The following is a 105,571-nucleotide window of genomic DNA, read 5'->3' as shown; positions in this document are numbered from 1 at the left end:
GCCCTGGGGCCATCATAAAAAAAAAAAAAAAAAAAACTGAATTCTGACTTTTTGAAACTCAGAATTCTGAGATTGAAATTCAGAATTGTAAGTTTAAAAAAAAATAAAATACAGAATTCTGAGATTAAAAGTCAGAATTCTGACTTTGAATCTCAGAATTCTGTATTTTTTTTTTAAACTTACAATTCTGAATTTCAATCTCAGAATTCTGAGTTTCAAAGTCAGAATTCATTTTTTTTTTTTATGATGGCCCCAGGGCTCTTCCATAGAAACCATGTTAACTACTTTCCATGCAGAAAAAAAATGCACTGGACTGCCCCCTAAGGGCCAGTTCACAGCACATGTGTTCCAGTACCCCTTCCTCCTTTTGTGTGTTTTTTTTTTTTTTTCTTCTGCATCCAAAGTGCATAGAAAGTAGGTTACATGGTTTCCAGTGGCATTGCTTACACCAATGCTTGCAGTTCCAGGAAAAAAGAAAGTAGAACATGCTGCAATTTTCCTGCACTGGACTGTACTGGAACGCAGTAAAACGCATCAAAAAATGCACCGCACCCCAGTACAGTGGAAGAAAAAAAGCATCTTCAACACCTCTGGAAAAGCGCATGCAGCAATGCATCCGTAACAAATATTGAAGGATGCTTTTGTCGTGTGAACTAGAATCCATAATAAATTTTGCAAATCAAATTATTTGGTTTGCGTGAAGGTTATACCATTTACAAACTATGGTGTGGGTGTATACATACTGGAGTTTTTATTACATTTTTATTTTCCTTCCTTTTTTTTTTTTTTACTAGTAATGGTGGTGCTCAGCGACTTATAGAGGGACTGCGATATGTGTGGCAGGCAATCTGACGCTGGCTGGGGGGGAACTGACTGGCACTGACATCACCAATGACACTAATTCAGTGATAATAATATACACTGTCACTGTACTAATTACACTGGCTGGAAAGGGGTTAACTGTGTGCCTAGCAGTGTGTAATGTGTGCTGCTTTTATTAAGTGATCTTGTTTGTTTTTTGTCTTGTTTTTTTTTTTTTATATGCAGGCAGAGAGAATGCATCAAAAATGCAGTGCTTGCATTTTTGATGCGTTTTGGCTGCATTTTTGCTCTTTTTTTGCCACATAAGACACCTCCCCAAAAATGCATTAAAACACTTCAAAAACGTATGTTAAAAAATGCAACTGGAAAACGCACCAACCGCAACTTGCATAGGTGTGAACCTAGCCTAATTGTGTGCAGCGGTATACAGTGCTTATGGAAAGTATTCACAGCGCTTCACTTTTTCCACATTTTATGTTACAACCTTATTCCAAAATGGATTAAATTCATTATTTTCCTCAAAATTTCTACAAGCAATACCCCATAATGACAACGTGAAGGAAGTTTGTTGGAAATCTTTGCAAATTTTATATAAAAAAAAAAAAAATCCCATGTACAGAAGTATTCACAGCCTTTGCCATGACACTCAACACTGAGCTCAGGTGCATCCTGTTTCCACTGATCATCCTTGAGATGTTTCTACAACTTGATTGGAGTCCACCTGTCGTAAATTCAGTTGATTGGGCATGATTTGGGAAGGTGCACACCTGTCTAAGGTCCTGCAGTTAACAGTGGATGTCAGAGCACAAACCAAGCCATGAAATCCAAGGAATTGTCTTTAGACCTCCAAAACAGGATTGTATGGAGGCACAGATCTGGGGAAGGGTACAGAAGAATTTCTGCAGCATTGAAGGTCCCAATGAGCACAGTGGCCTCCATCATCCATAAATGGAAAAAAGTTTGGAACCACCAGGACTCTTCCCGGAAAGGGGCGATCGGGGGAGAATGGCCTTAGTCAGGGAGGTGACCAAGAACCTGATGGTCACTCTGACAGAGCTCCAGTGTTTCCAGAATAACAACCATCTCTGCAGCACTCCACTAATCAGGCTTGTATATTAGAGTGGCCAGACAGAAGCCACTCCTCAGTAAAAGGCACATGACAGCCCGCCTGGAGTTTGCCAAAGGGCACCTGAAGGACTCTCAGACCATGAGAAACAAAATTCTCTGGTCTGCTGAAACTAAGATTGAACTCTTTGGCCTGAATAGCAAGCGTCATGTCTGGAGGAAACCAGTCACCACTCAACACCTGGCCAATACCATCCCTACAGTGAAGCATGGTGGTGGCAGCATTATGTTGTGGGGATGTTTTTCAGTGGCAGGTGCTGGAAGACTAGTCAGGATCGAGGGAAAGATGAATGCAGCAATGTACAGAGACATCCTTGATGAAAACCTGCTTCAGAGAGCTCCTGGACCTCAGACTGGGGCGAAGGTTCATCTTCCAATAGGACAACGACCCTAATGAATGTCTTTGAGTGGCCCAGCCAGAGCCCAGACTTGAACATCTATGGAGAGATCTGAAAATGGCTGTGCACTGACACTCCCCTTCCAACCTGATGGAGCTTGAGAGGTCCTGCAAAGAAGAATGGGAGAAACTGCCCAAAAATAGGTGTGCCAAACTTGTAGACCACACTCAAAAAGACTGGAGGCTGTAATTGGCTGTAAATTTGCAAAGATTTCAAACAAACTTCTTTCACGTTGTCATTATGGAGTATTGTTTGTAGAATTTTGAGGAAAATAATTAATTTAATACATTTTGGAATAAGGCTGTAATATAACAAAATGTGGAAAAAGTGAAGCGCTATGAATACTTTCTGGATGCACTGTCCAATTATAAAAAAATTGTTATGGTCATTATTGCTACTACAAATCTTGTTGAATTTTCCTCCATCAAAATGTTGCTATGGGGGTCCCATGACATGTAGTTAGGCCCCGGTCAGTCAGTGTTCAGGAATAAGCCACTAACATAAGGACCACCATAATTGTTCCAGGTGTTTGGTTTTTTTTGTTTTTTTTTTCTTAAGATTTTAAGCAAGGACAGAGCTGGCACCCACAAAGGCAAGGCACCACTAGCAGCCTCAATACTTCTGTTATAACCATTCCTCTTTAACCACTTGCATACTGGGCACTTTGACCCCCCTTCCTGCCCAGGCCATTTTTTAGCTTTGAGCGCTGTTGCAGTTTGAATGATAATTGCGATGTCATGCAACACTGTACACATGAAATTTTTTTTCTTTTTTTTTTTTCACATAAATAGACCTTTTTTTTGGTAGTATTTATTCACCACTGGGTTTTTTTAATTTTTTACTAAATAAGTTTTATAAAAGACCAAAAATTCTGAAATAAAAAAAAAAAGGTTTTTCATAGTTTGTTATAAAATCTTGCAAACGGGTAATTTTTCTCCTTCACTCACTGATGAGGAGGCCCTGATTATCAGTGTAGATGTCCCTTTCACATAAGCCGGTTATCGTCTCTCCTTTCCTCATGCTGTCAGCACGAGGAAAGGAATGCCAATAACTGGCATGTGTTTACACAGTGATCAGCTGTGATTGGACACAGCTGATCACAAGGTAAAGGGCCGCTGTGACTGGCCCTTTTAACCCTGATCTGTGATCAGCTGTGTCCTAAGGATACAGAGATCAGAGCATGCAGTAGCAGGCGCATGGGAAGCGTGATCAAGGGAGGACGCCATATGATGCCCTCACGGAAATGTCCGATCATGCTGTAGCTGTCATTCGGCAAATGGTCAGGAAGTGGTTAAGTGTTTGTAAATCCAGTGAACTGACCTCAGGTGATATGCAGAGATGAAACAAATCCCCCCCCCCCCCTCCACACAGCACATAGGATCAGAGCTAAGACTGGCCATACACCTATAGATTATCTGCAGATTTTCTATGGTCAGATGGAAAAAGTGGAACAGATTCCTCCATCTACGCTGAACTGTGTGGATGGAAGAATCTCCCACTGGGCCAAGCTTCAGTATCTTGCTAGTCGGCCCCGCTGGCTCTCACAATACCTGAACATTCTGATTGGGTGCAGGCATTGTTTAGCTTGAGAGCCAGCGGGGCTGACTAGCAAGATACTGAAGCTTGGCCCAGTGGGAGATTCCTCCATCCACACAGTTTAGCATACATGGAGAAATCTGTTGCACCTTTTCCATCTAACCATAGAAAATCTGCAGATAATCTATAGGTGTATGGCCAGCTTAAGGCTGTCAATCTGCTGAAGGTCCCTCCCCTGTCACCATTGTTCTCTTGGTGTCAGGAAAACTTGTCAGAAGTGATTCATACCGATAACAGAGGAACAAAGCAGCAGACATAAATAACGCTTATGCCGCGTACACACGAGCGGACTTTACGGCAGACTTGGTCCGGCGTACTGGATTTTGTCAGACAATTCGATCGTGTGTGGGCTCCAGCGGACTTTGTTTTCTCAAAAGTTGGACGGACTTAGATTTGAAACATGTTTTAAATGAATCCGTCAAAATCGAGTCTGGTCGAAAAGTCCGCTCGTCTGTATGCTAGTTCGACGGACAAAAAGCCACGCTAGGGCAGCTATTGGCTACTGGCTATGAACTTCCTTATTTTTGTCTGGTCGTACGTCATCACGTACGAATTCGACAGACTTTGGTGGATTGTGTGTAGGCAAGTCAGTTCATTCAGAAAGTCCGTCAAAGTCCGCCAAGCAAAGTCTGCCGTAAAGTCCGCTCGTGTGTACGCGGCATTAGTGCTCTTATTTGAGGCAAGTACACACTATAGAGGGATATGCTTTGTTCATATTTCATGTCTGAGATTTACAACCACTTTAAAAAAAAAAAGAAAAATCCATATTTTTCACATAACGTGTCCTTTTAACTCTGATCCTTCTAGGATGACTTCATCTGATCTGGGGGAGGAACTGAGCTGTTCCATCTGTCTGGAAAGCTACACGGACCCAGTATCCCTGCAATGTGGTCACAACTTCTGCCAGAGTTGTATCAAATCTGTGCTTGATACGCAGGAGAGGTCTGCCGCTTATACGTGTCCGGTGTGCAGGGCGGAGTATTTAGACCGCCCTCAACCAGAGAAGAACATAAATCTCTGTAAACTAGTGGAGTGTTACTTACTGGCCCATCCAGAGCAAGAGAAGACCAAGATGCTGTGCACCTACTGTGATTTTCCAGAACCGGCTACTAAGATGTGTCTTCAGTGTGAGACCTCTTTTTGCGGCAAGCACTTGAGCCGCCATAACAAGTCAGTTGACCATTGCTTAATCAACCCTACAACTTCTCTTGAAAACATGCAGTGCTCCACTCACAAGCAGATGCTGAAGTATTATTGTTTCGAAGACGAAGTTTGCGTCTGCATATCATGCTTCGCCGTGGGAGAGCATCGGGGACACTTGGTGCAGCCAATCTATGAAGTCTCCGAGAAGAAAACAAAGGAGATGAGGAATATTTTGGAAACTCTGATGTCAGGAAAAAGAGAATCAGAAAAGTGTCTTCAAATGGCCATAAACCACGTAGAGAAAGTGCAGAGGAATGCAGACTATATCACCAAGGAGGTCAATGAATTGCTTGAGGATATCCGAGAACAAGTGAACAGTCTGGAGAGGAGAATTTTAGGGGAGCTCAACAGGCAGACCAAAGCGATTAGATCGCAAGTATCCAATCTAATCAAACAGTTGGACGTAAAATCAGATAGGCTGACTCAGAGTATTAACCATATTCGGGGCATCTGCAATGACGAGGATCCCTTTTCCATCTTGCAAAGACAAAAATCGGCAAGGGATGTTTTTGAAAATGTTCCTGAAGAGGACAAAACAAGCCAACTCATTGGTGACCTGAACGAAGGTTTGGTCTCCAATATCTTGCACACTGGTCTGTTGGATATTACAAATGCCATCAAGAAAAATATCCACATATGTGATGTGTCGCCGCTGCTAATGGACGACAGAACGGCTCACAACAAGATGGAATTATCTGTGGACTTGAAATCCATGGCTGACTCTGATATAAACCATGGCCGGCTGAGATCTCCCCTGAGATTTATGGTTTACAACCAGGTGCTTAGTGTAAATGGCTTTAAAGAAGGACAGCACTACTGGGAAGTAGAGGCTAGCGTTACTGGTATATGGGACATTGGCTTGGCCTATCCTAGCATTGAGCGAGATGGGAAACAGTCCGGTATTGGCGATAACAACAAGTCGTGGTGCCTGCGCAAATACACCAAAAAATACATGGCAGCCCACAACTCCAAAGCTCAGTCGCTGCTTCATGAACAATGCTCTCAAGTGATCGGAATCTATCTGGATTACGAGGCTGGTAGACTGTCCTTTTATGAGCTCTTCCACCCGTCTGAAGGGTTATATAGACATATACACAGCTTTACTTCCACGTTCACCGAACCATTGCATGTTGCGGTGTATGTGGACGATGGGGCCTGGGTCACATTCAAGCACAAGTAAACCTTAATCGCCTTTAACACTTAAGCATTCTCATTTTGGGGGTACAACCTTTTCTTTTTTTAAACAGGTGAATTTTATTGAGTGTTACTCAACATAAAAATACAGTAACAAGAAGGGTACAACCTTAAAGCAGACCTGTGCTTTGCCCTCACAGGTTCTCTTTTAATGCTCCTTACCCAGCATTACATATCACCTCTTCTTATCTCCCCCACTACACTATTCAACCACTGGTAGCAAAGAAAGAAACCTATGAGCTACTTGACAATACCCGATGTGACAGCAATGGCCTTTCATCAAGCACCAGTGCAATCACATGGTAGGAAGGAGAGAAACTCGCATGCTTCCCCGTACCTGGAAGTACTGGGTGGTATTTTTACTGCCAACATCTGAGTAAAGGGAAGGTGAGTATACTGTGCTGGGAGGGCTTTGAGTGGATTCCATGTGAAATAAACAGTCTACCGCTAGAGTTTCCAGATTCACCCATGCCTCCACACTGGCTTCTCCATATGTTCCTGCAATCGGTGGAGGAACTTCCCAGACAGGGTGTTTGAAGGTTTAAAAATGATGCCAAATGATTGAACCCTTTTTCGTCAGCCTTCTATTGGGTGGTCAGTCTTAGGTGGGGTTAACCTTTAAGCAGAGATGGACTGTAGGAAAGTAAATGACCTGTATGGCAGTGTCCTACTTGCCAAAATAAAGGTCCACCATGAAAATGTATTAACTCAGACATTCTTTATGCATAATTACATTAAATTCCCAAAACAAACCCAGAATGTCTTTTTAATTCTTTCGGTTTACTGTGAAATCTGAAATGCTGGAATTTTATTTTAATGAATAAAATTTTGAATGTATACACCTAACGTCTGAGTCCTTTCCTTTTTGCTCTCTGGGACAAGAAGGGAAATATCCCCAATGAGGACACAGATGTTAAAGCAGCCTATAAATTATTCCTGCCAACTCATCATGATGGATTAGAAGACACGCATGACCCTTTTCTCATAATGCAGGGTATATGTATTGTGCGGTGTTTTGGGCTCTACTGCATAATGTATCGGGGTGCCATTAGCACCACAAAGCAGGTGAGTTGTAGCAATGCACGTTACTTAAGGAGAAATAAAGTGCTTGCCACTGCTGGCCTAATTTTGAAAATGCTATTCTCCCTGACTGTTATCGCGTCCCTCTGGCTACAAAACTTTGAGTCACTGACTCAAAACAAGCATACAGATCAGAAAAGTCCTTGGTCCTCATCGGCAAATTTGTAGCAGGGGAGTGACTCACTGGGGGCGATAAACTATCGGTGGTACAGAATGGAACATTTTGGCAGGAAAATCTTTCTTTTATGCAAAACCTTTGCAAATTTTAACAACAATCATGTCACAGTGATGATGGTTTATAGGGGTCCTGTGCCAACTATTGTTTGGCACACTAATGCAATTATTAGACATGTGCGATTTTTGTTTTGTTACCAATAAAAAATTTGGACCAAATTTTCTTTATTCAGAGATTGGATGTATCCGAATTTCTGAATCACAATAGTAATGCATCTGAAATAAATTGGAACTAGATCGAATTTGAAAATGAACTTGAAAAAGAAACATAACATAAAAGAAACATAATGCGATTAAATACAGTAAGGTATAAAAGTAAAATAAGGATTCCTACCAAGGGCTTCGTGTAGACGGGACGTTAAAACCTCCCCTAAATGATTAACTTGACAGATAGTAACCAACGTTATAAAACTTCCATTTTGCCGCGTTTGCGTTTAGAAGCTCAGTGAAAAATGCCTGTAAACGAAACGCGAGTTACCGCATTTACAAGCTGTTGCAGGCATTTGCCATTTCAAATGCCTCTGAACATTCGTTTTTAAAGCAGAGTTCCACCCAAAAGTGGAACTTTCGTTCGTTCATTCATTGTACTCCTACACACACACCCACACCCACACACCTCCGGTGCCACATTTGGCACCTTTCGGGGGGGAGGCACTATACCTGTCTTTCACAGGTATCCTGTTTGCACTTCCGGGAACCCCAGCCGTGGGTATTGACGTCACCGCCCGGGCTCCCTCCTCCTTTCCTGGCCACCGGGCCAGTAGGAGAGAAGAGCCTCGCGCATGCGCAGTAGGGTTCCCAGCGTGAAGCCGTGAGGCTTCACTGCCGGGTTCCCTTACTTGGAATGGAGGTGGCATGCACCCGACAGCTGATGGAAACATCAGCTGCGGTGCTAACATTGCTGGAGTCCAGGACAGGTAAGTGTCCGGTTATAAAAAGTCAGCAGCTGCAGTATGTGTAGCTACTGGCTTTTAATATTTGCAGCGGTGGGTGGACCTCCGCTTTAATGCATATTATTATATTATAAAATATATTAATATTTTACAGTGGGGGGTGGAAAGTATTCAGACCCCCTTACATTTTTCACTCTTTTTAGCCATTTGCTAAAATCATTTAAGTTCATATTATTTTTTTTTTCCTCATTTAATCATTATTTCATTTAACTGACACCAATTATGGGGATTATTTCATCTGACTGACACCAATTATGGGGATTATTTCATCTATCAGTGGTGTCATTCGGATGAGATAATCCCTATGCCCACACTCACACCTGTGAATGGGCCTGGCACTGATTACATGCGAGATCCCCAGCGGCGCTCATGGAAGGAAGATCTGCGAGCGATCGCCCTGGATGCAGGTGGATGTGAATTAGGCCATAAAATATAAAGGTTTTGGAGGATCTATGGCTGCATTGTGTGTGAGATCTTTTTGTACAGATGGGGGGGATTCTTATGCAGTTGTCTTGGAATCTTTTAAACACATTCCCTAGGTCTAGGACATGCTCCTGGAAAGAAGAACACACAGTGCAGAGCTGGATGGACAGGCTCTCCCTTAGCCTAGCAACCAGCAGAATGGCTGTGGGCCTGGCCTCCATTGTTTGTGATTGTTGCTAGGCGACGAGGACGCTGAGCCTGGGAAGCAGAAGCAGCAGATCTGTGTGCAGGAGACGTCCAGGTATGGGGTACAGGGGCCCATCAGGGGCCCGCATGGACTTACCCAGATGAATCCACAATTAGTTACAGGGGAGGGGGGAGCAGGGACTATATAAGACTATGGACTATTTATGACAAATGTGGACATATCTTTCATCTCACTTAACTCAAGTTTAAGCTAACTGAAATCTCATTTTGCAAAAAAGCACAGAACAGCCAATCATGTGCAAGGAAAATAACATAAAAAACAAGCAAAAGAGAAAAAAAAAATTGTTTGCTAGGACATGATTGGATGATTGAAGTCAGCGCAGCATCACTGGATTCACACTGGATTCACTAAAATCTGTGACCTTGGGGTTTTTTTTTTTCTTTTTTTCTTTTTAACTTGGCTTAGTGAATGGGGGGTTTGTTGTGTTGACTTCAATCATCTAATCATGTGCAAGCAGAAATGTTTTTTTATATTTTATTTTACTTTAGTAATTTTTTTTTTTCTTTTAGTATTTGTTTTTAACCCTTTTTTTTTTTTTTTTTTTTTTTTAGTATTTTGCTTTAGTAAATCAACCCCAATGAGGGTCATAACATGTACTATGAAAATTAGAACCCTCCCCAGGGTGTTTTAAAAAAACAAAAACAAAAAAACAAAAACAAAAAAACAAACAAAAAAAATAATAAATATATATTGATAATATTCAAATTTATTTATTTTTCATAACTTTTTTTGCATGTCTATTATAACTGATAAAAACTTGCTGTTCCATATTTTGTGGTGTATGTATGTGTGTGTGTGTGTGTGTGTATGTGTATATATATATGTATATGTATGTGTGTGTACATATACAATCTCTTAATCCTATTGTATTATAACTGTATTGTCTCCTTTTTATATTGTAAAGCGCTGCGAACTGTTGGCGCTATATAATTCCTGTATAATAATATTTTTTTTTATATATAATATATATTAGTGTGTGTGTATATTTTATTATATTACTATGTGCACAGGTACTGTGCACTATGCTGACACTAACCTCTGCTTTAAAAAAATCGATTCAAGTAAACTAAAGGCAAAACTTTTTTTTTTTTTTTTTTTTTCATTTGAGATTGCATAAGGGAGGGTTATAACCCCCTATCATCTTCTTTCCATCTGTGTTCCATTGCTGTGATTTCTCTTCACTTCCTGTCCCATAGCCAAAACAGGAAGTGAGAGGAAATCCCTTTTAGTCACCAGAACTAGTGTCCCCATTGGAACATTTCCCCTCTATTCCTGTTTTCTGTGTCAACTCAAAATCTGGGAATTTTCTTTTATGTTCACCTTTAGATGATAATGGTAAACAGGAGAAATAGAGAGGGTGAATCTCCCTGACGGGGGGCACAGACACCAATAAAAACCTGACAGGGGTTCTAATCCATCTCCCCTCTATCCAAAACAAAAAGGTTTTCCCTTTAATTATGCTTTAACTTGGAAAAGTCCCTTCTATTGCTCTCAGCCTCCTCCAAATTCCTTTTTACTGTATATTTTTGCTGCTGTGATTTGACTTCCTGTCAGGGTTGCCAACCTCCCGCAGCATTTTTTTTACTGACAAAACATGGAAAATTTACTGGCAGAGCACTTCTTCTTTTTTTTTTTTTTTTTTTTCTGGTAACCTGAGAAATGAAAGAACTCCTGTTGAAAACTAACACAGTGAATATTTGAACGGTATAAACATGATATGGAAACACTGACAATACCTAGAACAAAGTAATTTGCTTGATTTACACTTAAAAAGTCAAACTGTCAGTAAATTTACTGGCGGTTGGCAACCCTGCTTCCTGTTAGAGGGTGGCTACATTCGTTCTTTATAGTCCCATTGTATATAGAAATGTAGTCCTCCTCTTTTGCTCGCTCCAGAAATGCACTATGGGATGTGTAGTGTGTATAGGGCACGCAGCTGGTTCTAAACAAACAGAAGTGAGGGGGAAAGGGAGAGGTTTGGAAGCTCACAGAGGATGTTGCAAGGAGGCAGAAAAACACAGTAAGAATAAAAAAAAACAAAAAAACAACTGATTATAGGGCTAATAAGTATTGGATGTGTATGCATTATTTTGGGGAAAATAAGTATATTAATTAGTGTCGGGGGAAGGTTACACACATTCCTGGCTGTTATATTGAACCATTCAGGTGGCTGCGATAACACCTGATTGCTTAAACACATACTGCCGGTAACAGTGCCCCCCCAATGCATGCGCCTCCCCTGCCATGTATCCTGAGCTTCACTTGCCCATCTGCAGGCCCAGGACCGACATAGCAGGTGCCGCCGGGTAGAGGGCAGGGAACAGAGTGGACACAAATCCGCTGTGCTTCCCTTCTTGTTGCCAACCCAGAAAGCGATGTGTTTGACATCACTTCCGGGTCCGCCTCTCTGTCCCCGGCCAGCATACCTGGGAAAGAACATAAGGCTCCATTCACACCTATGCAGTTTGCTTTTGAGCGTCTTTGCTGTGCTTTTTGCGGGCTTTTACCGCGATTTTGCCACAATTTGCGTTTTGCATTACTTTATGCTTACTGATAAGACGACACTGATAGGTGGCACTGGTGGGAACTGATAGGCTGTACTAATGGGCACTGATGGGCCCATCAAATGACACATATGAGACGGTACAGAGGGAGGGATCGAACGCATCATTAACTGACCCCCCCCCCCCCCCCCCCCTTTCGGGTGGGAAAGGTGGTGAATCAGCCGGAACTGGTTTGGTTCCCTCTTGGGGACAACCCCCAATGGTGAAACCACCTGGTCCCCCACTGGTGGAACCGAAAACGAGCCAGACATCCTGCCCAATGCCACCTCTATCTATAGTTTAACAGAAATTACGTCCGGGTGAGCATACGCCAACTTCAGGTTAGCCGAAACAGGAGGGACGCTGGCCAACAAACTCGGAATTTCGAAAATCCTCCTTAAAACCCAACCATAACGTTCTTGCCGCGACCCTGTTCGGATACCTACTTGGGTACGGCGCCATTTTTTTCCACCTTCACCGGAGTCATCCTTCTTTCCAGCGTCGGCCGGTTTCTTTCCTTTCTTGAAGCATTTGGACAAGGGATGGGAACCCCTGCAACCCAAGCACTCGTGACAGAAACAGCAGGATCCCACGAATTTGCAGGCTCCCTCATTAAACTGCCAGCAGAACCACTTACGCTTTGCGACCGATGGTGATGAGGCTTGGGCACCCCCGGCTGCACCAGGAAAGGGGGGCGGCGTGACCCTGCCTTATGTCATGAGCTTCGTCTACAAGCCAATGTCTTTGTGATCCCATCGCAACGACGGTCTCACAGTCTTCCGCTGCCGGAACTGCTCGTCATAGCGCAGCCACACCACACCCCCATAGACCCACTGAGCCTCGCTGATGGAGTCCAAGTAGCAAAACAAGGCCGAACAATTCTCTGGCGCCTTCTCCCCTATGATGCTCGCCAATATGTTAAACGCTTGAAGCCAGTTGGTGAATGTCCGCGGGATAAGTCTATAGCGCCGCTTCTCCTCTTCCTCCTTTTTGCTCTCATCAGGTTTAACCTTGTCCAGGTTAAACTTTTCCAGCGGTAATAGCGAAAAGATCTCCACGTAGTACCCCTTCCAAATCTTCTCCCTTGCCTCCGCTTTCAAATGAGACCCCAAGGGGCCCTCGTAGCAAACCATAGACTTCACACCGCGCAGCATCCGCCAGCCGCACTCCGTCCGATGACGACACCCCCGGGGTGGCAACTGTAGCCGTATTCACCTATGATGACCCCGCAGCCCCTGGGAGGACTGTGGCCGACCCTGGCGACATGGAGGGCGGCTGTGGAGCTGCCTGCACCACTGGTGGCAGCAAAGGCGGGGACGCAGCAGGTGACTGCCCATCCCCCACCGGCGTCCAGGCCGCGACAGGTGAAACTGCAGGAGCGAGGGTTCCCGCCACCGTTCCCCTTCCCACAAGATCCCTACAGCCTTAGACCAGAGCCATTAGAAAGTGTTGCAGCAAAGCATCCCCAGAGCTCACCGCCCCCTGACCGCTGGACCCACCCCCATCTCCAGGAGAGGCCAGCCCGCTAACCAGAGCCATCCGTCCCCAGCCACAAAGACAGGTGCTGGGACAGGCCCGCCACCCGCTTGCAGCCCAGGAGAAGTACCGAAAGGGACCCCAGGCGCAGACATCACACTCACAGGAACAGACATAGGCAAAGATACAGAAAAAGACTGATCAGGCTGACCAGGGGAAACCAACCGACCAGCCGCACCCCTGGATCCCTGACGAGGGCCCTGCTGGACCGCAGCCACCACGGGCCCCTCCGAATCTGTGTCTGACATTTCGCCCTCCGATCATGGGTCCCCCTGCACCAGGGGACACTGACAAGGTAGAAGGGACCAGTCGCCCGGGAATGACGTCATCTGGCGCCCGTAGGACCATGTGGCTCCCTGCGGCCTGACTCCCATGTTGAGCCCTCTTCCGGCCTGCGGATGCCGCTTCAGGACCATTGCCTGGGGTACCTCTGCTTCTCCCATTGATAGCCACGGCTGTCCTGGGGGTGGGGCCCGCGCCAGTACCCGCAGATCGTCCACGCCGGGCCCCACCGTGAGCAGGGGAAGGCGCTGCACGGCTTGCTGCCGAGTCCTGATCCAGCGCCTGTAGAGGCCTGGAGGGGGATGGAGAGGAGACCCTCCCGGCTGGGTCCCGCGGATGCAGAGGATTCCTCCCAGCCCCCTGCCGAGGGCGGAGGTGTGGGACTCTTCGCCCTGGGGGCTTGAGGGTCCGAAATTGGGCTCTCTGTGCAGTGGCTCACCCTGGGGGTCCCATCAGGGCTAAAGCGCACAGGAGGCCAAGACCTCCTTGCACATGGCGACAAAGGGGTCCCTGCCCCGACCCCTGAAGCACAGCAGACAGCTGGGAATTCAGCCACTGCAGACCATTAGCCAGGGCAGCCGAGCGCAGCTGCCCCAGGAGTCTGTCCAGATCCTCCATAGTGTGAGCAACACAGAAAGAAAGAAAAAACTTTCTGTGCTGTTACCTCTCTGTTCTGCTGCCCCCAACTAATGAAACTACCACCCCTGCCCCCCCCCCCCGGGGGATAATCCAATACCCAGGCCGCACCCCCTACCCTTCCATTGTTCCAGTGTAAGCCACCCCTCCCCCCCCCCAACCTGTACATACACAGGAACTGGTCCGTGCAACCTGCCCAGCGACCCCCAGTCATGTGGGCCCTACACCTAGGTTCCCTTTGCTCCGGGCCTTTTCTTTATTGTCCTATATGATTTATCATAGTTTTAGTATATAACTATTTGACATCTATGTTTATTCAAGTGGTACACCACACATATATGTTTTATATTTCTATACTGTTTCTATATTGTTAACCCTTTCCTGTTTTCCCCACCCATCCCAGTTTTTGCCAGGACATTAACTCTCAGGCTTGGGAGCTCAAATTATTTTTTCTGCAAACATGTAGACGTAGTTTTCTGGGCAGGGGGAGGATGTAGCACCCTGGAGTTTGGGCAGGGTTGTTCCTCACAAATGTACTTGCCAGGAGTCATTATCCTGGTTGATTGTTAGAGATCTATTGATTCCTCCCTAAGTTTGGCCTTGTTGCACTTTTCTCTTCTACCACTGGGTGGTCGGGTACTTGGTGGTACTAGATATGAGAAGGGCAACCCAAGGTCAGGTTATGGGTATGTGGGGTGTCTCAGCCAATGGGCAGGGGTTTTCTTGAATCCCTTGGCCTGCTGGGAGATCCTATATATTCGGGTGAAGTCAGGTGATCTATGTTCTGTGCCACCTGGACGGCTGTCTGGGTGGACGTGTGTCATGTTGCCCGGAGCTGCTAGGCCAGAGATTGGGCCTATCCCGGGGGCATCTGGCTGCTAGGCTGCCTGAGGGCCTATCCAGAAGCAAGAGAGCAGCGCAGGGTTGGGATTGCGGCTTGCAGTCCAACCAGAAGTGACAGTTCTTCTGGCCGGAGAACCTGTCGTGGTCGAAGGTAGAGGGGAAGCTGTCGCCACTAAGGGACCATCCGCCTTATTACCAGGGACCACAGTGAGTAACTGAAGCAAGTACCAGAGCAGCATTATCAACAAACGGGCACGGTGGAGAATCGGGAAACTTCAGGCGTTGATCAAGTCAACGACCCAGCCAGTGGAGGTGATGCTTGCAGAGCATCCTTGTGTGCCAACGCAGGGACCTTGACGGTTAGCAGGGGTGAAGCTTGAGAAGTATCTGCAGTGTCAAGCTAGGGACCCAGCAGAGAGGCGGGGGTGACGCTTGAGGAAGATACCACCGTGAAGATTGCAGGAGCTCAAGGGATTCAGTGGCAGTGAATCAGAGGTTCTAGTGAGAGACTGGGAGCTCAGTGTGCTGAAGAACTACAAGGAGAAGTTATAGAGAAGGCAAAAGAACTGTTACGCTTTGTGTTAGGAACTGTTAAAGACTATTGCCATAGGAGACAGCATCCCTACACGTGCAGATGTGGTGCCTTGCTGGAGGCCTTTCCCTGCATGGCTGTCCTCCTCCTGTTGAAGTCTCGGAGTCTGCCAGTTGAACTTACAACTACTTAAGGGTGTCCTGACCCTAACCCTCTTTCCCCCAAAAAGTTTGTAAGAGGATTAAACCTCTCTTTTGCAGTCAAGAAGTGTCTGGCACCCAAAAACTTTATCCACCTAGCACCCACTATGCCTCACAACCCACCATATACAGAAGGATGTCAGCTATCTCTGGCCCTGGAGGTTCTCATCAGATTGAAGGAGGCCGGAGACCTTGCTACAAATATTAAAAACGAGCATGCAGAAAAGCATCCGGAACGGATCTGGAGTGCGTTTTTGTGATGTGAACTGGCCCTTGGTGATTCTGTTTTTGAATTTTTTTTTTTTTTTTCCCAGACATGTTGGTGTTATACAGTATCTTTCACTTGGGTGTTGTACTAGTAAATACAGCTAGATAAAACATAAACTGTGTCTGTCTTCATTTCAGGTTGCAAAGGAACAAAACGTGCTCTATACACCACCACAATGGATTTGAAATGAAACAAACAAAATGTGCTTTAACTGCAGACTTTCAGCTTTAATTTGAGGGTATTTACATCCAAATCAGGTGAACGGTGTAGGAATTACAACAGTTTGTATATGTGCCTCCCACTTTTTAAGGGACCAAAAGTAATGGGACAGATTAACAATCATCCATCAAACTCTCACTTTTTAATACTTGTTTGCTAATCCTTCGCAGTCAATTACAGCCTGAAGTCTGGAACACATAGACATCACCAGACGCTGGGTTTCATCCCTGGTGATGCTCTGCCAGGCCTCTACTGCAACTGTCTTCAGTTCCTGCTTGTTCTTGGGGCATTTTCCCTTCAGTTTTGTCTTCAGCAAGTGAAATGCATGTTCAATCGGATTCAGGTCAGGTGATTGACTTGGCCATTGCATAACATTCCACTTCTTTCCCTTAAACTCTTTAGTTGCTTTCGCAGTATGCTTCGGGTCATTGTCCATCTGCACTTTGAAGCGCCGTCCAATGAGTTCTGAAGCATTTTGCTGAATATGAGCAGATAATATTGCCCGAAACACTTCAGAATTCATCCTGCTGCTTTTGTCAGCAGTCACATCATCAATAAATACAAGAGAACCAGTTCCATTGGCAGCCATACATGCCCACGCCATGATACTACCATAGTTGCCAACTGTCCTGGATTTCCCGGGACATTCCCGGGACTTGGACTCCATTCCCGAATTTGTGGTGTCCCGGGAAATGTCCAGAAAAATCCGGTTCTCGATTTTCGAAGCCGCCGCCACCGCTAGAGGTCGGCGGCCGGCGGAGACACTATCTCCGCCGGCCGCCATTTTATTGAAGTTCAGGAAGACGGCTGGGGGGGGGCTAGACGGACACACTACTAGGACACCTCTGAGGTGGGGGGGGGGGGCGCGCGCACCGCTGTGGGACACCTGATGTGAGGAGAGGGGCACTGGGGACACCTGATGTGAGGGGAGGGGGGGCACTGGGGACACCTCATGTGAGGGGGGGCACTGGGGACACCTGATGTGAGGGGGGGCTCCACTGGGGACACCTGATGTGAGGGGGGCACTGGGGACACCTGATGTGAGGGGAGGGGAGGGGGGGGCACTGGGGACACCTGGTGTGAGGGGGGGCTCTGCAGGGGACTCCTGGTGTGAGGGGGGCTCCGCCGGGGACTCCTGGTGTGAGGGGGGGCTCTGCAGGGGACTCCTGGTGTGAGGGGGGCTCTGCAGGGGACTCCTGGTGTGAGGGGGGCTCTGCCGGGGACTCCTGGTGTGAGGGGGGGCTCTGCCGGGGACTCCTGGTGTGAGGGGGGGCTCCGCCGGGGACTCCTGGTGTAAGGGGGGGCTCCGCCGGGGACTCCTGGTGTGAGGGGGGGCTCCGCTGGGGGCACCTGATGCAAGGACAGACTCTGCTGGGACATCTGACACAAGGACGGACGGCTGGTGGCAGGCGATGTGGCTAGTGACACGCTCAGGGATCCCACTGATTCTGCATTATGGTGAATTGAATGATTTCATTTTATATTACAATGTAATAATAGAAATAATGCACTTCAATCATCCTGACACCATAACAACCATGGTGCCGGGATGGTTGAAGTGCTAACACCAGGTGTTTGGAGTATCTTTATCTGATGATTGTTTAACTTTCTAGAATACACATATTTTTATTGTTGTGTAGGATCTGGGGCTGCTGTCCCGTCATTTCCCTCTCCCCCTCTCCCCCTCTATTCCCTCTCTCCCTCTCCACCCCTCATTCATCTCAGACTCTAACCACACCCTCTCGAGCCACGCCCATTTAAGCCACGCCCGCTATGTCACGTAAACCACGCCCATTTCCGCCGCGACGCGCTTCGCGCGCCGCACTTGTATATTTTTGCTAAGCCACACCTGCTGATCAATGCCCCGCCCCCTAATTATTGGACGGCTCCGCCTACAGCCACAAAAGTGTCCCACATTTTTTTTTTTCAATGTTGGCAACTATGTACTACCACCACCATGCTTCACTGATGAGGTGGTATGCTTTGGATCATGAGCAGTTTCTTTCCTTCTCCATACTCTTCTCTTCCCATCACTCTGGTACAAGTTGATCTTGGTCTCATCTGTCCATAGGATGTTGTTCCAGAACTGTGAAGGCTTTTTTACATGTTGTTTCTCAAACTCTAATCTGGCCTTCCTGTTTTTGAGGCTCACCAATGGTTTACATCTTGTGGTGAACCCTCTTTATTCACTCTGGTGAAGTCTTCTCTTGATTGTTGACTTTGAAACACATACACCTACCTCCTGGAGAGTGTTCTTGGTCTGGCCAACTGTTGTGAAGGGTGTTTTCTTCACCAGGGAAAGAATTCTTCGGTCATCCACCACAGTTGTTTTCCGTGGTCTTCCGGGTCTTTTGGTGTTGCTGAGCTTACCGGTGCGTTCTTTCTTTTTAAAGATGTTCCAAACAGTTGATTTGGCCACACCTAATGTTCTTGCTATCTCTCTGATGGGTTTGTTTTGTTTTTTCAGCCTAATGATTTCTTGCTTCACTGATAGTGACAACTCTTTGGATCTCATATTGAGAGTTGACAGCAACAGATTCCAAATGCAAATAGCACACTTGAAATGAATTCTGGACCTTTTATCTGCTCCTTGTAAATGGGATAATGAGGGAATAACACACACCTGGCCATGGAACAGCTGAGCAGCCAATTGTCCCATTACTTTTGGTCCCTTAAAAAGTGGGAGGCACATATTCAAACTGTTGTAATTCCTACACCGTTCACCTGATTTAGATGTAAATACCCTCAAATTAAAGCTGAAAGTCTGCAGTTAAAGCACATCTTGTTGTTTCATTTCAAATCCATTGTGGTGGTGTATAGAGCCAAAAAGGATTAGAATTGTGTCAATGTCCCAATATTTATGGACCTGACTGTAGATAGATAAGATCTAGCATGGAATACATACACACATTGTGTTACACTCCATTGGTAATTAGCTCAATGCCTCCATCTACTGGTAAGTACAAAGTAGCAAAATCATTAATACACAATGAAACAATACACGGGAGTATGACAAATGGCAGACACAAAAGGGGGTAAGGCTAGGGTCACATTTGTGCATTGCAGGAACATTTGCATCCCTAACATGCATCCCTTTTTGCAGGCTTGTGACGTTGTCAATAATCCTTAATGACCCCCCAATGCAACCTTGCTAATGTGCGACGTGCGTTTGGTGCAGTTTAAAAAAGCTCCGTGCACTTCTGTGTGATTTTTCACTTGTAGGCTTTACAGCCAAGGAAGCTGCCATCTTAGCCTCTCTTTGATCTGCAGCTGCCCTGGTTGATTAGTTATAACACCAGCCATTTGATGGTTGAGTTGAGAGCACAAGCAACTGTGACAGCATTCACAGCACACCTTGAATGTACAGTAGCTGTTTTGGGAAACTGTTCGATCGCTGAGTTTAGTTTTGCTTTAACATGCATTGTGTTCGGGTAGTCCACTCATTATGAATTTGTAAAGAGAGAAGTACTCCTTACGCTAGTTCTACTTTTTATTTATAGTTTTGAAAATGCATGTTGCCTGGCTGTCATGCTTTATCCAATGGATTTAATACTTCCTGAGTAACAGTACATGCCTGAAAGAAGTAGGCAGGTCAGGAGTATTCACTTCAGCGCAGGTTAACTTGCTGCCTGTGCTGAGTCAAGTCCGTGGCTCAGAAATGATTGAAGCCAGAGAAGGCCAGGCACCGAGCATTTTCATAACGCCATCCTCCATTTTTCTTTCAGTACAGGTCTTCTTTATTAACCACTTCAGCCCCGGAAGATTTGGCTGCTGAATGACCAGGCCATTTTTTGCGATTCGGCACTGCGTCGCTTTAACTGACAATTGTGTGGTCGTGTCTCCAGCTTCTGGGTATCGATCCCCGGCCGCTCTCATTGGTCGGGCGGAGGTGGGGTCACTCCCACACATGCTCAGGAGTTCAGTCAGTTGGGCATTGCCGAATCTGAACATTGAGCTACACATGTGCAGATCGCCGTACAGGGGAGGACAGGCAGGTAAGTAACTTTAATGCAGAAGAGACAAAACGTATTAAAAATCCAGCCTGTTCGGCCATTTTGAATTTTTAACATAAAGTTCCACTTTAAGTCCCCTTAATGGACAATCCTTTTAAGTCAAGTTTGTATGTTGTGGATTGGATGTGTGAAGGTGGTCAGTGGTTATGTTGGCTCTGCAGTTTCCCCCCCCCCCGACCCCCCTAAGATGGAGTGCGTTAATAAGTAACACTTGTAATGGGACCTACATCCCTAATCTCATGCTTTCTTGTCTCCGTTCAGAATCGTCGCTATGGAGACACCACTGGTTCGCCCCCCTGTGCCGGTACACATCACAGTCCTTCGAGCACATGATCTGGTAACACTTTTCATAAATAGCACTTAGCAGGGGGAGGGGCTACCGAATGGGTTAACCCTTCACTGACACACCACACCTTTGCTCTATGATAGATAGATAGATAGAGTAGATAGTATCAGCCAATGCCTTGGGGCTCAACACAAAAAGGGGAATACAAAAGCAGATATAGTAGATGATCAAAGGACTTCCATATCAATGTCCATTGAATGCCTACAATACCTGTTTATATACAGTGTGTAATGTGGATATATATATATATATATATATATATATATATATATATACATATACATATATACAGTATCTCACAAAAGTGAGGAGGACACCCCTCACATTTTTGTAAATATTTTCTTCTATCTTTTCATGTGACAACACTGAAGAAATGACACTTTGCTACAATGTAAAGTAGTTAGTGTACAGCGTGTATAACAGTGTAAATTTGCTGTCCCCTCAAAATACCTCAACACACAGCCATTAATGTCTAAACTGCTGGCAACAAAAGTGAGTACACCCCTAAGTGAAAATGTCCAAATTGGGCCTAAAGTATCAATATTTTGTGTGGCCACCATTATTTTCCAGCACTGCCTTAACCCTCTTGGGCATGGAGTTCACCAGAGCTTCACAGGTTGCCACTGGAGTCCTCTTCTACTCCTCCATGATGACATCACGGAGCTGTTTGATGTTAAAGACCTTGCGCCCCTCCACCTTCCATTTGAGGATGCCCCACAGATGCTCAATAGGTTTAGGTCTGGAGACATGCTTGGCCAGTTCATCACCTTTACCCTCAGCTTCTTTAGCAAGGCAGTGGTCATTTTGGAGGTGTGTTTACCATGTTGGAATACTGCCCTGTGGCCCAGTCTCCGAAGGGAGGGGATCATGCTCTGCTTCAGTATGTCACAGTACATGTTGGCATTCATGGTTCCCTCAATGTACTGTAGATCCCCAGTGCCGGCAGCACTCATGCAGCCCCAGACCATGACACTCCCACCACCATGCTTGCTGAGCACTGACAGGCTGATCCCCCACCCCTTCAACCTCTGCAGCTGGCAGCACTCATATGTCTATTTCCCAAAGACAACCTCTGGATATGACGCTGAGCACGTGCACTCAACTTCTTTGGTCGACCATGGTGAGGCCTGTTCTGAGTGGAATCTGTCCTGTTAAACCTCTGTATGGTCTTGACCACCGTGCTACAGCTCAGTTTCAGGGTCTTGGCAATCTTCCTATAGACTAGGCCATCTTTATGTAGAGCAACAATTCTTTTTTTCAGATCCTCCAGAGAGTTCTTTGCCATGAAGTGCCATGTTGAACTTCCAGTGATCAGTATGAGAGAGTGAGGCTACTTTCGTTAGCGGTAAAGTGCCGTTCATTTTAGCGGCGCTTTACCGTCATTTTTAGTGGTGCTTTTCGGCCGAAGAAAGAAAGGGTTAAAAGCGCCCGTGTTGCAACACTCCCAGTGTGAAAAGTCACACTGAAATGAATGGAGAGGTGGTTTTCAGGCGTTAGTTAGAGGCTATTTCTAGCGCTAAAAAGCCTGAAAACCAAAAGCAGCCTGAGAACAATAACACCAAATTTAACACACCTGCTCCCCATTTACACCTGAGATCTTGTAACACTAACGAGTCACATGACACCGGGGAGGGAAAATGGCTAATTGGGCCCAATTTGGACATTTTCACCTAGGGGTGTACTCACTTTTGTTGCCAACGGTTTAGACATTAATGGCTGTGTATTGAGTTATTTTGAGGAGACAGCAAATTTACACTGTTATACAAGCTGTACACTCACTACTTTACATTGTAGCAAAGTGTCATTTCTTCAGTGTTGTCACATGAAAAGAGAATAAAATATTTACAAAAATGTGAGGGATGTACTTACTTTTGTGAGATACTGTATATAGTTGCTGAAGAGTGTCAAGGCCATAGAGACACACAGGGCCTCCTCCGGACAGTTGCATTTATAACACTTATGCCCGACGGATTTTGGGCCAAACTTGTCTTACATACACACGGTCGCACAAAGTTGTCGGAAAATCCGATCGTTCTGAACGCGGTGACGTGAAACGCGTACGTTGGGACTATAAGCAGGGCAGTAGCCAATAGCTTTAGTCTCTTCATTTATTCTGAGCATGCGTGGCACTTTGTGCGTCGGATTTGTGTACATACGATCGGAATTTAAACGATCCGATTTTGTTGTCGGAAAATTTTATATCCAGCTCTCAAACTTTGTGTGTCGGAAATTCAGACGGAAAAAGTCCAATGGAGCCCACACACGATCGGAATTTCCGACAACACAATCCGATCGCACTTTTTCCGTCGGAAAATCCGATTGTGTGTACAGGGCATAACACAGGCTGGCACATTGACAAACATAGACTGATGAACATTAAAACAAAACTCCAGGAATTAAAATGGTATAAAACCCTCATCACTTTTTAACGTAACTCATTGAGCCCAATTAAATAAATATTCCCCAGGAAAACATTCGTTTTAATATGCCATTCATCACTTCGGGCTCAGACCCTTTGTTCATTCCGACATTGGTGGTTGTATTCGTAACGGCCCACCACACCCTGTCTGGACTCTGGATGGAATGCAGTCTGACACAGAAAAACACAAAAGGCAATTGGGGGAAGCTCATTGGCCAAAAATAACACACTAACACTGCCCATTCGAAAATCAAATGAATCCGAATATATCCAAAAGAAATACGAATGTATTTATCAACTATTTCTTTATATTCAGCGATAACAAATATTTAGTGAGAATGAAAATACGAAAAACAAAATTATCCGACTGTAATCGATTCGTTAAACTCGTAGGTTTAATCGTTTTGCGTTCTTTTGGATTTTTGGATTTCAGTCCTTTCGGGTTTTCGTTCTTTTTCGGATTTTTGTTCTTTCAGATAATTAGTTTTCATACTCATTCATCAAAAGAGTCTTTTGTTCATTCGGATGCTCCCAAATGAACGAATATGCCGAATTTCATCCGAAAACAAATTCGTTACAAAACGAATTGCACCTGTCTAGTACCTCCTCCATGTTCCCCTCCTCGTTGGGCACCAAGTGTGGGTCACATACATACCTCCCAACTTTTCAAGGTTTTTACATTCAGAGGGCCGCTGGGAAGCTAAAAATGACTGTACATAGTGATATCTGTGATCTTCCATGTGCTGCTCCAGCAGCTTCCCCTCTGCAAACTTAACAAAGGGGGGGTTGCTTGCTCAATATTCCCGCCATTCACAGAAAGCCTTTTTTAAAAAAAAAATATAAATATAAAGCATTCTCTGATTGGATGAGGTGGAAAGGAGGGGCAGATGACATTGTAATCTCCATCTTGTCCAATCAGAGAATGTCTTGTATTCACTGAAAAAATACAATATGTCCTATTAATGGCAGCGGTGCCAAGCAAGTGTCCCCAGTTTTTCAGTGTGCAGAAGGGAAGCTGCTCACCCAGAAGATTGTGGTTCTTATCGTATATAGCGTGTGCTACTACAGTGATTTGCAGCAGCCCTCTGGATATCCGATGTGGGTACTTACACCGAGCCAAGCTGGCCCAATGTAAGTTTGCAGAAAAGTTCATTCCTGGAGTTCCGCTTTACTGAACAAAGACTTGCAGACACAGACTCTAACACACATTCAAAAGGCGCTGGTAATTACTTGATCATTCAGACAACTTACTGGCTATGGCTAGGTAGCCCCCTTTAAAAACATGGCTACCCTCCAGTGGGTCACTTAAAGCAGAAGACAACAGAAGGAGCACCAAACCAATAAAGCAGCTAAACTATCATTGCCTGATGCTGATACTTTTTGACATATTGGGGTTGATTTACTAAAACTGGAGAGTGCAAAATCGGATGCAGCTGTGGATTGTAGCCAATCAGCTTCTAACTTCAGCTTGTTCAATTATATTTTGAGAATAAAACTTAGAAGCTGATTGGTTTCTATGCAGAGCTGCACCAAATTTTGCACACTCCAATTTTAGTAAATCATCCCCATTGACTCTTCGAATCCAGTCATTTCACACGTAAACAGATTTAGGCAGAAACATTTCTGGGTACTTTCAAGTTCTTACTAAACCTTAATCCCTGATAAAAGGGGAGTGTATGCCCCTGAAATGCGTTGCCTCTTTTATGTGTAAAGCATTAAAAGGATTTGGACGGACTTATGGTTTACCACTCGGTTTGATGCGCCTTTGTCCGTTGTTTTTTCTTGCAGACACTGACTGACAATATAAACAGACTGCCCAAATATCTATCTCAGACAAGTCCTACACCTATGGTTGGCTATTATTATAAACATCTATTGTATTCACCTTCTTCTTTTGTGCTGAATATGCTTTTTACAGAAAGGGGTTAAAGGTGACTCTCCAGTGACTTACCTGAGGTCAGAGTTCAACAATGTTCTCCTGGGTGACTCCCCGAAACTGGAAGCCACCCCAAACCAACAGACTGAGTACAACTTCACCACGAGTTTTGACCTTGGCGGTGAAAGCCCCCATAGCCTGGACGATGTGGCCCACAAACCTTTCATAGGTAAGTTACTCAGCTTGGATACGCTGTTTATTTTACCTAAAAGTGGTAAGAGCCAAACCGTTTTTCTTATCCAGTGTGAAAGATTTCAGCAACTGTAAAGGGCTAAAATTCACAGGTGAGTTTAAAGCAAACCTGTCATGAGTGAAATATGTATGTAACCATTTCCGACCCTTCAGAAAATGTTGCTTGCCCACCTTGCTTACATATTGGATCCATTCATTTCTGAGTCAATGACCCAGAATAATTATAAATTATATAATATGAATAAATTACGTAAACCAGTAATACCTTGGATTACAAGCATAATGCTTTCCAGAAGAATGCTTGTAATCCAAAGCACTCATATATCAAAGCGAGTTTCCCCATAGGAAAAAATGGAAACTCAGATAATGTCAGAAGCCATGAAATCAGGCCAAGACAGAAGTACAGTTAAATCACACTTGTTTAATAATTAAAGTAAAAAGAACAAACATAGTCAAAACATAGCCAAGGTTCAGTAAACGGAATGGATAGTCAGCCAAGCCAGAAGTCAGGGATCAATGTAGTGGAACAGCAAGCAGAATCTGGAGCCAGATGAGATGTCAGCAAAGCAAGTCTTGAACTGGATCGCAGGAGATGGTTTCTGTAATGTTGACCAAGGCGAAGGCAGAGATCCTCTGGACTGGACGGCTTAGGTAGGCAGGACTGACAAGCAGGATATCATCAACAGCTGAGTAACTGTGGAGAGACAGGAGTTGGCAATTAGCCAACAGCTGAGCAGCCAGCTCAGAGAAGGAAGGGCAGAGCCCAGCCCTGACAGATAATCTGTTCCACAGCCACTGTTTTTTTTTTTTTCTGCAGTACTGCATGTGGCCAGAGGTGCCGGGGCACCAGAGACACTCGAAGATGCTCGGAGATACTCGGAAACTGAGTTTCCGAGTGTCTCCGAGCATCATCGGCGCCCCCGCACCTCTGGCCAAATGCAGTACTGCACACCCCACCGCAGAGACTTGAATCCTGCTCGTATTGCAAGACAATGCTTGCAAAGCGAGTCAGGATTTTTTTTTTAAACCGCTCCTATTGCGAAATGTTCGTAAACCACATTGCTCGCAATCCGAGGTTCCATTGTAAATTATATAATAAGTATAAATGATATTACAGTGTAGAAGCGGCTACTTCTACTATGACCAACAGCACTGACTTTTGTATATAACATCCTCTACCTGCAGATCAGTCTGCTTAGAAGTACTTTTGATTCCATTTAACGTTCTGCCAATTCACCCAGCCCTGATAAAGGTGGATTGTGTGGTCCCCGAAACGCGTTGGAAGGCCTACTTGTTGTAACCTGTTAAACAATAAAAACTTTGGACTCCAAAGGATTTTTTATTTGGTGCTCTCTTTGACCTATTACACTTGGATTTCTCAACTTGGATGAATGTCCTCTCCTGGGTCTTTGTGGTGAGCTGCTGAATAATGGAGTTTTGATAATCTGTGTCCAGCACCCCTCGACCACTACCTCTAGTTCCTTATTGCTATTTGTGTCAACACTGGGGAGATTCCCCTTCTCTATTTGTCCTGGTGAGCATCGCAACAGAGACAAAAAGTTAGAAGAAATTTGAATCTGCCAATTAAAACACTTTTTGTGTGCAAAATCTCAGAATTCCATTCTGTTGGAAAGCTATCTTTCATTTGCTGTTGTGTCTCCAGGACAGGAAGCAAACAAAAACATAACCAGGTGGTCACTGGTAGCAATAAATAAAATGGCAAAAGTTTTAAATCTTCCATCGTTTATTGAAAATTAAAAAAAAGTCCAATGATCAGAATAAGGACAGACATATTGAGAAAAAAACAATTCACAGTAGGTATTCAGGGTCTGAACAGGCTGGAGTCAGACAAGCCTGATTCTAGGAGGTGAGCAGATCAGGCACTCACTGAATGTCCAGCAGTCTACTTGAAGACTTCCTTGATTAAGACAGGTGTGCACAGCAAATGCTTAAACTGCAGTGTTGACTAATAACCGACAGGTGATGAAAGATCAAGCCTGATTGTTACATAATTCTTTCTGATTAGTAATAATTCTTTCTGATTGGTAATACTCACCTCCTCTACTTGCAGTCACTGTCATTGAGATACTGCCCAAGGAGAAGAAGCAGAAAGAGGAGAAGACAGTTGTTCTGGGGCAGGCAGCTGTGGATCTGCTTCCTCTGCTACAAGGTGGGGAATGTTTATGCTTCTTCCTTTTAATTTGCTCCTATTGAGTTTTTATATTACTTACAAGCTCCACCTAGCCACAGGAAGGTAAAAATTGAAGTGACATGGTTGAAAAAAAGTGAAAGAGAGAAAATGAAAAAGGAGAGAGAGCGATAAAGAGCAAAAAAAAAAAAGCAGGCCATAGATGATATGATTTTCTTTCCTTCCACCAGGGGTGGAAGAAGAGAACATCATTCGATTCCCCCATTAACACAGTCAATGTTGATGGGGAATGCCTCCCGCTGCGCTATTGTATTCTGCCAGCAGGGGGCGCGGGGAGCATTCCTGGCTATCAGAATGCAATCTTTACTGGCGGTGGCTATTGCTGTACCCAAGTCCATTAATGCATCAACTTGAGTACAATCAGCCTGCCCATATATGGATCGAAATTTAGCTAGTCCCTACTGAACCGGTTGAATTTTGATCCATGTATGGTTGGCTAAAGTCAAAAAGACATTGTCACTTGCAAATCAGGAAAAAATGAGTGTCTGCTGATAGTCCGTCCCTTCAGACTTTTATACTTATGGATCAACCCCAGCTTAGACGGGATGGCATCATGGCACAAATTATATTGATTTCATGTGTGTATTCTTTTGTTGCATTTTTTAGCCTTCATGATAGGAGTGACTTCTACCTGAAACGCGTTGGTTCTATATGTTTGTTGTATATTGTTCTCAATGTTTGGGACTAATAATTCCTGATTTGGCATGTCTTAGATCCTTTTTAGTTACATTACAAAGCAAGAAAACTGTGGAATATCCCTTGGTGTGTAGAAGCTGCCAGCCCAGAATTCAGAAATCCTGTTCCTACTCCACTGCAACACTATTGGATAGCAACACTAATTGTACAATTTTAGGGTCCAGTGGTACTTATCCATGGCATGTGACCGTGTTCAGGCCTGCTAATTGGCCAATCACACCTGAGTACTGACAAAAAAGGGGAGGTCACGTGCTCCCCCGTACCCGGAGTCCCCATTTTATTAGCAAGGGCAAGGGAGCATGGCTGGTTAAGTACACTACATGATTGGAGAGTGGGCTGACATGACAATTTGGGCCAAGTTGCCATACACACAAGTGGGGAGGTGCAATGTGGTGTGGTGGCAGTAAACACTCAAAGTCCAGATTCAGCAACACAATTGTATTGTAATTAAAGTCCAAACAAGCAAAATTACCCTGAGGTAAGACAACCCAACCTGGCACATTCACAGAATGTTGCAAAAAACTGTATACAGAAGGTCTCGGATTCTCCGATGGCATCTGTCTCGAGGGATAGAATGCGGCCTGGCCGGTCTGTGCCCAAATGGAAAGGCTTCCAGGAAGGTTAGAGTGTCCCTGCTCTTTCTGTACTCATCTGGAACCTCTCCCTACTGCTAATACTGTCACTATCAGGTGGGTGACCTGGCCGTACTCTACCCACACATAAAATGTGTGCCAAGCCTGGGAGCCAGGGTCTTAAATAGACTCTGCCTGACCCAAGATGGCCACCATAGTCACATGGGGTGGCAGCATCCAATCAGATAGCTTCCACAGTGACCCAGGAAGCCATAGAGAAACAATGTTTCTCTCGACCTTCTCTCTCTGCAATGCCGCTGCAGTTAAGCACCACCTGCAGTGGAGAAAGTACTGCACCTGCCTACACACATATTACAATTCGACCGCTCAGTCTAATCTAAAATATTGTATATTTTAACAAAAACTTCCTAAACTATTCATTAAATGTGTTAATTTAATTCCCAGTCACACTATATAATTATTGCAGATCGAAAGTAGATGGTACAGTCCAACTGTAACGTGCTGAGCTTTAGAGAGAAATAACTACAGTATATAGATGAAGGGGGGGGAGAAAAAGAGATACGTTCCTATCTTTCTATACTGTAAATCTTGACTGCATAAACCCGTTTGTTTAGGTGAATGTAATTTTAAGATGACGGTGCCACTGCATCCAGCAACTGGCTCTCCACTGGAAAACATTCACCCAGATGCCAAGGTATTTATACCACACTGAAGGTTCAACTGGTGTACTTTGTGTTCATTGAATTCATTTTAATGCTTTTCATTTTAATTTCCCTTGGTTGAGGCCTTTCGTGATCTTGCTTTTTGTGGTGTCCCTATAGCACTAGTTTGTCCTGCTGGAACCATCGTGTGAATTTGGTAATAGATTTGGTGTACCATCAGAACAATGGTTGTCAACTTACAAAGTTTATGGAGCCTCAACTATGGCCCCTGACATTACCCATAAGGCTGCTCAGTATACTGTATATAATATGACTACAGACATACTAAAAGAAATGATTGTCAGAGACTCTGGACTTGCTACGGGTTTTGTTGGAGATTTAAAGGATACAGCAGAAGACAGTGGGAGACTGAGGACATGTACCTTGAAGTTAGTAGAGATCCTGCTAATACCCTTATACAAGTCAATGCTTGCAGGTTTTACACCCATGATCTAGAGCAGTGGTATCCAAACTGTGGTCCAGGGGCCGGATGTGGTCCTTTATTTCCCTTTATCCATCCCTTAAGGCACTACTTGAGCCACTGTGGCCACTGGTACAAGGCACTACCCCCCCCCCCCCATCCCCCATGACACCAACAATAGGTCACTATTCCTCCCACTGACACCAGCTATGGGACACCATTCCTCTCACTGATACCAATAATGGGGCACTATTACTCCCACTGATACCAATAATGGGGCACTTTTCCTCCCACTGAATCCAATGATGGGGTACTATTCCTCCCACTGAATCCAATGATGGGGTACTATTCCTCCCACTGAATCCAATGATGGGGTACTATTCCTCCCACTGAATCCAATGATGGGGTACTATTCCTCCCACTGAATCCAATGATGGGACACTATTCCTCCCACTGAATCCAATGATGGGACACTATTCCTCCCACTGATACCAATAATGGGCCAGTATTCCTCCCACTGATACCAATGATGGGACACTATTCCTCCCACCGAATCCAATTATGGGACACTATTCCTCCCACTGAATCCAATGATGGGACATTATTACTCCCACTAATAGCCATAATGGGGCACTATTCCTGCCACTGATACCAATGATGAGGCCCTATTCCTCCCACTGATATTAATGATGGGGCACTATTCCTCCCACTGATATTAATGATGGGGCACTATTCCTAATACTAATACCAATGCTGGGAAACTATTTCTCCCACTGGCACTAATGATGGGGTTCTACTACTCTCACTGACACCAATGATGGGGCATTGTTTACTCTCAGGGCATTTTCTACTCATTTTCTACTCTACGCCACGGTCCAGCCCCCTCAACGTTTCAAGAGGATGAAATATTGCCCCAAGGGTTGAATAAAAGCAAGCAAAGGGCCACATCCAGCCCTCGACCGCAGTTTGGAGACCACTGATCTAGAGACACCTGTAGTATTTGGGCATACTAGAAAACCTGCTATGAAAAAATATGCAGGCTGAATGTTGACCCTTATTTTTGAAAATTAGAGTTGCTTGGCTGTCTGGCTGATCCTTTGAACCTCTTACTTTTTGTGTCGTTGAAAAAAGTTTAAAGACTTTTATTCACTGCATTCTGGTTTTGGGTCAGTGAATCAGAAATTCACGGATTTAATTTTATCCAAGTGATCTTGGAAGTTCCTAGAAACTAAAATGAGGGCTTTGCGATTCCACCCAGGGTAATGGGGAAGCTGAGTTTAGTTTCCATTTTTCATAGGCATGCAGTGTGCTCTGTTTTAGCCAAGGCTGGCAATAGTGCTTTCTGTTCTGGAGCCTTTACTTACCAACTCTCCGATTTAATAACGGTGACCTGAACCACATGACCTTGGATGATATTCAAATGAGATCCTTAAGCTTTTACTCAGGGTATTAGTGGAGCTGAGTTGAATCCTCCTTTTTCATATGCATACACTGATTTCTTTTTAAGCCGAGTCTGGAGGTGGCGGTCTCTGTCCCGGAGCCTTTATTTACCGAGTCACAAATTAATGATGGGAATCTGATTCGAGTGACCATGGAAGCTGCTTACTGTGTCCCCGAGTCCTGGAACCCACAAGGGCCACAGTACAACTATGTCACCAGCCTTCAGCTACCATCTTTGGGAGAGGTGAGAAATAAACCATCCAGGGTAACCCAAGGAAGGATACTTTTTATAAATGTAAAAGGTGGGAAATGAAATAAAGATAATTTCTAGAATGTGATTCTCTTCATAGTTGAGAATCACATTCTAGAAATTATCTTTTCGACCCTAAATGAGCCATTCATGCGCAAAATGATTTGTCCTTCAGTTAGCCATAGCTCCCAACTGTCCCTGATTTCGAGGGACTGTCCTTGATTTGGAGCAATGTCTCTCATTCCTCCTCATTTGTCCCTCATTTTGGTGTGATCTATATAGATGTTTTTAAAATGCACTTTTTATCTATCAAAAAGTGTTTTCCAGCGCTAAACCTTTCATCTGATTTCTAAATTGCTGCATTTGTAAATTCCAAAAGCAAAATTAAATGAATAGTAGTGGTAAAAAAGCACTTGCGGGGTTAACCAAACTTCGTTTTTTTTTTCAGCCCCTTGCTGCTCTCTGGCTCCCACTTCTCTCTCCTAGGTGGAGCCCTCCCAACTTTTTGAGATGGGAATGAGGGACACCTATCAGCAAAAGTATGCAGGCATAGGACACACCTCTTGCCACGCCCCCTTAAAGAGAATTGTACAAAAAAACTATGATTGGTTAAACCCACAAGTGCTTTTTTTACTTCTTCTATTCCTTTAAAGGGGTTGTAAAGGTAAAAGTTTTTTCACCTTAATGCATTCTATGCATTAGGGTGAAAAAACTTCCGACAATACCACCGCCCTCAGCCCCCCCCGTTTTACTTACCTGACCCCTCTAAAGTCCCGCGCTCGCTCCCGACATCCATTTCACCGCTCAGCCTGGCCGCTGATTGGCTACAGTGGATGGATTGAAAGCAGCGCAGCCATTGGCTCGCGCTGCTGTCAATCACATCCAATGACGCGGTGCGCCGGGGGCGGGGCCGAGTGATACAGTGAGCGGCTATAGCCGCCGGCTGTATCACGGGAGCGCGCCCGCAAGAACTAACCACCATGCGAGGGAGCTCGCATTAAGGTGGTGAGTCCTTGCGGGGAGGAGCTAAAACAGCCGCCGAGGGACCCCAGAAGACCAGGTTCGGGGCCACTCTGTGCAGAACGAGCTGCACAGTGAAGGTAAGTATAACGTTTGTTATTTAAAAAAAAAAAATTACCTTTACAACCCCTTTAAATTGGCTTTTGGAATTTACAAATACAGCAATTTAGAAATCAAATGAAAGGTTTAGTGCTGGAAAACAGTTTTTGATAGATGAAAAGTGCATTTTATATACAACTATATAGATCAGACCAAAATGAGGGACAAATGAGGAGGAATGAGAGACAGAGGGACATTGCTCCAAATCAGGGAAAGTCCCTCGAAATCAGGGACAGTTGGGAGCCATGCTACACTTTAAAGTGGTTTTCAAGGCTCAATCTGTGTGCAGGAGCCCCCCGAGCCCCCCCTATTTGAGCTCTTTCTCAAACCATCGATGTGCATGAGAGCAGAGCCTCTCCAGGGTCTCTTCCTCCTTTTTGGAGGCAGCAGCGTGAGCCATTTCCCTCTACTGTCAATCATAGCCAGTGAGCCAATGAGGACAGGGCGGGGGGCGAGCCGCGCTCCATGTGTGAATGGACACACAGAGCAGAGGCTTGGGAGCAAGCCTTCTCAGGTGCTCCTCTAGCAAGCTGCTTACTATGGGGGAACTTGGCAGGAGGGAGGGGTAAGGAGCTATGGCAGGAGACCCAGAGAAGAGGATGATCGTGGCTGCTCCTGTGCAAAACCATTACACAGAGCAGGTAAGTATACAGTGTTTGCTATTTAAAAAAAAAAATAGCCTTTAATATCACTTTAAGCTTGGGTTTTATTGCAAGCAGACAGTTTGGTGGCAGGGGTGATTTGGAAAAAAATGGAACCACCCAATAAGCATATTTGCTATTTTTTTCCAGAAAAGACGAAACCTAGTTGTTCAACTTTTCTTGGTCCTTCTTGTTTTTCTCCCGACACAGAAGGACCTCTATTTGATCTTCTCAAACGGAGCCCTGAAGGCAGGCGGGGAGAGTGAGCCTGTGTCCAGGCAGAAGAGATGGCCAATGAGCGGTATCATGGCGCCAGGAGCTCAGCATATCCCAGAATCGTTGATTTTAGGGGGAGCATATGAAGAGGAAGACGGAGAGATGAATCGCAAAGAGGTTAGATAGTTACAGGGATGAAAAAAGATTCTTATTCATCATGTACAACTAAGAAAGAAAGAAAACTCAATAGGCTCAATTCACAAAGCTTTAACACCTAGTTTTGCCACATGAACAATTTTCAAATCTTATCTGATTCCTCTAAAAATAACTGTCACTTTTTTGAATGTGTTAGCTTTATGAATGGAACCTAATGCATCAAACTTTTTCAGGGGCACTCTTAGGTAGTTGCAAGTTTAATTGGCAGACTCCGAGACTTCAACAGGAGGACAGCCATGCAGGGAAAGGCATCCAGCGAGACGCCACATCTGCATGTGCAGGAATGCTGTCTACTATGGCAACAGTCTTTAACAGTTCGTAACACAAAGTGTAACAGTTCTTTCACTTCCACTACAATCACTTCTTGTAGTTCTTCAGCACACTGAGCTCCCGGTCTCTCACTAGACCATCTAATTCACTGCCACTAAATCTCTTGAGCTCCTCCAATATTCAGGGTGGTATCTTCCTCAAGCGTCACCCCCGCCTCTCTGCTGGTCCCTAGCTTGGCACTCAAGATACCTCTCAAGCTTCACCACACTGGCCCTCTCGGTCCCTAGCTTGACACACAAGGCTGCTCTGCAAGTGTCACCTCCACTGGCTGGGTCCCTGGCTTGATCAACGCCTGAAGTTTCCCGATTCTTCACCGTCCCCGGTTGGTAAGAATGCTGATCTGGTACTTGCTTCACTTACTCACTGTGGTCCCTGGTAATAAGGTGGTTGGTCCCTGATTGGTGACAGCTTCCCTTCTACCTCCGACCACGATAAGTTCTCCGGCCGGCAGAACCGTCACTTTTGGTTGGACTGCAAGCCGCAATCTCAACCCAGCGCTGCTCTCTTGCTTCTGGATAGGCCCTCAGACAGCCTAGCAGCCAGATGTGCCCGGGATAGGACCAATCTCCGGCCTTGCAGCCTGGGCAGTACAACACATGTCCACTCAGACAGCCGGCCAGGTGGCACAGAACAGTGATCACCTGACTCCACCAAAATATATAGGTCCTCCCAGCAGGCCAAGGGATTTAAGAAAACCCCTGCCCATTGGCTGAGATACCCTATATACCCATAATCTGACCTTGCATTGCCCTTCTCATATCTAATGCCACCAGGTACCCGGCCCCCTAGTGGCAAAAGAGAGAAGTGCAGCAATTATAGACTAATGCCCCATACACACATTCGGATTTTCCGACGGAAAATGTGTGATAGGACCTTGTTGTCGGAAATTCCGACCGTGTGTAGGTTCCATCACACATTTTCCATCGGATTTTCCGACACACAAAGTTTGAGAGCAGGATATAAAATTTTCCGACAACAAAATCCGTTGTCGGAAATTCCGATCGTGTGTACACAAATCCGACGGACAAAGTGCCACGCATGCTCAGAATAAATAAAGAGATGAAAGCTATTGGCCACTGCCCCGTTTATAGTCCCGACGTACGTGTTTTACGCCACCGCGTTTAGAACGATCGGATTTTCCGACAACTTTGTGTGACCGTGTGTATGGGGCATTAGAGTGAAATCAATTGATCCTCAACAATTAGCCAAGGTACCTGGCAGGTAAATTTTTGAGGAGCAACCCTGCCTAAACACCAGGGTGCTACATCACCATCATCGATCAAGACTCATTTTATTGAAAAGTTCTGCTCTGCATGTTGCCCAAGTACTCCGTTACGGATCGGTACTACTGGGTTAAAGCAGGCGGGGAGGAGGCAATATGGCTCCTTGCCGCCTATCAAATGTTTTGTGAAGAGCGCTCCAAATGTTAACTGCTCTTCAGAGAGCAAAGCACATTTCAACTAGTCCTAATTTACAGTGAATAAATGGTAGGCGCTCTGAGGCTTCCTGTTTAATGACAAACTGAAGCATAGTAAACACTATGCTTCAATGATGATTGAACACAGGAGCGATCAATACTAATCGCTTACTGTGTTCATTCAGGAAATGAAGGGGACCGTAAATATTACATATTTACTCCTCTGCCCAACTTTCCCCGCTCTTCATCCAAAAACAACACGCTATGTGCCCACAGCAGCTGGAAGGAGAGGAGGGAAGCCTACAGTGCTGCAGGGAAAGGGGAGCACGCAGGGAGGTCCAACAGCAGGTAGAAGGGGGCGCAGATCCTAGAACTGATCCCCCTAAAGTGGAGAGAAAAAGAAGAGTAGAAGCCAACAGCACTGCAGGGGGATTCACAAGAACCCCAAGTGTCAGCAATAAGGCAGTACAGCCGGTCCTCCTGCTCAACAGGTGCCTGGGCCCCGCTTTTAAACTGATGGGGCCCGGGCCCAGTACAGGAGGGCTGGCTGTACTGCTTTATTGGCAGCCCTGCCTGAGGTGTCATCAAAGAGCCTTTATATATTCGGCTATACTAGTATGCCTAGAGCAGACGCTGCACATAATTTCCTAGCATTTTGTGGAACTACATGTCCCATGATTCCTCAGCACTGTAATCATGGCCACCAGATGAGCTTTGTGTGCAATGGGCAGAGTTAGGCAATGCAGGGAGAAGCCAGGTGGACTGATCCCAATTAATTTTAATATTCTCATCCACATAACTCTTCGCAATTTATGGAACTGCATATTCTGTACTCATTTCAGTTTTTGAAAAACAAGCATGACCCTGTATCAAATCACACTGCACTGGGAAAATAGAAGGTAGAATCTGATTTGTTGCTAATGACAAGTACAGTTCTTCCTTCAGACATGTTCACATATCAGTAATCTATATCAGGGAATATAAATTATATAAAAATGTTCCTGTGCACCATCTGCAGGACAAAGAGTTCCGCATGGAAGCCGAAACCCAACGTAAGAGAGTGATGTGGGACACAGAGAGGAGGTGCTACCTTGATAAGCCTGCCCTGACCAGGTAATGTGTAGAATCCTGTCTTCTATAATTGGGAATTATAATGATTTTTCATTATTTATTCATGTTTATGCATTTTATAAACTGATATTATAGCTCTATAATAAAAAATCTATGTTTTTTTTTTTTATTATACAAAGAAACATATCATTTAGGGCACACCCATAACACTAGATTCACTATGGTTTTTCTAGCTTGCTTTTGACTGCCTCTCTGTGATTGAAACTCTGTCTGAACAGAGCAGGCAGGAAGGGATGGGGAGGAGTCATTGCTATGACCCATTCAGTTTGAGATACTGAGCTCTGTAAGCAAAGGTAAAAACTAGAGTATGTGAAAAAAGGGAGCCAAGAGCTAGAAAAGACAAAATATTCATAGGTATTATTTTAGGTTACTTGGATTTAAACAATATAGATATTTTTAAAATGTGGTGCAAGCCAATGTGACCCCATCTCTATCCATGACTAAGGCCTAAGCGCCGAAACACATTGGGCCCCTGTGTGGATTTTATGCGTTGCTCTGCTCAAATAAAGACGATCTGTTTGTGGATTTTACCAAAGTTCTGGCATTTCTTCAAGATTCAAATGTGACTCCATCTCCTTCACATGCAGTATAACTCATATGAATGACAAGGGTGTGTTCACAGCTTACAGAAGCGGATAGCGGAGTGCCGTTACTGGCCGGTAGAGATAATGAGAACACCAATTTCAACCGCCAGCAAATCTAAAGCAGGCAAGGCGGAAAAGGTGAGTACACTGAATCTAAGTCTAACTATATATATATATTACATTATGGCAACATCATTATGCAAGGTGCTACAAACCAGTATAAGAGCCTTGGATGGAACATATAGACACTATGCTTTTTCCCAAATTAGTAGTGAGTGATCTTGCAATCTAAAATAATGATCTTCAAAATAAAATAAATGTCGCACAATTCGATCGTGTGTGGGCTCCAGCGGACTTTTTTCTCCCAAAATCCGACGGACCTAGAAATAAAACATGTTTCAAATCTTTGCGACGGACTCGAGTCCGGTCGAAAAATCCGTTCGTCTGTATGCTAGTCTGACGGACTAAAACTGACGCTAGGGCAGCTATTGGCTACTGGCTATCAACTTCCTTATTTTAGTCCGGTCGTACGTCATCACGTACGAATCCATCCTTTGGTGTGATCGTGTGTAGGCAAGTCCATTCGTTAGGAAAGTCCGTCGGAAGTCCGCCGAAAGTCCGTCGGATAGACCGTCGGACCAGTCCGGTCGAAAAGTTTGCTCGTGTGTACGCGGCATTAGGGAATATGTATGCTTTTCAAAGAGAATGATCCTATTGAGATCTACAATCCAATTGGACACAGTCGGTGGATGTGGAGAGGTCCACTTAAGAGCAATCTGTCTACGGGCAACAAAAACAAAAAGTGCGCGCCTTATAGTATTATCGGTAGGGGAGGCGTCTTCCCCTTTAAACATTCCCAGAAGAATGAAGAATTCTGGGATATGGTGGAAAGAGTCAGAGACTTGTGCTGGAGAGGGTTCCTGCCATCAGCCTGACCAATGGTCATGGCAGGCTTTGATTAACATGTTCTCCTGGAACTGTGACAAGCTTTTCTAGCTCTGTACTGGACATCTCTGAGAGTAATAACTTTGTTTTTATTACTTTAAGATCAATTAGGCTTAAATATTTAAGGGCAAAAATTAAAAAAAGCAAAAAAAAAACCAAAACATAAATACCGATCCAAGTTGGTCCACCCTTTTCTTCCACAAAACTCAGATGCTAGCTCTTAACTGAAGAATGTCTACACTCTGCTAAAACCACTTTTATTGATACAGTGGGAGGAAGGAAACGTCCAACACCTTTTAAACTAAACAGCGCGTAACCATAATGGATGTGTATCAATAAAAGTGGTTTTATCATAATGCAGTCATCCACTTATTCCTGCACTTGAAACTTTTTTTTTTTTTTTTTTTTTTTTTTTAAGTTTAGATAGAATGGAGAGGGGTTTAAAACCCTTGTCAGGTTCTTATTGCTGTCTGTGGCTTCATTAGGGAAATTCATCCTCTCTTTTTGTCTTCGTGACTGTTACCACCAAGAGTGAAAGTAAAAGAAAATCCCAAATTTTGAGTGGTCACCAGAACAGGAGAAGAGGCAAAATATTCCAATGGGGAAACTAGTTCTGGTGGCAATCAGGTATTCCATCATTTTGGAGGGATTTCCTCCCTCTTCCTGTTGCAGCTATGGGACAGGAAGTGAATGGATCTCTCCCACTATGGGACACCGCTGGTTAAAAAAAAAAAAAAACGTGACAGGGGTTATGACCCTCCCTTATTCTACCCAAATGAAAAAAAAAAAGTTTTGCCTATTATTTCTACTTTTATGCACTAGGCCGATTGTATTGGTGCTGCTGGACTGGGGATTAAGCAAAGTTATGCATCAGACTGGCACTGTTGACCCTTTTCTGTTTAATTGAGTGCAGGTTATCATCTCTTGGGCTGTCTTCTTCTTTCTTCTTCCTTCTTTTTTTCTTCTTCTTCCTTCTTTCTTTATTCTTCCTATCTTCCTTCTACTGTCTTATCAAACCTTATGGGCCGTACACAAGATAGGATTTTCCGACAACAAATGTTCGATGTGAGCTTGTTGTCGGAAATTCCGACCGTGTGTATGCTCCATCGGACATTTGCTGTTGGAATTTCTGACAACAGCTGTTTGAGAGCAGGTTCTCAAATTTTCCGACAAGATTTGTTGTCAGAAATTCCGGGCGTGTGTACACAATTCCGACGCACAAAAGTCCACGCATGCTCGGAATCAAGCAAGAGCCGCACTGGCTATTGAACTTTATTTTCTCGGCTCGTCGCACGTGTTGTATGTCACCGCGTTCTTGATGTTCGGAATTTCCGACAACATTTGTGTGACCGTGTGTATGCAAGACAACTTTGAGCCAACATTCGTTGGAAAAAAATCCACGGTTTTGTTGTCGGAATGTCCGATCGTGTGTACCTAGCATAAGGCTGCCTTCTTCATTCTTTTTTCTTCTTCTTCCTATCTTCCTTCTTCCATCTTATCAACTCTTGGGCTGTCTTCTTTCTTGTGTTTTCCTCTTCTCCTCTTCTCCTTTCTTTCCTTCCTTCCTTCCGATATGTTGGAACCCATAGATAGTGGGGGTTTTTTTGGTTTTTTTATTACCTTTTTTTTTTTTTGGTCGTTCTTCACTAATGCCATTGGTTCATTCTTCAATCGTCCATTATAATTTCCAGCAGAGTGAAGAGGACACCCAAATATCATTTCATGGTGTTGCCTATGTAAACATGGTGCCTCTGTTGTATCCAGGAGTGAAGCGTCTTCGTGGAGCCTACCGGATTCTAGCCTATCAGGAGGCTGAAGTGTTGGAGAAGGTGAAATTATACAGATGAGTCTAAAAAAACATAACTGTATTCTGAACTCTGTATTTCTGCAAAAAATACATAGTCATCTACACCAGAGACATAGCTGTAGTTGTGTAGACCCATCAAGAATCAAATTTGCACCAAGGGCATTGTGAGGGTAGTTGGCCAACATTGGGTCTTGGATTGATTACGGTTATCATATGTCCTGCAAGTTGACTGGTTGGATCTAGGAAACCCTCTTCTTAAAGAGACCCTGTCATCATCCTGGTTGCAGGTAAAATCACTTATTTTAAGTGCTTACTTGCAGAAATTGTATTTTTGTCGATTAGTAACTTGCTAGTAAAATTGGCTTAATCAAGAAGAGTAAATTCCCTAACATAGCGGCACTCTGATTGTGCACATCATAGCCCTGTCCTCTTCTGAGAGTGGCTATTTACTGTTTGTGCTGGCCCAGCTACTCCTCCCCTCCTTCATAATCTTTTAGGAAGGAGGGGAGGTGGATAATATAGAGTCACTTGAGTGACAGCTCTGAGTCTGCTGTCATCACATCCAAGATGGCGGCTCCCAGCAGCAGTCTTTGGGCTTTTGAAGGTCTACAAAAAAGAGGTAAATAACATGCATAAATACAGTACATTGAATGCACATATATCATTATGGAATGACTATTGTTCAAATAAATGGTTTGGTGATAAGTTCTTTTTAAAATACACCTATGATGGGAGAGATATGGGAGTTGCCATCGCCATTCTCCATGCTAGTTGCCTGGCTGTGTCTGGCTTCTGTATGTCTGAGTCCCTAACCTGGAACAAGCATACAGAAAACAAAAGATGGGTGTAAGTCAAAATTTCCTATCCCTATACTCATGATAGATGAGTGACTTAAAAATATTCAAGTCCCTGCAACAGCATAACAGCCAGGCAAATATAATGTTCAGAAGAAAATGGCAGTCTTCTATATTTATCTCATAACAGGTTAAAGCCCAACTCTGACCAAAGTTTTTACATTTAGACAGAGTGGAATGGGATAGAATCCCTGTTGTTTTTTAATGGGATTTATGCCCCCATTGGCTAGTTTTCTCCTTGCTTCATTTCATTACTGGGTTGTGTAGTCTTGTCTGGTGACCACAGCTGGTCTCCTTTCTTGTCCTCCTGTCACAGGACAAGAAAGGATCCAGAAGGGTCCAGAAGTGGAATAATATCTTCCCATCAGGTCAGAAATATTGGAGAAAAAGATATATTGAAAATTTAAGTGTACATCCAAATTAAATTTAAAAATGTACGCATACATCCAAATTAAATTATTAGAATTGTATTGCATATGTATGACATTTTCATGGCTGAGATGCAGTTGGTGAGCTAGCACTGTAAGATCTTATTCCCTCCTTGACGCAGACAAAGGTTCAATCATCCATTCTGCGTCATCTCGTGCGTAACAACAGCTTGATGGGGAAAGTCACAGGCGCTCCATTAGGCCCCAACTCTTCACACGTGAAGCCTGCACCCAGCCGCATGGAGAAAGGCCCCAAGGAGAAGGACGGCAGACGGGTAAGCCTTGTGAAGCCGGAGGTGTTCCTAAGCTCCCACAGGCCCCAGGGGTGAAAGATGGTTGTATATAATATATATATATATATATATATATATATATATATATATATATATATATATATATATATATATATATATATATATATATATATAGCAAGGTCCCAGGCCTCCTTCGGTCTAATGAAAACCTCCAGGGCCAGAGATAGCTGACATCCTTCTGTATATGGTGGGTTGTGAAGCATAGTGGGTGCAAGGTGGTTAAAGTTATTGGGCGCCAGACACTTCCTGAATGCAATAGAGAGTTTATTTCTCTTTACAAACTTTGGAGGAGAGAGGGTCAGGGCCAGGACACCCTTAGGTAGTTGCAAGCTCAATTGGCAGATTTAGAGACTTTAATAGAAGGACAGCCATGCAGGGAAAGGCATCCAGCAAGACGCCACATCTGCATGTGCAGGAATGCTGTATCCTATGGCAACAGTCTTTAACAGTTCCCAACACAAAGTGTAACAGTTCCTTTCACTTCCACTAAAATCACTCCTTGTAGTTCTTCAGCCCACTGAGCTCCCAGTCTCTCACTAGACCCACTGATTCACTGACACTGAATCCCTTGAGCTCCTCCAATCTTCATGGTGGTATCTTCCTCAAGCGTCACCCCCGCCTCTCTACTGGGTCACTAGCTTGGCACTCAAGATACCTCTCAAGCTTCTCCCCACTGGCCGGCTTGGTCCCTGGCTTGACATACAAGGCTGCTCTGCAAGAGTCGCCTCCGCTGGCTGGGTCCCTGGTAATAAGGCGGTTGGTCCCTTAGTGGCAACAGCTTCACTTCTACCTCCAACCATCACAGGTTCTCCGGCCGGCAGAACCGTCACTTTTGGTTGGACTGCAAGCCGCAGTCCCAACCCTGTGCTGCTCTCTTGCCTCTGGATAAACCCTCAGACAGCCTAGCAGCCAGATGTGCCTGGGATAGGCCCAATCTCCAGCCTAGCATCCCAGGCAGTACAACACACGTCCACCCAGACAGCTGTCCAGGTGGCACAGAACAGTGATCACCTGACTCCACCCAATATATAGGCTCTCCCAGCAGGCCAAGAGATTCAAGAAAACCCCTGCCCATTGGCTGAGATACTCCATATACCCATAATCTGACCTTGCATTGCCCTTCTCGTATCTAGTACCACCAAGTACCCAGCCACCTAGTGGTAGAAGAGAAAAGTGCAGCAAGGCCAAACAGGGAGAAATCAATAGATCTCTAACAATCAACCAGGATAACTACTCATGGCAGGTTAATTTTTGAGGAGCAACTCTGCCTAAACTCCAGAATGCTACATATATCATTGGAAAAAAGTTTATGTCTGTTCTCTTTGCAGATGTCGGCAGTGCTGAAGTCATCAGAAGTAACAGACCTCGATCAAGCAGCTGCCAATACTCAAGCTGTACTTCCCAATCTAGAAGGCCAGGTAATACACACTTTCTACTGAGAGCAATGTGTGGAGAGGGAATGTAAAATCACTAGAATTTTTTTTTTTTTACATAGATGTGCAAAATAGATCAGCTTTGTTTTATATAAACTTATCAACATGTTTTCATGTATTAAAAACCTTGTTCCTTTGTATAGTTTTTAATTGTAAATGTACATGGGAAAATCCAAATTTTGTCATCACAAATGTAAGCTCTGCTTGTTGCTTTGCAGTGCTGCACAATGGTTGTGCTTTGCTGATCCTTTTGCTTTCTTTCATTCAATACAAGTCTAATGCCCTATACACATGATCGGATTTTCCGACAACAAATGTTGGATGTGAGCTTGTCGGCGGAAAGCCCGACCGTGTGTATGCTCCATCGAACATTTGTTGTCAGACTTTCCGCCAACAAATGTTGGCTAGCAGGTTCTCAAATTTTCCGCCAACAAAACTTTGTTGTCGGACTTTCCGATGGTGTGTACACAAGTCCGTCACACAAAAGTCCATGCATGCTTGGAATCAAGTACAAGCCGGAAGCACTCGGTCTTGTAAAACTAGCGTTCGTAATGGAGACATCACATGACTATTGAACTTCCTTTTTATCGGCTCACTGTACGTCTTGTACGTCACTACGTTCGTAATTGTTGGCCAACATTTGTGTGACCGTGTGTATGCAAGACAAGTTGGAGCCAACAACCTTCGAACAAAATTCCACGGTTTTGTTATTAAAAAGTCCGATCGTGTGTACGGGGCATTACTGTTCTAGAGACAACCCAAAATGTGGTATTTTCTTTTACTTTTCACTTTCAATGTTAATGGTAAACCAAACAAATAGAGAGGGTGAATCCCCCTAAGGGGAACACAGACGGAAATAGAAACCTGACAGGGGTTGTAATCCCTCTCCACTGTATCCAATACTTAAAAAAAAAAAGTTCTGTCTTTTTTATACTTTAAATTCACCTACAATACACTATACATGCTTCTATTTAATATTCATTTGAACATTCTGCTATCCGCGGAAGAAGAAAATTTGAGGTTATTAAAGGCAATCTATAGTCAAATATTTTTTAGAGGCATACTAAAGGCCACCCATAGATATACAGTGGGGAAAATCATTATTTGATCCCCTGCAGATTTTGTAAGTTTGCCCACTTACAAAGAAGTGAAGGGTCTATAAGTTTTATCATAGGTGTATTTTTAATGAAGGAAACAGAATATCAACCAAAAATCCAGAAAAAACACGATACAAATGTTATAAATTGAGTTGCAGTTCAGTGAATAAAATAAGTATTTGATCCCCAAGCAAAACATGACTTCGTCCTTGGTGGAGAAACCCTTGTTTGCAAACACAGAGGCAAGTCGTTTCTTGTAGTTGGTTACCAGGTTTGCACACATCTCAGGAGGGATTTTGGTCCACTCTTCTTCACAGATCTTCTCTAAATCCTTAAGGTTTCTTGGTTGGTATGGTTACCTTTAGCAGAGAAACAGCCCCAAAGCATAATGCTTCCACCTCCATGCTTGACTGTAGGGATGGTGTTCTTAGGGTCATAGTCAGCATTTTTCTTCCACAAAACATAGTGGCCAGTCAAGTTGCCGAAGTGCTCTATTTTGGTCTCATCTTTCTCACAATCCTTCTCTGAATCATTTAGATGTTCATGGAAAACTTCAGAAATGTCTGTACATGTGTCTTCTTGAGGAGGGGGCACTGCAGGATTTCAATCCATGGTGGTGTATTGTGTTACCAATGGTTTGTTTGGTGACTGTGGTCCCAACTGCCTTGAGAACATTCACAAGCTCCTCCCGTGTAGTTCTGGGCTGATCCCTCACTTTTCTCATGATCATCCTTACCCCAAGAGGCAAAATCTTGCAAGGATCTCCAGAATAAGGGTGATTGATGGTTATTTTGTATTTCTTCCATTTTCGAATAATCGCTCCAACAGTTCTCTCCATCCCACCAAGCTTCTTGCTGATGATCTTCTAGCCCATTCCAGCCTTGTGCAGGTCTACAATCTTGTCCCTGACGTCCTTTGACAGCTCATGATGGTGAGGTTTGAGGAAGAGAGAGATTCTGTGGACAGGTTTCTTTTATACACATAACGAGTTGTCGTTAGGAGCACCTTAAATTGACAGGACTAATCTGTGTACCACATGAGCACAGACTGTATGTGCTCAATTTATAACATTTGTATTGTGTGTTTTTGCTGGATTTTTGGTTGATATTCTGTCTCTATTATTTAAAATACACCTATGATAACAATTATAGACCCTTCATTTCTTTGTATGTGGGCACACTTACAATTTACAACATATTCAGGGGAACAAATAAATATTTTCCTCACTGTAAGATAGTAGTCCCAAAGGATATTTCATTTCAAGTTGATTGTTTGCCTGTTTGTTTTTTTTTGTTGGGCAATTCAACTTTTTCCAGCTATTTTTTATGGAATGGGGTTTTTATAAACCACCTTTTGTGTATAGAGGATGTTCACATATTGCAAATACAAGTCAACATTCCCATTATGACCCAGTACGAGCCCCACTATCCTTGCTGTTGTGCTTGTGTGTGTTGCGGAGTACCACTAACCTCTGTGGTGAATTGGCACTTACCCATGGATTCTCTTCCTTTCCTTCTCTCCAGCAATATGTGGAGTCTGGAGCTTACCTGGTGCTAGAGTTCAGTCTGGAGAAACCCCTGGTGCCCAAACGCATGGCAGAGGAGATGGAGCTGAAGTGAGTATCCAAATCAGCTCTTCTATGTCTGTCCTGTCTGTTCTAATGTTATAGATGAACTTACGACACAAAAACTTTTGTTAAAATATATTTCTCAATAGCCACCAAAGGATAGTACTCCACTTTGTGTTTTGCCTTTGCAAATGCAAATATTACATTGTAAAGGTTGCAGTAGCATCATCACTGTGCTGGACATAGCCTGTGCAGAGAGAAGAGATGTGGGAGGGGCCCAGCAGACTCCACCCATTACAGGTCTATCTGCGGAGACAAGACCAGTCACCGGCACAAGGACAGAGAGCAGCAGTGAACAGTCTTTATTACAGGAAGCTCCTGTACAAAGGGAAAGTCTCACACTGGATTACTGCACAGATCTGAAAGAAATACACAAACCCACCAAGATTCAAGAAGAATGCACATAATGAATGGATATTGCTTTTCTTGAAGTTTTCTTGAAGTTCTGCTTTAAAATCACAGATCACGGTAAAGGGCCAATCACAGTCTTGCCGGTTATCAGCAGTCCTTTCCTCCCACACTGTGTCTGTGTGAGGAAAGGAGAGCTGTTAACTGGCAAAACTGTTAGTACATTGTTTACACTGATAATCAGGGCACTGATCATGAGTGCCTGGATTATCAGTGCAGCCCCATCAGTGCAGCCTATCAGTGCCTATCAATGCTGCCTATCAGTGCCACCTATCAGTGCTCATCTATGCCACCTATCAGTGCCCATCAGTGCTGCCTATCAGTGCCCATCAGTCCTGCCTATCAGTGCCCCCTCAGCAGCATTTTGAGTTTAGAGGAGCTTCACACTTACCGCGGTGCACACACAGGAGGAGAGGGGCCAGAAGAGAAGCAGCAGATTGGCTCTCTCCTCTTCCATCCCTGCGAGGGAGGGGGAAATGTCATTGCAGGCTCTGGGCTGTATGAAGTGGAAGCTCTCAGCTCAGAGCCTTGCGGCCAGCAACCCCGTTGGGGGCCCCCCGACAGTGGCGGAATGCCAGGGCCCATCGCAAGTGCAACCCTGCTAGTTCCGCCCACTGCCCACAATCCCACAATCCCAAATCATTTGGAAATCATAGCACGATGCACTGCATGCGTTTGGGTCCCATTATCCTTCAATGGCACCCCAAAAACAATGCGATGACAGTATCACCCAACCATTGCGGCAAACCGTGCCTTCACAAATCTTGTGAAGCTTGTTGCCCGAAAAGAAGCAGGAGGTTCTTTTCGGGTGACAAACGCGTATAGGGCAGCCTATGCAGGTGAATGGGCTACCCTATGTGACACGCAGAATCACAAGAAAATTGTGATGTCAAAATCACGTAGCGGGAACGTTTATTCCCACTATGCGATGATGTGAACAGGGCCTAAGTAAAGTGGTAAGGAGGTGCTTACTCCATCCCCAATTTGGCTTCTGGTGCCTCCAAGTCTGCACCACCTTACTCTCTAGTCAAGTTAGCACACTCTTACTCTGACATTTGGTCAAGTGGGCACTCTTTACAATCTGACCTTTTGTCAAGTAGGCACCCTTCTTAATAGGTTCTAAAACCGTGGTTGTCCACGTATGAGCTAAAAGGGGCCTCAAATGCAGCCCCTGACATCAACAAAGGACCGCATATAATGTTCATTCAATATAAGTAAAGCTTGAAAGGACTTCAGAAGTTGCAGACTTATTAGAGGAAATGAGGGTCAGAGAGTGTGTACATGTTACATTGTTGGCTGGGGATATGCTGCAGAAGACGAAACAAAACTGGTAACATGTTACATGAGGCTAGTAAAGATCAATGCTATTACCCTAATCAATGTTCCCACTACAGACTGCTAGGGTCCAAGGTCTGAAGTTAGAACCCTGGTGCCCAACCTGCAGCCCTAGGGCTGCATGTGCCCTTTGGTATGTGATGTGCAGCCCCTGGGCCACAGGTTTGGCACCAGGGCTCTAGCCTATCCCCACTCTTATCTATTACATTTTTACATTCTCAAACCTTAGTCTTCGAGTGTAGAAAGCAATCACTGTATTAGGGGCAGAAGACCTAACACAGAGCTCCACAGCTGCTAATTCCCTTCCACCAGTGTTTACGACCAGCAGACCACAGAGTCAGATAACAGCTGCCAATTTATAACTATATCTGTCACACAGAGTGCCCATGAAATCTGCGATCAGCCTGACATACAATCCTCAGCAGGAAAATAATAAGCCACCCAAGTGCCACCAGCCGTAAAGAATGTCTGTGAATTCTAACACTTTGTAATAATATTTACAAGATAATTTCACAGTCACACTGACTCGATGTTGTCTCATCACACAGGGTGAAGGAGCTCGTCCCACCCCGGGCACAGCTTAACCGGCGGACAGCCAACGCCCAGAAGGTGAGGATTCAGATTTGATGGACATAATATATAATTCACAGCTGTGTATATAGGCCATCATCAGTAGATTGCATGAACATTCAGCACTTTCAATGATAAAATACCTTTTATGATAATGCTCTAACAAAAGCTCCAAAGTGTGTAGAACAGTATTAAATAACAGAGCCCCATAATGGTTTACATTTTTCTTAATGTACTGTATAAGTAAACTTTAAGACAGAGTGAACTTATCCATTTTGCCCCCTTTGCCCTGACCTAACCTACCCTACCTTCCCCCTCCAGAGGGACCCACTGAGACCTGATGGCAACAGTTTTGCTTAATGTTTACACCCAAAAGTGTTATGCCCCGTACACACAGTCGGACATTGATCCGACATTCCGACATCAAAATCCTAGGATTTTTTCCGACGGATGTTGGCTCAAACTTGTCTTGCATACACACGGTCACACAAAGTTGTCAGAAAATCCGATCATTCTGAACGCGGTGACGTAAAACACGTACATCGGGACTATAAACGGGGCAGTAGCCAATAGCTTTAATCTCTTTATTTATTCTGAGCATGCGTGGCACTTTGTGCGTCGGATTTGTGTACACACGATCAGAATTTCCGACAACGGATTTTGTTGCCGGAAAATTTTATAGCCTGCTCTCAAACCGTGTGTAGAAGAGCCTACACGCGGTCGGAATTTCCGACAACAAGGTCCTATCACACATTTTCCGTCGGAAAATCCGACCGTGTGTACAGGGCATTAGTCTCCACTGTCCTAGCCATGCCTGCACATTACAGCCTCAAAGACATCCCTGAGGTTATCCCCGATAATCTTTGCCATAGGGGCATTAGCATAAGTCTCTGGGGCTGTATTGTGTAGGCATGACCAGGATGGGAAAGACTTGTGGCACTGGATGTAAAAAAACACCTGATATCACGGCCGATGGATTGAGGCACGTAAGAGTCTATGGAATGGAGAGGTTGGGTTAGGTTAGGTCAGGGCAAAGGGGCAAAAAAGGATAAGTGCACTTTGTCTTTAAAGCAGGGATCCCCAAACTTTCAAAACAAAGGAGCAGTTTACTGTCCCTCAGACTTTAGGGGGGTTAAACTGTGGTCAGTGGGAGTAGAAAATGACCTAGCATCAGTGGGAGTAAACAATGCCCTAAGCTTGGTGTTCAATGGGAATAAAAAAATTCTTAATATTGCTCCATCATTGGTGTCATTGGGAGGAATAGTGCTCCATTATTGGTGTCAGTGGAAAGAATAGTGTTTTATCATTCATGTCAGTGGAAGGAATAGTGCCCCATCGTTGGTGTCAGTGGAAGGTATAGGGCCCCATCGTTGGTGTTAGGGGAAAGAGTAGTGCCCCATCTTTAGTATCAGTGAAAGGAATAGTGTCCCATCATTGGATCTAATTAGGAGGAATTATGCCCCAATGTTGGTGTCAGTGGAAAGAATTGTGCCCCATCATTGGGTATCAGTGGTGGGTGGAATTGTGCCCTAATGTTGGTGTCAGTGGAAGAATGGAAAGAATGATCCCTCGTCATTGGTGTCAGTGAAAGGAATGGTGCCTCATTGTTGGTTGGAAGAATAGTGCCTCATATCAGTGGGAGGATTAGTGCCCCAAGGGCCAGATAAATGCAAGTAGAAGGCCTCATCTGGCCTGTTGGCCACAGTTTGAAGACCACTAATTTAAGGCATAACCATTTTTTTACATTTTGGATAAAGTAGGGATAAATAAATATTTCTCATTTATCAGATTTGTAATTCTTTCCCTGAGCCCATTGGGGAGACTCCCCTCGCTTCCTGCCCATACAATCTCCATAAAATAAAAACCTGACCCTGCTCTATCCAAAATGAATTTAAAAACATTTGCTGGGGTTTGGATTTATCTCTGCTAATTTAAATCCAATGCACACTTAGGAGCTAAAATATATCACATGGTTTCAGCATGGGTTAGACAGATAAAAAGATTTTTGCATTTCAACTGTGCATTTAGCTGGTTGCCTGGAGTTCCTCTTTAACCATCCCTTGTGTCTCTCTGAATTCTGCAGGCAGTTTCTGACTATCAGAGCCAGGTCACCAGCATAACGAAGGCCATTTTGGAGGAATACTGCGATCTGTTCGGTCAACAAGCTGCCAGTGGGGTGGAGGTGGATCCCCAAGTTCTAGAAGAACAGAAATGTCAGCTCAACTATGAGTTAAACTGCTCTGGAAAATATTTTGCTTTCAAGGAACAAATCAAGGTAGAAACAGTAGAAATAAAAGGAACAGGCACCCATTTCAGGTTCAAAGTCACAAAATGTGTCTGGCTTGACCAACAAAAATTCAAATAATGGAAGCTCAAGAGTTTGGGAAGGGGGTCTATTCTCCGTACCCTGATACACATGAAAGCCAAGAAGCCTTTTTTAAAGCTGATTTTTAATCTGCTTGTAATTTGCCTTCCTGATTCATCTCTTTACCTTGATTAACATGCTAATGAAATTTTATACAAAACCTTTCCTAAGGTGTTGCGCTAGCCCTTTAAATTGTGCAAAATTCCCCAAAGTAATGAGTCAGATCACATTAGCTCATATCAACCAAAATCATAGAAAATAATCAATTGCACATAAACTAATAAATAGATCAAATTAAAATATATACTTGTGAACAACAAACCGGAAACCTACGGTCCCCAGATGACATATATTCTAAATGAAATGCGTTGGTTAGGGCTTAACGATCTGTTCGGCATGGTGCCATGATTTAGAAATGGATGAAATAAAATATTTTTCAGATATAACCATGATGAAATCTTTTGTGTAGCACGCAGTGGTGAAGATTGTCAGGGAGAAGTACCTGAGGACCACAGCTTTTGAGAACCGTGACCAGCTGCAGGCATTCCTGAGTGAGCTGTACATTTACCTGGTAGATCAGATGCACATTGCTCTGAATAAGGTAAGAAACACTGAGGTCTGGGAAGAAACATATGGGAAGTAGGAAACGTGAACAATTACATTGGTTTACACCAGATATTTCAAAAGTTTGGAGCACATCAATTCAGTTGGCAATGGGTGAGCCTCTCTTTATTTCATCCCCTAGACCCTGTTTGATGACAAAGAAGAGACGCCCCCCGATCCTATGACAGATACAGAACAGCTGCTGCGATTTGCCAAGGAAGCAGAGATGAATGAAGATTACAATCTAGCTGAGATGTATTATAAGGAGGTAAGGAAGTGTTTTGTATGATATTATAATTAACAGCATATTCTACAATTCTTTGCAAAGTCAAAGAGAAGAAAGGGTACTACTCACCAAGCCAGTACAGTAGTATGTAGATGAATGTGGCCTCAGCCAGTGTTGCTTCAACCACATCTCCCTCATATGTTTCGCCCCGCTCACCGGGGCTTGGTCACAGAGGCTCTTTGCAAAGAACATACACTGACATCGGGTATTTATCCCCGCCAAACTCATATAGGTCCATACTTTCCAAGATCCCAGAAACCAACCAGTATGATCTTGGGAGGAAAGCAGAGCAACCAAATGGAAAACAAAACTAGTGTTTTACAACTAGGGCACCTTCTGGGCTCCCCTTGTGTGCCGTGAGCACGAGACCCAGTTTGTCCTGGATCAGAGATGGATTAGAGGTCTTTGTGATCCAGCGGGGAACTCTGTGGTGATGGGGAGACTCTGATGTGATGGGGGGCTCTGATGTGATAGAAGGTCTTTGACTATGGTGACGAGGGGGGGCCCTTTGATGTAATGGGGGGACTGTGATGTGTAGGGGGCTCTCTAATATGATGGGGCATCTGATGTGAAGTGGAACAATGATGTGATGGGAGGACCTCTGATGGAAATAGGGGCTTCTGTTGTGAAGGTAATTTCATCAATGTGGTTGTGTGCATAATCTCAGGCTCAGGTTTTCCATTGATAAGTAACATTTACATTTTAGTCTGGGGTGCCTTGAGAATTTGCATACTTTAAATGGTGCCACAACTAAAAAAGTTGAGAAATACTGATCCGAACAAACATGGGGAGACCTTACACAATTTATACAACTTCTTCTTTTTTTTCAAATATTTTATTTCAACCACAAAAGGGTGGGTTCAGGGTCACACAACAACCACATGTACCCAAAAACATTACAGATATAATAAGATGGTAGATAGTTATAGGTTCCATATAACATATACAATGTACCCATGCAACTTTTTGGGTGGAGCTGAACCTTAGGCACCATTGCTAAAGAAAGTGATCGTTGACTGCACTCCAAGATGTAGAGCAGTGGTTCTCAACCTCCTAGTGCCGTGGCTCCTTGATAAGACCTCCCAAGTTGTGGGGACCCCTAACATTATTTTCGTAGTGTGGGTTGTCAGCACGCAAGACAAGTAATTTGCACCCCTAACCCACGGACATTTAGCGCTCCCTGAGTCCCCTCCACTCGTACAGTATTAAAACCCCTTATGGTACATTTTAGGATGTACCGCTCTTTCTCTTTGTTCTCCTTTTTTTCCCTTTTATCTCTCTCTATGCTAATTTCTTGTTTTTTTCCCCATTCCTCTCTCTAGCCATCTTTCTCTCCCTTTTTCTTTGTTAATCCCCCTCTTTTCCTCTCTCCTTCCATGTATTCTCTGTTTTTATTCCTTCTGTTACTCCTTGGTGGGGAGAGTGGGATGAGTGGCAGTGCTGGGGGGAGTTCTGATCCGCCAACTTAGGTGCTCTTAATCAAGGTCATCTGCTGATCTGAGAACTGTAGTGGAGACTTTTAATGGCAACTATATACACAGGTAGTGTTACTCACTGTGTCTCCGACTTTGTGGTGTCTCGTAGCAGTGACTCCTATGCCAAAATCAGGAGATGGGGTCTCCTCCAGCCCCTCCCACTTCACATTCCTCACCAGTCAGCTGACCTCTAGTCTCTGCCCCTCAGCCATGCCGTGAACTAAATGGGCGGCTGCGAAGAGGCTGAGTGGGCGGCCGCGGGCTCCAGGAACAGCCCAGCTGGGTGTCTGTGAAAAGGCTGGGAAAGCAGCGTGGGCTTCAGGAACGGCCCAGGATTCAGTGACCCCTGGCAAATCGTCATTCGACCCCCAGGTTGAGAACCACTGATGTAGAGAGTAAAAAATGTTTCTTTATTCTAAATGCAGACACATAACATCAAGATGACAATGCCACAGACACAGTGTCGTTGTGATCTTGATGTTATGTGTCTGCATTTAGAATAAAGAAACATTTTTTACCCTCTACATCTTGGAGTGAGGTCAACGGTCACTTTCTTTATTGGCTATCCACACAGATCATGGACTGGACCTGCACCCGGTCGTCAGAGGGAGGATTGTTCTCACCTGGAGTGGCACAATCTCGTCTTTCTATTAGATTCCCCATTTCTAAAGGCCACAGTTCTGATTACTAGAGTGAGCATCTAGAGACTGAGAATTCTTTATGGTGTGGTTTGGCCAAATTTTTGAAAAGCTCTCCTGGTAGTCCTTCTTGACAAAATGATGGGGCTGAAAAATTTAAAGATTGGGACGTAGACTGGAAAAAAAAGCAGTTCTTAGCAGCCCTGGAAACCCTTAAAAATATCTACCATGGGTACTAAGATAGAAGGATGAGACCTGACAGCAATGGCAGTCAAACTAAAAGTGTCCAGGCAACAGCAGAAACATATAAGAAAGAAAAAACCTGAGCTGTTTGGGGAAACCACCCGCCAAATATAACAAATGAAATTTGAATTTTGCTTAGGACATCCAAATGTATAAAATTCAGTCTGAATCTATCACTGTTTGGGATCAGATCTATTAACCACTGCTGTTCGTTATGTATTGGCCTGCTTCCTTCCACTGGAGAGGTCTATATCATAAGAACCTAAGGGCAAAAAGTGTGATGCTAACTTAATAGATTATTGAGGAGAAAGGATCAATGGGCTGTTGCCACTTTAGGGCAAGGTGTGATAATATGGCAAATCTTTTAAAGCAACCCGTACTGTGCCCATGTAGGTATCCTAAAACACTTCCCCACTCTCTAGTGACACATACCCACTTTTCTATCAATCACCCACTGCTCTGGGAGCCTGTAGAAAATAAAATACCTGGTACTTCTGGGTATAGAGGAGCAGGTATGCTCCATAATTTCTTGTGCCAGACACATGTAGGCAGGTGCAGTCTATTTTCTCCACTGTAGATGACACTCGACTGCAGCAGCATTGCAGTTGGAGGGGAATTAAATGAGAACTTGGTTCCTTTATGGTTTCCTGGGTTTCTGGGGAAGCTATCTGATTGCCCCATGTGACTCTGGCAGCCATCTTGGGTCAGGCAGAACCTATTTGGCTCCCAGGCTTGGCACGCATTTAGCGTGTGTGTAGGGACAGGTCACACGTCTGACAGGGACAATGATTAGTGACAGGGAGAGGTTCCAGACGTATAGAGAAAGGATAGGGACACATCGTCCTTTCTGGAAACCTTCCCATTTGGCTATAGACCAGCCAGGCCACAGTCGGCACATCTGAGACCTGCTCCACTACACAACGCTGTTGTATTCTTTTAATGTTCCCAGTCAGGTGCCTTCCCACTGGGTTCGTTGTCAATTATTGGATTCTATATTATTACAAGTTTTTTTTCTTTGCAAATGGCTTCTGAGTGTTGTTTGCAAACACACCACGCTGCACCGCTGCACCTTTTTTCCCACTATAAAAATCAAAGGGAATGTGTATATTAGCATCTTAATTTCCTGTTAGATAATCCAGTGTATCTGATCAGTGGGAGCCATAAACATGTCCCTTATGTTTTTGTTATTCCCCTGTAGAGATTGGCTCGTGACCGTCAGTCTCCTGATCATTGGTTGGAGTATGGAAGTTTCAGCCTTTTGGTTGGTGATATTATCAAAGCTCGGCAATGCTTCCACGAGGCCTTGCTTTTAAACCGGCAACATTTACACAGGTAACCAACACTCCAGAGCAACCACCATCTGAATAGATAACCCACATTGTTCTCATTTTTGTGTGTTCAAGGGCCCTTAGAATAATCATGCATGTCTGCCCTCTAGTGGCTGGGTTGTGCACATGTGGTAATACTATTTCTTCTATATACAGTTTGCTCCTGTGTGGTATGGTAGCTGTTCTGTTGGATAACAATGAGGATGCCGAGGTGTTTTTTGAAGACGCAACTTGTGTTCATCCGAGCAGTGTCTTGGCTTGGACTGTGCTAGGTATGTACTTGTTTTTTCCGAAGACACACTTCAAAATCTTTTGGGAAGCTTTCTCAGTAGAGTGAGGGCTTTTAAAGCTGCAAAACTGGGGGAAACGCAATATTAACGCCCATGGTTTTGGAGTGGAATGCCAAACGAACTCATACACATGTGATGGTCAGGAGCTCACAAACCTCAGGCTATATAGTGTAAATCAGGTCATTCGTCAGTGGCATAGCATGGGGTGCAAAATTTGTAAGAATTCGAAGTAAGAAGGGGTGGGGGATCCGTCTGTGTGTTCTAAACTATATCTTAAGGCACCAGTATTTTGGTATTTTTCCAATTCTGGAAATAATAGTTCCAGCAGTTTCCCTTTTTTAGCTAATTGTTCTAGAGCAGTCAGGCTTGTATGACTTAGGAGAACCTCCTTCTCTGTGTATCACGCAGGGCTCTTCTATGAGGTCCAAGGCAATGACATCCGGATGGAGATGGCCTTCTCGGAGGCTGGAAAGCTTCACCAGGCTGAGCTGGCTTTGGAAAAATCAGTGGCTCATGCAGAATCCAGAATACCAGACAGTGGAAGGACTGCCGCTGCAGAGACCAGTGATAAAGGTAAGATAAATCTCCCCAGGTCTAATTTTCTATGTAATATAAATTTCAGGGCTAAACCAATGCAAAAGTTCAAGCTCTAATTTATTTATTAGCATTGATAAACTATAAAACGAGCCAACATATTTCAGGGGTTACAAAACAATCACGCACCTGTTTACAGGCCAAAGTGATAAGGGGGCTTCCCTTGCGGTTTTTGATGCAAACACCCTTGAAGGTGGTGACAGACAGTGCAAGGCACAAAGTGGTGTGAGTGCTGAAAGTCCAGTTCGCTGGTGGCTGCTTCTGGAGGTGGTCAGCAGGGTAGCTCTCTAGCCAAGATATGGGAGTCTCAGTGGGTTCACGGGAAGGGTTTGCGATGTTCTGGTCTGGAGCCAAGCTGAGCTCATACATGGGAGGTCAGTAGGGTTGGAGATAATGGAGTGGTCAAAAGGCAAAGCCAGGGTCATACACGATGGATCGGTAGAAACAAGGTCTCTAAATGAGCCACAATTAGGAATCAGACAGGGGGAAATCACAGGGCAGGCTGAGTCAATAATTGGAAGTCAGGATAAAGATGAGAACAGGACACACGAGAGTAGGGATCATGGACTAGCTGAAGATCATCCAGCAACCACCTATCAATATTCCTTCCTTTTAAATAGAGCATTTGGCACCTGTTCTGGAATTGAATGCACATGCATCGGCACGTGCAGACTTCCATGCAATGCTCCTGTGCACATTTCCACACAAGCAAGCATGGTAACAAAAAGACTTCATCAAGACTTTTCAATATTTTAAAGATCCAAACCCAGAAAAAAAAGAACTAGAGATGCGGACTTGATTTGAAGTGAAGTACGAAGCTGGCTGTCAGGGCTGGACTGGGACAAAAATTTGGCCCTGGACTTCACCCAGACCGGCCCACTTTATTTTTGCAAACATGCACCAAAACAGTATATAAAACTATATGCAAATGCGCAATATGGATACTTATTGAGTTTGGGATGGATCTAAAGGGAAGCGGTGCGGCCTTTGTATGGGGCATCAGAGCGGCCGGGGGGGAAATTGCCACCTTGCCCCCTGGTAGGGTGACCACATTTCCAGACTGCCATTCAAGGACAATTTTGCCAAGGACCAGGGGGGATGTAGTCTCAGGGTTGACAGGGAATTCAGCGGTGGGGGTGATTTGTCGAGTGAATGGCTGGTGCTAGCACTGAAAACATCCCGATACCATGCTTAATATGGTGTCAGGATGATCAAATCACATTATTTCTATTACTACATTGTAATATATAATGAAATAGTTCAACTCACCAGAATGCAGAATCAGTGGGAACCCTGAGCTTGTCACCTGCCACCAGATGCAGTGTGTCACCATTGCCTGCAACTAGATGCAGAATGTTGTTTGCCACCGCCGCCTGCCACCAGATGCAGTGTCTCACCATTGCCTGCCACCAGATGCAGTGTCTCACCATTGCCTGCCACCAGATGCAGTGTCTCACCATTGCCTGCCACCAGATGCAGTGTCTCACCATTGCCTGCCACCAGATGCAGCGTCTCACCATTGCCTGCCAACATATGCAGCGTGTCACTTGCCACCGTCGCTTGCCACCAGATGCAGCGTGTCACTTGCCACCAGATGCAGCATGCCACATGCCCCCCGCCGCCTGCCACCAGATGCAATTTGTCACATGCCACCGTCACCTGCCACCAAATGCAGTGTGTCACTTGTCACCGTCACCTGCTGAGAGAGAGGGGGCAGAGAGGGGGCAGAGAGAGGGGCAGAGAGAGAGAGGGGGCAGAGAGGGGGCAGAGAGAGAGAGGGGGCAGAGAGAGAGAGGGGGCAGAGAGGGGCAGAGAGAGAGAAGGGGGCAGAGAGAAGGGGGCAGAGAGGGGCAGAGAGGGAGAAGGGGGCAGAGAGGGGCAGAGAGGGAGAAGGGGGCAGAGAGGGGCAGAGAGGGAGAAGGGGGCAGAGAGGGGCAGAGAGGGAGAAGGGGGCAGAGAGAGAGAAGAGGGCAGAGAGGGGCAGAGAGAGAGAGAGAGAAGAGGGCAGAGAGAGAGAGAGAAGAGGGCAGAGAGGGGCAGAGAGAGAGAGAAGAGGGCAGAGAAGCAGAGAGAGAAAGAGAGGGGCAGAGAGAGAAGGGGGCAGAGAGAGAGAGAGAGAGAGGGGCCCGGGTCTGGTCAGTGCTCACCTAACTCACTTGCGTGGTGGGGGGGGCTTTAATGTGGCTGTTGGCTGCTTGTTTAATCTTCCTGCTCCCTCTTGCTCTTCATAGATGCAACGCATGGGCAGGGAGAGAGGGGCGGGAGAAGCAGCGTTTGTCACAAGCTGGCTGAGGAGCAGTGTGCGAATCCTCTCCTCTAGGGCAGCCGAGCCGGTGTCTTGCCGAGAAAGTTACCTCGGCGGATAAGTTCCCCCCTGTACTGCGCAGGCACAGCGCCTGCGCAGTACGAACTACTGTCAGCCGCCGGAGATAGCCGAAGCTCAAACTCTTCAATCAGCTGTACTCGGCGCCTGCGCCCTAGGTACAGGTTCCTTCCCCACCATCCAAGTGGACCTAGAGAGGGAATCAAAAAGAGCCGAGCGAAGCGAGGCCGTGCCCGAAGCGTGGCGAGCGAAGCAAGCCCGCGAGGGGCCCTCTTACAGGCGCCGTGTACAGCTGATTTTCAGCTATTCCGCTTCGGCTATTTCCGCCGGATCCTACTGGGTCCTACGGGGTCCTTATCCGCCGAGCGGAACTTTCTCGGCAGAACACCGGCTGTCACCCACTGCCCACACGCTGACATCAGGGATGGAGCGGCAGCGGCCGTCGGAGGATTTCCCTGCCCACAAGCGTGCGTGACCTTACAGTAACCTATCGCAGCGGCAAAAGGAAGTGCTCTGTGCTACAGGTGGTGGGTGGGCCGGCAGTGAAACACTAAAGCACCCAGCCAACTCCCACCATCCCGGCCAAGTCCACCCCTAAATTGCCGCCTCGGTCCCATGGTAGGGCCGGAAGTACAGCAGTGCTCAAAATAATGGCTGCACGGGCCGCGCATCCATTATTTTGACAGGCTGTCTGTCACTGAAACAGGCCCACTGAGCCATCGGCCCACCGGGAAACTCCCGGTAGTCCCGATGGCCAGTACATGTCTGCTGGCTGTTGGTATTAAACAAGCTGGCAAAGCCTACTTTGTAATCCAATACAAATCAAGTCCACACCCGCAAGACACCCTAATGATGTAGGGCCCATCAATATACTGTATAGACACAGTATACAGTATATACATACATACCTGTTTCCAATGGTCTCATGGCCAGCCTGATGATATCATAGGTTCATTCACTTCTTCTCCGGTTGTGTTGGTGGGTTGAGTTTTGATCTCCATTCAGTGCAGTAATACTCTGGGTGCTGATGAAGCTGTTTGAATGATGCTACCCTTCATTTGCCTAGAATTGGAGTGCCATAGGAGTCTGTTTTGGATTAAAGACGAGTATTGCAGCCAAAGCTGATTTTTTTTTTTTCCCCTCTTAATTTAACCACTTGAGCCCCGGACCATTATGCTGCCTAAGGACCAGAGGTCTTTTTCCAATTTGGCACTGCATCACTTTAACTTTTAATTGCGCGGTCATGCAATGCTGTACCCAAACGAAATTTGCGTCCTTTTCTTCCCACAAATAGAGCTTTCTTTTGATGGCATTTGATCACCTCTGCCGTTTTTATTTTTTGCGCTATAAATGGAAAAAGACCGAAAATTTTGAAAAAAAATGATATTTTCTACTTTTTGTTATAAAAAAAATCCAATAAACTCAATTTTAGTCATACATTTAGGCCAAAATTTATTCGGCCACATGTCTTTGGTAAAAAAAAAGTTAATAAGCGTATATTCATTGGTTTGCGCAAAAGTTATAGCGTCTACAAACTAGGGTACATTTTCTGGAATTTACACAGCTTTTAGTTTATGACTGCCTATGTCATTTCATGAGGTGCTAAAATGGCAGGGCAGTACAAAACCCCCCCAAATGACCCCATTTTGGAAAGTAGACACCCCAAGGAAATTGCTGAGAGGCATGTTGAACCCATTGAATATTTATTTTTTTTGTCCCAAGTGATTGAATAATGACAAAAAAAAAAAAAAAAAAAAAATATTTACAAAAAGTTGTCACTAAATGATATATTGCTCACACAGGCCATGGGCCTATGTGGAATTGCACCCCAAAATACATTCAGCTGCTTCTCCTGAGTATGGGGATACCACATGTGTGGGACTTTTTGGGAGCCTAGCCGCGTACGGGGCCCCGAAAACCAATCACCGCCTTCAGGATTTCTAAGGGCATAAATTTTTGATTTCATTCCTCACTACCTATCACAGTTTTGAAGGCCATAAAATGCCCAGATGGCACAAAACCCCCCCAAATGACCCCATTTTGGAAAGTAGACACCCCAAGCTATTTGCTGAGAGGCATGTTGAGTCCATGGAATACTTTCTTTTTTGACACAAGTTGCGGGAAAGTGACAATTTTTTTTTTTTTTGCACAAAGTTGTCACTAAATGATATATTTCTCACACAGGACATGGGCATATGTGGAATTGCACCCCAAAATACATTTAGCTGCTTCTCCTGAGTATGGGGATACCACATGTGTGGGACTTTTTGGGAGCCTAGCCGCATATGGGGCCCCGAAAACCAAGCACCGCCTTCAGGATTTCTAAGGGCGTAATGTTGTGATTTGACTCCTCACTACCTATCACAGTTTTGAAGGCCATAAAATGCCAAGATGGCACAAAACCCCCACAAATGACCCCATTTTGGAAAGTAGACACCCCAAACTATTTGCTGAGAGGCATGTTGAGTCCATGGAATATTTTATATTTTGACACAAGTTGCGGGAAAGTAACACTTTTTTTTTTTTTTTTTTTGCACAAAGTTGTCACTAAATGATATATTGCTCAAACATGCCATGGGCATATGTGGAATTACACCCCAAAATACATTCTGCTGCTTCTCCTGAGTATGGGGATACCACATGTTTAGGACTTTTTGGGAGCCTAGCCGCGTAAGGGGCCCCGAAAACCAAGCACCGCCTTCAGGATTTCTAAGGGCATAAATTTTTGATTTCACTCCTCACTTCCTATAACAGTTTTGAAGGCCATAAAATGCCAAGATGGCACAAAACCCCCCCAAATGACCCCATTTTGGAAAGTAGACACCCCAAGCTATTTGCTGAGAGGCATGGTGAGTATTTTGCAGCTCTCATTTGTTTTTGAAAATGAAGAAAGACAAAAAAAATGTATTTTTTTTTTCTTTTTTCAATTTTCGAAAGTTTGTGACAAAAAGTGAGGTCTGCAAAATACTCACTATACCTCTCAGCAAATAGCTTGGGGTGTCTATTTTCCAAAATGGGGTAATTTGGGGGGGGGTTGTGCTATCTGGGCATTCCATGGCCTCCGAAACTGTGCTAGGCAGTGAAGAGTGAAATCAAAAATTTACGCCCTTAGAAAGCCTGAAGGCGGGGCTTGTTTTTCGGGGTCCCGTGCGCGGCTAGGCTCCCAAAAAGTCCCACACATGTGGTATCCCCATACTCAGGAGAAGCAACAGAATGTATTTTGGGGTGTAATTTCACATATTCCCATGGCATGTTTGAGCAATATATCATTTAGTGACATCTTTGTGCAAAAAAAAAAAAAAAAAAAAAAAAGATTTGTCTCTTTCCCGCAGCTTGTGTCACAATATAAAATATTCCATGGACTCGACATGCCTCTCAGCAAATAGCTTGGGGTGTCTACTTTCCAAAATGGGGTCATTTGGGGGGGGTTTGAACTGTCCTGGCATTTTATGCACAACATTTAGAAGCTTATGTCACACATCACCCACTCTTCTAACCACTTGAAGACAAAGCCCTTTCTGACACTTTTTGATTACATGAAACAATAATTTTTTTTTGCAAGAAAATTACTTTGAACCCCCAAACATTATATATTTTTTTTAAAGCAAATGCCCTACAGATTAAAATGGTGGGTGTTTCATATTTTTTTTTCACACAGTATTTGCGCAGCGATTTTTCAAACGCATTTTTTGGGGAAAAAACACACTTTTTTAAATTTTAATGCACTAAAACACACTATATTGCCCAAATGTTTGATGAAATAAAAAAAGATGATCTTAGGCCGAGTACATGGATACCAAACATGACATGCTTTAAAATTGCGCACAAACGCGCAGCGGCGACAAAATAAATACATTTTTAAAAGCCTTTAAAAGCCTTTACAGGTTACCACTTTAGATTTACAGAGGAGGTCTACTGCTAAAATTACTGCCCTCGTTCTGTCCTTCGCGGTGATACCTCACATGCATGGTGCAATTGCTGTTTACATTTGACGCCAGACCGACGCTTGCGTTCGCCTTTGCGCGAGAGCAGGGGGGGACAGGGGTGCTTTTTTTTTTTTTTTTTTTTTTTTTTTTTTTCTTTATTATTTTTTTGCTTTTTTATCTTATTTTTAAACTGTTCCTTTCATTTTTATTTTTTTTTAATTAATTTTATTGTTATCTCAGGGAATGTAAATATCCCCTATGATAGCAATAGGTAGTGACAGGTACTCTTTTTTTAAAAAATTGGGCTCTATTAGACCCTAGATCTCTCCTCTGCCCTCAAAGCATCTGATCACACCAAGATCGGTGTGATAAAATGCTTTCCCAATTTCCCAATGGCGCTGTTTACATTCGGCGAAATCTAAGTCATGAAATGCTCGTAGCTTCCGGTTTCTTAGGCCATAGAGATGTTTGGAGCCATTCTGGTCTCTGATCAGCTCTATGGTCAGCTGGCTGAATGACCGGCTGCATTTTCAGGTTCCCTGTTGGGACAGGAAAGCCAGAGAAAAACATGGAAGACGGTGGGGGAGGGGGGGGCATTCCCTCCCACTGCTTGCAAAAGCAGTCTAGAGGCTAATTAGCCGCTAGGATTGCTTTTACATGAAAGCCGACCGCTGGCTGAAAAGAATGATACCAAGATGATACCTAAACCTGCAGGCATCATTCTGGTATAACCACTCAAAGTCCAGCAACATACCAGTACGTTGCTGGTCCTTGTTAGGCATATATTGTAAACTTTTTTTTCATGCAGCCTGTGGGCTGAACGAAAAAAAGATATTGATCGGTGGGTATGCCCACCATTAGAATACCTCCCTTCATCCACCCACTTCTAATGATGGGCATACATGCACCATTTATATATGCCGAAGCATGGGGGCATCCTCCCGCAAAAGGCAGGAGCAAATTGCTCCTCCACCCACTGCTGCCCCCACGCTTCGGCATATATGCTGAAGTATGTAACTGTGGTGGTGAAATCACCTCCGACAGCGCTGGAGTCACGGCTTTATATATCGTGGGAGCAAACGCTGTTGCTGTCAAGATAAATAAATCCGCGCTGCAACTGAATGGCGTACCTGCTAAGCAAATGATGGTTAACAATAAAACAAAGTAACATTACAGTATAACAGTAAGACTTACCATACCTGCAAAGCAAATACAAAAAAAAAACATAGTAAAAAATAAAACATTTAACGCAACCTGTGCCTAAAATATATATATATGCCGAAGCATGGGGGCATCCTCCCACAAAAGGCAGGAGCAAATTGCTCCTCCACCCACTGCTGCCCCCACGCTTCGGCATATATGCTGAAGTATGTAACTGTGGTGGTGAAATCACCTCCGACAGCGCTGGAGTCACGGCTTTAGATATCGTGGGAGCAAACGCTGTTGCTGTCAAGATAAATAAATCCGCGCTGCAACTGAATGGTGTACCTGAAAACAATAAAATGGTTACCAACAAAACAAAGTAAACGGTAAAGTATGAAAAATCTGAAAAGGAAACATGGTAAAACATAATAACAATAAAACATTGCAGAATAGAATAGAGTAAAAAAGAGAAGAACAATAGAGAGAGAATAGAGAGAGAGAGAACAATAAAACAACAACTATTTTTGTTTTTTTTATTTTATATTTTTTTTTGTTTTTATTTTTTTAAATTTTTTTTTAATTTTTTTTTTTTTTACACTTTTTTTTAGTAACTTTTAACTTTTGTAACTCGTTCCAGGTTTGGGTCTCTCAAAATGCAATGGCATCTTGGGAGACCCTGTGTTAGTGTGCCTAGTCTGTGCAGTGCTGAACCCTACGCTAATACTCAACTAATGTATGGTAGCGTTCAAAGCATTCACCCATGCAAAGACCAGGATTGCCAGGACAGGAGGGACAATAAGACCGGGTGTCACTCCTAAATCCGCGCTTGCTACAGACACGACATCTTTTTTGGGGGGCTCGTTGGGTAGGGGTACTCGGGATGGCATAAAGAAAATGCCGCTCATGCAGCCGGCTTACTGCATTTGGTTGGGGAAGGTGAGGTAGAGCACCGTCTGGAAACAGAAGGGCTCTGACGATCTCTTCCTGGAATTTAAGGAAGGATCCAGTCTGTCCTGAAGCTCTGTATAGCACATGAGCATTCAGCAAAGCCAATTGAAATAAGTATACAGACACTTTTTTGTACCAGCGTCTGGCCTTACGGGCAACTAAGTACGGCGCCAACAACTGGTCCTGGAGGTCCACCCCTCCCATATTAAGGTTGTATTCGTGGACACAGAGGGGTTTCTCCACAACACCAGTCGCCGTAGAAATTTGGGTCGTCGTGTCTGCATGAAGGGAGGTGAGAACGAAAACATTCTTATTGTCCCTCCACTTCATAGCGAGCAAATTATTACACTGCAAGCAGGCTCTCTCCCCCAGCCTAAGACGGGAATCTACAAGCCGCTGGGGAAAGCCCCGGCGATTAGGTCGCACGGTGCCACATGCTCCAATCTGCTGATCAAACAAGTGACTAAAAAGTGGCACGCTCGTATAATAATTGTCCACGTACAAGTGGTACCCCTTTCCGAATAAGGGTGACACCAAGTCCCACACTATCTTGCCAGCGCTTCCTATGTAGTCAGGGCAGTTTGTCGGCTCTACGTGACTATCTTTGCCCTCGTAAACCATAAATCTACATGTATAGCCTGTGGCCCTGTCACAGAGCTTATACATCTTGACCCCGTATCTGGCACGCTTGCTGGGAAGGTACTGTTTGAATGACAAGCGGCCAGAAAACTTAATCAGGGACTCATCAACGCAGACAACTTGATGGGGGGTAAACAAGTCTGCAAAACGTTGGTTGAAGTGGTTTACGAGGGGCCGAATTTTGTAGAGCCGATCGTATGCAGGGTCTCCACGAGGACGACAGAGTTCATTGTCGTTGAAGTGCATGAACCGCAAAATCTGCTCGTTTCGTGCCCTGGCCATGGAAGCAGAGAACAAGGGTGAATGGTAAATTGGGTCAGTGGACCAATATGACCGCAACTTACTCTTTTTATTCAACCCCATGAGGAGGGAAAGGCCCAGAAAGGTCTTAAATTCGGAGACCGTAATTGGTCTCCAATCTCTGGCAAGGGAGGACTGGGGATTAGCGGCGATGTGTTGACCAGCGTATAAATTGTTTTGGTCCACAATAGATCTATAGAGATCTTCGGTGAAAAACAGTGAATAAAAATCCAGTGGCGTAAAGTCAACTGTTTCCACCTGAATTCCGGGTTGGCCAGTGAAAGGGGGAAGTACGGGTGCTGCAGAAGTGGAAGGTTCCCAATTCGGATTGGCCAATGCAGCAGGAAGGGCACTATGGGCACGACGGGCCTGTCTTTGTCTTCTTGGTGGCAGCGGGACACTACTAGTGCTTGCCACCTCGCCAGCTTGAACTGCACTTATGGGACTCGCCACGTCACCACGTGATACTGCAGTGCTGGATGTACGACCAGGGTGTACTAGGCCACTGGTGCTTGCCAGTTCACCAGAAGGAATAGCGGCGCTAGTACTTCTCTGCTCCATACGAGAGCCCTGCGGTTCTTGCACTTCAAGGACAGAAAAAGAAGAATGGGGTCTGGTACGCCTGACTCTAGCAGGGACCACAACTCTGTCGTCAGAGCTATCTGTCATGGAGCCGCTGTCCTCTACAGGTTCGTATTCTGAGCCTGAACTTGACAGATGAGTGACTTCCTCTTCACTATCTGTCATACTCAGAAACGTGTAGGCCTCTTCACTAGTGTACCTTCGATTTGCCATTTTGGCCTCTAAATTTAGGGGTACACTAGTGAGACTCACAGGCAAAAAAGCTCCTGACTGTTGGCGACTGTATAAAAACGCTACCAAAAAACTGTTAGCGATCGCAGGGATCAGGCCTGACTCTGCGAACGCTGCAGTTATGTGTGCTTAGTGTTTTGTAAGTGTCAGTTATCGATCGATACTGCACTTGGGTGGGCTGGGCAGGGCTGGGCCGAGGAGCAAAACGCAGGTGCTAGCAGGTATCTGGGCTGATCCCGCTAACACTGCGTTTCAGGGAACCCTAAACTGCTGAGGAGTATAGATCTGATCGGATCAGATATCGATCCGTTCAGATACTATAGCACTAAGGGAGGTGTATGCTGCGTGCGTGGGTTTTAGCGGTACTGGCGCTAACCTGACGCTGCCTGGGGCGACGCAGACCTTATCTGATCCTAAAAACTTAACTTCTATCACCGCCGGGCAATTAGGGGGTTAAACCTTTATAGGGTAATAAACGGCGGGTGCCCTAAAACTATAATAAACTATAATAAACTGTAATAAACTGTAATAAACTACAAAAAACAAACTAGCTAACCAGCGTCACCCGTAACAGTTATACGGTGATCGCTGGTGAAAGGGTTAACTAGGGGGCAATCAGGGGGTTAAAACCTTTAGCAGGTAGTATATGGGGGTCCCTGTCGCTATAAAACACTGACAGCGAACCTATATACTTACCTCCCTAACTAGCGTCACCTGTGTCACTAATACAGCGATCAGAAAAACGATCGCTTAGCGACACTGGTGACGGGGGGTAATCAAGGGGTTAACTTTTATTAGGGGGGGTTAGGGGGGTACCCTGGACCTAAGGGGGGGTACCCTAGACCTAAAGGGGGCTAACCTAACTGCCCTAACACTTCTAACTGACACAAACTGACACCAATGCAAAAAAAAAAAAAAATGCTATTGGTGTCAGAGTGACAGGGGGTACAGGGGGGTGATCGGGGGGTGATCGGGGGGTGATGGGGGGTGACAAGTGTGCCTGGCGTGTTCTACTGAATGTGTAGTGTTGTGCAGACTTACTTGGATGTCTTCTCTCCTCAGCGTCGGATCAAAAAGACCGACTCGAGGCGAGATTACATCACTTCCTTTCCCTCTGTTTACATTACAGAGGGAAAGGAAGCATTTTCATTCGCCGGGAGCGATCGGGAGGGGGTGGCCAACAATGGATGGCCGCCCCCTCACCTCTCATCGCCCGGGAACAAATGGCGACCGCCTCGGGCACCGGGGGGGGGACCGATCGGACCCCCCACCCGCGGAAGGCAAATCACGTACATGTACGTGATTTTGCCTGTCCGTGCCACCTTGCCGACGTACATCGGCGTGAGGCGGTCGTCAAGTGGTTAAGCATTTACTGTTTTTAGTAATACCACGTATACACGACCGGACTCTCCGTCAGAATAGGCTCCGACGGTCTTTCCGACGGAGTTCCGCTGAAACAGACTTGCCTACACACGATCACACCAAAGTCCGTTCGTTTAGAACGTGATGACGTACGACGGGACTAGAAAAGGAAGTTCAATAGCCAGTAGCCAATAGCTGCCCTTGCGTCATTTTTGGTCCGTCGGACTTGGCATACAGACGAGCGGTTTTCCCGATAGGAATCAAGTCTGTTGGAAAGATTTGAAACATGTTCTATTTCTAGGTCCGTCAGAATTTTAGAAAGAAAAAGTCCGATGAAGCCCACACACGATCGGAATGTCCGACGGAATGATTCCATCTGACCTTTTTTGACGGAAAGTCCGGTTGTGTGTACGCGGCATTCGTGTTCTGTTTTGACTTTTTTGTTTGCAGGAACTCTTTGATCATTTTTAATCAAGCAAGAAACAGTTCTTTGGTAAAAGCTGACGGCCGAGAATGAAAGAGTATATAAATAATTATCAGACCTTGTCTTTGTTATTTGAAATGTAAAATAGAAACTGAGTCTCTGTTTTTGAAAGCTGGAGCAAAAATATCTTGTGTCCTTACCAACCAACCATCCCTCATCCTCCAAACTATACTCTGAAAAAACAAGGCTATTACAGAGCCCTTTTTCTTAAAGCGGGCCATACTCTGTATGAATCTCTGTCAGTTCCTGGGGAACCAAATGAAATTCACTCAGTGGGTGGCCCTGTTGACCACCTCTTGCCTGGCACTGAAAAATCAAAGGAGCGAGGCAGAAAAATGTCGGCTGAAAAGCAGCTTTATTCAATCAGATGCAGGGGAGCCAGTTGTCAGAATATAATAACCGCAGAGGGAGATTCATCTATCCATCCATGGGTCTCCAAACTTTCTAACCAAAGGGCAGGGTTTCTGTCTTTCAGACTTTAGGGGGGCTGGACTGTGGCCATTGGGAGTAGAGATTGTCCTGGTGTCTGTAGGAGTAAACTTTGGAACCAGGGGAAAGAATAGTGCCTTATTGATGTCAGGTGGAGGAATAGTGCCCCATTGGTATCGGTGGGAAGAATAGTTACCCATTATTGGTGTCAGTGGGAGGAATAGTGCCTCATCATTGGTAATTAGAAGAAGGAGGATCTGGAGAGCTGCACTCCAGGAAAAACGCCTTTAATAGCAATGACTAAGCACTGTTGAGAGTGTGAAATGTGTCAGCTTATCTGTCCTGTACCCTGCTGTGGTTTGAACTTTTGTTATTTTATACAATAAAGGTGTTTTTATTGGAGTGCGGATGTCCAGATCCTCCTTCTTATTCTAATTGCTATATGCTTAGCCTGCACCTGCTGCTTACACCTTGAGGAGAGTGCCATTATCAAACACACCCACCTGGAGTGATGATCCCTTCTCCCCTACCTCATCATTGGTATTCAAGGGCGAAAGAGTGCCCCATCATTGGTGTCAGTGGGAAGAAGTGTTCCCCATCATTGGTGTCAGTGGGAGGAATTATGCCCCATTATTGGTGTCAGTGGAAGGAATAGTGCCCCATCATTGGTGTCAGTGGGAGGAATAGTGCCCCATCATTGGTGTCAGTGGGAGGAATAGTGCCCCATCACTGGTGTCAGTGGGAGGAATAGTGCCCTATCATTGGTGTCAGTGGGAGGAATAGTGCCCCATCGTTGGTGTTATTGGGAGGAATAGTGCCCCATCTTTGGTGTCATTGAGAGGAATAATGCCCCATTGTTGGTGTCAGTGGGAAGAATGGTGTCTTGTATCAGTGGAAGGAAAAGTGCCCCAAGGGCCGGATAGAGGCAAGCAAAGGGCCGCAGTTTGGAGACCACTGCTATATAGCATGGATGGAGGTAGCTGTTATGTTTTTCTTTTTCACTGTCATCGTATGGCCAGCTTTAGGCAATCTTTTACAACTGTCTCTTCTCTGTAATCATTTTTTTCTAACTTTTGCATTGACAGGAGCAGGCTCCAAAGAAGGAGCTGATGTAACAGACGGCAATGCACCAACGTCGTCCAGAGTCCAGTCGGCATCAGGAGGTATGTCACAAGCCAGCCATCCCCAGGAAGAGAAGACAGTAAACGCTGTGCCAAAATCCCCTTCATCCACTGTCTCCAAAAGCAAAGCTGTAACTCAAAGAGGTGAGGGATCTGCAGATCGTGTTGTCTTTTTAAAGCTGCCCAAATCTATCTACCCAACTATGTCCAACCACGACTTGTATTAATATGTGTTTTATAAGAGACAGTAGGACCACAAAGTTTATGATTTGAAGAGACTAAATAAATCAAGAAGCCCCCATTCTAATCAGTGTGAAGCACAGTGAAGCCTTCATAAAACAGAAGGTATTCACATGTCTTTTTCCATCACCTATCCCAAAAAATAACAGGATTATTCCTCATTTTAGGACAGTGAGTGGAGCCCTGAAAATCATTCCCTCATGTCCCATCAGCCAAAGCATATCCAGAACCACTGGTGTATAGTGTAAAATGCTGCCTAATATTACAGAGCCATTTATTCCGGAACCGCTTTTTTGGCCATCCTCAGTGCAGTATATGGAAGCCATGGCTTCTATGGAATTGGGCCTGGACCCTACAGATTATGGTGAGAAAGGACTAAAAATGGTGGCTTCAAACCACATTTGGCCCGCTACAAGGTCTTATCCGGCCCCCCAACAAGGGTCAGGGGCGTATCCTCAATGTACACTGATTGAAGGTTAGGGTCAGCAGAGGCTGCCTATGGTCTCCACTTCTGATGTAAGAGGGGACTTTGATGAGGACCCTGATGAAAGAGGGGGGCTCTGCTGAAGACACCTAATGTAAAGGGAAACTCTGATGAGCACCCTGATGAAATAGGGGTACTCTGATGGGAAACCTGATGTAAGGGGGGGATTTTTTTTGACCACTCCACAAAAATGTATAAATGATGATGTGACCCTCATACTGAAAAGTTTAGAGCCCTTGGACTAAAGCAATTAAAATGCCCTCATATGAAACAGAACACAGCAGCTTCCTTTGCTGACCAACTTGTACAAGTTGCCTGGCTGTCTCTATCGTATGTTCTCGGTCCTGGATAAGATTAGATGGTATGGAAGTCAAAAAATAAACTTGACAGGTGACTAGCATTTCCACAAGCAGATGTCAGCAATGGTACTTTAAATAATGCTCTCAGTCCAGGTTTCCTTTTAATTGTCTAGATTGTACTGAGCATGTCTGAAAATAACTGAGACTGATTAGGTACAGCACTAACATTCTGCTATAACATGTTTCTTTCTCAGGTGCTCGGTCCAGTATAAGCCACAACCCTCCATCTGCTGTCAGCAGCATCTACATGAAGACGGCTCAGTTCCTGTCCCAAGTCAATGCCATGCAGGTGAGACCCTGACACCACTGCTCATAAATTAAAGGGTTAAAGGTGAATTCCAGGCAGATGTAAAAGACACACAATGAATGCAGCTCTGTAATCATTACTACAGCAACAATGTATTTCAATATAAGTAATATAAGTACCTGAATATTAGACATGTGCAATTCATTTTTCCGAATTCCAAATTCATTTTTTAATGAATTTTTCAACAAATTCATTAATTCGGAAATATCTGAACTAACGAAAACCCGTTTAACGAATTTTTCTGAATCTTCGAAAATTTGTAAATTCAAATGTTTGAAAATGTGTAAATTAGAGTATTCGAAAAATCAGAAATTCAAAAACTCAGTAGTTGTCGTTCAGTTGTAGTTGTTGTGTCAGTTATTGTTGTTGTTGTTTCTGTTTTTTCAGTTGTTGATTATGTTGTTTTTGTTTCAGTTGTTTCTGTTGTTTTCAGTTATTGTTTCTGTTGTTTTTTCAGTTGTTGATTCTGTTATTGTTGTTTTTAGTTGTTGTTGTTTTCAGTTGTAGTTGTTGTTTTCAGTTGTTGTTTTCAGTTGTTGTTTTCAGTTGTAGTTGTTGTTTCACTAGTTGTTGTTTCAGTAGTTGTTTTCAGTTGTAGTGGTTTCAGTTGTTGCTGTTTGTTTCAGTTATAACTTAACTATTACTAACTATTAAATTATAGGTATTGGAATTTCCTTTCAAATTTGGCTGTTAGAGAATGTAACGAATACGAATTTATCCAAAGTAACAAATGCTGTATCTAAACGAATGGAATGTAACAGATTAATAATAATAAATAACAATAATAATAATAAAAACTTTTTATTATTATTATTAATTCATTCCGTTCCATTGGTTTCGATGCGGCATTCGTTATTTCGGATAATTCATAACTTTGGATAAATTTGTATTCGTTACGTTGACTAACAGCCAAACTTGAAATGAAATTCCAATACCTATAATTTAATAGTTAGTATTAGTTAGTTATTATTTCGAATTTTAGGATTTTCTTTCTTATTTTCAGATTTTTGAATTTTCCGGATTTTTCTAATTTACGAATTTACAAACTTTCGAATTTATGAATTTCGATCATAACGAATGAGCCAAAAAACGATAAAAAAAAACACAAATGAAACGAAAATGAAAACTACCAATTTTTTGGGCAGTGCACAGGTCTACTGAATATGACTTGGTATAAGGGCGTCTTGCAGTCCCTGTACAGCAGAGCTAAAACTGGGAAAGGGCAAAGCAAGGCAGGGGGTCAATCAGTTGTGCTGTAGTGCTCGTGTGCTAACAAGGAACATGCTGATAGGAGGAGAGAACAGACTGACAGAGCGATGAGCTCATCAGGCTGCTTCTCCTTCACTGTCCAGTCACAGATTGGTGGATGGGAAGGAGACTTGTAAGTAAAAGTGAAACTGCAGCTGAGAAAAATCAGGTCTCACCCTTCCAAACAGGGCTGTGTCAGAGCTGTACACATTTCAGGACTGGATGGACAAAAATACAAATCTTTCTGCAGGTAAACATCTTGCATAGAGTAGATGTATTTCGTCTGTGTATTTAGCTGTTTGCCTGAAGTTAAGCTTTATTAAAGAATAGATGTATATTTTGTACAGTTATCTTTTATATGTCCAGCTTTTAGTGCAGCCTGCTGGGGTAAGTGTAAAGCCTGGTACACACGTTACGATTGTTTGCAGGGGATTGTCTATTGACAGACGGTTGTCCTAAAATCTTACCATTAGTATGCTCCTTATGACAATTGTCTTTCGGCCAACAAATGTGGGATGACAGCCTAGTAAATTTTCGGAGGACAACGGTCTGTTGTCAGATTTTCCTATCGTCTGTACACAAGTCTGTCACACAAAAGTCGAAAGTACAAACACGCATGCTCGAAATCAATGCTCACTAAACACGAAATTAGCAGAAGGGGCCCAAAGGGTGGCGCTCAAGAGCTGTAATTCCTCGTAGTACATCACTACATTTGTGTTTGTTGGCCGACAATTGTGTACCATTAGTATGCAAGACAAGATCCAGGCACACGCCCTTTGGACAAAAATCAGATGCTCGGTTGGCCAACAATCGGATCGTGTGTTAAGGATTGCTGTACCAAAAATCATGCAGTCCAAAGAATACAGCTCCACTCGAAATCAATATTTCAGTTCTGAGCATTTTTTTTGGAAAGTTGAATACCACCGTAGTTTCTTGTATCTCTCAGGAATTATACCATATATCCCCTGAACACCTAAAGAGACATCAGCTCTTCTTAAATTCCACAATTATGAATCCAGATCATGGTGCCCCAGTGTCCACCTAAGACTGAATTTTTTTGGAGTGAGGTTTACTTAAAAAAAAATTAAACATTCACAGATTTTAACATACAAGATTCTAATTCCCTTTGTTTAGTTTGTTCAGAGAGCCCTGGCACACGAGCTCCTGAGCCCAGACGGAGGGCCCAGCTGTAAATATTACCTGATGTGTGCGCAGATAAACCTTCTTCGTAAAGAGTTTGACGCAGCCAATGAGAACCTACAGGAGGCATCACAGATAGACCACCAGGTATGTCTATTACTCCGTACATTCTGCAGTGTAACCCAGGTGTAGACTTTTATAAAGGAGCCACGGGGTAGCAGGGCTGGGACGAGGGGTGGGCAGAAGGGACAGCTGCCCAGGGCGCAGCAGTAAGAGTGGGGGTGTCCCCTCACTGCAAGCAAGTGGCCACAACTGACCCGTGTCCACAGCCAAAAGCGCCTACAATGGGCACGTGAGCATCAGAACTGGACCACAAAGTAATTGAAGAAGGTGGCTTGGTCTGATGAATCACATTTTCTTTTACAATATGTGGATGGCTGGGTGCACGTGCATCGCTTACCTGGGAAAAAAAGATGTCACCAGGATCTAGTATGGGAAGAAGACACGCTGGAACCGGAACGGATAGTCAGCCAAGCCAGAAGTCAGGGATCAATGTAGTGGAACAGCAAGCAGTATCTGAAGTCAGAAGGGATGTCAGCAAAGCAAGTCTTTAAACAGGGAAGAGGGATATAGTTTCTTGTGATGTTGACCAAGAAGGCAGAGATCCACTGGGTTGAATGGCTTAAGTAGGCAGGACTGACGAGCAGGATATCATCAACAGCTGAGTAACTGTGGAGAGATAGGAGCTGGCAATTAGCCAACAACTGAGTGGCCAGCTCAGAGAAGGAAGGGCTAAGCCTAGCCCTGACAGTCCTGCCCTTCATGTAGATGTTATTTGACATATACTACCTACCTAAACATTGTTGCTGGCCAAGTACACCCCTTCATGTAAACGGTATTCCCCCCAATGGCCGTGGCCTTTTTCAGCAGTATAATGCACCCTGCCACACTGAAAAATGGTTCAACAATGGTTTGAGGAACACAACAATGAGTTTGAGGTGTTGACTTGGCCTGCAAATTCTCCAGATCTCAGTTTATTGAACATCTGTGGGATGTGCTGGGAAAACAAGTCTGATCCATGGAGAAACCCCACCTCGCAACTTACAGGACTTAAAGGATCTGCTACTGGTGGCTTGGTGCCAGATACCATAGCATACCTTTAGAGCCGGTTCACACTAGGACGACTTGTCAGGCGACTTAGCCGCTGTTTTTTAACGAATTTTGACAAATTCGTTAATTCCGAATTTCCGAATTTTTCAATTTCTGAAATTGAGAATTTCCAAATTTAGAATTTCCGAATTTTCAAATTTTCGGATTTTCGGAATTCGAAAATTCGGAAATTAAAAAATTCGAAAATCTGAAAAAAAGAAAGAAAACAACCAAGTTTGAAAGGAAATTTCAATACCTATAATTTAATAGTTAATTATTATTTAGAATTTTACTGATTTTCTTTTTTTCAGATTTTCGAATTTTCGGCTTGTCAAATTTTTGACTTTCCGAATTTTCGAATTCCGAAAATCTGAAAATTCGGAATTCGGAAATTCGTAAATTCGGAATTCGAAAATTCATAAATTTGTAAATCCGAAAATTCGGAAATCCAAAAATACGGAAATCCGAAAATTTGAAATTCGGAAATCCGAAAATTCGGATATTCAGTATTTGGAAATCCAAAAATTCGGAAATCCGAAAATTCGAAATTCAGATATCCGAAAATTCGAAATTCGGAAATTTGAAAATCCGAATTTTCGAATTTCCAAATTTCCAAATTTCCAAATAAAGCACAAAAAACGAAAACAAACAAAATTTTGTCAGTGCACATGTCTACTTTAGAGGTCTAGTGGCATCCATGTCTCAATGAGTCAGGGCTGTTGTGCCAGCAAAAGTGGGATCTACTCAATATTAGGTGGGTTTTCATAATGTTATGGCTGATCGATGTACATTATCTCTCGCTTCAAGCCCTGATGAAGGGGACGTTATTTGACCTCTGAAACGCTTCGGCTCTGTGATAAAGTCTTATTTTGGAATAAATTTCGAAGTGGTCAATTAACTTTTGGTGTGGCGCTTCAATCTCAGATTCAGCTAGTGTTTACATCTTTTTTAATTATTGGTGTCTAAGATATGTAACCCTCTTTATGGCTCATCCTTATTGGCCACTGTGGGACCAGCTGACGTTTTGTACTTTATATGAGTGTAAGGAAAAATGAGCCCTAGGGATGCAATATCACCGACTGATGTTATTTTTAGACATGTGCCGTTCGTTTCGTTCCGAATTGAAATTCGGACGAATTTTCGTTTTTAGGAAATTCGGATGTGTCGAATCTGAACGAATCTCGAAGTCGAATCGTTTTCGGATCCGAATCGGTTTTCAAATTCGTTTTCGATTACATTTAAAATTCGAATGGTTTTCCAATTTCCAAAGAGAATAAAATATGATAGAAAATAAAGGAATAGAATAGAAAAAAAAATAATTCTTTCTCTTTGGAAATTGGAAAACTTTTCGAATTGGAAAACTTTTCGAAACTATCCGAATTCGACTCGATTCGAATACGAATAAACAAAATGAATTCCGAAAATAAATTAAATGGATTAAACTAATTTAACTAAACGAATTTATGTAAATAACAAATCTAAATAAAACTAATTTTTTCATTCTGCACATGTCTAATTTCTTTTTCTCCCCCTAGAACCCGGACGTGTGGGCGTTCACAGGACACCTGCGCTATCTGAGCGGCAGAAAAGGGGAGGCACGGGAATGTTATGAGCACACACTCAGCTTGGTGTCTGATGCATCAGACATGCACCCCATCTACCTCCGTTTGGGGTCCATCTACCTCCAGGAGGGAGAGGTAAGTCCCTGCATTAGATGAACCCAGTGCCTTGTGTTCTCTATATCTGCAAATCCTAATTCTAGGGAATCTCTCACAATGTCTGTATTTATATTGCAGTATGAGAAGGCAAAGAAGACTTACCTGCTGGCTTGTAAGAGGTCACCTACCTGCCTGACCTGGCTGGGCGCTGGAATCGCATGTTACCGGGTAACCTTCTGTATCTTATATACTCCACGCAACATCCAGAGTTACAAGTTGTTGATGTAATACTTTAGTGAACTGTAACCGCCAAGGTCAATTAGGACCAATCTCTAGACATTTCCTTATATTTCAAGACATTGCAATTCATTTAGTTTAGTTTCAGCTTAGTTTTTTTAACGAATTTTGACAAATTCGTTAATTCCAAATTTTTCATTTACGAATTTCCCATTTTCTGAATTTCCAAATTTTGAATTTTCAAATTTTTTTCAAAAATTCGGAAATTCAAAATGAGGAAATTCGAATATTCGAAATTTCCTAAATTCGAAAATTAAAAAATTTGTAAATTTGAAAATTCAAAAATAAGAATGAAAATTCAAAAGAATGAAAATCTGAAAATTCGAAAACCTGAAAATCTGAAATAATAACCAACTAATAATAAATATCAAATTATAGGTATTGGAATTTCCTTTCAAATTTGGCTGTTTGTGAACGTAACGAATACGAATTTATCCGAAGTTACGAATTATCTGAAATAACGAATGCCGTATCTAAATGTATGGAACGTAACGATCTAATAATAATAAATAACAATAATAATAATGAAACCTTTTTATTATTTTTATTATTATTTATTATTAATTTGTTCCATTCCATTTGTTTAGATGCGGCATTCGTTATTTCGGATAATTCGTAACTTCAGATAAATTTGTATTCGTTACGTTCGCAGCCAAATTTGAAAAGAAATTCCAATACCTATAATTTTATAGTTAGTTATTAGTTAGTTTATTATTTTGAATTTTACTGATTTTCTTTCTTTTTTTCAGATTTTCGGATTTTCTAATTTTTGAATTTCCGAAATTCGGGCTCAGGAACTCGTGTGCCAGGGCTCTCCGGACAAACTAAACAAAGGGAATTAGAATCTTGTATATTAAAATCTGAGAATGTTTAATTTCCGAACTTTAACATTTTGGAATTTTGAAATTTGATAATTTGAAAATTTGATCGTTTGAAAATTTGATCATTTGATCATTTGAAAATTCGGAAATTTGAAAATCCGAATTTTCGGATTTCCGAATTCGGGAATTTTCGAATTTAAGAAAAAAGCAAAAAAACGAATGAAACAAAAACGAAGACATTTTTTGTCAGTACACATGTCTACCAATCTCCCATTGGGGTTTCCATGCTGTCCAGGACCCTGGTGCTGGGATCACCCCCTACCTTTGGCACAACAAGGCTGAGCTCGAGTTTTTATCTATCATTGTGACCCATCCAGGTGTCAGTTCTCTCTTTTTTCCTATAACATATAAACCAGAGGGCACTGGATGCAAACAGTGGTGCACTCAGAATCTGGTGCAGCTGTTCATGGTAGCCAATCAGCTTCTAACTTCAGCTTCTTCAATTAAGCTTTGGCAATCGAACCTGGAAGCTGATTGGTTTTCGATGCAGAGCTGCACCAGTGTTTGCACTCTCCAGTTCTAGTAAATAACCCCCATTGTGTCATCATGGGTTGATACTAGCACTTGTAGCTCAGCTGAAAATCCAAGCTTGGCCCGTAGGGTGGCAATTATCACCCTGCAGTGACATCTTAACCACTTTAGCGCCAGAAGGATTTGCCCCCTTAATGACCAGGCCATTTTTTGCGATACGGCACTGCGTCGATTTAACTGACAATTGCGCGGTCATGTGACGCTGTACCCAAATAGAGCTTTCTTTTGGTGGTATTTGATCACCTCGGCGTTTTGTTTTTTTTGCGCTATAAACAAATAAAAACGTCAATTTTGAAAAAAGAAAAAAACAATATTTTTAACTTTTTTCTATAATAAATATCCCCTAAAAAAACAAATGTTTTCCTTAGTTTAGACCGTTATGTATTCTTCTACATATTTTTGGTAAAAAAAATCGCATAAAGCGTATATTGATTGGTTTGCACAAAAGTTATAGTGTCTACAAAATAACTGATATATTTATGGCATTTTTATTATAATATTTTTTTTTACTAGTAATGGCGGTGATCTGCGATTTTTAGTAGGACTGCGACATTGCAGCGGACAGATCAGACACTTTTGACACTTTTTTTGGGACCATCGACATTTATACAGCGATCAGAGCTAAAAATAGCCACTGATTATTGTAAATGTCACTGGCAGGGAAGGGGTTAACACTAGGGGGTGATCAAGGGGTTAAATGTGTGTCCTAGGGAGTGATTCCAACTGGGGGGGGGGGGTGGGACTGCCAGGAGGAGGAGACCGATCGCTGTTCATACTTAGTATGGACAACAGATCTGTCTCCTCACCCCGGACAGAATGGAGATCTATCTGTTTCCATTGACAGATCTCCGTTCTGTCTCTCTCAGGAGCGATCGCGGGTGCCCAGCTGACATTGCGGCCACCGAGCACGCACATCGGCTCCGTCGATGCGCCCCCTAGTGGTCTTAAAGCGGCCGACGTACAGCTACGGCAATTTACTCAGGGGAGCCAACCTACCGCAGTATAACTGCGGCGGCTGGTCCTCTAGTGGTTAATGTGGTTCTAAACCCTTATATATACCAAGTGCAGGGACTGGCCTCAAGGTGATACACAGATAAAACAAATTATCCTGCATAAGTTGTACCTGTTTATCTGCAGCCCTCCCTTCTCTACATCCATTCAAAGTCCAGAATTTATAAAGCTTCTCTGAGATTTTAGAAAACGGGGGCGGGGAGCTGAAATGACACACTGCAAAGCTCAGTAAGGAGAGCTTTGAGAGCTGAGTGGAGCAAAGGGAAACATCCCCCCCCCTTCATAAAGCGCACCCGAACAGGGCTGAGGCTTTCAATCACAGGTTGTGAGCTGGAGATCCCTCCCCTGTCACCTTTTTTCTCTTGCTGTCAGGAAAAATTGTCAGAAGTGATTCATGCTGATAGCAGAGGTTCAAAACAGCAGACAGAAATGACATTTAGTGCTCTGGATTTAGACATTTAGATTTAGATTTCCATTAAAGTACACATTATAGAGGGATAGGCTTTGTTCATATTTCATATCTGAGGTTTACAATCACTTTAAGCCTGTCCCTTTTACCCATTGACAAATTATTCTTTAAAGGGTAAGTCCACCAAAAAAAAAAGAGATAGTTCCTGCCTCTCTTCTCACCATAGGTGTGCACAGCCTATTGGATTAGGGTGTGCACCCCAAAGCTGAAACACACATGCCTTTCTCTGCAGCCTCAGCTGCACTGGACAGTGAATGAATGGGAAGTGCTCTGTGCTGAGCGGCTTCCTGTTTATTCATAAACGGAAGCATAGTAAACACTGTTTACTATGCTTCGAAGCAACACTGTTTACTATGCTTCAGTTTTGAATGAACACAGTGAGTCAGTCTATTCATTGTGTTCATTTAGATTAAGAAGGGGCTGGTAAATGACATATGTACTAGCCCCTTCCCCCCGCTCTCCATCCTGAAACATCCACCGAAGAAGCCGGGAGGGGAAGAGAAGGGGGAAGCCAGTAGCACTGTGGGGCAAACATGGGGGGAAACCCTTACAGTAGGGGAATTGGCACCACACATAGGGATTAGGGTGTGCCCAGACACACCCCCTACGCACACGCCTATACTTCCCACCCATCTTGGAGTTTTTTGTGTCCCCCCCCCCCCCCCATTACCTTCTTGTGTTCCAACTCCTCCTATTATGCTCTCCATAATATAAAATATAAAAACCCAGCAGGGATGATGAGAACCCCTCATAATGTACATAGCTGGTGTGCAGACCTGGGAACTCTGCACTTCTCACCAAGAACAGAAGAAACCACTGGGGGGGGGGGAGTTTACTATAAACTGTAATAAATCAGCTGGATGTACCGATCCTGTGCATTTCTTTTCTGGGCCATTGTGGGCAGAAGCTGCATTGAGCTGGTTATAAAAAGGAACTTGATTATTCATTAAAGACCGTTCTTATTCACAGCTAGAGGAGATGGCGGAGGCTGAGGAAGCTCTCTCGGAGGCCAATGCCTTGAATAACAGCAACCCAATGGTTTGGGGCTACCTGGCTCTCGTATGTTTAAAGGTGAGTTCTAAGATCCAGATCCTTCTTATATGTATAATCAGATACTCTTACAGTAAAACCTTGGATTGTGAGCATAATTTGTTCCGTAAACATGCTTGTAATCCAAAGCACTTGTATATCAAAGCGAATTTCCCCATAAGAAATAATGGAAACTCAGATGATTTGTTCCACAACCATTTATTCATAAGTCCCTCAGTTTATAGTCCATATAAAAAGATTATAGCGATGTGATAGGTTGTGTAACCATAAACTGTCCATCCACAAATGGAAGCCTCCACAAGGGGATTAGAAGCAAAATCCAGCAGGAGCTACAGAGTATAAAAGAGAAGAGAGGCGCCTCTAAGTGTAGCAATATGGTTACATTTAATGAAGGTACAACATTTAGCAACTCACATGGTTGATGATTAAAACAGGTACATCTAAGTATGCAGGCATCCGGGGTAAAGCTGTCCACATAGACCATCCCCCCTGCACCGCTGGCTCTCACCGCTGTCAGTTGGCAATCATGACCAGGAAGACTACCCTGCAGTAGAATGATCTGAAAGCGAGACTTGAACCACTCATGGAGCACAGTGTGGAAGGGATGGCGGTGATGAGGACAGTCTGTGGACAGCTTTACCCTGCATGCCTGCATACAGGAGGTCCCCGAGTTACGAACCTCCGACTTGCGACCAACTCCTACTTACGAACAGGAGTCGGCGTCGTCAGCGGGCACATCGGAAAACCGACTTAAGAACAAACAGGCAGTATATATATATATATATATATATATATATATATATATATATATATATATATATATATATATTAATTATATGTGTAAACAGAGGCAAACCAAAGATGTTAGCTACAGCAACCAATTGGAATCCATCACATCACTGATACAAACAATTGATGCAGATCTGATTGGTCGATATGGTGCATGGTGGCCATTGGGCAGTGGGAAGCAAATAATAAACCAGGGCTCTTTATTGCATAACTGACTTGTATTTCTTTTCATTAGAAAGTTCAATAACACTGGAAAATAAGAAGTATACAAAGATATACAGCATTTTTCAAGTTGTGTGAACCCTTAGCCCAGGTTCACACTGACAGCGGGTTAGAAGTCGTGCGAGTTCAGTTGAACTTGCACAAATTCATACCCGCATGTTAGTCCGACTTCAGGAGCGATTTGAGAGACATCTGTGCGGGTTACTGCACAGATGTCTATACAAATCGCCCCCTGAAACCGCCAAAAGTAGTACAGGAACTACTTTTTAGAAACGGTGCTGCACCGCACTGATTCGGACAGTGCCATTGCCAGCAATAGCCGCCAATTTGCCAAAGCGTACAAATGTGAACCTAGGCTTATTGTGTTAAAAAATCCCATTTCCTTTAAAATAGAAATTACATTTATTTATAAAATTTGTGTACAGATATAACATTATAAATACCTTTTTTATTTAATTTTTATGAATAAGTGATCACATACCCTCTGTTCTCAGCTGCATAAGGGGTTTGGAAAGGTGGGGGTGGAGAAACAGCAACACACTGATCTTCTCAGTGAAAAGCTGTAAAAGGGGGGGGCGCGTCAGCACAAGTCTGATCGTTGGAGGACAGGCAAGATGTGCTCCCAGACAGCCAGAAAACTAATCATGCTGGGATGGATGTGCTTCTATGCCTAGTATGGTCAGTTTGAAATAGAACAATAGGGGAACTGGCAGGATCACCAGGGATTTCACACAAATAAAGCAATACAAAGAGAACAAGATACTTTATCATACAAGTACACTGTACAGCAGGCACATATCAGGAATATGAAATGTTGGGGTAACATATTCTTTAATTGAGCACTAAAGCAGTGTAAGGCTGTGGGTACCGACATGAGTCATGCTCCAACCCGAAAATCCCATATTAAGAGGATATTGGGATAGTTTAGGCAATTTGTCATTAGAATGGATAGTTCTCTTTAAGTGCAAAGAATCAAAGTGCAGCACTAAATCATATAAATCACAAATGTGCCAAATCATACACACAAACAACTCTATTTACTAGTGAAACAAAACTGAAAATATCTGCTCATCCTCCACGTAATCTGTGCCCAAAGTCCATTGATAGATACTAAACAAACGATCCTATGCAAAAACGTGAAAAAAATGTGAAATCTGAATAGCGCCAGTGAAATAGTCCTTACACAAACCAATCGGCTCCCAGTTTCCATTGGTGCAATGCCTGACTCCTATAATGGTGCTAATTAGAGTACTGAGCATGCAGGGCCAAGTGCAAGAATCTTCCACTTTAAGGGAAGTCGTCACATTACACACATGGATCACCCATTCTGCTAACCAGAATGTAATGACCCTCAGGAGACGAGTGGTCATTAGTGTTGTTGGGAATGTACCCAGTAGCCCAGAGAAAGACTCGTCCCACTCTTCAATAAAAAAAATGCTTACAAACTTATAAGATAAAAAAATCAATGCCCATAGTATAGTTATTAAAATTAAATCCGCTTTATTAGAATAAAAATGCTCACTCAGATGTAAATAGAAGCAGTACTGCAAATAATTGTAATCATCCAAACAGCATAACAGATTAGAGAAACACCGATCTTCGGTGAGTGTGCGTGATGACGTCACGTCTGGTCCTATCCTATGCGTTTCATCATAAATAATGTCCTCAGGGGGTTCTTAATAAGTATCACAATCACCTTTATGACAGTATTGGTCATAGCTTTGATCCAATGGAATGTGTTCTCTTCAACAAATTGGGCAAGACTTATGCCGTGTACACACCATCGGATTTTCCAACGGGAAATGTTGGATGTGAGCTTGTTGGCGGTAAGTCCGACTGTGTGTATGCTCCATCGGACATTTGTTGTCGGACTTTCTGCCAACAGATGTTGGCTAGCAGGTTCTTAAATTTTCCACCAACAAACGTTTGTTGTCTGACTTTCCGATCGTGTGTACACAAGTCCGTCGTACAAAAGTCCACGCATGCTCGGAATCAAGTACGAGCCGGAGGTGCTTGGTCTTGTGAAACTAGTGTTCGTAATTGAGATATTACATCGGCTCGCCGTACGTCTTGTACATCACCACGTTCGTAATTGTTGGCCAACATTTGTGTGACCGTGTGTATGCAAGACAAGTTGGAGCCAACAACCTTCGAACAAAATTCCACAGTTTTGTTGTCAGAAAGTGTGATCGTGTGTACGGGGCATAATAGGTCTGTGCATGTGGCCTCATAGTTAGACCCAGTCTTACAATAGTGAGTTCAACTTCGGACAAGTCTCACCATTCAGTGTATATCAGAGGATTTTGCTATTACTGCTTAGACTAAATGTAGCTAAGTACCGAGCCTCTTTAGGTCTAATGGTTACCTCCAGAGTAAGGGAAAGCTGATATCCTTCAGTGTAGATTAGGTTACAAGGCATGGTGGGTGTGATGCAAGATGAACAGGTGGGCGCCAGACACTTTTTGAATGCAAAGAGATTTATGGTCTCTTGAACAGAACTGAGGGAGAGAGGGTTAGGGTCAGGACACCCTTAGTTAGATGCAAAGATAATTAGCAGACTTCTATAGGTAGACAGCTATATAGGTGAAGGCCTCCAGCCGGACATCACTTCTGTATAGGTAGGACCGCTGTCTCCTATGGCAACAATCTTGTACCTGTTACTAACGGTAATGGTATTCAACTATTTGCGACACAAACAGTTCTCTTTACCCCACACTCACTCACTATGGGTCTTCACTCAACGTGCTCCCAGTCTCTCTCACTAGACTTCAGATCTACTAGCCACTGGATCTCCTGAGCTCTTCCACTTTAGCAATCCGTATCTTCCTCAAGCATTATCCCCCGCTTGGGTCCCTGGCTTGGCACTCAGATAGTCCTCAAGCTTCACCCCGCTGACACGTTAGGTCCCTGGCTTGGCACTCACTGATACTCCTCAAGCTTCACCCCGCTGACACGTTAGGTCCCTGGCTTGGCACTCACTGATACTCCTCAAGCTTCACCCCTGCTGACATGTTAGGTCCCTGGCTTGGCACTCACAGATACTCCTCAAGCTTCACCCCTGCTGACACGTTAGGTCCCTGGTTTGGCACTCACAGATACTCCTCAAGCCTCACCCTTGCTAACACATTAGATCCCTGGCTTGGCACTCACGGATGCTCCACAAGCGTCACCTCTGCTGTCCCGCTGGGTCCCTGTCTTGGCACTTTCTGAAGTTTTCCCACTTCTTCACTGTCCCCGGCTGGCGAGAAGTCTGCTCTGTTACTGGCCTCAGGTCACTCACTGTGGTCTCCGGTAGCAAGGTGGATGGTCCCTTATTGGCGACAGCTTCCCCTCTACCTCCGACCGCAACTGGTTCCTCAGCCGGCGGAACCATTACTTCTGGTTGGACTACAAGCCCGAAGTCCCAACCCTGCGCTGCTCTCTTGCTTTTGGATAGCCCTCAGACAGCCTAGCAGCCAGATGTGCTTGGGATAGGCCTGAGGCTTATGGCCTAGCAGCCAGAGGCAACATAGCACATGTTCACCCAGACAGCCGTCCAGGTGGCACAGAACCCCAATCACCTTACCTCACCCAAATAAATAGGCTCACCCAGTAGGCCAAGGGACCCAAGAAAATCCCTGCCCATTGGCTGAGACACCTCATTCATTCATAATCTGTCCTTGCTATGCCCTTGTCTTATCCAATGTCACCAGATACCCGGCCATCTAGCCACAGATTAGGGGGAAATCAATTGATCTCCTAACAATTGGCCAAGGCAACTATTGCCTGGCAACTAAATTTGATAGCAGCACTGCCTAAACATCTGGGTGCTACATAAATCACAGAGATACTTTTATTAATTTTTTTTTTTTTTTTTTTTGCGCTAGGGGCTCCATTAGAAGTGTAAATACTATAAGCGACAGTGGGCACCCTGTCTCGTGCAATTGGTGATTTGGAATTTGTTAGAAAGTATGCCATCCGTGAGGAACTTCGCCAATGGAGTAGTGTACAGGGCCATTATTGCTCTCAGTATATTGCCTTGGAAGGCGAATTTGGACAGGGTTTGGCATAAGTATCCCCAACACTGAGATACTTCTAATCAGTAAATAGACAATCATTTCAGACTACACAATTGCCGGTGACAGCAAAAACATACAGGCAGGTGCAGTTTGTGTCAGGAGGCACTGAACTGCAGCGGCAAAGCTGAGGGAGAAGACATGAAGAACCTTTATGGTTTCCTGAGTGGCTGGGGCAGTGATCAGATTGGATGTTGGCCGACCATGTGACTCTGCCATCTTGGGTCTATTTAAAGCGGAGTTCCACACAAAAATGGAACTTCTGCTTTTCGGAACCCTCCCCCCCTCCGGTGTCACATTTGGCACCTTTCAGGGGGGTGCAGATACCTGTCAAAGACAGGTATTTGCACCCACTTCCGGCATAGACTCCCATGGGAGTCTATGCCTCTTCCCGTCCCGACTGCGCTGTCTGCTGGGAACACACAGCTCCCAGGAGAGAGCGGGGACCACTAGGGACGCGCAGCGCGACTCGCGCATGCGCAGTAGGGAACCGGGAAGTGAAGCCGCAACGCTTCACTTCCTGATTTCCTCACCTAGGATGGCGGCGGCAGCTGCCGAGAACCGAGCGGGTTCTCGGCGTCCCCTGCCGACATCGCTGGACCCTGGGACAGGTAAGTGGCAATGTATTAAAAGTCAGCAGCTGCAGTATTTGTAGCTGCTGGCTTTTAATTTTTTTTTTTTTTTTTTTGGCGGTGCGGGTGAACCCCCGCTTTAAAGCGGGGGTCCACCTATCTATCGTTTTTTTTTTTTTGTTTTTTTTTTTAGTTCATTCACAAACTTTTCTTCTCAGCATTACATACTCACATATTGTGTGTAATAAGTCCGCCTGTGTCAGATTTCGTCGGAAAGAATAACTTCTATTATTCACTGCAGGAGGTTTCCATCTTCATTGTGGGCATTTGAAGCCCACAAGCATTTATTTCCTGGATGCGGTGAATGCTGTGCTTCCAGCATTCACTGCTCGTTCCTGCACATGCTCAGTGGCATCCTGGGAAGCCTGAGACTAGCTCCCAGGAGTCTGGGAGAGGCTAGAAACACGCCTACTCCCACGGGAGGAGAACCAGGAAGTGCAAAGAAGAATAGAAAAATAAAAGGTAATTACGGTGATTTAAACTTTTTTAAACGGCATGTCAGCATCTAGGCAAGGAAGAGAATACATACAGATATTGTTCAAAATTTGGGTGGAACCCCGCTTTAAGACCCTGGCTCCCTAGGTTTGGCGCATTCGTGTGTGGGTAGTGTAGGGACAGGTCCCCTGTCTGTCAGGTACAGTATTAGTGGCAGGGAATGGTCCCAGACAAGAAGGGAAAGCTTAGGGCTTGCAATCTCCTTGGACGTCTTTTCATTTGGGCCCAAGACAGCCAGGCTGCATGCCACCTCTCCAGACAGACGTGGTCAGTTTGGCTGATACCTGCTCTGCTACACGCTATTGGCATCCATGAGTGTTCTCATTTGGGCCTTCTCCTACGGTTTGGTGTAAACTGTTTTGTCTTTACTACAATACAAGTTCTTCTAATTGCATCCGGACTGTGTGTGTGTTATTGCCACCGCACCACGTTGCACCCACCCACAAGCAGGCTAATAAACATACCTGTTGGCACCACATACCTGGTCTTGTGTTTCCATCTGTGTTAGTAAGTTTGTAGGAATGGGGGGGGGCTTGCCTTTTATGTTTTTGTACTGTTTCTATATACTAATGTTTCTGATATTTCTTTTAGACTGGACGACAGCTGGAGGCTGAGCAGTCATATAAATACACCAGAAAGGTATGCATAGCTCCCAACTGCCCCTGATTTCGATGGACTGTCCCTCTTTTGGAAAAAAAGTTCCTCTGTCCCTCTTTACTCCTCATTTGTCCCTCATTTTGATCTGATCTATATAGTTGTATATAAAATGCACTTTTTATCTTTCAAAAAGTGTTTCTCAGTGCTAAACCTTTCATCTGATAAATTGCTGCATCTGTAAACTCCAAAAGCCAATATAAAGGAATAGGAGTGGTAAAAAAGCACTTGTGGGTTTAACCAATCATTTTTTTTGTACAATTCTCCTTTAAGTGGGGCGTGTCCTATGCCTTCATACTTTTACTTATAGGTGTCCCTCATTCCCATCTCAGAAAGTTGGGAGGTATGGCTCCGCCTCCCCCAGTAACCCGGCGCTCTAGTGAGTTCTGGAGGGGCAGAGCACATTGCGGTAACATTGCTCTGTGCTCAGAGCAGACCTGAGAACTGAGCGATTAGCGGTGTTTGATCGCTTAGTTCTCAGACTGTTTCCACATAGGTAAGCATGTGTGTTTGTTATTTTTGAATACCATACATCTCTTTTAATATTGTAACATTTATGATATGTTAGTTTTTTTCCTTTTATGTGGCTTTCATATTTTCACCTGCTAATATTCCATAATAAAGATTTATAGACAATCCTCCTAGTGCCCTGGGCCACATGCAGTCCTTGATCACTTACTGTATGTGTGGCCCCCGTGGCCCCTGTAGATATTATTCTGGCCATTAGGCTGGCCATGCACTGTGCGAATTTTGGGAATGTTCTCATCGGGTGGCCCTATCAGCCGCATCCTGCCTGGCGTCTCTCCATGTGGTTGGAAAATTTTCAGCGGAACATCTAATCAGATGCAGCCTCTATTTGCGTATGTTGACAGCCGGCGGGGTTGGCTGTCAAAATACAATAGCTGCAGCGGGAGATTCCTCCATCAGTGCTGTATAGCATGGATGGAGGAATCTGTTTGCTTTTTTTCTTCAGCCTGCAGTTGTATGGCCACATTTACCTGGGTTCTCACTTAGGCCAAGAAAAGGAAAAATAATCTTTCCTCTTTATATGTTTTCCCTCTGATCTTTTAGAATGGAATTTGCTGAGAGAAATTTCATATGTGTCACAAGACAGTTAAAGTGATTGTAAGGCTTTGTTTTTTTTAAAATAACAAACATGTCATACTTACCTACACTGTGCAGTTCGTTTTGCACAGAGTGGCCCAGATCCTCATCTTCTGGGGTCCCCTGGCGGCTCTCGCGGCTCCTCCCCGCATCGTATAACCCCATTGGAGAAGCTCTCTCCCAAGGGGGTTACCTTGCGGGCGCGCTCCCGAGTCCAGCATTCGGCGTCCATAGACGCTGAATGTAGGACTCGGGGCCCCCCCCCCCCCTTGTCATTGGATTTGATTGACAGTAGCGGGAGCCAATGACTGCGCTGCTATCAATCTATCCAATCAGGGAACGAGACACCGGCCGAAGCTGGTGTGCTCGTTCCCGTATTGCAAATTTCAGGGCTCAGGTATGTATAAGGGGGGCTCGGGGGTGCTGCTGCAGTAAAGAAGGTTTTTCAACTTAATGCATAGAATGCATTAGGGTGAAAAATGGCGAGTGTTTACAACCCATTTAAAGGAGATGCAGCAAAATCATGAGCTCATCTTTCTGTCGCTCTGCTCTCTCCTTCTATCAGCATGCTTCTTGAACTGATTGGCTCCTTGTGCTGGTTCTTCCTCTCTCACTCAAGCCCTGCTGTACAGGGTGTGCTAGAGGCTGATACCAAGTCACATTCAGGTACTTATACTGTTTGCATTAACCACTTCCCATCCTTAGGCCGTTTATAAAGGGTGTAAGGTTGAAGTGGTTCTATCGGAATAATGACTTCAGCTACTGTAATGATCCTGGTATTATTTACAGCCAGCTATTCTCCAACCACCTCCCCTACCCCCCACCCCCCGTTGCTGCTAACTTTACTGGGCTCTCTTGTCGGATTGGGGAGCCCATCAAGGATGCGACTGATGGCATTCAGTTCTGGCACAATTGAAAAGAGAATCTGAGGACTGACCCCTGACATGAACCACCTCCATCCCTAAATATAGCAGAGAAAAGACAGTCGCCCCTGGGACTTTAAATGAGATGTTCATGGTGATCAAAAGGGTGAACAAGTATAAAAGTAAAAATAATTTATTTGGTAACAACAACATCATCCAACATAGGACATGAGCATGGGTGAACAAATTCATAAAACAGCAACATAGCATTGTAATCCTTTAACATAGCCATAATATTATAATAATACATGTGATACAGATATGCATGATACATCTCTAACCCGACGCGTTTCGCGAGCTTTCCTCAGTTCTGGCACACAGTGAGAGGGACTGATGTTGTTGTTCCTACTGTGTGACGTCAGAAACGAAGTGACGAGGATTTAGTTTCTAATAGACCCCATATCGCTCTATAAAGAAGACCAGCCATGGGCTATGCTGATGTTGTTCATCCCTTGTGATAGCAACGAGGCTGTTCAAAATAAATAAATAAAGGTACAGTACTAAACAAAATGAAATAAACAATAAAAAAAAAAAGTAAAGCGCCCTCCTGTGAAACTCAAACCGGCTTTTAAAGCGTCACCTATGGAGATTTTTAGGTACCATAGTTTGGCACTGTTACATGAGTGTACACAATTTTAACCACTTGACGACCGCCTCACGCCGATTTACGTCGGCAAGGTGGCACGGACAGGCAAAATCACGTACATATACGTGATTTGCCTTCCGCGGGTGGGGGGTCCAATCGGACCCCCCCCCCGGTGCCTGAGGCGGTCGTCTTTTGTCCAGCGGCGATCAGAGGTGAGGGGGAGGCCATCCGTTCGTGGCCCCCCCCCTCGCGATCGCCGCCGGCCAATCACATCATTCCTTTGCTGCTGTATGCTAAACAGCAGCAAAGGAAATGATGTCATCTCTCCTCGGCTCGGTAATTTCCGTTCCGGCCCGAGGAGAGAAGACAGGTATGTGAGTGCACAACACTACAAACACACACACAGTAGAACATGCCAGGCACACAAAACACCCCGATCCCCCCCCTGTCACAAACTGACACCAAGCAGGTTTTTTTTTTTTTTTTTTCTGATTACTGCATTGGTGTCAGTTTGTGACAGTTACAGTGTTGGGACAGTTAGTATTACCCCCTTGTAGGTCTAGGATACCCCCCTAACCCCCCCTAATAAAGTTTTAACCCCTTGATCACCCCCTGTCACCAGTGTCGCTAAGCGATCATTTTTCTGATCGCTGTATTAGTGTCGCTGGTGACGCTAGTTAGGGACGTAAATATTTAGGTTCGCCGTCAGCGTTTTATAGCTACAGGGACCCCCATATACTATCTAATAAATGTTTTAACCCCTTGATTGCCCCCTAGTTAACCCTTTCACCACTGATCACCGTATAACTGTTACGGGTGACACTGGTTAGTTTGTTTATTTTTTATAGTGTCAGGGCACCCGCCGTTTATTACCGAATAAAGATTTAGCCCCCTGAACGCCCGGCGGTGATATGCGTCGCCCCAGGCAGCGTCAGATTAGCGCCAGTACCGCTAACACCCACGCACGCAGCATACGCCTCCCTTAGTGGTATAGTATCTGATCGGATCAATATCTGATCCGATCAGATCTATACTAGCGTCCCCAGCAGTTTAGGGTTCCCAAAAACGCAGTGTTAGCGGGATCAGCCCAGATACCTGCTAGCACCTGCGTTTTGCCCCTCCGCCCGGCCCAGCCCAGCCCACCCAAGTGCAGTATCGATCGATCACTGACACTTACAAAACACTTAACGCATAACTGCAGCGTTCGCAGAGTCAGGCCTGATCCCTGCGATCGCTAACAGTTTTTTTGGTAGTATTTTGGTGAACTGGCAAGCACCAGCCCCAAGCAGCGTCAGATTAGCGCCAGTACCGCTAACACCCACGCACGCACCGTACACCTCCCTTAGTGGTATAGTATCTGAACGGATCAATATCTGATCCGATCAGATCTATACTGGCGTCCCCAGCAGTTTAGGGTTCCCAAAAACGCAGTGTTAGCGGGATCAGCCCAGATACCTGCTAGCACCTGCATTTTGCCCCTCCGCCCAGCCCAGCCCACCCAAGTGCAGTATCGATTGATCACTGTCACTTACAAAACACTTAACGCATAACTGCAGCGTTCGCAGAGTCAGGCCTGATCCCTGCGATCGCTAACAGTTTTTTTGGTAGCTTTTTATTGAACTGGCAAGCGCCAGCGGCCTAGTACACCCCGGTCGTAGTCAAACCAGCACTGCAGTAACACTTGGTGACGTGGTGAGTCCCATAAGTGCAGTTCAAGCTGGTGAGGTGGCAAGCACAAGTAGTGTCCCGCTGCCACCAAGAAGACAAACACAGGCCCGTCGTGCCCATAATGCCCTTCCTGCTGCATTCGCCAATCCTAATTGGGAACCCACCGCTTCTGCAGCGCCCGTACTTCCCCCATTCACATCCCCAACCAAATGCAGTCGGCTGCATGAGAGGCATTTTCTTTATGTCCTCCCGAGTACCCCTACCCAACGAACCCCCAAAAAAGATGTCATGTCTGCAGCAAGCGCGGATATAGGCGTGACACCCACTATTATTGTCCCTCCTGTCCTGACAATCCTGGTCTTTGCATTGGTGAATGTTTTGAACGCTACCATTCATTAGTTGAGTATTAGCGTAGGGTACAGCATTGCACAGACTAGGCACACTTTCACAGGGTCTCCCAAGATGCCATTGCATTTTGAGAGACCCGAACCTGGAACCGGTTACCGTTATAAAAGTTAGTTACAAAAAAAGTATAAAAAAAAAAAAATATATATAAAATAAAAAAAAATAGTTGTCGTTTTATTGTTCTCTCTCTCTCTATTCTCTCTCTATTGTTCTGCTCTTTTATACTGTATTCTATTCTGCAATGTTTTATTGTTATTATGTTTTATCATGTTTGCTTTTCAGGTATGCAATTTTTTATACTTTACCATTTACTGTGCTTTATTGTTAACCATTTTTTTGTCTTCAGGTACGCAATTCACGACTTTGAATGGTTATACCAGAATGATGCCTGCAGGTTTAGGTATCATCTTGGTATCATTCTTTTCAGCCAGTGGTCGGCTTTCATGTAAAAGCAATCCTAGTGGCTAATTAGCCTCTAGACTGCTTTTACAAGCCGTGGGAGGGAAAGCCCCCCCCCCCCCACCGTCTTCCGTGTTTTTCTCTGGCTCTCCTGTCTCAACAGGGAACCTGAGAATGCAGCCGGTGATTCAGCCAGCTGACCATAGAGCTGATCAGAGACCAGAGTGGCTCCAAACATCTCTATGGCCTAAGAAACCGGAAGCTACGAGCATTTTATGACTTAGATTTCGCCGGATGTAAATAGCGCCATTGGGAAATTGGGGAAGCATTTTATCACACCGATCTTGGTGTCATCAGATGCTTTGAGGGCAGAGGAGAGATCTAGGGTCTAATAGACCCCAATTTTTTCAAAAAAGAGTACCTGTCACTACCTATTGCTATCATAGGGGATATTTACATTCCCCGAGATAACAATAAAAATGATAAAAAAAAAAAAATGAAAGGAACAGTTTAAAAATAAGATAAAAAAGCAAAAAAAATAATAAAGAAAAAAAAAAAAAAGCACCCCTGTCGCCCCCTGCTCTCGCGCTAAGGCGAACGCAAGCGGCGGTCTGTCGTCAAATGTAAACAGCAATTGCACCATGCATGTGAGGTATCACCGCGAAGGTCAGATCGAGGGCAGTAATTTTTGCAGTAGACCTCCTCTGTAAATCTAAAGTGGTAACCTGTAAAGGCTTTTAAAAATGTATTTATTTTGTTGCCACTGCACGTTTGTGCGCAATTTTAAAGCATGTCATGTTTGGTATCCATGTACTCGGCCTAAGATCATCTTTTTTATTTCATCAAACATTTGGGCAATATAGTGTGTTTTAGTGCATTAAAATTTAAAAAAGTGTGTTTTTTCCCCAAAAAATGCGTTTGAAAAATCGCTGCGCAAATACTGTGTGAAAAAAAAAAATGAAACACCCACCATTTTAATCTGTAGGGCATTTGCTTTAAAAAAATATATAATGTTTGGGGGTTCAAAGTAATTTTTTTGCAAAAAAAAATAACTTTTTCATGTAAACAATGAGTGTCAGAAAGGGCTTTGTCTTCAAGTGGTTAGAAGAGTTGGTGATGTGTGACATAAGCTTCTAAATGTTGTGCATGAAATGCCAGGACAGTTCAAAACCCCCCCAAATGACCCCATTTTGGAAAGTAGACACCCCAAGCTATTTGCTGAGAGGCATGTCGAGTCCATGGAATATTTTATATTGCGACACAAGTTGCGGGAAAGAGACAAATTTTTTTTTTTTTTTTTTTTTTTGCACAAAGTTGTCACTAAATGATATATTGCTCAAACATGCCATGGGAATATGTGAAATTACACCCCAAAATACATTCTGCTGCTTCTCCTGAGTACGGGGATACCACATGTGTGAGACTTTTTGGGAGCCTAGCCGCGTACGGGACCCCGAAAACCAAGCACCGCCTTCAGGCTTTCTAAGGGCGTGAATTTTTGATTTCACTCTTCACTGCCTATCACAGTTTCGGAGGCCATGGAAAGCCCAGGTGGCACAAACCCCCCCCAAATGACCCCATTTTGGAAAGTAGACACCCAAAGCTATTTGATGAGAGGTATAGTGAGTATTTTGCAGACCTCACTTTTTGTCACAAAGTTTTGAAAATTGAAAAAAGAAAAAATAAAAAGTTTTTTCTTGTCTTTCTTCATTTTCAAAAACAAATGAGAGCTGAAAAATACTCACCATGCCTCTCAGCAAATAGCTTGGGGTGTCTACTTTCCAAAATGGGGTCATTTGGGGGGGTTTTGTGCCACCTGGGCATTCCATGGCCTCCGAAACTGTGATAGGCAGTGAAGAGTGAAATCAAAAATTTACACCCTTAGAAATCCTGAAGGCGGTGCTTGGTTTTCGGGGCCCCGTACGCGGCTAAGCTCCCAAAAAGTCCCACACATGTAGTATCCCCATACTCAGGAGAAGCAGCTGAATGTATTTTGGGGTGCAATTCCACATAGGCCCATGGCCTGTGTGAGCAATATATCATTTAGTGACAACTTTTTGTAAATATTTTTTTTTTTCTTGTCATTATTCAATCACTTGGGACAAAAAAAATAAATATTCAATGGGTTCAACACGCCTCTCAGCAATTTCCTTGGGGTGTCTACTTTCCAAAATGGGGTCATTTGGGGGGGGTTTGTACTGCCCTGCCATTTTAGCACCTCAAGAAATGACATAGGCAGTCATAAACTAAAAGCTGTGTAAATTACAGAAAATGTACCCTAGTTTGTAGACGTTATAACTTTTGCGCAAACCAATAAATATATGCTTATTGACATTTTTTTTACCAAAGACATGTGGCCGAATACATTTTGGCCTAAATGTATGACTAAAATTTAGTTTATTGGATTTTTTTTATAACAAAAAGTAGAAAATATCATTTTTTTTCAAAATTTTCGGTCTTTTTCCGTTTATAGCGCAAAAAATAAAAACTGCAGAGGTGATCAAATACCATCAAAAGAAAGCTCTATTTGTGGGAAGAAAAGGACGCAAATTTCGTTTGGGTACAGCATTGCATGACCGCGCAATTAGCAGTTAAAGCGACGCAGTGCCAAATTGGAAAAAGACCTCTGGTCCTTAGGCAGCATAATGGTCCGGGGCTCAAGTGGTTAAAGCATGACATGTTTGGTATCTAATTACTCTGCGTACCAGTGGCGGCCCAACCATTAGGGGCGCATGGGCGTTGCCCCCCCCCCCATCCATGCATCCGGCCCCCTGATCTACATACAGGGCGCCGCATGCATGGATTCCAATGGAGGGAGTGGTTTTTTTTTGAAGCACGTGATTAGAGCCAGAGGTTTTAATAGGCTTCAGAAAAGGGTGGTGTCGGGGCGCAGAGCACTGCGCCCCGAGCCAACCCAGTTGTGTGACAATAGCAAATGAATATTCGCTATTTTCACACTGAATCTCCTCCCTGCCAATCAGGAAGTTTCCGGATTGGCCAAAACGCCAGGCGATCCTATTGGACATCGAGGAGAAGGAGGGAGTAGGAGGGAGGAGAGAGGAGAGCACAGCCAGAGGAGAAGAACGACCGACCCACCAGCCGTCACTGTGACCATGGATGGCTCACCCGCATCGGCTCAGCCATCTGGCACTCGGACAGGGGAAGGAGGGGAGATCATAGTCATCGCGGGCAGGTGAGGAGGTCGTCCGTCTCGTGGGGTGGGGGAATGTCGAATGTGTTCCCTGCATTCTCCGCATTCTTTGAATTATTGAGCACCAGCCGCCACTGCTGCGTACCATCATCTTTTATATTTTACCTAACAATTGGGTATTGTATTGTGTTTTTGCACATTACAATTCATTAAAGTGTATTTTTTCAAAAAAATATAAATCATCAGTTAAATTATCAATCAGACAATTGTGTGACATAAAAATATGCAACACCCACTATTTTATTCTTTAGGGCATCTACTTAAAAACATATATAATGTTTGGGGTTCTAAGGCCTCTTGCACATTGCAGCTTGAAAAAGCTCGGTACAGCTTATTTTTTTACTGAGCTAAAATACAGCCCAGTAATTGTAATGTGCCTTTGCACACAGGCGTGTAAACAAGCACTGTGACGGGAGTCACTTTGGGCGGGGGGCTTTTAGAACCCAGCTTACCTTGGAGAGCTCTGGAAACTCCTTGTCCAGCTCCCCCGGCTCCTTCTATGTCACCCTGTGTTTATTAGGGGCACAGGGTGACCAACAACCCCAGTCGGGCCGTGTATTCTTCAGTAAAAAAATAGAAAAATCTACATTTTTGGTCAGTAATTTACGCCACGTGCACACAGATGCGTGTGTATACACTTATATTGTGAACACGAGAATACATTTGCGCGTATGAAAATACGCAAAATTGCACAAACGCATATGATAACACCACCCTCATATGGTATATTGTTGGCAACATAATCCAGCTCAGTCGTCTAATTCTTCTCTTGCAGTTAAATCTCCAGGACCAGACCCTGCTGACCGAGATCCACCAGCTGCAGGAGGAGGTTGGCTTTGGTGACCCGTCTTTCTAACGTCGCCCCATGCCTTGTGATGGAGCTCCCCTCACTTTGAAGCATCAGTTGGAGCTGAATGGGCATTTGTTATTCACCTTAATACCATAGTGAGACATTTTCCTGTGAAGATAACCAATCACAGAGGAAGACCGAGACCCTGAATTAGACATATTTAAAGGGATTTATGGTTCAACTCAAAATAAAATCCTTATTGTGGATCACTTACACCTCTTTGTCAACTGTGGGATTCCTCTTTAGTCCACAGAAACTAAAGGGAGCAATCATGATGGGTTGAAGCAGCCCCCAGGCTTTTTATAGTTCTAAAAAACAACGAGAAACCTTAGAGTTCTCAGCTCCGCCCGCCTGTCACCGCCACAAGGAGGTCTCATCTTCATTAGTGTACAATGCAATTGATTATTAAATAGAGAAGATATCTGGAAGAGTAAGAATTTACTTTGAGGGCAAAACCGAGTATTTCAGTGTTATCCTTGAGTGATATTAGAAACTGGGTGGTCAAGCCCTCCCATGTCCACCCATAACGGAAATATCATATCTGGTGGGACTAATCCTTTATAGATGAATTTCAGGTATGGCTTTGTGCATGGTTACATTGATCCAGCTTGGACCACTATAACCATGCATATAACATACTTGTGGGATTCCTGTGGAAGGTAACGATGACTGTAGTATACACCATGATCTCCACTATCTTCTTGGTCCTCTACTGAGTGGTTGCTCTGCTGCATTGGGAACACTGGAGGTTGCATGCTTGGTAAAGGTGCCATTTACAGAACGTCTTGCATTTTGAATGCAAGGAGTTCTGTGATTGGACAAAGTGCAGAAGGTGGGGTGGTGACATCACAATCTCCACCTCGTCCAATCAGAGAATGCTTTGGGCATTGAATCTGGAAGATAACTTCCACAGGGATCACACAGATCTGGCATATGCATACTTGCAATGACTAAACCAAATTGTAACCCCCTGAAGGGACTTTAGAGGCACTATGTCACACAAACTGATTAAAAAGCATATTAACAATTGTATTGTAATACAAAACCAAATATATTAAAAACATGATACAGCTTGCAGAAGAACATATCACAAAGCACTGTCATACTGTAGATGATGCAAACTTGTATGATGCATCTCCATTCATCTCCAATCATCCAGCGCGTTTCAGAGATATACAACTCCTTCTTCAGGGGTGTAAAGTATATCTCATCTCTATAATACAATTGGAATGGTATTATACAACATATACAGAAGCATATGTCTAGAGCCACACATTAATGTTCTTTACACACACATGAACTTTAATGGCATTCCAGTCTTAGTCCGTAGGGTTCAATATTGAGTTGGCCCACGCTTTGCAGCTATAATAGCTTCAACTCTTCTGGGAAGGCTGTCCACAAGGTTTAGGAGTGTGTATATGGGAATGTTTGACCATTCTTTCAGAAGCGCATTTGTGAGGTCAGACACTGATGTTGGATGAGAAGGCCTGGATTGCAGTCTCCACTCTAATTAATCCGAAAGGTGTTCTATCGGGTCAAGTTCCTCCAGCCCAAAACTCGCTCATCCATGTCTTTATGGACCTTGCTTTGTGCACTGGTCCAAATCATTTGGTGGAGAAGGGATTATGGTGTGTGGTTGTTTTCAGGGGTTTGGGCTTGGCCCCTTAGTTCCAGTGAAGGGAACTCTTAAGGCATCAGCATACCAAGATATTTTTCACAATTTCATGCTCCCGACTTTGTGGGAACAGTTTGGGGACATGGATGAGCGAGTTTGGGGTGGAGGAACTTGATTGGCCTGCCTCAACCCAATAGAACACCTTTGGGATGAATTAGAGCGGAGACAGTGAGCCAGGCCGTCTCGTCCAACATCAGTGCCTGACCTCACAAATGCACTTCTGGAAGAATGGTCAAACATTCCCATAGACACACTCCTAAACCTTGTGGACAGCCTTCCCACATTGCTGGTGGGGTGGGAGAGGAGACACAGGCATGGCCGCATAGCAGTAGGTGAGATGTGACCGTGGTCTGTGGTAGGCCAAATCTGCCCCAATCCTGCCTCCTAACACATACCCCCTATTTCCTCCTCCTAGCACAAATCCCCCTTCCAATTCCTCCTTATAGCACAAATACCCCCCTCCCCTACCATTACTCTTTCCAGCATAAACAGCCCCCCATCATCCTCCGCCACAAGCCCCACCCCCTCCAATCTTAGAGGAGTAGTGAGGAGGTGCGGAATGTGGGAAGGGGACGGGTAATTAAGCCGCATACTGTTTGAGCTAAGAGCGATCCTGTGTAATCCGCTCTATAGAGGAGCGCTCTACTAACAGGATGGAAGAGAGCACAGAGATCCCGCAGCTCCTCCTGACTCTTTTCTGTCTGCTGCTGACACTTCTCCTGTCCCCCGCCCCTTGTCCCAGCTCTGAGTACGGAGATTGGGGAGAAGCTCTGCAGCCACAATGTCCATGGTGGGGGGGCCACAACTGAAATCTGGGAAAAATATATATACAGCAATTGTTTCTGGTTCACCTAATATTATTGTTATTTATAAAGCACCAACATATGGTGCAGCACTGTACATAATACATATACAAGTTCTATGACATAATAATCATATCGATAAATAATAAAGACCTTTATGACTAAGCCAGGGCGAAACGCGTCGGGGAGGGCGGTCTTTGGAGGAGCCGAGGCTGAGACCACTTCTTCGACCCCTTTCACACTGGGGCATTTTGCGGGCGCTATAACGCTAAAAATAGCACCTGCAAAGCACCCTGAAAGAGCCGCTGCCGTGTCTCCAATGTGAAAGCCCTGAGGGCTTTCACACTGAAGTGGTGCGCTGGCAGGACGCTAAAAAAAGTCCTGCTAGCAGCATCTTTGGAGCGGTGGTTTTAACCCTTTCTTGGCCGCTGGCAGGGGGGGTAAAAGCGCCCCGCTAGCGGCTGAATAGCGATGCGAAATTGATGGTAAAGCTCCGCTAAAAATAGCGCCATTTTTCCACCGACACACCCACCGCCCCAGTGTGAAAGGGGTCTTCTAGTTATCACACACTTAGCTGTCAGTGTGCAGCGCCTTCACATTGTACATTTAGCATGCCCTTTGGATGAGCATTTCCGATGCCACTACCCTAGACATTACTGCACCACCTCATATGACTGGAGGTTTATATATCCTAGACATTGCTGTACCACCTCATATGACTGGAGGTTTATATATCCTAGACATTGCTGCACCACCTCATATGACTGGAGGTTTATATACCCTAGACATTGCTGCACCACCTCATATGACTGGAGATTTATATGCCCTAGACAATACTGCACCACCTCTTATGACTGTAGGTTTATATACCCTAGACATTACTGCACCACCTCATATGACTGGAGATTTATATAAGCTAGACATTACTGCACCACCTCATATGACTGGAGATTTATATAAGCTAGACATTACTGCACCCAGGCCCGGATTTACACCCTTTGCCGCCCCAAGGCCGGGTCCTTCAATACCCCCCCCCCCACACACACACACACACACACACCACACCATCATTCTCGTCCTTTATCGATGACTGTTACAATAGATCAATTAAAAACATATCTCCACTATATACTCCCCTCTATCATTCTCTATATACTCCCCCCTCTATCATCTCTATATACTCCCCTCTATCGTCTCTATATATATCCCTCTATCATCTCTATATACAGGTATACAGGCAGGCCAGGATGGTATACAGGCAGGCCAGGACGGTATACAGGCAGGCCAGGACGGTATACAGGCAGGCCAGGACGGTATACAGGCAGGTCAGGACAATATAAAGGCAGGCTAGAACGGTATACAGGCAGGCTAGGACGGTATACAGGCAGGCTAGGACGATATACAGGCAGGCTAGGATGGTATACAGGCAGGCCAGGACAATATACAGGCAGGCTAGGACAATATACAGGTAGGCCAGGACGGTATACACGCAGCCCAGTACGATATACAGGCAGGCTAGGACGGTATACAGGCAGGCTAGGACGGTATACAGGCAGGCTAGGACGGTATACAGGCAGGCTAGGACGGTATACAGGCAGGCCAGGACAATATACAGGCAGGCTAGGATGGTATACAGGCAGGCCAGGACAATATACAGGCAGGCCAGGACAATATACAGGCAGGCTAGGACGGTATACAGGCAGGCCAGGACAATATACAGGCAGGCTAGGACGGTATACAGGCAGACTAGGACAGTATACAGGCAGGCTAGGACAATATGCAGGCAGGCTAGGACGGTATGCAGGCAGGCTAGGATGGTATGCAGACAGGCTAGAACAGTATACAGGCAGGATAGGACGATATACAGGCAGGCTAGGACAGTATACAGGCAGGCTAGGACGATATACAGGCAGGCCAGGACGGTATACAGGCAAGCTAGGACGGTATGCAGGCAGGCTAGGACGGTATGCAGGCAGGCCAGGACGGTATGCAGGCAGGCCAGGACGGTATGCAGGCAGGTCAGGACGGTATGCAGGCAGGCCAGGACGGTATGCAGGCAAGCTAGGACGGTATGCAGGCAGGCTAGGACGGTATGCAGACAGGCTAGAACAGTATACAGGCAGGATAGGACGATATACAGGCAGGCTAGAATGGTATACAGGCAGGCTAGGACGGTATACAGGCAGGCTAGGACGGTATACAGGCAGGCCAGGACGGTATACAGGCAGGCCAGGACGGTATACAGGCAGGCTAAGACGGTATACAGGCAGGCCAGGATGGTATACAGGCAGGCCAGGACGGTATACAGGCAGGCCAGGACGGTATACAGGCAGGCCAGGACGGTATACAGGCAGGCTAGGACAATATACAGGCAGGCTAGGACGGTATACAGGCAGGCTAGGACGGTATGCAGACAGGCTAGAACGGTATACAGGCAGGCTAGAACTGTATACAGGCAGGCTAGGACGGTATACAGGCAGGCCAGGACGGTATACAGGCAGGATAGGACGATATACAGGCAGGCTAGGACAGTATACAGGCAGGCTAGAACAGTATACAGGCAGGCTAGGACGATATACAGGCAGGCCAGGACGGTATACAGGCAGGCCAGGACGGTATACAGGCAAGCTAGGACGGTATACAGGCAGGCTAGGATGGTATACAGGCAGGCTAGGACAATATACAGGCAGGCTAGGACGGTATACAGGCAGGCTAGGACGGTATGCAGACAGGCTAGAATGGTATACAGGCAGGCTAGAACTGTATACAGGCAGGCTAGGACGGTATACAGGCAGGCCAGGACGGTATACAGGCAGGATAGGACGATATACAGGCAGGCTAGGACAGTATACAGGCAGGCTAGAACAGTATACAGGCAGGCTAGGACGATATACAGGCAGGCCAGGACGGTATACAGGCAGGCCAAGACGGTATACAGGCAGGCTAGAATGGTATACAGGCAGGCTAGAACTGTATACAGGCAGGCTAGGACGGTATACAGGCAGGCCAGAACGGTATACAGGCAGGCTAGGATGGTATACAGGCAGGCCAGGACGGTATACAGGCAAGCTAGGATGGTATACAGGCAGGCTAAGACGATATACAGGCAGGCCAGGACGGTATACAGGCAGGCTAGGACGGTATACAGGCAGGCTAGGACGATATACAGGCAGGCTAGGACAGTATACAGGCAGGCTAGAACAGTATACAGGCAGGCTAGGACGATATACAGGCAGGCTAGGACGGTATACAGGCAGGCCAGGACGGTATACAGGCAGGCTAGGACGGTATACAGGCAGGCTAGAATGGTATACAGGCAGGCTAGGACTGTATACAGGCAGGCTAGGACGGTATACAGGCAGGCCAGAACGGTATACAGGCAAGCCAGGACGGTATACAGGCAGGCTAAGACGATATACAGGCAGGTCAGGACGGTATACAGGCAGGCTAGGACGGTATACAGGCAGGCCAGGACAATATACAGGCAGGCTAGGACGGTATACAGGCAGGCTAGGACAGTATACAGGCAGGCTAGGACAATATACAGGCAGGCTAGGACGGTATAGAGGCAGGCTAGGACGGTATGCAGACAGGCTAGAACAGTATACAGGCAGGATAGGAGGGTATACAGGCAGGCTAGGACAGTATACAGGCAGGCTAGAACGGTATACAGGCAGGCCAGGACGGTATACAGGCAAGCTACGACGGTATACAGGCAGGCTAGGACGGTATACAGGCAGGCTAGGACGGTATACAGGCAGGCTAGAACGGTATACAGGCAGGCTAGAACGGTATACAGGCAGGCTAGGACGGTATACAGGCAAGCTAGGAAGGTATACAGGCAGGCTAAGACGATATACAGGCAGGCCAGGACGGTATACAGGCAAGCTAGGACAGTATACAGGCAGGCTAAGACGATATACAGGCAGGCCAGGACGGTATACAGGCAGGCCAGGACGATATACAGGCAGGCCAGGACGATATACAGGCAGGCTAGGACGGTATACAGGCAGGCCAGGACGGTATACAGGCAAGCTAGGACGGTATACAGGCAGGCTAAGACGGTATACAGGCAGGCCAGGACGGTATACAGGCAGGCCAGGGCGGTATACAGGCAGGCCAGGACGATATACAGGCAGGCTAGGACGATATACAGGCAGGCTAGAATGGTATACAGGCAGGCTAGGACGGTATACAGGCAGGCTAGGAGGGTATATAGACAGGCTAGGACGGTATACAGGCAGGCTAGGATGGTATACAGGCAGGCCAGGACAATATACAGGCAGGCCAGGACGGTACACAGGCAGGCCAGGACGGTACACAGGCAGGCCAGGACGGTACACAGGCAGGCCAGAATGGTATACAGGCAGGCTAGAACGGTATACAGGCAGGCTAGGACGGTATACAGGCAAGCTAGGAAGGTATACAGGCAGGCTAAGACGATATACAGGCAGGCCAGGACGGTATACAGGCAAGCTAGAATGGTATACAGGCAGGCTAGGACGCTATACAGGCAGGCTAGGACGCTATACAGGCAGGCTAGGACGGTATACAGGCAGGCCAGGACAATATACAGGCAAGCTAGGATGGTATACAGGCAGGTTAAGACTATATACAGGCAGGCTAAGACGATATACAGGCAGGCCAAGACGGTATACAGGCAGGCCAGGACGGTATACAGGCAGGCCAGGACGGTATACAGGCAGGCCAGGACGGTATACAGGCAGGCTAGGAGGGTATATAGACAGGCCAGGACGGTATACAGGCAAGCTAGGACGGTATACAGGCAGGCCAGGACGGTATACAGGCAGGCCAGGACGGTATACAGGCAGGCCAGGACGGTATACAGGCAGGCCAGGACGGTATACAGGCAAGCTAGGACGGTATACAGGCAGGCCAGGACGGTATACAGGCAGGCCAGGAGGGTATACAGGCAGGCCAGGAGGGTATACAGGCAGGCCAGGAGGGTATACAGGCAGGCCAGGAGGGTATACAGGCAGGCCAGGACGGTATACAGGCAAGCCAGGACGGTATACAGGCAGGCTAAGACGGTATACAGGCAGGCCAGGACGGTATACAGGCAGGCCAGGACGGTATACAGGCAGGCCAGGACGGTATACAGGCAGGCCAGGAGGGTATACAGGCAGGCTAGGACGGTATACAGGCAGGCCAGGACAATATACAGGCAGGCTAGGACGGTATACAGGCAGGCCAGGACGGTATACAGGCAAGCTAGGACGGTATACAGGCAGGCTAAGACGGTATACAGGCAGGCCAGGACGGTATACAGGCAGGCCAGGACGGTATACAGGCAGGCCAGGACGGTATACAGGCAGGCCAGGACGGTATACAGGCAGGCTAGGAGGGTATATAGACAGGCTAGGACGGTATACAGGCAGGCCAGGACAATATACAGGCAGGCTAGAACAATATGCAGGCAGGCTAGGATGGTATACAGGCAGGCTAGGACGGTATACAGGCAGGCCAGGACGGTATACAGGCAGGCCAGGACGGTATACAGGCAGGCTAGGAGGGTATATAGACAGGCTAGGACGGTATACAGGCAGGCCAGGACAATATACAGGCAGGCTAGAACAATATGCAGGCAGGCTAGGATGGTATACAGGCAGGCTAGGACGGTATACAGGCAGGCCAGGACAATATACAGGCAGGCTAGGACGGTATACAGGCAGGCTAGGACGGTATACAGGCAGGCCAGGACAATATACAGGCAGGCTAGGACAATATACAGGCAGGCTAGAACAATATGCAGGCAGGCTAGGACGGTACAAGAAAAGGACAATTCCATAGCTCAACTCACCAAACAGTCTGCTGACCAACCAAATTTACCTGTCTAACCGTATGTTAAAAGCAGGGGTTTAGTTAGCACACATTTGCAAACGCATGTGAAAGCTGCAAGGCCTCGTCAAGGCACCCTGTATTACTTGCAGTCCTAACACTAAATTTATAAGTGTCTCCACAGTGGAAGCACATGCATTGAATGGATAGGTGTGAGACAGGTGAGCCAGGAGGCCGCCCTAGCCCCCTTAAAGGGACAGGACACACACTGGACACCCAGCAATAGCAGCAGAGGCGTCCAGTGTGTCCCCGACCCAAATATACAAACGGTAACAAGACACTGGTCACCGCCCACACCCATAACTGGCCTTCACAGTAAGGAGCACATGGAGGGCATATACATACAAGAAAAGGACAATTCCATAGCTCAACTCACCAAACAGTCTGCTGACCAACCAAATTTACCTGTCTAACCGTATGTTAAAAGCAGGGGTTTAGTTAGCACACATTTGCAAACGCATGTGAAAGGCTAGGACGGTATACAGGCAGGCTAGGACGGTATACAGGCAGGCCAGGACAATATACAGGCAGGCTAGGACGGTATACAGGCAGGCTAGGATGGTATACAGGCAGGCTAGGACGGTATACAGGCAGGCTAGGACGGTATACAGGCAGGCTAGGACGGTATACAGGCAGGCTAGGAGGGTATATAGACAGGTTAGAACAGTATACATTCAGGCTAGGACGGTATATAGGCAGGCTAGGACGGTATATAGGCAGGCTAGGAGGGTATATAGACAGGTTAGAACAGTATATAGGCAGGCTAGGACGGTATACAGGCAGGCTAGGACGGTATACAGGCAGGCTAGGACGGTATACAGGCAGGCTAGGACAGTATATAGGCAGGCTAGGAGGGTATATAGACAGGTTAGAACAGTATACATTCAGGCTAGGATGGTATACAGGCAGGCTAGGACAGTATATAGGCAGGCTAGGAGGGTATATAGTCAGGTTAGAACAGTATACAGGCAGGCTAGGGTGGTATACAGGCAGGCTAGGACGGTATACAGGCAGGCTAGGACGGTATATAGGCAGGCTAGGAGGGTATATAGACAGGTTAGAAC

At 44.8% G+C, this 105,571-nt stretch overlaps 2 protein-coding genes across 3 annotated transcripts; both read left to right on the top strand.

Annotated features, from left to right (window-relative positions):
* The first annotated feature begins 4,381 nt into the window (after positions 1-4,381).
* On the top strand, positions 4,382-6,324 carry LOC141148027 (E3 ubiquitin-protein ligase TRIM39-like). Its single transcript, XM_073635184.1, has one exon. The coding sequence runs from the start codon at positions 4,450-4,452 to the stop codon at positions 6,322-6,324; it is 1,875 nt and encodes a 624-aa protein (XP_073491285.1). The 5' UTR covers positions 4,382-4,449.
* A 2,907-nt stretch (positions 6,325-9,231) lies between these two features.
* CFAP70 (cilia and flagella associated protein 70) lies at positions 9,232-96,385 on the top strand. Of its 2 annotated transcripts, none has more exons than XM_073636289.1 (28): positions 9,232-9,329; positions 20,630-20,705; positions 25,052-25,238; positions 27,333-27,431; positions 29,374-29,453; positions 31,389-31,565; positions 33,542-33,724; positions 36,529-36,623; positions 37,264-37,363; positions 39,865-39,999; positions 41,382-41,534; positions 42,902-42,991; positions 45,627-45,718; positions 48,022-48,082; positions 50,127-50,318; positions 50,878-51,009; positions 51,154-51,279; positions 54,852-54,985; positions 55,138-55,253; positions 55,680-55,844; positions 69,318-69,497; positions 70,631-70,725; positions 73,126-73,278; positions 75,816-75,977; positions 76,077-76,166; positions 80,097-80,198; positions 86,962-87,009; positions 96,096-96,385. In XM_073636289.1, exons 2-28 carry the CDS (start codon positions 20,640-20,642, stop codon positions 96,174-96,176), a joined length of 3,294 nt encoding a protein of 1,097 aa, XP_073492390.1. In that variant the 5' UTR covers positions 9,232-9,329; positions 20,630-20,639; the 3' UTR covers positions 96,177-96,385. The 2 variants fall into 2 exon arrangements, with proteins under 2 accessions (XP_073492390.1, XP_073492389.1); XM_073636288.1 differs by having other exon boundaries at positions 39,862-39,999.
* The last annotated feature ends 9,186 nt before the right edge of the window (positions 96,386-105,571 follow it).

This window comes from Aquarana catesbeiana, linkage group LG06 (assembly GCF_042186555.1).
Source record: "Aquarana catesbeiana isolate 2022-GZ linkage group LG06, ASM4218655v1, whole genome shotgun sequence".
Classification (NCBI taxonomy): domain Eukaryota; kingdom Metazoa; phylum Chordata; class Amphibia; order Anura; family Ranidae; genus Aquarana; species Aquarana catesbeiana.
Note: the sequence above shows the minus strand (reverse complement) of the source record. Positions and strands in the feature narration are given on the sequence as shown.

Excerpts from the sequence above, each read along its gene's own strand:
- LOC141148027 (XM_073635184.1), top strand. The coding sequence starts at position 4,450 with ATGAACTTCCTTATTTTTGTCTGGTCGTACGTCATCACGTACGAATTC.
- CFAP70 (XM_073636288.1), top strand. The coding sequence starts at position 20,640 with ATGGAGACACCACTGGTTCGCCCCCCTGTGCCGGTACACATCACAGTC. Across the intron at positions 20,706-25,051 it reads TCCTTCGAGCACATGATCTG|AAAGGGGTTAAAGGTGACTC; the intron begins GTAACACTTTTC and ends TGCTTTTTACAG. Across the intron at positions 54,986-55,137 it reads AACCGGCAACATTTACACAG|TTTGCTCCTGTGTGGTATGG; the intron begins GTAACCAACACT and ends TTCTATATACAG.